The sequence below is a fragment of the Archocentrus centrarchus genome, chromosome 6 (genome assembly GCF_007364275.1).
Source record: "Archocentrus centrarchus isolate MPI-CPG fArcCen1 chromosome 6, fArcCen1, whole genome shotgun sequence".
NCBI classification, from domain to species: Eukaryota; Metazoa; Chordata; class Actinopteri; order Cichliformes; family Cichlidae; genus Archocentrus; species Archocentrus centrarchus.
This window is the reverse complement of record NC_044351.1, coordinates 24721173-24862159: the sequence shown is the minus strand read 5'-3', so window position 1 is coordinate 24862159 and position 140987 is coordinate 24721173. Positions and strand designations below refer to the sequence as shown.

General features: G+C 39.8%; 9 protein-coding genes, 2 long non-coding RNA genes and 2 other non-coding genes across 17 annotated transcripts in view; 7 read left to right on the top strand and 6 right to left on the bottom strand.

Moving 5' to 3' along the window:
* Nucleotides 1-459, bottom strand: part of LOC115781423 (uncharacterized) — an 8786-nt gene extending 8327 nt beyond the window's left edge. Inside the window, exon 1 of the long non-coding RNA XR_004020082.1 lies at nt 368-459. This is a non-coding gene — a long non-coding RNA (uncharacterized LOC115781423). The remainder of the gene's footprint in view (nt 1-367) is intronic.
* A 3132-nt stretch (nt 460-3591) lies between these two features.
* Nucleotides 3592-6052, bottom strand: LOC115781422 (Golgi apparatus membrane protein TVP23 homolog A-like). The gene is made up of 7 exons (XM_030731063.1): nt 5987-6052; nt 5808-5890; nt 4431-4575; nt 4244-4333; nt 4029-4157; nt 3809-3937; nt 3592-3711 (listed from the first exon to the last, which is right to left on the bottom strand). The coding sequence occupies exons 2-7, from the start codon at nt 5885-5887 to the stop codon at nt 3685-3687; spliced, it is 600 nt and encodes a 199-aa protein (XP_030586923.1). The 5' UTR covers nt 5888-5890; nt 5987-6052; the 3' UTR covers nt 3592-3684.
* Nucleotides 6053-6302: 250 nt separating this feature from the next.
* trnar-ucg (transfer RNA arginine (anticodon UCG)) lies at nt 6303-6375 on the bottom strand. The gene has a single exon. It is a non-coding gene; the product is annotated as a tRNA-Arg (tRNA).
* A 225-nt stretch (nt 6376-6600) lies between these two features.
* polg (polymerase (DNA directed), gamma) lies at nt 6601-14386 on the top strand. 3 transcript variants are annotated; one of them, XR_004020081.1, is made up of 23 exons: nt 6601-6623; nt 7207-7804; nt 8007-8202; nt 8322-8489; nt 8601-8747; nt 8872-8951; nt 9031-9213; nt 9347-9489; nt 9625-9748; nt 9853-10074; nt 10197-10314; nt 10396-10476; nt 10583-10696; nt 10785-10945; nt 11037-11090; nt 11180-11297; nt 11394-11529; nt 11633-11879; nt 11949-12071; nt 12211-12379; nt 12484-12692; nt 12798-12935; nt 13547-14386. XR_004020081.1 is itself a non-coding variant. In XM_030731061.1 (23 exons), exons 2-23 carry the CDS (start codon nt 7233-7235, stop codon nt 13609-13611), a joined length of 3591 nt encoding a protein of 1196 aa, XP_030586921.1. In that variant the 5' UTR covers nt 6601-6623; nt 7207-7232; the 3' UTR covers nt 13612-13680. The 3 variants fall into 3 exon arrangements, 2 of the variants coding, with proteins under 2 accessions (XP_030586921.1, XP_030586922.1); XM_030731061.1 differs by having other exon boundaries at nt 12775-12935; nt 13547-13680; XM_030731062.1 differs by lacking the exon at nt 6601-6623 and adding an exon at nt 6986-7094 and having other exon boundaries at nt 12775-12935; nt 13547-13680.
* On the bottom strand, nt 13631-24465 carry fanci (FA complementation group I). Its single transcript, XM_030731060.1, has 37 exons — nt 23960-24465; nt 23754-23826; nt 23452-23582; nt 22948-23101; nt 22800-22857; nt 22483-22524; nt 22218-22341; nt 22045-22130; nt 21801-21933; nt 21623-21700; nt 21384-21520; nt 21013-21193; nt 20838-20925; nt 20594-20724; nt 20442-20512; nt 20237-20351; nt 19982-20104; nt 18722-18790; nt 18545-18646; nt 18275-18463; nt 17874-17995; nt 17374-17535; nt 16964-17143; nt 16693-16859; nt 16511-16590; nt 16268-16384; nt 16139-16190; nt 15934-16061; nt 15629-15694; nt 15431-15527; nt 15136-15320; nt 14992-15048; nt 14843-14902; nt 14432-14506; nt 14231-14326; nt 14007-14108; nt 13631-13765 (listed from the first exon to the last, which is right to left on the bottom strand). The coding sequence occupies exons 1-37, from the start codon at nt 24050-24052 to the stop codon at nt 13703-13705; spliced, it is 3987 nt and encodes a 1328-aa protein (XP_030586920.1). The 5' UTR covers nt 24053-24465; the 3' UTR covers nt 13631-13702.
* A 446-nt stretch (nt 24466-24911) lies between these two features.
* On the top strand, nt 24912-24984 carry trnar-acg (transfer RNA arginine (anticodon ACG)). The gene has a single exon. It is a non-coding gene; the product is annotated as a tRNA-Arg (tRNA).
* A 1471-nt stretch (nt 24985-26455) lies between these two features.
* On the top strand, nt 26456-32969 carry LOC115781466 (liver carboxylesterase 2-like). Its single transcript, XM_030731120.1, has 13 exons — nt 26456-26652; nt 27627-27819; nt 27908-28049; nt 28335-28468; nt 29248-29401; nt 29494-29598; nt 29700-29798; nt 29930-30073; nt 30197-30274; nt 30363-30510; nt 30633-30782; nt 30876-30948; nt 31056-32969. The coding sequence occupies exons 1-13, from the start codon at nt 26577-26579 to the stop codon at nt 31240-31242; spliced, it is 1683 nt and encodes a 560-aa protein (XP_030586980.1). The 5' UTR covers nt 26456-26576; the 3' UTR covers nt 31243-32969.
* LOC115781469 (uncharacterized) lies at nt 27254-34736 on the bottom strand. Its single transcript, XR_004020084.1, has 4 exons — nt 34606-34736; nt 34248-34507; nt 29359-29413; nt 27254-27770 (listed from the first exon to the last, which is right to left on the bottom strand). It is a non-coding gene; the product is annotated as an uncharacterized LOC115781469 (long non-coding RNA).
* On the top strand, nt 34343-40836 carry LOC115781467 (liver carboxylesterase 2-like). The gene is made up of 13 exons (XM_030731122.1): nt 34343-34514; nt 35489-35681; nt 35770-35911; nt 36197-36330; nt 37110-37263; nt 37356-37460; nt 37562-37660; nt 37792-37935; nt 38059-38136; nt 38225-38372; nt 38495-38644; nt 38738-38810; nt 38924-40836. Exons 1-13 carry the CDS (start codon nt 34439-34441, stop codon nt 39108-39110), a joined length of 1683 nt encoding a protein of 560 aa, XP_030586982.1. The 5' UTR covers nt 34343-34438; the 3' UTR covers nt 39111-40836.
* Nucleotides 40837-42180: 1344 nt separating this feature from the next.
* ces2b (carboxylesterase 2b) lies at nt 42181-55644 on the top strand. The gene is made up of 26 exons (XM_030731979.1): nt 42181-42381; nt 43356-43548; nt 43637-43778; nt 44064-44197; nt 44986-45139; nt 45232-45336; nt 45438-45536; nt 45668-45811; nt 45935-46012; nt 46101-46248; nt 46371-46520; nt 46613-46685; nt 46859-47041; nt 50501-50682; nt 51868-52060; nt 52143-52284; nt 53112-53245; nt 53381-53534; nt 53628-53732; nt 53831-53929; nt 54096-54239; nt 54314-54397; nt 54479-54626; nt 54710-54859; nt 54968-55040; nt 55121-55644. The coding sequence occupies exons 1-26, from the start codon at nt 42306-42308 to the stop codon at nt 55305-55307; spliced, it is 3474 nt and encodes a 1157-aa protein (XP_030587839.1). The 5' UTR covers nt 42181-42305; the 3' UTR covers nt 55308-55644.
* Nucleotides 55645-58156: 2512 nt separating this feature from the next.
* Nucleotides 58157-71717, top strand: LOC115781465 (liver carboxylesterase 2-like). The gene is made up of 13 exons (XM_030731119.1): nt 58157-58461; nt 67655-67847; nt 67930-68071; nt 68976-69109; nt 69257-69410; nt 69492-69596; nt 69713-69811; nt 70077-70220; nt 70295-70378; nt 70460-70607; nt 70680-70829; nt 70919-70991; nt 71072-71717. Exons 1-13 carry the CDS (start codon nt 58386-58388, stop codon nt 71256-71258), a joined length of 1689 nt encoding a protein of 562 aa, XP_030586979.1. The 5' UTR covers nt 58157-58385; the 3' UTR covers nt 71259-71717.
* A 279-nt stretch (nt 71718-71996) lies between these two features.
* On the bottom strand, nt 71997-79357 carry fbxo31 (F-box protein 31). The gene is made up of 9 exons (XM_030731123.1): nt 78843-79357; nt 77486-77557; nt 76404-76480; nt 76120-76287; nt 75881-75955; nt 75648-75757; nt 75380-75533; nt 73703-74070; nt 71997-73442 (listed from the first exon to the last, which is right to left on the bottom strand). The coding sequence occupies exons 1-9, from the start codon at nt 79264-79266 to the stop codon at nt 73220-73222; spliced, it is 1671 nt and encodes a 556-aa protein (XP_030586983.1). The 5' UTR covers nt 79267-79357; the 3' UTR covers nt 71997-73219.
* Nucleotides 79358-86925: 7568 nt separating this feature from the next.
* Nucleotides 86926-129395, top strand: banp (BTG3 associated nuclear protein). Of its 3 annotated transcripts, none has more exons than XM_030732285.1 (13): nt 86926-87028; nt 91162-91240; nt 91670-91779; nt 91887-92086; nt 92187-92276; nt 92459-92631; nt 93710-93949; nt 96053-96211; nt 99372-99493; nt 101816-101887; nt 103444-103488; nt 123991-124131; nt 127762-129395. In XM_030732285.1, exons 2-13 carry the CDS (start codon nt 91171-91173, stop codon nt 127876-127878), a joined length of 1539 nt encoding a protein of 512 aa, XP_030588145.1. In that variant the 5' UTR covers nt 86926-87028; nt 91162-91170; the 3' UTR covers nt 127879-129395. The 3 variants fall into 3 exon arrangements, with proteins under 3 accessions (XP_030588145.1, XP_030588147.1, XP_030588146.1); XM_030732287.1 differs by lacking the exon at nt 86926-87028 and adding an exon at nt 87075-88504; XM_030732286.1 differs by lacking the exon at nt 86926-87028 and adding an exon at nt 88488-88586.
* Nucleotides 129396-140987: the final 11592 nt, after the last annotated feature.

Sequence of the window (140987 nt, the reverse complement as noted above, 5' to 3'; positions counted from 1 at the left end):
TTAAAGGCAAACAAAGATGCTTGGCTGTAGAGTGCTGATTGAGATGCCAGATGACTTTTATTTGCACTTGTAGCCTTTTTAAAAAATAAATATAGAAGGTTTAAAAAGAAACAAAATAATCTATTTTATTGTTAAAAATTAGTTTTGTCTTGAAAACACTGCTATATCATAAAAAGATACTCAAATCTGACATATGTTGCAAAGAAAGACTCACATATGTCTCAGCTATGAGAAAGAAACTCTTTATAAATTTAAATACAGCATAAAAATCCTCCAAATCTTACTTTACACACTTCCAGTAAACCATTCTGTGGCCAGTTCAATTTGTGAATATTATAACAAACTTCAAAGCAGAACATTTTCTTACCTTTTGGAGGTGAACTTCAAAATCCACCTTGGTGACTTTAAAGCCGGTGGAGTGCCCTTTTCTTTCGGATACGCACACAGCGTTACGGAAGTCATTTCTACTTTCGGTTATCTAGCTTTATGACAGGTATTTAACACTCATACAGCTAGATAACCAAAGACAAAAACGGACCCCCTCACACTCTCTGATGCTGTAGCCCGACATGATGCTGGCGTGATATCTAGAAGGTGATGAAGCTGCATTAGTAGGCCTGCAATATTCAAAAACACGCTCCCCCATCTGTAGCTTTACTTTGTTTTGTTTTTTTAATCATAAGCCATCGTCTTTACAGAGACTGACAGCTGCGTGCAGCACCACATGTGCACGACACGAGGGTATGGATTGTCTTTATGCTGATACATGCTGATGATTTAAGAAGCCGACTCATATTTCTGCCCTGCCGTGATAAGGGATCTGGTTGAAGGCCTGCTGAACACAGAGATCACCCTGACCTAATTATACTCAACATGTGTGCAATTCTGATGCGTCTAAAATGTAAAAATATTAACTGAATATTATAAAAAAAACAAAAAAACAAGCGTCTTGCATATACAAGAGGCTATAATTGTATTAGCATCTCTTGCATGTAACACCCCGCTCTATTTTATTTAGATAATTTACAATATTTTGCCTACAAATGCTCACTCTTTTCAAGTAACCAAAATATAGCGTAAACTCGGGTAGGAGCTGCTTGAAATATTATTTTACGCACGAAGTTGGATTCAAAAATATCCACTGCGCTGAAAGAGAGTTAGACAATAGCCTATACTTATTTAGTTAATTTGCAGGACAGGCCTATATTCTGCACAACATGACACTTTAAACTTTTTTACAATTTTTAATTAAGCTGACAAAAGAGTAAATGCTGACCTGTACGTCAGCTAATTCCATCTTAACACTTGTAACGAACGACTGCTGTATTTTACATGATTAAAATTTGTCAATATTGCTTTAACAAGATTAACACTGAATGTCTATCTTCACAGATTGGCTGCTAATATATATATATTTTTAAAAAAAAATCATATTTTCATTACAGCCTGACGTAATGACCATGTGTGGTCAAACTATGACGGCCTGAAAGCCGTGAACCTGACACCGCCTTAAGTATAAGGAGATGGCTCTTGATGCGGAGGACTAAAATGATGCTCCTTCAAGATCAAAAGCTGACTCTTATAAAAATAAATAAATAAATAAATAATCTTCTCAATCTAAATTGAGCTGGGGTTGGGTGCCGGGGTGTGTAAGATGTTTTAATTTGCTCTTGGCTCGTTAGGGCTCCTGGGGGCAAAGACAGCCTACTTTTAATGAGAGTTGCGATTGGCCTACTTCTTCTAAAACTAGACACATCACAAGGATTATTCGCATAAGCTAACGCATGAAACCAATTTGTCTGGTCATAATAATATGCAGGGGATTGTGGCAGTCTATGTTATTCTGGTACTTTAGCGAATAAGATTTTTTTTTTTTCTTGTCTGTTCAAAGACCATAGCCTACACCTGCTTTCGTGTCATTTAAAAAAAAAAAAAAAAGAAAAACAAGGGGGTTTCTGGTAGTTAAATTACAAATTTCCTTCCCTTGGAAATAAACCAACAGGTAAACCAAGCAGAGATTATCAGTGTCCCCAAACCCTCTGCGTAAGTCACATGGATATGACATTTGAACGGATTCAGAGCTCGCAAGAAAAAAAAAAACCATGATGCTCTATGTGCAAATCTTGCTCATTTCCACTTGGATTTCTTACCTGCTTCAGAAGCAAAGGAAACTCTGGAGGCAAATGTCCCCAACTTTAGCTCGCGCTGAATTTTCCAGGCTCATTTTTCTGCGTTTACGTCGGGCCCTCGGTGAGAGTAAGCGGAACCGCTCGTGGATGAGTCCGTTTTCATCCTCAGTGCTCCAGCTTCTGCCTCTCCTCCAGCCTGCGCGCTTCCTCCACCGCCTGATTACTCGCTCCGCAGTGACGTCATACCAGGACCAGGGAGACGTATTGACCAATCACAGCGTCCGTCGGCACCAAAGATGATCCGATTTCACCAAGCTGTCTCACTCCTGGCTGTTTTATAACTCCCATTTTCTTAAGTTCTTCACTACCACCAACGCTTGTCGTGGTAGTAAAACAATTGTAAAAGGCACAACTGTATAAAAGAATTTGACTTCTACATCTGTTTTTTTTTTTTTTTTTTTTAAGGAGCTTTCGACAATATCACACCAGTTTCAGATGGACTTTGTTCTGCAGTCATGAAATTTGCCCAAAGACTTAAATGACTTCTCATTCATGCTGTTTTCAAACCTTAATATCTGGTCTTGGCCAATTTATGTTTCTATCTTGAGAGGCAGTCGCACAGCAAATGTGTAAACCGCTAGATTTGCAACTTGCAAAGTCACAAAGCCGTTCTGGTGACCATATGTAGTCATATTTCTTGTTTTCACTTTATGAATGAAAGTGACTATGACGAGAGGCTTTTCGTAAATGCAGAATAAAAATCGCGCCTGACGACGTTCTCATGGCCTCACAGGCTGGAAGACGGTGTTGGCTTTCTTGATGAATAAAGGATCTTTGAGGTTTGTGTGGGAAGTGTGGGAAATGAACATCAGGGGCCACGGCCAAGAGCAGCACGAACAGTTCCCTCCAAATCTGTACGGTTAGAGATCTTTTACTGTTTTAAACTAAACTACACCTTAATAAAATACATAAACAGAACACTTTTTAGTTGTATTTACAGCAAATAATGGGATCTCATCCTCTCTTAATAATTAACCTCACTTTCCCACTGCATTTCAGTTTCCTTTCAAATTTTATGGCCATTTATTTTTGAAAATACTCTTTTGACCTATACATAGACTTAAAAAAAAAGAAGGCAGTGTACTGAAACTGGCTGATAATGGCCAGTGTAAATTATGCATGTACGTATTACATATTGATCGATAATCCAAAAAAAAAAAATCCAATAGGTTATGTTTGAAAAATATTTATAAAAAGTTTTGTTTTATTAGTTTCCATTCTTTTGTGTGGTTCATCCATTCATTATTCCTTTTGTACCCTGTGGCATGTTGACCTGCCTGCCTGTTGACAGAGGTGTGGTATTCAATCACGAGCAATAACTGTGACATTGATTTCTCTTTTATTGACCATAGCCACACCAATCCATGGGCAACATGTGCAATAAACAGCCCACAGCATTAAACAGAGCTAAACACAGGGCACAAAGCCATTTGGGCATCCGCGGTTTGTGGAAATACTGGGGATAAGGCAGCTTACAGGTGCAGGAGGGTGACCATTATAGTATTCCAAAGATGATATCTGGCTGAAAGAGAAAAAAAAGACATACTTTATAATATTAATGTGCAGTGACATCTTAACAGGAGAACAACAGATGCTACATGATGCAGACAGTCACTCACACGCTGGGTGAGCTGCTGTCCTGTGAAAGAGCAGTTGCCTGGAGGCTGGCCATCCTGTCCGCCTGCCTTGCAGCGTAGGTACCCATAAAGGTTAGCTGCTTGGAGGGAAATACTAGCCACCACCACTGACTGAGGAAGGCAGACAGACGCCTTTGAGAAAGACAATATGTGATCTAGTGCATATGCAGAGCAGTAGGCACGCAAGCAAAGGGAGTCTCACCAGCCATTTAAGCTTCAGGGAGAAGAGGGAGGTGAAGAAGAAGAACGTCCAGATGATAGGACAGATTATTAGGCCCAGCCAGAATATCCGTTCCTCTGTTTCTGTCCCGGTGTTACTATCCCGGGATTTCTACACACAGATACATAGCAAAACCTCAGTGTTTAACACATTAAAAATGCTCATTGGGACTCAAAATGCACACAACACTGTCTTACTTTTTTGGCCTCAAATACCCAGAGGCTCTTTCCATCCTCGTCTATGTGATTCCACCAGCGCAACCCCACCAACAGGCGGCCAGTCACATTCTGGAAACAAGCGTGAGCAATTAAAACCAGCAAAGTTAAAGAAATAATTAAGGCCACAGAAAACAAATTAAATCAGCCAATCTATTTGACTTCTTACCTTCACAGACCAAAAGTCAAAGGACAGCAGAGCTATGATCAGGACAAAACATGATGCAAAGTTCTTGCTGATCCACTCACACAGCAAATAGACAACGATGGCAACCACTCGGAAGAACAGGTGGAAAAAGGAGGCCATGGGGTGTCTGAAAGTGTAGGGATTGGAAATGAGAAGCCTGACATGACAGCAGATACCTTTCAAACAGATACAGGTGAGCATGTATGGAAACATGAAGTGATGCTGTGCAATCAAAATTAGTTAACCTGCAAGACATTCCGTGAATAAAAATTTGTAAAAACATGAACTAAAGCCATCACAGTCAGTTGTCACTTGGGCGTACTTATGAATAGAAGATCCATGAACATTATTCCACCACAATTTCAAATTAGTATTTATTTCCTTTCACCTTTGTGACCTCTGATTAATGTTTCCAGTAGTTTCTCATAAGGTTCTGACACCTCTCATTTATGTAGCCTTAGCCTGTTCCCCATGTACAAAAGCTTCTAGTAATAGTAATATTCTTTGACTTCAGAGCTGCTTTCTTTAAATCAAGCAAATATTTTCTATGAGATTCAAATCCATGACTGAGATATCCACTCATAATTGCTCAGGATGAAATGGATGTTTGCTTCGGAAGCTTTATTTTAGGCACTTGGAGCATTAATTTTTTTTTTTTTTTCCCAAAGTGGATTTATGGGCCTACACCTAACAAGCAATGATTCCAGTCACATGGTCAAGTTTAGCTGCTGGGAAGGTGCCCCTCTGGTCATTTAGGCCTTCTTCTGCCATTTACATCTGATCCAATATTTCAGGCTGTTCCAGATTAGTTTTATGACTCCATAAAAACAGCACTCCACATGCCTATCTACATTTTTCTGCCATATTCACGTTTAATGTTCTCAGTGAGTTGAGTGTTGAAGAGTCCAGGCATGAGTCCTGTTATTGTCTGAACTGGTACTCACCTTTAACATCTGCACAGTTGATTAATATTTTAATCTAAAGCACTGTCAGTGGCACAACCCCAAATGCGTAATTGCATAAGGAGACAATCTGTTTTACTTGTATTCTGGTAGGGATTAAAAATAGGATTTGCCAGTATCCCCCCCTCCCCTAAAATCCTGAAAATAGATTCTGTCACTCAGCTCATACAAATGTATGAGAAGATATCACAAAAAGTGCAGTCTTGCAAACTCTGTAGGTGTAAATGTTTTAAATTGCGACTGCGTGCAACACAGAAGAAATTGATCAATGAAGTTAAGATTTGCTTAATACGGTTTCTGGGATTCGGATGTAACTAGTAATACAAAACTGAAAACAATCTCCACTGACATGACGCAAGACCAAAGAGCCCATGTGTTAATATCTCCTGCAGTGCACCTTATGACTGCGCTTCTCCGCGCCCTCTCCTGCTCGTCAGCTGCAAAGTCCAGCTCGACATCCTCCGTGGCATCCGCCATCGTCTGCCAAAATCAACGAGAAAACACAACAGTTTAAATGATCCAAGGGTAGCCAATACAATATCGACAATGACAATAGAGACAATGATCTCCACTGACTCCGTTATCCTGGACGTGTAAATGAAAAAAAAAAGCTACCGAGCAAATACTATTTTATGTGTGGCTGTATTATAGGGCTGGAACGAGCCAGGTGTTGCAGTAAAATAAGACCGACAGCGACACAGGTTTGGTCTTCACATCCTCATCAGTAAACTGGGTTTAAAACATCTCTAATTATTCAGACACCTTACGTATTCTCTGCAGCACAGCGTTTTGTGTTTTTGTGGTAAATTTCGACAAACGTTAACAACCAAGAATCGCTTAAATTATTGAAACAACACCGACAGATTAGAGATACAAACGCAACAAAAACATGCGACCGCGGCAGGACTCGAACCTGCAATCTTCTGATCCGAAGTCAGACGCCTTATCCATTAGGCCACGCGGCCCACAGTGTAGTGAGCTTTGTGACATCCGACACTTTTAATGATATCTACGGAGAAACGGTAATAAGTTGTGTACAGTATTTCTGTATTCTGGAGTTATCCATACTACAAATTTATATCGCTGTCCACCGTGTTCATTCAATCACTTCTTTCTGAATAAGAAGTGTTGAAACATAGTCATCCAGACCGCGCGGTGGCGCCAACGATTTGCTTGGCTTTGGTCATACAACCCCACGAGAAGGAATACTATGGTGAGGCTGTAATTTACTCTGTAGTAAATGATAAATGTTTGGATACTTAACGTGATAACAGATCAGCTGGGGTGCTTTTCTGGCAAGTAAAGATAAATAGCGCAGGACTAAAATCTGAGATTTGTTAAGTTGCTCACACGTTAGCGTAGCCCCCTGTGTGAGCCAAGTGTTGGTAAACATGCGTTGAAGTGCTGGCAGCGCAGCAGCTACAGTAATGTGAAAAAGTAAAGCAACCATCTTTCTGCGTGTATAATTTGGCAATTCGGTGATAGTTTCGCGGGTCGTGTTTTAGGTATGCCTAGCAGCATTAATACAAAAGTGTAGTTATAAATATTTGAGTAACACCTGAGTGAAATATCAAAGTGCAAGCAAGTGATGTTGGAGGCTCACAAAAACAATCAGAAATACGAAGATGGCTGTAAGACACTAAATTACATTTCTCATCGTGTGCAGAGGCTCTCTGGTGCCTAGGTAAAGGTGTATTCAGTCCCAGTTTGGGCATCATGCTGCATTTTATGATGAAACAAACTTATCCGAACCGAGCTGTATCATGTTAGTTCAATGTTGCATCAATGTCTTCCAGCTCTAGTGAGAAGTCCACACGAGGTGATGCTGCATCTGTTACGTTCTCCTCTAGAGAGGACTCGTATCTCTCTACAATGGATGTGTCTACGCGGCTTCTGCTCCACCAAGCCTCAAGCACTTCAGGGCGAGGACCCCACACAGACCCGCCTGAACCCCCTTAACATCCAGATGCTGTCAAAAGGTCTTCATGAGCAGATCTTTCGAGGGCTGGAGCCAGAATACAGGGAGGAGGCTGTAGAACGCAGCATAAGGCACTTGCAGAAACACCAGCTGTGGGGGAAGGAAGCTTCACTGTTGCCCGACGTCAACCTGAAACTCCCCAAGATGTATGGCAAAAACATTGATGAGCACTTTCGTATCTTGGCCAAGACGCAGAACCTTCCCTACCTTGTGGCTGCCACCCAGCTGCAGCTGGCTGAGTTACCACCCATGCCTCAGGAATGGAGCTGGGAGGTTGGCTGGACACGCTATGGGGCCAATGGGGAGAGTCAGAAAGTAGATTTTCCAGAGGAGTCAGCTCTTGTGTTTGATGTGGAGGTGTGCACAACAGAGGGACAGTGTCCCACACTGGCTGTTGCTGTTTCTCCAACCAACTGGTAAGGAACCCCCAACCCCCCCCCCCCCCCCCCTTTTTTTTTAATTGATTAATTTGCTTTATTCTTGTGTTGTAGTAGTTTGTTTCATTGGTAAATCATTATTTCTGTCATTCAGCTAATGCTACCAGTGAAAAGTTTAAAAGACAAACTGGAATGTGGATGTAAATAGGCAGCTGTTAGATCTTCATGGTTCATTTTCTAGGTACTCGTGGTGCAGCAAGCGTCTGATTGAAGAGCGATACTCCTGGTCAAACCAGCTGACCCTTGCTGATCTCATTCCGCTAGAGACACCTTTCAACTCTGCCCGCCCTTCAGGGGGCCAATGGAAGGAGAGGCTCATCGTGGGCCACAATGTCAGCTTTGACCGGGCTCATATTAAGGAGCAGTATCTACTAAAGGTTTAGATCATATTTCTCACATGTCCCTTTTCCTTCTCGATTTATAAAATCTTTTGTTGTGTGGTGAATTTTTGTCTGTGACTCTCATATTCACACAATTGTGTTTTCTTCCCTGTAAGGGTTCAAAGGTACGCTTCATGGACACAATGAGCCTTCACATGGCCATTTCGGGGCTGACCGGCTTCCAGCGTACACTGTGGATGGCCAGTAAGCTGGGTAAAAAGAGGGGTCTTCAGGAGGTCAAGGAACACATTAAGAAAGCTGGAAAGAAACGTGAGGGCCCAATGGTTTGTGTCCCTTTCCCACTAAAGTTCACCTACAATATTCAATATTTTCAGAAAATAATTTGGTATTTTAAAGACTCTTGCCGTCAGCGTGACATGATGTTTTGTGTACAGATTGGCTCCTGGGACTGGGTGAATATTAGCAGTATTAACAATCTGGCTGACGTTCATGCTCTGTATGTGGGAGGGCCACCGCTGCAGAAAGAAGCCAGAGAGACCTTTGTGAAGGGGAGCATGACGGATGTCAGGAACAATTTCCAGGTCACAGTTTTGTGGCAAAATTTATGTCTGATTGCAACAGTAAATGTGGACAATTTATTAAATCTTGTATTTTGGCATGAAGGACACTTAGGCAAAATAAATGTGCTTTTGCTGACACCTACAGGAGTTAATGCAGTACTGTGCACTTGACGTGAAGGCCACACACGAGGTCTTCACAGAACAACTACCCCTCTTCATGGAGAGGTCAGTAAATCCCAACCCACAAATATTTACAGTCACCTTTATGTTGTATAATTGTGCCGTCTCTGCTGTGTTTCATAAGGTGCCCTCATCCAGTGACGCTTGCAGGGATGCTGGAGATGGGTGTGAGCTACCTTCCCATCAATCAGCACTGGGGGCGATACCTGGAAGATTCTCAGGACATTTATGAAGAGCTCCAAAGAGAGATGAAGAAGTCTCTGATGACTCTAGCAGATGATGCCTGTCAGCTCCTGGAGAATGACAAGTGAGACAAGCGCTGATTTATCACCATGTTAGGCCTGCTATATCACTTAGTAACCCAAACTATGAATGTGCTTCTATAAAAAGATTCACAGTGTATATGGTTTGTTGTTTTTTTTGTTTGTTTGTTTTTAAAGATACAAAGAAGACCCCTGGCTTTGGGATCTTGAATGGGATGTGCAGGAATTCAAGCAAAAAAAAGTTGCAACCAGCAAGAAGAAAGACTCAAAAAAATCAGATAACACAAAAAATGCCACTCCTATTCCAGACTGGGAGGAAGGTATAAGCGCAGCTACTAAGGCACAATATGTGTCTTTTTAAGCTGGATGTATTTTGATTAATTGGTATAATATATCTACTGTGCACACACAATATGAATAAAGTCACAGAGATAATTCAGTTTTTGTGATATCAGACCCAGGTCCACCATCTGAAGAAGAGATGGAAGCCCCTTGCCCCAGCAGGCTGGCTGTTGAGAAACTGAAAGAAACAGTAACTCGACTTCCTAAGAAAAGGCAGCATCTGCCCGCCCATCCAGGGTAAGATTACTCTGGCATACCACATCACACATCTTTTCCTTTCCACTTTTGTTTCCCACTGATGGTGTAAGTCAGCCCCTTTCCCTCCTTATTTCCTCTGTTAGGTGGTATCGTAAGCTGTGTGAAAAGATCTCTGAAGGCAGCTGGTCACCTGGACCCAGTCTGATCAGCCTGCAGATGAGACTGACACCTAAACTGATGCGTCTGACTTGGGATGGTTTCCCCTTGCATTACACAGAGAAACATGGGTGGGGCTATCTGGTACCCGGACGCAGGGACAGCCTTGATTCTCAGGAGGAAAACACAGGTCCTGTGTGCCCCCACAGGTGTGTCTAATGCAAGTAAAATCATAGCAGGGTGCTTTGTCCTCATGACCTGAGCTTAGCAGGATGGTCATTGATGGCTGGATATTTTAAACTGTATATTAAAGTCTTGTTGTGTTCCACAGAGCTATTGAAAGTGTGTACAGAGAGCATTGTGAACAGAAAAGCAAGGAGCAGCCCGAGTATTTGGACTCCATCCCTTCAGATGACCTCATGTTGACAGACAGCACGGTGTGGACAAAGGTGCACAATATATTGTCATCTTTGAAGCAATTAGCATAGAATATTGCACCACTTTTTTCTCATTCATATTGTCATGCATAGGTAGAGGAGTTGAGTTCCCTGGAAAGTCTGACTGAGGAAAACAGCCTCAGAATGACAAAAAAAGCAGAGACCAAAAACAGGGTGAGTGAATGGGCTGGTAACTTTCCATTATACTTAACATCATGTCAACTTTTGTGTTTCACTATGATTTGTTTTTGACATACTTTATATTCTTTATTAACAATAGTCCACAGATCCACATTATGTCAGAGAGGGGAGTGACTGCCAATATCACCATGGAAATGGCCCCTACAATGATGTCAATATACCAGGTTGCTGGTTTTTCAAATTACCTCATAAGGTGAATTTTACTTGTTGACCTAAAGCACTGGCACGGCGTTGTTCCACTGAGGTACTTTTACCTTCTGACTGATTATTTGTGTTTAAAGGATGGTAACCACAACAACGTCGGCAGTCCTTTTTCAAAGGACTTCCTGGCGAAGATGGAGGATGGCACTCTCAGAGCAGGAAGAGGTGGCACCAATGCAACACGGGCTCTGGAGATCAACAAAATGATGTCTTTCTGGAGGAATGCTCATAAACGTATAAGGTACCTCATCAGATGAGTGCGTTAGTCAATAACAAATCAGCTTATATAATGCTAGAAATGGTTAATGTGTATTTTCCTTGTCTTCTCATAGTTCTCAGATGGTACTGTGGCTCAGAAAGGGGGAGCTTCCCCGCTCTGTCAGCAGGTTTGTCTGGTATATTTCAAAAACTAATCCTGTATTTATTGATTAAACAAAAAAAGTAATGATAGCAATAAATGTAACATTTCCCAAAGACACAAAGATTTTGATGAAGAGGGCCAGTATGGTGCCATATTACCTCAGGTCATCACTGCTGGAACAGTAACACGTAGAGCTGTGGAGCCAACGTGGTTGACTGCCAGCAATGCACGGGTAAGAAGCAGAGACACACTAATCTGCGCAAGTGTGAAAATACAGACCAGACGCTAGAGGAATTTTGTTTGTATGGGCTGTATTTTGTGTTCACAGCGAGATCGGGTAGGCAGTGAGCTAAAGGCCATGGTGCAGGTACCACCTGGATATCACCTGATAGGAGCAGATGTAGATTCTCAAGAGTTATGGATTGCCGCAGTGCTAGGAGAGGCTCACTTTGCAGGCATGCATGGTATGATTTGTTAGGTTCTAAAAAAAAATGTAAGAGTTTATAGAAGACTTTTTGCTGTGTGTGCCTTTGATGGTAATGCTTTACACATGTGTCTGCGGTTCAGGTTGCACAGCGTTTGGCTGGATGACCCTTCAAGGAAAGAAAAGTCAAGGCACTGACCTGCACAGCCGTACTGCTGATGCTGTGGGCATCAGCCGAGAACACGCAAAGGTGTTCAATTATGGGCGCATATATGGTGCAGGGCAGCCCTTTGCTGAGAGGTTGCTGATGCAGTTCAACCACCGCCTCAGTCAGACAGAAGCTAGCAGTAAGGCCAGACAGATGTATGCCTTAACAAAAGGTTTACGCAGGTAAGTTCAGTGTCTAATAGTATAAAGTGTGCAACTTGAGCTTCCACTCAGCATGTTTGTATTTGTCAGATATCATCTTACAGAAGAGGGTGAGTGGCTGGTCAATGAACTGGGTATAAATGTACAGCGGGAGGAAGATGGAAGTGTCTCCCTGCAGGAACTGCGGAGGATCACTAGATTGGCTTCACAATAGTGAGTAAACAAGTAAAACAAAAACACAAAACATCCACAAGCACTTGGCTTGCAACGACTCTTTTAGTGTCCCAGAATATCATCCTCTCAGTTTCTCTGCTCTTTAATTTTCCTTTCTTTGTTCCTCATACCGCCTCAGTTCTCGACGGAAGAGATGGGATATGGTCGGCAAGCGTCTGTGGGCTGGAGGTACTGAGTCGGACATGTTCAATAAGCTGGAGAGTATAGCCCATTCACAGAACCCGGCCACCCCTGTTCTAGGCTGCAGGATCAGCAGAGCACTGGAGCCCAAGACAGTTAAAGATGAGGTGAGACAGCGCTGATTGTCTCTCAGCATCCAGTTCTAACTAACATGAGTAGGCCACAACAGGGAGTGTAATGTGTACGGTTTAATCTTTGAGATGCTTGTCAGTTTATCACCAGCAGAGTGAACTGGGTGGTTCAGAGCTCTGCAGTGGACTACCTCCATCTGATGTTGGTGGCCATGAAGTGGCTCTTTGAGGAGTATAACATTGATGGCCGCTTCTGCATCAGCATCCACGATGAGGTGCGATACCTGGTCCGCAGTGAAGACCGTTACCGAGCAGCTCTGGCACTTCAGATCACAAACCTCCTTACAAGGTGTGCTCTTCGTTTAGGATATATTCTCAGCGACAAACTGTTTGCTCTAGAATGGATGGCTATTGTGCTTCTTTTCCTGTAGGAGTATGTTCGCTCATTCTTTAGGCATGCAGGACCTTCCCCAGTCAGTAGCCTTCTTCAGTGCAGTTGACATTGATCAGTGTTTGAGGAAGGAGGTCAACATGGACTGTGTGACTCCCTCCAATCCTACAGGTGTGGAACGAAAGTATGGCCTACCACCTGGTGAGTTCTGCACACCATCATCAGCCTTCCAACATTAATCATAGTATATTTATTATATAAATGTTTAATATACAAAGTGCACAGAAAAGATTAGAAGGCATGTCTCATTACAAAATCTAAAATTAAAAATTGGATGCAAGAAGATACAATCTGGTTATACATTTGAAACTATGAAAATGTTCACATGCAAGAATTTGTTTTAAAACAACACTTGACAAAAAATTAGACTGTAAAGCTCTTCAAGATGCATTCATGTATATGGGAAGTCATATCCACCTCTTAGTGTAGCCAACGGCCCTAAAATAGGACCATTTCAAATGTTGTTGTATGCAGTTAGGACTGTAACATCTTTAGCCTGAGTTTTATAACAGTGCAGCTTGTTCATTGTGACATTACCTTTAAGAAACTGGAGAAGTCAATCAAATTGGTTCTTGATAAATATTTAAATAAGGTAAAGTAGAGGTAACAATGTTCATGTAACTGAAAAAGAACTGTATGTACTCAGTTTAGAAATCCAAATAAAATTAGACTTTTTTTTTTTTTTTTTCCGGATAAAGTGAACTTTAGGAACACAACTAGAATGTTAAACAACATGTGCAAACTTTCCACAGGTGAGGCCTTGGACATCTACCAAATCATCAACATCACTAAAGGTTCTCTGAGCAAAGGAAGATAGCTCTGTGTGGACCAGACAGCTTTTATTCCAAACATATAACTGCCAGGACACTGTTCACCAGCTGTATGGATCAGTGTCGCCCAGTATCACCTCACTGTTTCCTCTTCTTCTGTTTGGGTTCCTGTGTCTCTGCTGCCTCTTGTGACTCTGTGGTCTGAGAGAAATGAAAGAACTAAGAACTTACTGAGCAAAGCCAACGGGGGCTTAGATGCAGCTCGGAGCATTCAAAGCATTGTATCTACATGACATGCTACATGCACATTTCAACAATGAGAACAGTGTGGGTACTGAGTCAGCTATTATTCTATTATTTAAGTATTATAAAGTAAAAATGAAGAGAAGACACAGTTGTTTGAACAGTATTAATGGTCCTGTGGAACCGAACTGGCACTAACCTCCTGACTGTCATCCTGCTCCTGCAGAGCTGCATCCAGAGTAGCAGCATTGATGCGGAAATCTCTAGAAGTACTCAGTTTCATGTACTGCATCAGGTTTACCTGGATAAACACGCAGACAGATGTTGCACTGACAGTGTTCGGAGGGACCTGTGGGTTTTGTTTAATGCTTGTTATGTATTTTAAGAAAGGAAAAAAAAAAAAATTCCAGCCTTTACACAAACCTTTGATTTCTTTGAGAGTGTGATGAGATACTTCTCATACTGCTCAATGCTGAAGATTAAGTTGGGGATGGCCTTAGTCTCACGTAATAGTTTTGCCTTCCAAGAGGAAAAACAGAAGAGGTTTGTTTATATCTGTATATTTTATATCTATATATTTTGTATTTTTATTATTCATTAAAATTATGAGGCAAGTGGCCTTACAGAAGCAGTGGTGTTCACATCATTCCTTCTCTTTTTTTTCTTGTCATCTGCACCTCCACCACTGAAATCTCCACTCTAAGAGGAATTGGAAATGGACTGGTTCTTATATAGCACTTTTCTACTCAACATGAGCACTCAAAGCACTTTATGCAACATGTCTTCATTCACACACACACACACACACACGCACCTTCATACTAGCACTTTTTTTTTTTCTATATTTCCACACCTAAGTGCTTTCTATCTAATATTCACAACTCAGGGTTCAGTATCTTGTCCCAGGATACTTTTGCAGGCGGGCAGGAGCAGCCAGGGATTGAACCACCAACCTTCCAATTAGTGGATGACCTGCTGTACCCCCTGAGCCACAGCCACCCCAATAAATAAAATGCATCTTGTGCTTGCTTGTACCTGTGCATAAGTGATGAAAGCGTAGCACTGTGGTGTTAGGTGGGAGCCGGATAGTTTGACCTGCAAAGATAGCATACAAAACATTAGATTAGCCTGACATTAGATTTATACTGGAAGATTTGAGCCAAGTGACAGCAGCTTGGACTCACCAGCTTCTCAAAGCGAGCTGGCAGTGAACTGTGCTGGCTGGCACACACCTGGATGTACTAAAGTAAAATAAAGAGAGCATAATGTCACACTCGGCAAACTGCACTGACAATTTCTCTCAGAGCACCAAGTTGAAGAATACGCACATATTTGACCAACGTGGTGAGGATGGTGTATGTGCGAGTCAGTTCTCTTAACAGTGTAACCGTGAACGTGCCCGGCAGGAGGGCCGTCTGGACCAGCTCACTTAGTGCTGTTAAGAGAGTCCCAAGCTGTAAGGTGACTGCTTTCTCAACTGGATCCTGCTGACCTGCAGTCTGGGTGGCTTCACCTACACATTACGAAACATAACATCACTTATGTTTTAGCACCACTTGCTGACAAATGCATCTTTCCCCTCAGCATTAATCAAACTCGGCATCAGTGTAAAAGGCTTCTTACCACAGCCCAATTTGTCAGAAGCAGTCTGACTTTTCTTCCTGGCAATAAGCCAGTCCACTTCATCAAGCACTCTGTCAACTTGAGACAGGACCAGCAGCTGGGACAAGACATTAACATGAAGAAGTAGGTGAGCAGGCTAAGCAAAGGCATATCTCTCACAGCTAGTCAGATGCCTCCTTTTAGAGAACCAACACTTACTGCTGCTGTTGAAGCAGTTTTCATGTTGACAATGGCAAAATGAGACTGTTTTTCCACCTCCACATCCTGGGACAGAAAAAAGAATAAAAGAGAAGAGTCTAAAAATGCACTTTATTGTGGGTGTATTGTTATTGAAGGTTACAGTCATCACTTTACTGTGGGGGAAGATACGCATTTAAAATAGTCCTGTTTAACTGTAGCTGTGTAGTACAGTTTTAGATAATTAAATATCTCCCAGTCATAACAGTATCAACAGTAGAATGCCAAAAAATGCTCTGAAAACTGCAAAGTAAAATTCTATGTACCTGATCAATATCTCCCAGCTGGCTGTGGATGTCTTGGCAGAGCTCCAGCAACAAACTTGCAGGATTCTTGTAGAGAGCATGCAGGTTGAAGAGGAGAGAGAGCAGCCCCTTACAGAAAGCAGAATCCTCTAAAAGGAGAGAAGAAACACTTCAGGACACATTTCACTGCACCTAACATGGGCAACAAGATTAAACTATCACTTACCAAAACTTGTCTCTTTGCTGATTTTCTCAGTCCATGTGATCATCTGAACAAACTGTTAATTAGATAATAGCATATTAGAACAAGAGCCTGTCACTTTGTTCAGTGAAGTGCACTTTCAAATAAATCTACCTGCTGGGAAGAGGGCTTTAGCTGGCGTGCGAGTACACTCAAGATGCTGACCAGAACCTGAGCCTCTTTACTGTTAAATTCTTCCTCACCTCCACTTAACTGTGTGAACAGCGCCCTCTGTTGATGGGCAAAGAAAACTGGAATTTAGTGAATCTGGCGCATCCAAACACCGTTTTCATGTATTCTTTAGTGTTAACACCTTAACACAGAGACTATTATAGAAAGTATTCAGATCAGAAGCACCTGAAACTGTCGAATGTAAAAGTAGTTCATCTCTGCAACATTGCCATCGTCTTGCTCTGTGCCATCTTCAGAGTCATTTTCTGCAGCATTTGAAAGAAACGAATTATATTATTAATTACTACTTTGTTTTTTTTTTTGGTTTTGTTTTGAAAAATTTACTGCTTTTTCAGTGTTTGTCCAACCCAAGGTAGAGAGGAGCTGGGCCATCTTGTCCGGGTGGCGCTGTTGGCAGGCTGTGAAGATCCTGAGCAGACCCTCCAGACACAGCCGGGACAAACTGGAGCGCTTCTCCTTCTTTCCTGCTTCTTCAACCACACTGGGGACGTTTGTGTAGCGCCACATCAGCACACTGTAAAGAGACATAGACAGAGATAATTTATTCTCATTTTCTATCCCATAAGTGTCACAAAGAAAAAAATCCTATCCCTGTTATTTAGGCCAATAGATTTCCACCTTGTCATGTCGCAGAGGAAGCGGAAAGTCTTGTCTGCGTTCTGTCCATCTGGACCGTCTGTGTGTCCCGTTTCGTCCAGCTGCTGGATCTTCTGCACGGCCACGCTCAGCGCATAACGCACAAATTCTCCATTTGAGCGAAGCACAGAGAGAGCCTCCTCTTTGCTCTGTGTGTTATCCCTGGAAAAGAAACATTTTTTATTTATCATTTCTAATTCTTAACCACTGCCATGGAGTTTGACTTTTTATGTTTGCATAATATTTCTAATTAGCAATTTTGAGAGTGGTTTTAAACACTCACACAGCCTAAAATCAACTGAAAATTATAAATACCTCCCTATCAAAGCTGATATACAGTATTTATGAAATGTAATAATCTACTGATAGTCAACGTTAAAAAAAGCATTTACCTGAAGAGCACAGTGATCAGCATCGATATGAAGCCCATAGAGAGTAAACTACGGGGGGTCTTGTTTGAGGGCACTCGACCCTTTCCAGACTTCTCCTTCAGGAGCTCAGACAGTTTGTGGTAACGGCTGAAAAGCTCAATGATCTCCTCAAAGCAGCTTTTACTGTGGGAAACAGAGGAAGGTACTCCAGTAAATTATAAAAATAAATCCCCACCGTCAGTGCGGTAGACAATATACAGAGTAGAATGTTAATGAACAGTATGGCATAGGTTTTGTATGATGCATTATCAAATTGGGGAGCCTAATTAAGTTTTGTTTTGGTAACAACTCCAGTATTCTGGTGTCATTTCTATGAAGTCAGCTACAGGGGGAGTGCTGGTTCTGTGTCAGCCATTAAACTCACTGACTTAAGAGCTGAACAGTTGCTATGGTGTTTTAAACTCTGTTATGTAGCACAACATTTCTACAAAATGCACCATACAAAAACAGGTGGTTGTTACCTGTAGTTGGCTTTGATAAAATTATACTCCATGAGGACCTCATACACTCCCATCACTAGCACAGCATAGATATTATTCTTCACTCCAACACTGGATCCCATTGAAAACTCAGCTGACTTGTCCTGATCAACATACACACAGCATAATAAGACTTAGGAATATTGAAACTCACCAGGGTAGGGGCTAACATAAAAGCAAGGAACAGCAGACTAATCTTAAAAACTAAAAGAAAATGTGAGTCATAATTGGACATCTATGATGGTATCCGATTTTGCCTCACACTACTTTTTACATTAGAAAAATATAGACTGACAGTGGTTCTCGTTTTCAAGCCTCAGTTAAAATAAGTTCCATAAATCATAAGGAGAAAGAAGCTCCTTGCTCTAGCTCTCATGGCATACCAGTTCAAAGTCCTCCAGTTCACTCTTGATCATGCGTCTTGTCATACTCTCTAGAATAGCATGTAGCTCCGACTGGTATCCTTCCTCTGCTTCCTCATCATCATCACTGTCATCAGCATTGGGGTTGGCTGACTGGCGCGTGTTTTGCAGCCACGTCAGGCAATGTACAGTACAGCTCAGCAGATGGGCCTGAAAAATAGCACTATTTATAGCATGCATATTAGCACAACTAAAACACACTATGCAAATATGCTACAGTGCACAGAGTACCAGAGGCTCCTGAAGGTAGACTTGGTCTCCGTGAGCAGTGATGCACGATTCCAGTTTAACTGGGGGCAGGAGGTCTTGTTCGGGCTCGTAGTATCGCTTCAGCTAAGGACAGACAACCTTGTGATACATCACAGGCCATTATAGCTAACACATTATGCATTTAATTCACACACATACCTGTGACAAAACTGTCTGCATGATGGAGCTTGCAAGTTGCGAGTTGCGACGGAGAACATCACAGAAACCCTAAAAACACCACAAGAATTTGCTTCTTCAGTATAAAACCTGCATGTCCACAGCTAAAGAAAAAGAATCACAGTTACCGTATTTTCCGGAGTATAAGTCGCACTTTTTTTCATAGTTTGGCTGGGGGTGCGACCTATACTCCGGAGCGACGTATATGTGACATTTATAACACATGAACCAAAATACTCCAGCCACTTGACATCTCCGTGAACTGCAGCTTTAAGGCAGTCTTGCGTAACCTGTGGGCGCAGTGGATGATGGATGGAGAGCACAGCTTAACGGCAACTGGGAGAATGCGCCACACAACTTTCCTGGAAGTCATTGGATGGATCAAGAAAACATGGGCTTCAGGGACAAACCATCCTGTTGGGATTCAGAAAGGCTGGAATAATTGGAACTGCAGCTGACGACGAGTCTGACTAACGCGACACAGAAGAGGAAGCGGCGCTTCGTCTACGGAGTGTACGGAATTGTTTAGAAGTGACACCGAGGATGAAGAATTCAATGGATTGATGGTTTGGTTAACTTGTTAGTATGTTCTTTATGCTATGGTTATCTGAATAACTTAATGTTACGTTAACATACCGAACACGTGTTCGTTGTGCGTCATGTAGCTGAATGTGCTACGTTAGCATAACGTAGGCGTAACCGTGTTCGTCCTGTTCTTTAATCCATTATTATTTTAAATTGCCGTTCAAGATGGAATTTCTGCTCTGGGTCTCGGATTCTATCAACCCCCCCCCCCCCCCCCCCCCCAAAAAAAGTGCGACTTATAGTCCAGTGCGACCTATATATGTTTTTTTCTTCTTTATTATGCATTTTTTGGCTGGTGCGACCTATACTCCGGAGCGACGTATAGTCCGAAAAATACGGTAAGTCAGATACATTTTTCCCCAAGTCTCAATTAGGAAATCTAATATCAGCAAGTGCAACCTCAATTATAATAAACTACTTCTTCCAGCTTAGCACCTCCTCTGTCACACCAACCCTCTCCATTTGCTCCTTCACTACATCCATTCTCTGTGGTCTTCCTCTTTTCCTCCTGTCTGGCAGCTCCATATTCAAATTCCTTTTTCCACTCTATCCACTATCCCCCCTCATTTTCACATGTCCAAACCATCTCAGCCTTGCCTCTCTAACTTTGTCTCCACACTAACATGATAAACATGACATTAAAAAGGTGCTTCTGACCTCATAGAGCATGAGGCGCACATCAGCCTGCTGGCTGAGGCAGCGACGCAGGCTGCTGAGGATCTCCAAGCAGAACGCTTCATTGGCAGCTGAGTTGTAGCGAGAGTGAACATCCACTTGGATCTATGTAGTGTTACAGAAAGACAGACCATGTTTAAAACTACACAGTTGCACAGCTGCAGATTGTTTCCAGCTAGGGTGCTCTGCACATGCATGTATGTAAAGAATGTCTACAGAGTCTAACTGGAACTGTACCTGGCTGGAGGAGATTGCCTGGCTACACTGACTCGAGGCCAAGCTGCCCAACACTTTGAAGTTCTTCAGAAGCAACAAGAAGCCTGTCACTGCAGACTTCCTGCCATCCAGTTGGCTAGTGGAGAGTCATGTAGGGGGGTAGATTAGTGTAAACTGCCGTATTTATTGAACTTTAAAGTTGTGTTAAGATCAAAGTAGCACAAACCTGGAAAACATGGCCTTGCGGAGAACCAAAATTAAAGCATCTTTCAAGGACATGCTGACCTTGAGCAGGGGCTGAAGATTAAACAGAACCGAATGATTACACATCAGAAACCTCTAGCATGTTTATGTGTATCTGTCTGTTTGTTTAGGTACCTGGACAGCTTTTAGTAGACCTTGAACAGTGGCCAAGGGCAGGTATGACAAGTGGTCAAATGTCTCTGTCACCTTGGAGGATGACTCCAGGAGGATCATGGGGGCAGAGACCACAATATCAGAGAAAAGGTCTGAAGAGGGGAGGGGGGGGGGACAAACATAAAATACTGTCAAAAGATAGTCTATAAATTCATCAAGTACTGATACACATTTACCTGACCCTGCTACCTAAAGGCTGTGCTACCTAAGAAATGATTGACAGGTGAGGCTGTCTTTGTGACCAGTCGATTTAAGACCTGCTCCAGTATCTCTCCTCTGATTGGCTCGTGCATCTGTTGAAATACAAAATATCTGTATGACATTTTAATATCTTTATTTACAATACTTAATAATAATATCAAATTTAAACCAAATGTTACCTTAAAGCCCTGGAGAAGCACCTGCCCTCCCAGCTTACATGCCTGTTGAGATGGGGTTCGGGCCACAGTAAGCGAGCCCTCTGTGGTCTTGCCAAATGGTCCAGGTTTAGGTCCAAATGCATCCATAAGGAAAAAGCCCAGTTGCACCAACCCTTGGGTAACATGATCCCATCCAAACACACTGCATGTATGGAAAAGTAGAACCCAAATAAGAAAGCAAAATGCAAATATTATGTTTCTGTTTACACCATTTCATTTATTTTATTGTGAGGGGCATTCTTTTCTTTCTTTTTAAATCATGGAAAAACAAATGTGCCACATTTTTATGTTAAATGTGTTTAACAGATCAATAAATTGTTTGCTACTCTTACCTGTTCTTGACTGTATCCAGTATCATCTGAGCCACACTGCAGTGCCCTGGCAGGAGGTCATGTAGTAACTTTGATCCCTGTTGCAGCTGCTCATCCTTGAAGCTCTTGATGATAGCTCCCTTCAAAAGTTCAAACACCTGACAAAGAAAAAGGGGAAATGATAAGCACAAGTGAACAGGAAAGATAAAATGAAATAAGACTCAACTCAGTATGGGGGAAAAACAGTGTAGATTTCTCACCTGCTCTTCATAACGCTGGATACGTGCTACTGAGAGCAACAGGGCAACACTGAAAGGACATAGGTCTGCATATGATGTCTGCAAAAATGAAAATCAGGATTTATGACACAGACTACCTTATAACAAAAAAATCTGAAACAATTCAAATAACAAAGAAATGAGCAATACTATACAAAACCTTAAAGCCTTTAAGAAATTCCCTTGCAAGTTCATGGTCTAGTCTTATAGCAAAGACTACGTGGAGGATAGCAGTGCCTTCTACATGCCTTAGCTGGTCCTGTGGGATAGACTGAACCTCTAGATCCAGGCTCCTGAGGAAGCAGGAGTACAAAGAAAATAAAATACAGTCAGCAAATGGAAAGCATACAGCAAGACGAAGAGTGACTACTGCAAATCCCACTTGCAGTATTTGAATCGCTCACTCTCCATGTTTCTGCTCTTCTTCCTGGCAAGCATCCTGCTCCTTAAAATAACTGATGATTCCATTCAGGATTTGTTTCTTAGAACCCTAACAGACAAAGAACAAGACAAACATTTAGATAATTAATACTAAGAGAAACACATTTCATGTTGCAGAAAACATGGTGTCACACACCTTTGCAGATAAAAGCAGCAGCTGGTAAACCAATGGCGGGATCTCTTGCAGATCTAGTTTGGTGAACATCCTCAGTACTTTCTCCACCACAAACTGCAGCTCGTCCGATGACAAGGGCACATCCCTAAAATGAGGTGGAAACAGTGAAACATTGTAAAAGCAATTTAAAAAAAGGAAAATACAATAATACTGTAATAAACCCTCTATTACAACGGAAACAGAAAGATGCCAAAGCATGCAATGAAACTAAAGTGAAAGATCTTACCTAAACATGGTTGTCAAGTGGATAACACACTGTGGGTCCCATCTGCATGAAAAAAAAGAGAAGATCATGCAATGAAAATAAAAATATCTTCCAATCATCTGAAAAATTATTTAATCCCTGTATAACAAAATAAAGATTGGACAAAGAAAGCAGAAGAGATGTAGAAGCTGAAACATTTTATCATTTGCCATGCTCATTTTTAATCACATTTTTAAAAACGGGATCATACAATTTCTAATATTTTAAGCCTAATCTGGCAACTACATAGTACCCTACCAAAAACATCAACATATATCTTAAATGTGACATGCCCTCACCTGCTTGAGCAGAGGCTGTTAATCAGCTGTTTCTTGTACTCCTCACCACTGAGTTCCCCTAAAGTTATAATACACCATTGTCATTTAAATCTTACACATTGTGATAGATTTGATATAATTGGGACAACAATGTTGATCACATAGTTACCTTTGCCATAAGACAAAGCTTCACATGCTGCAAGTGCAGTAAGAACAGTAGGAAACAGCTCCAAGGATTTCCCATTACTCATTTTCCCCACTTTGATCGCATCAACAAAAAGAGATGCCAGTGTTGCAAGAGATGGCCCAGACAGTGTATGAGTCTGTGTATTATATAAAATTTTTAAAAATGTGAATTAGACAGAAAATGCATAATCTGTCCCATTCTAGACATATGAACAAAGGAAAGGGCACATATATCACAGTATATTTATATTTATACATAATTCAATAAGTTATTAATGATAGGATTCCAAGTTAGATTGAAAGGAAAAATAAACTGTCACAAACTGAAAAATCATGTATGCCCAAGAACGTGGGTCCAAAACTAGTCAATCAATCAAATACATGTCAATATACTTTATTTTGTAAATCCATGTCTCACTTCCATTATATTAAAAAGTATTTGACAAGTCAAAACCAATATATAGCAAGTTCTGTATAACATAAATACCTCCAGCATGAGTAGTCCAATGATATCAGCTGCCACTTCAGCCTGAAGGTCCCCAGACTCACACAGAGGGATGCAGTGTTGATACAGGAGAAGTCTGCGATTTGCCCCAGCAGTGGAACTGGGTGGAGAGCCTAAACAATAAGCACAAACTTTACATCCATACTAGCACACCCTAATTAACCATATAACCAGATACACGTTATGCATATATGTTTAATTATTTTGACAGGAGATATGACTAAATGAAAATACGTTAGCTGTCTTGGGATCTTTGACACTAATAATAATCAGTGTTTACATACCTTTAAAAATGCCTTTTATTATAGACCCGACCTGCTTGCCCTTCAGTGCACTATTGGTAATGGTTTTGATGAGCTAGACAGCGTGTGATAGAGAGGAAAGTATTTTATAGGCAAAGCAGACATGACTTTGGGACAGATAGATTTGACCGCTATTAAAAAAACAAACAAAAAAAAACGTGTCGTGCTAAGTTGTTAAAACAACTTACCTGGTCATCGGTCAGGGAGGAAAGGTATTTCTGAAGTTCAGCGATATTCTCTCCACCTGACAGTGAGACAATTTTATCCATTTCAGCTCGCATAGTCCACCTACAGACTGGCTACAAATCGGAGTGGCTGTAAGATTAACTAGAAATCAATTACGTAAGCCTCAAGTTTATAAACGTCAATTGCTATTTCTATTTAGCGGTCGTCTAGGTACATTTAATCCTGGACATCCTATTTAAATGAGCAGAACAGGTAACTTGGTTCGTAAATATATAAGGAAATCTTTAGTGGCCTTCTGTAGGCTTTCAAGCGAATTTCCCGCCAGGGGACACTTCCTGTTTTGCTTCGTGGATGCCATGTTCTACTCAGAATATCCCTCATACACGGTATAACCCAGGGCACATCCGTTGTGCGAGAAAATGAGTGTAATGTAAACACAGATTTCCCAATATAACGAGGAATCACATCACACAGTAACACAACACGACTTCAGCCGTTTCATGTCAAAAATTAAACAATATCCATGAGGACTTTGATCAAAACTTTGTATTTGGAGGAAGCCGTTATCTCTTCAGACGTGGCAACCGCGTTTAGAAGCACGGGGTTGCTATGCTGGTTACTACACCGGCGAGCATTTGCACTTGTTTGTTCTTTTTTTTTTTTTTTTTAATTTCGCATTTTCTTAAATGCATTGTGAGAATTTTTATAAAAGCAGTTTCCTTCTTGCGTCAAATATAGTGTCATATGAGAATCAAAATTAAGGCTAAAATGAATGTTTCTGTGACTAGCACACATTGACTAGTTAAAAGTCTTAAGGCCTTTACACACCGGACGCGTAAATTCTTACGAAACGCATCTGGTGTGAAACGGCCTTTAAAGATAATATTTGACTTCTGGTGATAAATCTAAGACTGAACTTTTAAATAAGAATGTGATACCGCTTTATTTCAGATCGGGCCAGTGGCGCAATGGATAACGCGTCTGACTACGGATCAGAAGATTCTAGGTTCGACTCCTGGCTGGCTCGAGAACATAATTTTTCGAAGTTCCTCTGTCAGAGGCCACTGTCTTCTTGATTTTTATATGATGGGACAACAGGCATAGTGGCTGCATTCCCATGCCATAGATTCCAATGAACAACACTGACCTAAATTGTCTCTGGAGATTGGAAAATGGAGACTGGACTCTTTTGTTTCTTGAAGGCGTTTCACCTCTCATCCGAAAGGCTTCTTCAGTTTTGACCAAAATATAAAATTCAAAGGCATGGATCACGTTGTTTTCCAATCGTGTCAGTGTAAATGTTAACTGGTAAATAGGTCAACAAACTCGCAGTTATACTGTATTTGAGACACAGCTTTTCAATAATTAATCTCAATCCTAATATTAAAACCACAAAATGATACAGTTGCAATTATCTTACCAAAAAAAAAAAAAAAAAAAAGAAAATCTAGAAAAGACGTCAGTCCGGACCGGAGTCGGTAGCAGACTATATGAACTTGCATAGTACAGAGAAATGTAGCCACAGTCATAAAAAGAGAGTCCACTTGCACAGCAGGAGTATCCAAAACGAACCAATATCAATATTTTTCCCAACATGATCTGCGTTCTTTATTTAAAATGGCTTATCCTCCCAAACCTGTACCAGCTGTGGCTGTCGGAGAGCTATCATCTATCAGTGAAGCTGAGATTAGATTAGATTAGAAACGGTTAAACTGGGAACATTAAAGTAGTTTTCCTCTAAATCTCATTACTCATTTTTATCCAGTAATGGCAGAAATAATGAAATTCTCCATTTAAAAAATTAGATTAGTAGATTAAAATTTTACTGATTAATTATTCAAACAATGAAATGGTCATAAACTGAACTGTCATAAACTGTCATAAACAGCTCTCCCCTGCCCGAACTGAATCAGCCCACCAGCCACTCAATCCTATAGCGTTACTGTAACCCCCCCCCCTTTTTTTTTTCAATATTAAATTTAATAAATGTTTTTAAATTTATTTATTTGTCAATAAAAAGTATGAAGTCTATGTATTTATGATTCAAGTATGTTCCCCAGTTTCCCGGTTGAGGAACATCTATAAATTATTATAACTTCCTTTTCTTCTAATATTTTGTACTACGAGTACAACCAATGAACATACATCCTCCTGAGCACAATTCCCGACTGTGGCAATACCCCTGTCTGTCTGCGTGGGTCGTGGGAAATGCAGGGCAAACAAAAATAACTGCACTTGTATTAATTATTGTATCATTATTTAAGAGCCAGTGACACACCGTGGTCTCACATGCACTGACTTTGAACCAGGTTCACATTCTGAGCTTTTCAGAAAGACCGATGAAAAAAACCTTTGTGAGAAAAAGATGTGAATTAAGATGGCAGTGAAGGAGGCGGTAGTTAGGAAAGAGCAAGAATACAGGACTCACTCCATCGTATAGTTGAACTTCAATAACCTGGTAAACTGACCGAATTGCGTCACATCCTGCAAGATATACTGCTTCTCCGTGTGAACGATAAAAGGAGAAAGCTTCACAAGAGGACGCACTCTCTCGGACTCTTGGCTCTTCCGTCACTTCTTGCAAAAATCCGCCGAGTGTCGTAATCAACAGAGTCGACCATGAAGTTGCACACAAAGCCGACTTTCTGCTTCCTGATCTCCTTTTTATTCCTCTGTGCTGTTGCAGATCTTCAGGGTAAGTGGGAGAAATTAGTTTTTAGCAAAAATGATCTCTGTGACAACACTTGAATTATGTCTAATTTATGTCTTTGTGTTTGTTTAACCTACATATAGTACATGTTTTTGCACGAGTCCCTGGTGAGAAAGATCGCAACAACATTAACTGCTTAAATCTGGCAAAGCTATTCAATCATGACACTGTTATCTGATGAGCGCACCGTAGCTGTATCTTAGATACGTTACCCTAAATAAGAATGAACCAAAGGTTGTTAACTTTTTTGTTCTACCTGTTCTCATTCTGCGGGCATAACGGCAGGTGACCTCTTACCTACAACGCTTATTCATTGGGTTTAAAGGTGAAAGATGGCAAAGATGGCAAGTTGAGCCCATGGGAGAGGATTGAGGGTAAATTATTTCAATGGGACAGGGTGCAAGTGTTAATTACGCAAACTTCTTTGTTTTCTGACTTCGTGCTGATAAGGAATAAATAAAGTATTGCAGTGATTGTAAAAAAGGAACAAACAAATACACAGAATTCAAACTCAACTCTGTTTATTCACCAGCATAATTTTTAATTAATTACAAAGTATGACTTTTGGTCAGACTATTAAAGCCACTTTAAAAAACAAAGTACAAAGGTGTGATATTTCTAATCAGGGTGTGTCTGTGTAGCCTGATCAACAGCACGGAATTAGTGTGAATGACTGAAAGAGCATAATGCACCAAATGGTCTGCATCAATAATAATTTTAATTAGGAATTTGACAATCAATAATTGTGGGAATTATATTGTCCACAGCAAAATGTGACTTTTTGGTGCTTATTTTCTAAAAATAGCCATCCCAACTCCTGAAGAGGAATACAGCAGTTTCACACTTGAGCAGACTGACCCAGCAGTTTGGCATATCACACATTTGTCTGTCAGTTATAATTTCTGAGTAAACTTGTAGATTTACATGATGATTCTCACTGAGTTGTAATATCCTGACAGCACCTGTAGTCCACACAAAGCTCGGGAGTCTGAAAGGTGAGTATGTGAGTGTAAAGGGGAAGGAGAGCGGGGTCCACGCCTTCCTGGGTGTTCCGTTTGCCAAGCCACCTTTGGGCCCTTCCTTGAGACTGGCTCCACCTCAGCCTGTAGAAGGATGGGAAGGAGCGAGAGATGCCACTCAGCAGCCACCAATGTAAGAAACATGATTTTCAGTTTTTGCAAAACACGCTTAGAGAAATTATTGGCTGTATTTATTTATAATGATATTTTCTCTCTTGAAGGTGTATTCAGTCTAAGCAAATTCTTTTGGATCTCCTTGATCAACTCGGTGCAATGCTGCCTGATATCCCAGACATCTCTGAAGACTGTCTTTACCTCAACATTTACACTCCTGCAAAAAGAGCTAATGATGCCAAGCTCCCAGTAAGAACCCTTTGAAGCAGGTTTTGAGTGATGCTTGTCAGTTTCTGAAATTTTGAAAAGTTCAGTGTTCTTGGAGAAGCTGGTTTTAATCCTTTCAAGGAATTTTTAATCACAGTCTGAATAAAGATGCTCGTCTTTAGAACCCAACTGCAAGTGTCTTACCTTTAAACTAAAATGTAATATTTTTGTCTGTTTAATGTTTAAAAAATTAGTTATTGCAGCTTGCTTTAAACTCCAAAAGGACCTCTAAGCTTTGAAGGAAAGTTCTATTATTGTTCTTTCCAGGTCATGGTCTGGATCCATGGTGGGGGCTTTGCATTGGGATCGGCTTCAGTATATGATGGCTCTGCTCTGGCTGCTTACCAGGATGTGGTTGTGGTTCTGATCCAGTATCGATTGGGACTTCTGGGTTTTCTCAGGTAAATAAATTTGATTTAGAACATACTGGGGTTTTTGCTGTTGTTGTTAGTTGATCTGAGATGATGAAGAATTCAAAGTTGACTCACTTTCATCAAACAGTGTCAACACAGTTTGATCAGTTTTGACAGCATTACCCTGTCACTCAGCTTCAACAAATGTGTGGAGGTGGTATTAGCTCCCCAGGCATGTACAGCATAAAGAGACAACTGGACTCCAATGCTGCACTTTAGAGACCACGCACTGCCAGCTGCTGCCAGTCACATTGGACTCTGTGTTGAAATTCCACAGTAACCCCAAATTTATCAATTGTTTTCTCTGGAACTTGAAATCAGTTCCCTTTCCAATCACAAACATTTGTCAAATTGACCATGTTTCACCACGGCTTTGTTCAGTTTCAGTTGGGACAAAGACTGCTTCTCCTGATTTTACAGCTAATAGTTGGAACTCCTATGATTGCCAACGAGGCTATAAAAATGCATCCACTTCAGTGTTAGACCTGCTGTAATATTGTATGTCATATCATATCATGTCATCAATATTTAATTGTAGAGGCTATCTCCGAGGCTTAACAGCAGCAGATGGCACTTCTTATCTTTTTATGTGAGGGTAAAGGGAGCCCCAATTGAACTGAGATACAAGAGTGATTGTATGTGAGGGCAAGGGCCTCACATGTTTTATCACAGATCATCTGCTTTAAAAACATGGATAGAAGTGTCTTGTGAAAAGATGTTTCAATCAGGAAACAGACGTTACAAAAACTGCATTTCGTTCTATCCAGCACTGGAGATGAGCACATTTCAGGGAACTTTGGTCTGCTGGACCAGGTTGAAGCTCTCAAGTGGATCCAGCAGCACATTCACAACTTTGGAGGAGACCCAGGATCAGTTACCATATTTGGGGAGTCTGCTGGTGGAGTGAGCGTGTCCCTCCTGGTAAGGATCGATCTGCAGAAAAAGGATTTTAAATAAATGATTTTTGCTCTTGAACAAAACCTTAATATTTGTTCTGTTACTTGAATCAACAGCTTCTGTCACCACTGTCTGATGGGCTGTTTCACCGTGCCATTGCTGAGAGTGGCACAGCTGCAATGGATGCACTTATGACAAATAATCCTTTACCAGTGGCACAGGTTAATTATCCATGTTGTTCTTGCATTGCAGAATAATGCCAATATTACAATAGATTTGTTGTACTAAATATTTGACGTTCATATCTTACATTTACCCTCAGGCACTTGCAAATGCATCTGGCTGTAGCCTTGAAAGCACAAAGAAGATCGGTGACTGCATGAGAAACCTCGATATTGAAACCATAGTGGGCTTTACACAGGTGAGATAATGGGTACAAACCTGATGTAGACTGCTGATTAGCTGAATATGATTATAATGTTTATGAAGCCCTCCTTTCTTCCTCAGCTGTTTTATTGCAGCTTTTACTTTTGTACATTTTATTCTCTCAAGGATCAAAAATTGAGATTTCAAATAAATGTTGACGGACATTTCCTGACAAAACCTGTGGATGAGCTGTTCCGTAAACATGAACTCCACACTCTACCATTCATGACTGGTGTCAATAATGACGAAGCGGGATGGATGCTTACAACAGTAAGTGTTACAGAAACTTGTAAATAAAAAGCATATACATCTCAGAAAGAGCTTATTGAAATTTGCTTTTGTTTAGCAATTATGAAAATTGTGGAATTTAATTGTGGCTTGGTCTTCCTTTAGTTCTTTGCTCCACAAAACTGGACAGAAGGAATGGATCGGGAGCAAGTTGTGAACATAGTGTCCCTCTTCTACCCCAGTGTAAGACAGACACTTCCTGATATTACAACGTTACTGTTCCTCAGCCTGCTCAAGCTCATATGACTGATGTGTCACTTATTTCTGCAAGCCTAAAGATGCATTCATGAGAGATTTGATAGCTGATGAATATATCGGAAATGGTGAAGACCGTGTGAAAAATAGAGATGGGTACACCAAGATCCTTGGAGATATGTTTTTCAACATTCCAGCAGTTAAAGCTGCTAATGCTCACAGAGGTAAAGGTTTTTCCCTTTTAAGCAAAAGCTGATATAAATCTGTCTAAAAACCAGCACTTGATATTTATTGTCACACACTTTTATTAACAACTTTTATTAACACCCTTTTGTTTACTACTTAGACGCAGGTGCTCCTGTATACCTGTATGAGTACCAGCATCCTCCTAAATTCCTGCAGCAAAAAAGGCCGAGCTTTGTGGGGAGTGACCATGCAGATGAAATTTTTACAGTGTTGGGATTTTGCTTCACAACTACCCATGTTAAATTAACCGGTAAGACAATATAAAAAAGCTGTTTCTCAACACAGCACTAGATATGTTTTGTTTTCTTGAGTGTAAAATGCATCGCAACATGATCATTTTTAGATTCATGTCCTGAGGATGAGGAACAGTTGAGCAGAATGATGATGAGCTACTGGGGGAATTTTGCTCGCACAGGGTAGGAATTGCTAATAGTTGTAAATTTACATTTCACATATTTAATAACTCAAACATGTTCCTAACGTGTGTGTGTGTGTGTGTGTGTGTGTGTGTGTGTGTGTGTAGATCTCCTAATGGGGATAACCTTGTCCACTGGCCAAAGTATGGAGCTGATGAAAAGTATCTGGCGATTGGTTTAAAAAAGCAGGTAACTGGTCAGTACCTGAAGAAGGACCAGTTTGTTTTCCTTACTCAGACTCTACCAGAGAAGATCAAACAGCATGAGGAAAATGCAGAGCACAGAGAGTTGTAGAACACACACATCTCTTCTCTTTGTGCCATTGTTTTTAAAAATATTTGGCTAAGTCAAAATTCAGATACTAAACAGTCTTTGCACATACTGTGAAATATTAGTGTGGACTGACACATTTGTTGTCTGTTTAATGATCCCTATTCTCATATAAAATGAAAAAGAATTTTGGTCCAGCACTGTAAGCATACAGTTGTAGACAGATATTTAGAGCCACTCATCATGGCAAGTGTTTTTTTTTTTTTTTTTTTAACTTTTCTCTTTCAAGGGTGGAATGACTGCACAGCATACATCTTTAATGACTTTCAAAAACAAGAAATGGGTGCACAAGTTTGAAATGATTTGGGGTTTTCACAAATCTACACAGGGTCAAAAGTATAGATACAGGCTCTAATACATACATACATACATACATCCCCGCTAATATTTGGGTAAATGTCCCTTAGCAAGCAATACCTCTACCAGAAACTTTTGGTAACCATCAACAAGCTTCTGGCATCATCCTGGCTGGATATTTGAACATATTTCTTGCTAGAATTGGTAGTTTATTTAAATTGGTTGGTTTCTTGGCACAGACCTGAGTTTTAAGCATTATCCACAAATATTCAATAGGGTTGAGGCGTTAGGGCTTTGGGAAGGCCATTTCAGAAGCTTAATGTAAGCCTGAGTTTAGATTATTGTCCTGTTGGAACACACTATTGTGTCCATGTTTCAACTGTCTGGCTGTTGAGTTAATGTGACTATGAAGAATTTGGAGGTAGTCCTGTATCTTTAATATTCCATCCACTTTGGGCACTGTACCAGTATCACTGGCAGCAAAATGGCACCAGAGCATGATGCTACCATCACCATGCTTAACAGTTGGCACATTTCTGTTAGGTTTGAAAGCCTCACCTTTACTGCTCCAAACATACCTCTTGTCATTGTGGCCAAATAGTTTAATCTTTGTCTCCTCTAACTAACCTTTCTCCAGAAGGCACTTTGTTTATCCATGTGGGCAGCTGTAAATTTTAGTTGAGCTTGAAGGTGTTGATTTTGGACCAGGAGCTTCTTTATCGGTTGTTACTCTCTCAGTCCATGGTGGTGTAAAACGTGCTTCACTGTAGACAGTGATACTGGTGCTCCAGGAGTTTCCAGCTTATGGCAGGCTTGAAGTTTCGTGGTTCCTGGGTTGTTTCTGAACATTCTAAGCAGTTTCCTCTCAGTGTCAGTTTGGGTCTTCTTCCAGGCCATGGCAAAGTGGTGACACATCTAAATAACTTGTACTTAGGTACAGTTGTTTAAACCGATTGTCCTTCAATCTGCAGTTTGTTAGAAATGGTCCATTAAGCTTCTGGAATAGATTGCTCAAACCCCCAACCTCAACTGTAAACAAAATTTGTGGACTATGCTTAAAAGCCAGGTCTGTGCCAACAAACCAACTAATTTAAACATAATGTATCAATTCTGCCAAGAAGAGTGTGGTCACATATTCAGCTAGAATTATGCCAGAAACTTGTTGATAGTCTGGTCAGGTGCAACTTGCGGGACATTCGACCAAATATTAGTGGGGGTATATGTATACTTTTGACCCTGTGTGTGCAAGTGACATGTTTGCTGTGAGCTGAAGTGCAGGAAGCGCAGGTTTAAGTCCTGATCTGTCGCTCTTTGCTGCGTGTCTCCCCCCCATCTGTCCTCCTGCCTTCCTGTCACTCTCTACTGCCAATAAAAAGCCACTGTGGCCAAAAAAATAAAAAAGATGTATGCTGTCAATCATTACACCCTGGAAAAATTGAAAAAAATTCATCAAAAGCCCAAAATTACTATGCCATTCATGCGCATGATGAGTGGATGTAAATATTTGATTACAACTGTGGGTTATATAAAATAATCCTTTATAATGACAGCATTTTTGTTTTGTATCCTGTAAAGCACTGATGGGTAAACCACTCTGGATGTTATTATAATTACAATCAAAATGTAACCGTGCAAGTGAAATAAAATAGCAGTGAAAAGAGAAATCATCCCTTTAGGTGAAATTTCAGAACAGCTGTCTTGTATTACAGTGTGATACACATACAAAACATTAAAATAAAAAAATGTGAAAGCCTGGTTCTTTTCATTTTTTCCTCTTGTCAGTGACAAGAGCTCTTGAGCTGAAAAGCTCCCAGAAGTCTAAGAATTTCAGGCATATGGCATTTGAAATCATACAAAGGAACACTTTAAAAAGGTGAATCATTCATATACTGGGTTTACATTTAGAATATTTCAAGTATCAACCTACTTAATTTGACATTAATTTAATAGTGACAGAAATAAATCAATAATGCTTTAGGAGATATTATTATTATTATTGCAAATATTATTAAAGCTGCAGTCTATGTGGCTCCATAGTGTAGTGGAGACGCAAATCTCCTTTGGGGTTGTATGATGAAGGGCATCCGGCAAAACACTCTGGCACAGTCAAACATGCGGAGCTGCCCAATGTGGCGACCCCTTGTGAGATGGGAGCAGGTGAAAGTAGCTTTCTATTAGTAAAGCTGCAGTTTAAAGTTAGGCAAACACTGTGTCAGCCATTTAAACAAACAATGAGTTCATTATATTATGTACTAAGCCTGTTTATTAAAACATGTACACTTTATATTTCAGGTACTTCAATTAAATCTAGATTATGTCAAGCACCAGTTTAGCTGAGTTAAATTGTAATAGTTTGTTTGTATGTGAATTGATTAGTGTTACCTGATAACTTAGCACGTCATCTATTAAAATATGGCCACTTTTGGCTCCAACAACCAAGATGGCATCACAAACTGATTGGCAATGTCAAGGTAGCTACAGTATGTCTATCTGGTAGAGTGCACGCAAATCACTGAATCTTTAGGTCAAAGGGCAAAAACAAGTTTGCTGTCTCTCAGAAAATTTCATCTTCTATGAAAAGATATACATTTTTCAAAAAAATTAGTCCAAAGAAAAATGAAAAACGTATTCAAGACACATACAAAAATAGAAAAAAGAAATATTGGACTCACTCCATCGTATGGTTGAACTTCAATCCCCTGGTAAACTGACCGAATTGCGTCACACCCTGCAAGATATACTGCTTCTCCGTGTGAACGATAAAAGGAGAAAGCTTCACAAGAGGACGCACTCTCTCGGACTCTTGGCTCTTCCGTCACTTCTTGCAAAAATCCGGCGAGTGTCGTAATCAACAGAGTCGACCATGAAGTTGCACACAAAGCCGACTTTCTGCTTCCTGATCTCCTTTTTATTCCTCTGTGCTGTTGCAGATCTTCAGGGTAAGTGGGAGAAATTAGTTTTTAGCAAAATGATCTCTGTGACAACACTTGAATTATGTCTAATTTATGTCTTTGTGTTTGTTTAACCTACATATAGTACATGTTTTTGCACGAGTCCCTGGTGAGAAAGATCGCAACAACATTAACTGCTTAAATCTGGCAAAGCTATTCAATCATGACACTGTTATCTGATGAGCGCACCGTAGCTGTATCTTAGATACGTTACCCTAAATAAGAATGAACTAAAGGTTAACTTTTTTGTTCTACCTGTTCTCATTCTGCGGGCATAACGGCAGGTGACCTCTTACCTACAACGCTTATTCATTGGGTTTAAAGGTGAAAGATGGCAAATAACCAAGCAAGTTGAGCCCATGGGAGAGGATTGAGGGTAAATTATTTCAATGGGACAGGGTGCAAGTGTTAATTACGCAAACTTCTTTGTTTTCTGACTTCGTGCTGATAAGGAATAAATAAAGTATTGCAGTGATTGTAAAAAAGGAACAAACAAATACACAGAATTCAAACTCAACTCTGTTTATTCACCAGCATAATTTTTAATTAATTACAAAGTATGACTTTTGGTCAGACTATTAAAGCCACTTTAAAAAAACAAAGTACAAAGGTGTGATATTTCTAATCAGGGTGTGTCTGTGTAGCCTGATCAACAGCACGGAATTAGTGTGAATGACTGAAAGAGCATAATGCACCAAATGGTCTGCATCAATAATAATTTTAATTAGGAATTTGACAATCAATAATTGTGGGAATTATATTGTCCACAGCAAAATGTGACTTTTTGGTGCTTATTTTCTAAAAATAGCCATCCCAACTCCTGAAGAGGAATACAGCAGTTTCACACTTGAGCAGACTGACCCAGCAGTTTGGCATATCACACATTTGTCTGTCAGTTATAATTTCTGAGTAAACTTGTAGATTTACATGATGATTCTCACTGAGTTGTAATATCCTGACAGCACCTGTAGTCCACACAAAGCTCGGGAGTCTGAAAGGTGAGTATGTGAGTGTAAAGGGGAAGGAGAGCGGGGTCCACGCCTTCCTGGGTGTTCCGTTTGCCAAGCCACCTTTGGGCCCTTCCTTGAGACTGGCTCCACCTCAGCCTGTAGAAGGATGGGAAGGAGCGAGAGATGCCACTCAGCAACCACCAATGTAAGAAACATGTTTTTCAGTTTTTGCAAAACACGCTTAGAGAAATTATTGGCTGTATTTATTTATAATGATATTTTCTCTCTTGAAGGTGTATTCAGTCTAAGCAAATTCTTTTGGATCTCCTTGATCAACTCGGTGCAATGCTGCCTGATATCCCAGACATCTCTGAAGACTGTCTTTACCTCAACATTTACACTCCTGCAAAAAGAGCTAATGATGCCAAGCTCCCAGTAAGAACCCTTTGAAGCAGGTTTTGAGTGATGCTTGTCAGTTTCTGAAATTTTGAAAAGTTCAGTGTTCTTGGAGAAGCTGGTTTTAATCCTTTCAAGGAATTTTTAATCACAGTCTGAATAAAGATGCTCGTCTTTAGAACCCAACTGCAAGTGTCTTACCTTTAAACTAAAATGTAATATTTTTGTCTGTTTAATGTTTAAAAAATTAGTTATTGCAGCTTGCTTTAAACTCCAAAAGGACCTCTAAGCTTTGAAGGAAAGTTCTATTATTGTTCTTTCCAGGTCATGGTCTGGATCCATGGTGGGGGCTTTGCATTGGGATCGGCTTCAGTATATGATGGCTCTGCTCTGGCTGCTTACCAGGATGTGGTTGTGGTTCTGATCCAGTATCGATTGGGACTTCTGGGTTTTCTCAGGTAAATAAATTTGATTTAGAACATACTGGGGTTTTTGCTGTTGTTGTTAGTTGATCTGAGATGATGAAGAATTCAAAGTTGACTCACTTTCATCAAACAGTGTCAACACAGTTTGATCAGTTTTGACAGCATTACCCTGTCACTCAGCTTCAACAAATGTGTGGAGGTGGTATTAGCTCCCCAGGCATGTACAGCATAAAGAGACAACTGGACTCCAATGCTGCACTTTAGAGACCACGCACTGCCAGCTGCTGCCAGTCACATTGGACTCTGTGTTGAAATTCCACAGTAACCCCAAATTTATCAATTGTTTTCTCTGGAACTTGAAATCAGTTCCCTTTCCAATCACAAACATTTGTCAAATTGACCATGTTTCACCACGGCTTTGTTCAGTTTCAGTTGGGACAAAGACTGCTTCTCCTGATTTTACAGCTAATAGTTGGAACTCCTATGATTGCCAACGAGGCTATAAAAATGCATCCACTTCAGTGTTAGACCTGCTGTAATATTGTATGTCATATCATATCATGTCATCAATATTTAATTGTAGAGGCTATCTCCGAGGCTTAACAGCAGCAGATGGCACTTCTTATCTTTTTATGTGAGGGTAAAGGGAGCCCCAATTGAACTGAGATACAAGAGTGATTGTATGTGAGGGCAAGGGCCTCACATGTTTTATCACAGATCATCTGCTTTAAAAACATGGATAGAAGTGTCTTGTGAAAAGATGTTTCAATCAGGAAACAGACGTTACAAAAACTGCATTTCGTTCTATCCAGCACTGGAGATGAGCACATTTCAGGGAACTTTGGTCTGCTGGACCAGGTTGAAGCTCTCAAGTGGATCCAGCAGCACATTCACAACTTTGGAGGAGACCCAGGATCAGTTACCATATTTGGGGAGTCTGCTGGTGGAGTGAGCGTGTCCCTCCTGGTAAGGATCGATCTGCAGAAAAAGGATTTTAAATAAATGATTTTTGCTCTTGAACAAAACCTTAATATTTGTTCTGTTACTTGAATCAACAGCTTCTGTCACCACTGTCTGATGGGCTGTTTCACCGTGCCATTGCTGAGAGTGGCACAGCTGCAATGGATGCACTTATGACAAATAATCCTTTACCAGTGGCACAGGTTAATTATCCATGTTGTTCTTGCATTGCAGAATAATGCCAATATTACAATAGATTTGTTGTACTAAATATTTGACGTTCATATCTTACATTTACCCTCAGGCACTTGCAAATGCATCTGGCTGTAGCCTTGAAAGCACAAAGAAGATCGGTGACTGCATGAGAAACCTCGATATTGAAACCATAGTGGGCTTTACACAGGTGAGATAATGGGTACAAACCTGATGTAGACTGCTGATTAGCTGAATATGATTATAATGTTTATGAAGCCCTCCTTTCTTCCTCAGCTGTTTTATTGCAGCTTTTACTTTTGTACATTTTATTCTCTCAAGGATCAAAAATTGAGATTTCAAATAAATGTTGACGGACATTTCCTGACAAAACCTGTGGATGAGCTGTTCCGTAAACATGAACTCCACACTCTACCATTCATGACTGGTGTCAATAATGACGAAGCGGGATGGATGCTTACAACAGTAAGTGTTACAGAAACTTGTAAATAAAAAGCATATACATCTCAGAAAGAGCTTATTGAAATTTGCTTTTGTTTAGCAATTATGAAAATTGTGGAATTTAATTGTGGCTTGGTCTTCCTTTAGTTCTTTGCTCCACAAAACTGGACAGAAGGAATGGATCGGGAGCAAGTTGTGAACATAGTGTCCCTCTTCTACCCCAGTGTAAGACAGACACTTCCTGATATTACAACGTTACTGTTCCTCAGCCTGCTCAAGCTCATATGACTGATGTGTCACTTATTTCTGCAAGCCTAAAGATGCATTCATGAGAGATTTGATAGCTGATGAATATATCGGAAATGGTGAAGACCGTGTGAAAAATAGAGATGGGTACACCAAGATCCTTGGAGATATGTTTTTCAACATTCCAGCAGTTAAAGCTGCTAATGCTCACAGAGGTAAAGGTTTTTCCCTTTTAAGCAAAAGCTGATATAAATCTGTCTAAAAACCAGCACTTGATATTTATTGTCACACACTTTTATTAACAACTTTTATTAACACCCTTTTGTTTACTACTTAGACGCAGGTGCTCCTGTATACCTGTATGAGTACCAGCATCCTCCTAAATTCCTGCAGCAAAAAAGGCCGAGCTTTGTGGGGAGTGACCATGCAGATGAAATTTTTACAGTGTTGGGATTTTGCTTCACAACTACCCATGTTAAATTAACCGGTAAGACAATATAAAAAAGCTGTTTCTCAACACAGCACTAGATATGTTTTGTTTTCTTGAGTGTAAAATGCATCGCAACATGATCATTTTTAGATTCATGTCCTGAGGATGAGGAACAGTTGAGCAGAATGATGATGAGCTACTGGGGGAATTTTGCTCGCACAGGGTAGGAATTGCTAATAGTTGTAAATTTACATTTCACATATTTAATAACTCAAACATGTTCCTAACGTGTGTGTGTGTGTGTGTGTGTGTGTGTGTGTGTGTGTGTGTGTGTAGATCTCCTAATGGGGATAACCTTGTCCACTGGCCAAAGTATGGAGCTGATGAAAAGTATCTGGCGATTGGTTTAAAAAAGCAGGTAACTGGTCAGTACCTGAAGAAGGACCAGTTTGTTTTCCTTACTCAGACTCTACCAGAGAAGATCAAACAGCATGAGGAAAATGCAGAGCACAGAGAGTTGTAGAACACACACATCTCTTCTCTTTGTGCCATTGTTTTTAAAAATATTTGGCTAAGTCAAAATTCAGATACTAAACAGTCTTTGCACATACTGTGAAATATTAGTGTGGACTGACACATTTGTTGTCTGTTTAATGATCCCTATTCTCATATAAAATGAAAAAGAATTTTGGTCCAGCACTGTAAGCATACAGTTGTAGACAGATATTTAGAGCCACTCATCATGGCAAGTGTTTTTTTTTTTTTTTTTTAACTTTTCTCTTTCAAGGGTGGAATGACTGCACAGCATACATCTTTAATGACTTTCAAAAACAAGAAATGGGTGCACAAGTTTGAAATGATTTGGGGTTTTCACAAATCTACACAGGGTCAAAAGTATAGATACAGGCTCTAATACATACATACATACATACATCCCCGCTAATATTTGGGTAAATGTCCCTTAGCAAGCAATACCTCTACCAGAAACTTTTGGTAACCATCAACAAGCTTCTGGCATCATCCTGGCTGGATATTTGAACATATTTCTTGCTAGAATTGGTAGTTTATTTAAATTGGTTGGTTTCTTGGCACAGACCTGAGTTTTAAGCATTATCCACAAATATTCAATAGGGTTGAGGCGTTAGGGCTTTGGGAAGGCCATTTCAGAAGCTTAATGTAAGCCTGAGTTTAGATTATTGTCCTGTTGGAACACACTATTGTGTCCATGTTTCAACTGTCTGGCTGTTGAGTTAATGTGACTATGAAGAATTTGGAGGTAGTCCTGTATCTTTAATATTCCATCCACTTTGGGCACTGTACCAGTATCACTGGCAGCAAAATGGCACCAGAGCATGATGCTACCATCACCATGCTTAACAGTTGGCACATTTCTGTTAGGTTTGAAAGCCTCACCTTTACTGCTCCAAACATACCTCTTGTCATTGTGGCCAAATAGTTTAATCTTTGTCTCCTCTAACTAACCTTTCTCCAGAAGGCACTTTGTTTATCCATGTGGGCAGCTGTAAATTTTAGTTGAGCTTGAAGGTGTTGATTTTGGACCAGGAGCTTCTTTATCGGTTGTTACTCTCTCAGTCCATGGTGGTGTAAAACGTGCTTCACTGTAGACAGTGATACTGGTGCTCCAGGAGTTTCCAGCTTATGGCAGGCTTGAAGTTTCGTGGTTCCTGGGTTGTTTCTGAACATTCTAAGCAGTTTCCTCTCAGTGTCAGTTTGGGTCTTCTTCCAGGCCATGGCAAAGTGGTGACACATCTAAATAACTTGTACTTAGGTACAGTTGTTTAAACCGATTGTCCTTCAATCTGCAGTTTGTTAGAAATGGTCCATTAAGCTTCTGGAATAGATTGCTCAAACCCCCAACCTCAACTGTAAACAAAATTTGTGGACTATGCTTAAAAGCCAGGTCTGTGCCAACAAACCAACTAATTTAAACATAATGTATCAATTCTGCCAAGAAGAGTGTGGTCACATATTCAGCTAGAATTATGCCAGAAACTTGTTGATAGTCTGGTCAGGTGCAACTTGCGGGACATTCGACCAAATATTAGTGGGGGTATATGTATACTTTTGACCCTGTGTGTGCAAGTGACATGTTTGCTGTGAGCTGAAGTGCAGGAAGCGCAGGTTTAAGTCCTGATCTGTCGCTCTTTGCTGCGTGTCTCCCCCCCATCTGTCCTCCTGCCTTCCTGTCACTCTCTACTGCCAATAAAAAGCCACTGTGGCCAAAAAAATAAAAAAGATGTATGCTGTCAATCATTACACCCTGGAAAAATTGAAAAAAATTCATCAAAAGCCCAAAATTACTATGCCATTCATGCGCATGATGAGTGGATGTAAATATTTGATTACAACTGTGGGTTATATAAAATAATCCTTTATAATGACAGCATTTTTGTTTTGTATCCTGTAAAGCACTGATGGGTAAACCACTCTGGATGTTATTATAATTACAATCAAAATGTAACCGTGCAAGTGAAATAAAATAGCAGTGAAAAGAGAAATCATCCCTTTAGGTGAAATTTCAGAACAGCTGTCTTGTATTACAGTGTGATACACATACAAAACATTAAAATAAAAAAATGTGAAAGCCTGGTTCTTTTCATTTTTTCCTCTTGTCAGTGACAAGAGCTCTTGAGCTGAAAAGCTCCCAGAAGTCTAAGAATTTCAGGCATATGGCATTTGAAATCATACAAAGGAACACTTTAAAAAGGTGAATCATTCATATACTGGGTTTACATTTAGAATATTTCAAGTATCAACCTACTTAATTTGACATTAATTTAATAGTGACAGAAATAAATCAATAATGCTTTAGGAGATATTATTATTATTATTGCAAATATTATTAAAGCTGCAGTCTATGTGGCTCCATAGTGTAGTGGAGACGCAAATCTCCTTTGGGGTTGTATGATGAAGGGCATCCGGCAAAACACTCTGGCACAGTCAAACATGCGGAGCTGCCCAATGTGGCGACCCCTTGTGAGATGGGAGCAGGTGAAAGTAGCTTTCTATTAGTAAAGCTGCAGTTTAAAGTTAGGCAAACACTGTGTCAGCCATTTAAACAAACAATGAGTTCATTATATTATGTACTAAGCCTGTTTATTAAAACATGTACACTTTATATTTCAGGTACTTCAATTAAATCTAGATTATGTCAAGCACCAGTTTAGCTGAGTTAAATTGTAATAGTTTGTTTGTATGTGAATTGATTAGTGTTACCTGATAACTTAGCACGTCATCTATTAAAATATGGCCACTTTTGGCTCCAACAACCAAGATGGCATCACAAACTGATTGGCAATGTCAAGGTAGCTACAGTATGTCTATCTGGTAGAGTGCACGCAAATCACTGAATCTTTAGGTCAAAGGGCAAAAACAAGTTTGCTGTCTCTCAGAAAATTTCATCTTCTATGAAAAGATATACATTTTTCAAAAAAATTAGTCCAAAGAAAAATGAAAAACGTATTCAAGACACATACAAAAATAGAAAAAAGAAATATTGGACTCACTCCATCGTATGGTTGAACTTCAATCCCCTGGTAAACTGACCGAATTGCGTCACACCCTGCAAGATATACTGCTTCTCCGTGTGAACGATAAAAGGAGAAAGCTTCACAAGAGGACGCACTCTCTCGGACTCTTGGCTCTTCCGTTACTTCTTGCAAAAATCCGGCGAGTGTCGTAATCAACAGAGTCGACCATGAAGTTGCACACAAAGCCGACTTTCTGCTTCCTGATCTCCTTTTTATTCCTCTGTGCTGTTGCAGATCTTCAGGGTAAGTGGGAGAAATTAGTTTTTAGCAAAATGATCTCTGTGACAACACTTGAATTATGTCTAATTTATGTCTTTGTGTTTGTTTAACCTACATATAGTACATGTTTTTGCACGAGTCCCTGGTGAGAAAGATCGCAACAACATTAACTGCTTAAATCTGGCAAAGCTATTCAATCATGACACTGTTATCTGATGAGCGCACCGTAGCTGTATCTTAGATACGTTACCCTAAATAAGAATGAACCAAAGGTTAACTTTTTTGTTCTACCTGTTCTCATTCTGCGGGCATAACGGCAGGTGACCTCTTACCTACAACGCTTATTCATTGGGTTTAAAGGTGAAAGATGGCAAATAACCAAGCAAGTTGAGCCCATGGGAGAGGATTGAGGGTAAATTATTTCAATGGGACAGGGTGCAAGTGTTAATTACGCAAACTTCTTTGTTTTCTGACTTCGTGCTGATAAGGAATAAATAAAGTATTGCAGTGATTGTAAAAAAGGAACAAACAAATACACAGAATTCAAACTCAACTCTGTTTATTCACCAGCATAATTTTTAATTAATTACAAAGTATGACTTTTGGTCAGACTATTAAAGCCACTTTAAAAAAACAAAGTACAAAGGTGTGATATTTCTAATCAGGGTGTGTCTGTGTAGCCTGATCAACAGCACGGAATTAGTGTGAATGACTGAAAGAGCATAATGCACCAAATGGTCTGCATCAATAATAATTTTAATTAGGAATTTGACAATCAATAATTGTGGGAATTATATTGTCCACAGCAAAATGTGACTTTTTGGTGCTTATTTTCTAAAAATAGCCATCCCAACTCCTGAAGAGGAATACAGCAGTTTCACACTTGAGCAGACTGACCCAGCAGTTTGGCATATCACACATTTGTCTGTCAGTTATAATTTCTGAGTAAACTTGTAGATTTACATGATGATTCTCACTGAGTTCTAATATCCTGACAGCACCTGTAGTCCACACAAAGCTCGGGAGTCTGAAAGGTGAGTATGTGAGTGTAAAGGGGAAGGAGAGTGGGGTCCACGCCTTCCTGGGTGTTCCGTTTGCCAAGCCACCTTTGGGCCCTTCCTTGAGACTGGCTCCACCTCAGCCTGTAGAAGGATGGGAAGGAGCGAGAGATGCCACTCAGCAACCACCAATGTAAGAAACATGTTTTTCAGTTTTTGCAAAACACGCTTAGAGAAATTATTGGCTGTATTTATTTATAATGATATTTTCTCTCTTGAAGGTGTATTCAGTCTAAGCAAAGGGTTTTGGATATATATGATAAACTTAGTGGAATGCGGGCTGATATCCCAGACATCTCTGAAGACTGTCTTTACCTCAACATTTACACTCCTGCAAAAAGAGCTAATGATGCCAAGCTCCCAGTAAGAACCCTTTGAAGCAGGTTTTGAGTGATGCTTGTCAGTTTCTGAAATTTTGAAAAGTTCAGTGTTCTTGGAGAAGCTGGTTTTAATCCTTTCAAGGAATTTTTAATCACAGTCTGAATAAAGATGCTCGTCTTTAGAACCCAACTGCAAGTGTCTTACCTTTAAACTAAAATGTAATATTTTTGTCTGTTTAATGTTTAAAAAATTAGTTATTGCAGCTTGCTTTAAACTCCAAAAGGACCTCTAAGCTTTGAAGGAAAGTTCTATTATTGTTCTTTCCAGGTCATGGTCTGGATCCATGGTGGGGGCTTTGCATTGGGATCGGCTTCAGTATATGATGGCTCTGCTCTGGCTGCTTACCAGGATGTGGTTGTGGTTCTGATCCAGTATCGATTGGGACTTCTGGGTTTTCTCAGGTAAATAAATTTGATTTAGAACATACTGGGGTTTTTGCTGTTGTTGTTAGTTGATCTGAGATGATGAAGAATTCAAAGTTGACTCACTTTCATCAAACAGTGTCAACACAGTTTGATCAGTTTTGACAGCATTACCCTGTCACTCAGCTTCAACAAATGTGTGGAGGTGGTATTAGCTCCCCAGGCATGTACAGCATAAAGAGACAACTGGACTCCAAAGCTGCACTTTAGAGACCACGCACTGCCAGCTGCTGCCAGTCACATTGGACTCTGTGTTGAAATTCCACAGTAACCCCAAATTTATCAATTGTTTTCTCTGGAAGTGGAAATCAGTTCCCTTTCCAGTCATAAACATTTGTCAAATTGACCATGTTTCACCACGGCTTTGTTCAGTTTCAGTTGGGACAAAGACTGCTTCTTGAGATGAGTTTAGAGCTACTTGTCGTGACTCTTTCTGTGATGGCCATGGTACCACTGAGGCTCTAAAAAAAAAATACATGCACTCCAGTGTTAGACCTGTCTTAGTACTGCATGTATGTCATATCATCTTGTCATCAATATTTAATTGTAGAGGCTTAACAGCAGCAGATGGCACCTCTTATCTTTTTATGTGAGGGTAAAGGGAGCCCCAATTGAACTGAGATACAAGAGTGATTGTATGTGAGGGCAAGGGCCTCACATGTTTTATCACAGATCATCTGCTTTAAAAACATGGATAGAAGTGTCTTGTGAAAAGATGTTTCAATCAGGAAACAGACGTTACAAAAACTGCATTTCGTTCTATCCAGCACTGGAGATGAGCACATTTCAGGGAACTTTGGTCTGCTGGACCAGGTTGAGGCTCTCAAGTGGATCCAGCAGCACATTCACAACTTTGGAGGAGACCCAGGATCAGTTACCATATTTGGGGAGTCTGCTGGTGGAGTGAGCGTGTCCCTCCTGGTAAGGATCAATCTGCAGAAAAAGGATTTTAAATAAATGATTTTTGCTCTTGAACAAAACCTTAATATTTGTTCTGTTACTTGAATCAACAGCTTCTGTCACCACTGTCTGATGGGCTGTTTCACCGTGCCATTGCTGAGAGTGGCACAGCTGCAATGGATGTAGCTGTGGCAAATAATCCTTTACCAGTGGCACAGGTTAATTATCCATGTTGTTCTTGCATTGCAGAATAATGCCAATATTACAATAGATTTGTTGTACTAAATATTTGACGTTCATATCTTACATTTACCCTCAGGCACTTGCAAATGCATCTGGCTGTAGCCTTGAAAGCACAAAGAAGATCGGTGACTGCATGAGAAACCTCGATATTGAAACCATAGTGGGCTTTACACAGGTGAGATAATGGGTACAAACCTGATGTAGACTGCTGATTAGCTGAATATGATTATAATGTCTATGAAGCCCTCCTTTCTTCCTCAGCTGTTTTATTGCAGCTTTTACTTTTGTACATTTTATTCTCTCAAGGATCAAAATGTGATATTTCAAATAAATGTTGACGGACATTTCCTGACAAAACCTGTGGACGAGCTGTTCCGTAAACATGAACTCCACACTCTACCATTCATGACTGGTGTCAATAATGACGAAGGGGGATGGATCCTTACAACAGTAAGTGTTACAGAAACTTGTAAATAAAGAGCTTATTGATCTCAGAAAGAGCTTATTGAAATTTGCTTTTGTTTAGCAATTATGAAAATTGTGGAATTTAATTGTGGCTTGGTCTTCCTTTAGCTCTTTGCTCCACAAAACTGGACAGAAGGAATGGATCGGGAGCAAGTTGTGAACATAGTGTCCCTCTTCTACCCCAGTGTAAGACAGACACTTCCTGATATTACAACGTTACTGTTCCTCAGCCTGCTCAAGCTCATATGACTGATGTGTCACTTATTTCTGCAAGCCTAAAGATGCATTCATGAGAGATTTGATAGCTGATGAATATATCGGAAATGGTGAAGACCGTGTGAAAAATAGAGATGGGTACACCAAGATCCTTGGAGATATGTTTTTCAACATTCCAGCAGTTAAAGCTGCTAATGCTCACAGAGGTAAAGGTTTTTCCCTTTTAAGCAAAAGCTGATATAAATCTGTCTAAAAACCAGCACTTGATATTTATTGTCACACACTTTTATTAACAACTTTTATTAACACCCTTTTGTTTACTACTTAGACGCAGGTGCTCCTGTATACCTGTATGAGTACCAGCATCCTCCTAAATTCCTGCAGCAAAAACGGCCGAGCTTTGTGAGGAGTGACCATGGGGATGAAATTTTTACAGTGTTGGGATTTTGCTTCACAACTACCTATGTTAAATTAGCCGGTAACTCATTATAAAAATCTCTTTCTCAGCACAGCACTAGATATGTTTTGTTTTCTTGAGTGTAAAATGCATCGCAACATGATCATTTTTAGATCCATGTCCTGAGGATGAGGAACAGTTGAGCAGAATGATGATGAGCTACTGGGGGAATTTTGCTCGCACAGGGTAGGAATTGCTAATAGTTGTAAATTTACATTTCACATATTTAATAACTCAAACATGTTCCTAACGTGTGTGTGTGTGTGTGTGTGTGTGTGTGTGTGTGTGTGTGTGTGTGTGTGTGTGTGTGTGTGTGTGTGTGTGCGCGCGCGCGCGCGTGTGTGTGTGTGTGTGTGTAGATCTCCTAATGGGGATAACCTTGTCCACTGGCCAAAGTATGGAGCTGATGAAAAGTATCTGGCGATTGGTTTAAAAAAGCAGGTAACTGGTCAGTACCTGAAGAAGGACCAGTTTGTTTTCCTTACTCAGACTCTACCAGAGAAGATCAAACAGCATGAGGAAAATGCAGAGCACAGCGAGTTGTAGAACACACACATCTCTTCTCTTTGTGCCATTGTTTTTTTTTTTCAAATAATTAGCTAAGTCATAATTCACTTACTAAACAGTCTTTGCACATATATTATTGTGGACCTACACATTTGGTGACTATTTAATGATCCCTATTCTCATATAAAATTAACATTTTTTTTTTTTTTGATCCAGCACTGTAAGCATACAGTTGTAGTCAGATATTTAGATCCACTCATCATAGCCATGAATGTCATGGTAATTTTGGCTTTTAATGTTTTTTTTTTTTTTTTTTTTTACTTTTCTCTTTCAAGGGTGGAATGACTGCACAGCATACATCTTTAATGACTTTCAAAAACAAGAATTGGGTGCACAAGTTTGAAATGATTTGGGGTTTTCTCAAATATACACAGGGTCAAAAGTATAGATACAGGCTCTAACACATACATACATCCCCACTAATATTTTGTTTAATGTCCCCTAGCAAGTAGCATCTCAACCAGAAACTTCTGGTAACCATAAACAAGCTTCTGGCATCATCCTGGCTGGATATTTAACCACATTTCTTGCTAGAATTGGTAGTTTATTTAAATTAGTTGGTTTCTTGGCACAGACCTGAGTTTTAAGCATTATCCACAAATATTCAATAGGGTTGAGGTGTTGGGGCTTTGGGAAGGCCATTTCAGAAGCTTAATGTAAGCCTGCATTATCCATTCCAAAAGTGAGTTTAGATTGTTGTCCTGTTGGAACACACTATTGTGTCCATGTTTCAGCTGTCTGGCTGTTGAGTTAATGTGACTATGAAGAATTTGGAGGTAGTCCTGTATCTTTAATATTCCATCCACTTTGGGCACTGTACCAGTATCACTGGCAGCAAAATGGCACCAGAGCATGATGCTACCATCACCATGCTTGACAGTTGGCACATTTCTCGTAGGTTTGAAAGCCTCACCTTTACTGCGCCAAACATACCTGTTGCCATAGTTCATTCTTTGTATCCTCTGACTAACCTTTTTCCAGAAGGTGCTTGATTTATCCATGTGGGCAGTTTCAAATTTAGTAAAGCTTGACGGCGATGATTTTAGAGCAGGAGCGTCTTTACTGGTTGTCACCTTCTCAGTCCATGGTGGTGTAAAACTTGCTTCACTGTAGACAGTGACAATGGTGCTCCAGGAGTTTCCAGTTTATGGCAGGCTTGAAGTTTCGTGGTTCCTGGGTTGTTCCTGAATATTCTAACCAATTTCTTCTCAGTGTCAGTTTGGGTCTTCTTCCAGGCCATGGCAAAGTGGTGACAAATCTGAATAACTTGTACTTAGGAACAGTTGTTTAAACCAATGATGCTTGAATCTGCAGTTGATTAGAAATGGTCCATTAAGCTTCTGGAATGGATTTCCAAATTCGCAACCTCAAACATATTCAGAATTTTTGGACAATGCTTAACAGCCAGGTCTGTGCCAACAAACCAACTAATTTAAACAAACCCTATCAATTCTCCAGGAGTGTGGTCAAATATTCAGCCAGAATGATGCCAGAAACTTGTTGATGGTCTGGTCAAGTGCAACTTGTGGGATATTCAACCAAATATTAGTGTGTGTGTGTGTGTGGGGGGGGGGGGGGGGGGGGGGGGGGGGTTGTATACTTTTGACCCTGTGTAGATTAGAAAAAAATCCAAAATAACTTCTGGATCCAGTTGTTGTCTTTGAAAGTTATTAAAAATGTATGCTGTCAATCATTACACCCTGGAAAAAGAGCAGTTGAAAGAAACCATCAAAAGCCCAAAATTAAAATGACATTAATGCCCATGATGAGTGGATGTAAGCATGCGACTATTGTTGGTTATGTAAAAGAATCCTTTTTTAATGACAACAGTTTTTGTTGTTTTGTTTTTTTGTTTTTTTTTTTATGGTTTAAAACACTGATGAGTAAGCCATTATGAATGTTTTTATATTACAATCAAAATGTAACCGTGCAAGTGAAATAAAATGGCAGTGAAAAGAGAAATCATCCCTTTGAGAACAGCTGTCTTGTATTACAGTGTAATACACATACAAAACATTAAAATAAAAGGTGTGAAAACCAATTTTTTTTTTTCCATTTTTTCACTCTTGTCAGTGACAACAGCGCTTTAGTTTAAAAGCTCCCTGAAGTCTAACAAGATCAATAGAGCAAACCTATTTTTCCACAAATTCAGACATATGGCATTGGAAATCATACAAAGGAACACTTTTAAAATGCGACTCATTCATATACTGGGTTTACATTTAGAATATTTCAAGTATAGACCTACTTAATTTGATATATACACTTTATATTTTGGATACTTCAATTAAATCTAGATTATGTAGAGTTTATATCATTCTATTTCAGTACAAATATCCTTTATCATCCATTATTTAATAAATGGACCCCTTTTATAGATGAAATAAACAAATCTTTATGTTCTCATGGCTGCTACAACAAGGTTTTTGGTCTGTATAGCTAATTTATATTGCCTATATAGATAAAAATAGAAATGATTATTTTTACTTGAAATACAAAAATATATCTTTCAAACTGTCTTTTGTCATTGAAGCATCCATTTCCATCGTTGTTTCCTGGACTTCCTTTCAGCAAGTTGGATTTGTTTAATGTGCACGTCATACAAACCATGCAGTCAAGATGTTACCACAGCAGTACAATAGGAATGTGATCCAGTATGGCTTGTGTATATCATGATACTGCATTGCATTTCTAAGTTAGTTTAGACATATAGTCTGAAAAAAATCCAATAAAACCAAAAATAAAACCATCTGTAGGAAATTGTCCTTCTGTAAAATTGAAGCATGTATAATGTACCCATAACTATAGGGTTAAAGTGGGACTTGGCAGGTGGGGAAACCCATAGGACACACATCATAGGTAGCGCTGAGATAGGGTGAGACCATTCACTTAAAAATAAGTGACAAAATAATGTGTTTTTAATGTAATGTATTTTTCTGTTGGACCTGACTTGGATACAGCAGCACCTTTTATAGTATTTTTAAAGAGAAAGGTAGCTCAAGATAACCCCTACAGTGAAGGGCAGCTGGAAAAATGCCTGTGGAGCAGAGCATTGATATTAATCTGCAGATAGTAGTTTTTGTTTTAATATTATTTGTTTGTCATTTTATTCACTTTTTATGTTTGTCATGTTTTTGGTATTCATTGATTAATTGAATTATTCATTAAACACTGAGTAGACTAATGTGGACATCGTGTTCATCTAAAGATTAATTTTATTACAAATTCAGATCTTGTTTGCTCTTACCATAATCCCTTATTTACACACAACACAAAAGAGAAGGGGGAGCTGGCTTGGCTGTGTTTTTCTCTGTGGTGGCATGCTTGACAGCAGTGTGGTTAAAGGCCAAATATTCTGCTGTACTCTGATCCCTCTTTGTCGTGTGGTTAAATCAGCGGAGCCACATTACACCCTGTGGGATATAATGCTTTCCATGCACGTACATGGAGAAAGCTGCACATGAGGAAGCACTACTTCTCTTGGCTCTCCTCTCACTTTTGGCACAATTGCTGAGTGTCGTAATCTGCGCGAAGAGCACCATGAAGTTCCGTGGAAAGCAGACTTTCTGTTTTCTAATGTCCGTTTTATTTCTCTGTGTCGCTGCAGACCTGAATGGTAAGTTGGAGGAAACACTACTTTGAACAATGACATCTGTGCATTTGCATGTGTTTATCTGTATTCTTGAATTTAATGTATTCTAAATAATGGGAGCAGTGGACAGCTACCATGATTCAACTTGGCACCACCTCCAGCTGTATTTCATGATTGGATCAGGGACGCAGAGGGTTTATATTAACAGATACCATAGTTAATGTTTAATTATTAGTTGCAAACATGTATTTTAGTTAGTTATACAAACAGCATGGGCAACACTGGGAAAAGAAAAGCTGACTTTCACATGGGTGTATATGACTGTAATCAAATGGAAAGTACAAATGCTAAACTTGCCAGCTGAACACTGTTTGCATAAATGTAAGCTGTGTAGCAGGCAGGAGTTGGACCCAAAATGCAGGACTCAGAAACAAGGGGGGGCTTAAAAGCAGCTTTTTTGTTGAGCTTTTACCAAAGTACAAAATCACAGCAGAACAGGAACAAGGAAACCAAAACTATTCCTATTCTAGAAAATATACTGCAAAGGAGGACACAGATATGAGGGAGAATGGGGCAAAGGAGGAGGGGAGAATGAGACAATATATTGTGGCAGCCAATGGGAGGTGCCACCAGAACAAGTACTCATGGGACTGTTTATGTTGATGTTTGGGTGTTTTAGTTATCAGTGTTTATCATTTAGTGATGTTGTGTTGGTCTCACTGTAATTTTTGGTTTGTTATGTCAATTACACATTGTTATTGAGGGTGGCTGATTACAGGCCACCATGACTGAGATGACTATGGCAGCTGATGACAGCTGATGCTGATGGCAGCTATTTTGCCTGTTTAAGTTTTTTTGGCTTTGTGTTAATGAATGTGCAATTCCTGTGGGCCAACAGTAGGTGAGCAAAGGAATAGCAGAAAAACCCAGGGTCAAGAACTCATAATCCCTAATAACAAAAAGCCAAATATCAGCAAAACCATAATGGACCATAATATAAAAGGTTTACAAAGGTTTTCTAGCTTTGTTAGAGAAAATCTAATTATCTCACAGACTCAAAACCCAGACCCAGGGTACATGACACTATATCCATCAGTCCAGTTTGTTGCTGCTTATTTAATTTTTGGAGGATTTTTTTTCACTGGAAGATTGAATTTTTAAAAATGTTAAGTTTTATATGATTCTCACTGAGTTGTAATATCCTGACAGCACCTGTAGTCCACACAAAGCTCGGGAGCCTGAAAGGTGAGTATGTGAGTGTAAAAGGGAAGGAGAGCGGGGTCCACGCCTTCCTGGGTGTTCCGTTTGCAAAGCCACCTTTGGGCCCTTCCTTGAGACTGGCTCCACCTCAGCCTGTAGAAGGATGGGAAGGAGTGAGAGATGCCACTCAGCAGCCACCAATGTAAGAAACATGATTTTCAGTTTTTGCAAAACACGCTTGAAGAAATATCCAGCATTTATTAACAATAATTTTTGTTTTCCAGGTGCATGCAGCCTAAAAATTTTGCTTTGGCTCTGATTGATAAACTTGGTGTCTTGCTAGCTGATATCCCAGACATCTCTGAAGACTGTCTTTACCTCAACATTTACACGCCTGCAAAAAGAGCTAATGATGCCAAGCTCCCAGTAAGAACCCCTGACAGTAGGTTTTGAGTGATGCTTGTCAGTTACTGGGTAAAAGTTCAGTGTCATTGGCGCAGTTGGTTTTTAATGTTTTCAAGGAATTCATAAGTCTGCTTAAAAAAAATCCATATTTATAACCAGTTGCAATGGGCTTACCTTTAAACCCAAATATTTTTTGTTTAATTTGTTTTAACATCAGTTCAATACATCTTGATTGAGACTCTTATGTAGTATGTTCAGTAGGTACAAAGATTACTTTGAGGGAAAGCTCAAGCCTGTCTTCAGGGCTGGAGTGTGAGGACCCAAATGCAGACACACAGAGGCAGACTGAGGTGAAGTAAAACTGAGCCATTTATTTAAGGCTGATGACAGGTTCATCAACAAAGTATAAAAGGAAACCTAAACTTGAAACACACTGGGGGGAGATAAACCGGCATGTTGATAAAGGAAGACAATGAAAATACATACACAGAGGGGGAAATACACATACACATACACAGCTGTCTCCATTAGGGGAAATGGAGACAGCTGGGGAGAACGAGACATGAGTGAACTAAATCACAGGAGATGAGATAAAGGATGCATAACTAAAGGCAAAGCACGAGGTACCCAAAATCTCAAAAAAAAGCAGGAAGTACAAAAGTAAATGGAAACAAGACACACACACACACACACACACACACACACACACACACACACAAATAAACTTAAAACCGGAAACTTGACACAACCTTGGAACCCTGAGGGAAGAATAAAACTAAAGCAACAAGGAACTGATAACAACAACAAAATCCAGGACCACAACAGAGCCTTTTTATTGTTCTTTCCAGGTGATGGTATGGATCCACGGTGGGGGCCTGTCACTGGGATCAGCTTCAACATATGATGGCTCTGCTCTGGCTGCTTACCAGGAAGCAGTTGTGGTTCTGATCCAGTATCGCTTGGGACTTCTGGGTTTTCTCAGGTTAACTAAAGTTACAACATACTGTGGTTTTGTTCTTCTTGTTTAGATCTGATCTGTGTAAGCAGGAATTCAAAGATGCTTCATCTTTGCCACTTAAATGTAAACTAGTAGACTATAACTCATTGTTCTATCCAGCACAGGAGATGAGCACATTTCAGGGAACTTTGGTCTGCTGGACCAGATTGAAGCTCTTAAGTGGATCCAGCAGCACATTCACAACTTTGGAGGAGACCCAGGATCAGTTACCATATTTGGGGAGTCTGCTGGTGGAATGAGCGTGTCCCTCCTGGTAAGGATCAATTTGCAGAAAAAGGATTTTAAATAAATGGTCTTTGCTCTTGAACAAAAACCTTAATATTTGTTCTGTTACTTGAATCAACAGCTTCTGTCACCACTGTCTGATGGGCTGTTTCACTGTGCCATTGCTGAGAGTGGCACAGCTGCAATGGATCTACTTGTGGCAAATGATCCTCTACCAATGGCACAGGTTAATTATCCATGTTGTTCTTATTTTACAGATTTTAGACATTTTGCACAAGCATGAGAATATTACAATAGATTAATAATGACTGTATCTTTCCACAGGAGGTTGCAAATGCATCTGGTTGCAGTCTTGAAAGCACAAAGAAGTTTGCTGACTGCATGAGAAACCTTGATATTGATATCATAGTGGGTTTTACAAAGGTAAGATATTAGATGCAAACCTGATGGAAATTTCTGATTAGTTGAGCAGGCTTGTATTTTAAAAAAATAAGTTCAGTGACATATTGTTTTTTTATTCCTTCTAAAATCTGTTTTCATGCTATCTCAACTCAACAACAATAATCTTTCTACATTTTATTCTCTCTAGGATCGACGTTTAAGATTTCCTGTAAATGTTGACGGACACTTTCTGACAAAACCTGTGAACGAACTGTTTCATAAACATGAATTCCTCACCGTACCATTCATGGCGGGCATCAATAACGATGAAGGGGGATGGCTGCTTAAAAATGTAAGTCCCCATCAAAATTTGATATTTTGCATTTGTTTAATGTGCAATGTTAAGTGCAGCTGGGTTTTCCTTAGTTATTCATTAGTGTTCCACCAAGCTGGGACGAAGGAATGGATCGGGACCAAGTCATAAACGCAATGTCCTTCTTCTACCCCAATGTAAGATATATGATATAGCAATATTAATGTCCCTCAACCTGCTCAAGTTTCTTTGACTGATGTGTTGCTTATTTCCTCAAGTCTAAAGATGCATTCATCAGAGATATCATAGCTGATGAATATATCGGAAATGGTGAAGACTATGTGAAAAACAGAGATGGGTTCTCTGAGGTGGTTGCAGATATTTTATTCAACACGCCAGTCGTTAAAACTGCTAATGCTCACAGAGGTAACTTTTTATAGATTTTTTATGCACTCTTATTAAAAAACAAGTATCCTTATTAAATATCACACTCGTTTGTCTACTTCTAGATGCAGGTGCCCCTGTATACCTGTATGAGTACCAACATTCCTTGAATTTTTTGCAGAACAGAAGGCCAAGCTTTGTTGGATGTGACCATACAGATGAAATTTTTACAGTGCTGGGATTCTGCTTCACAACTACCCATGTTAAACTACCTGGTAAGTGAAACATTAAAAAAAAAAAAAAGTTTAACAGACCAGCAGATATCAGAGTTGTCAGTGTGGTTTTTCTGGAGTGCAGCATATTTTACCAGATTATCATTTTAGATGTATGCCTTGAAGAGGAGGAACAGATGAGCAGAACCATGATGAGCTACTGGGGCAACTTTGCTCGCACAGGGTAAACTTATACATTTTAGTATACTGGGAGATAATACCACATACCAGTTTGTTATATTGTGTGTATCTGTCTGTGCATAGGTCTCCTAATGGGGACAACCTTGTGCACTGGCCAAAGTATGGAGCTGATGAAAAGTACCTGGCGATTGGTTTAAAAAAGCAGGTAACCAGTCAGTACCTGAAGAAGGACCGGTTTGTCTTCCTGACTCAGATCCTCCCACAGAAGATCAAACAGCATGAGGAAAAGGCAGAGCACAGCGAGTTGTAGAACACACACCTTTTCTCTATGAAGGGAATACCTTCCTGTTTTTGATATCAAAGGGTTATTAGAAGCTGCCTTATCCAGATCTGCTGCTTGTAATCAGGGTTTTTAATGAATCTGGCGCTTTGAAATAGAAGGTAAACAAGAGGTTCTTATGATGATCTCTAGGTATGTAATTAGCTGTCCTTTATTGCACAGAACATTGTGTAAAACACTGTCACAATGAATTTCACTACATTAAAACTAAAAGGTAACTTTGTCGCTAAAGTAAAACAGTGAAAAATGAGATCATTCTTTTCTGCAGATTGAGAACATCTGTCTTTTCTGACAATGTGATACACATGCACTGAAAATAAACAGATGTGACAACCTGGTTCTTTTCTTTTTATTACTGAGAAGAGCATTTAAGCTGAAAAGCTCCCTGAAGTCTGATGTGAGCAGTTCAATAGGTCAAACTTAGTTTTGCACAAATTCAGGCATATGGCATTGAAAATAGTACAAAGCAACACTTTTGAAAGGCAAATCATTCAAATAGCTTGGTTTACAGATAATGTATAAAACAAATATACTAAAGTTGAGATGAATTTCATAGTGCGACAAAAACAATAAAACAACACTTTAGCAGATAATTTATTTTTTTGCAAATATTAGTAAAGCTGCAGTCTGATATAAAAGTGCTGGCCAATGGTTTTTAAATGATTCAATATACTGCCCAGAAAAGTGCACTTGGAGTAAGAAAGCTACTGGGCATCGCCATCAGGCCATAAGGAGACATAGAGACACTTACTTGGTACTTTGCACTGTTAGTTTCTATAATGTTCAGCTACTAGGTCTAGAATTTAAACCAACTGGGAAACCTGTAGGGAATAGCTTTGCTGTAATAAAGCCAGGCAAACACTGTGTCAGCCATTTAAACAAACAACAAACTCATTACATTTCAAAGGTAAGTGAAATTTCATTATCATACCATAATTACAGAAGCACAAACTGTCCAGGTTTAACGATACTGTTATCGTTATTGCAATACAAATCTTTTTTCCATCGTGCGTAATATTTCAGGTGTGGTGATATTAAATATGTTTGATGTTGGTGAAGGACATATCAGTCCAACTAAAACTCGTTGCTGTAGGTACCATGTTTGATAAGACAGCGGGTCAACAGTTAGAAAATTGCCCTGTTCTAAAACTCATTCAGTACTTCCATTTGACACAATACAATCAGAATATTAACGTTGCCAGCAGAAGATGGAGGTGACTTGTGTAAAATGGTTGTTATTATGCCTATTACTGTGGGAGGAGACTTAAAGCTTGGTGCATCAGGATGTCCAGGACTGCATGCTGCACAGCATGGCCTCAAATTGCTCCATGTTCGGGGCATGAGCGTAAAGTAAGTTGTCCGTCAGGCGACTGTACAGACTGAAAGACTTCAACTCCAGCTAGATGAAACCAAACCGGTCCTCATCAAACACTGGCGGCTCCAGAAATATTTTTCTGCAGGTGCTAAAGGGGGCGAAGCATTTTACTGAGGGTGCTATGAAGGATCATTTGTTATTTCAGTTCTCAACACACACAGACACAAGCTATTTTCTTGGGGGTGCTACGGGGGTGCTATGACTTTTCCAGGGGGAGCTATAGCACCCCCTAGCCCCCCACCCACCCCCCCGGTGCCGCCACTGTCATCAAATAGCACAAAGAGCCCCGGGGGGCACTCTGGACTTGTAAAGCCATGCCTAGCAATCAGGCCTGTCCCATAGAAACTGAAAGAGAGATACACGACCTCATCAGTTAATACATGTTATGCATATTAGCTATTTTATACACAAACAAACACTATGCATGGGAAATCGCAAGAAATACTGAGGAGTGAAATATTTGACTTTATTGGAACCACCACAGGCCCCTTCAGCTGCACATCTGACCATGGCAGAAGTGCTATTTTCCTGTTGTTCCTGCTCCTTCTGTACTTCCTCATGGATTCCCATTACTAGCCAGGACAATTCCTCAATATTACGCTGTTGCTCCAACTCTGGGAGGACCACGGACTGATGCACGTTAACATCCAATGTGAGTTGCCCTGCAGGAACATTGGGATCTCCCTGCAAGAAGGAGTAAAATCAGAGTCTGCACCATGAATAGATTTACATGTGATTTAAACAAACAAACAAACAAACAAACAATCCCACACCCTGTTTCACTTCTAAGGTTTTATGTATCACAACATTGAAAAAAAAACAGCATCTTTTGAACCTTACTTAAAGACAATCTCTGAACAACACCACATGACATATTACAGTGTCATCATTATTTAATTAAGCCAAAATGGAGAAGCAGTGTGTGAAAAAGTAAGTACACCCCATGATTCAACAGCTTTCAAAACCACCTTCAGAGCAATAATATGAAGTCATGTTTTGGCCTCACCTCTGCTTTTCCAGTCACTGAACTGGACCTCTTGGTACATTTTTGATAGTAATGAGTAACTGAAGTAATGTGACTTGCTGTGTGGTACATTACACCAGTACTGTCTGAGAGGTTTGAGCACCAGTTTAGCTGAGTTAAATTGTAATAATTTGTTTGTATGTGAATTTGCTAGTGTTACCTGATAACTTAGCACTTCAGCTATTAAAATATGGCCACTTTTGGCTCCAACAACCAAGATGGCATCACAAACTGACTGGCAATGTCAAGGTAACTACATCGGGTAGAGGGCGCGCAAATCATTGACTAGGATGTATTTTTAGGTCAAAGGGCAAAAACAAGTTTGCTGTCACTCAAAAAATTTCATCTTCTATAAAAAGATATACATTTTCCAAAACATTTGTCAAAAAAAAAGAAAAGAAAATGCAAAATGTATTCAAGACACATACAAAGATAGGAAGAAGGAATATTGGACTCACGCCACTGCATGGCTGGACCTCAGTCCCCTGGTAAACTGACCGAATTGTGTCACATCCTGCAAGATTTACTGCTTCTCCGTGTGAACGATAAAAGGAGAAAGCTTCACAAGAGGACGCACTCTCTCGGACTCTTGGCTCTTCCGTCACTTCTTGCAAAAATCCGCCGAGTGTCGTAATCAACAGAGTCGAAGATGAAGTCCCACACAAAGCCGACTTTCTGCTTTCTGATATCTGTTTTATTCCTCTGTGCTGTTGCAGATCTTCAGGGTAAGTGGGAGAAATTAGTTTTTAGCAAAATGATCTCTGTGACAACACATAAATTATGTCTAATTTATGTCTTTGTGTTTGTTTATCCTACATATAGTACATGTTTTTGCACGAGTCCCTGGTGAGAAAGATCGCAACAACATTAACTGCTTAAATCTGGCAAAGCTATTCAATCATGACACTGTTATCTGATGAGCGCACCGTAGCTGTATCTTAGATACGTTACCCTAAATAAGAATGAACCAAAGGTTGTTAACTTTTTGTTCTACCTGTTCTCATTTTGCGGACATAACTGCAGGTGACCTCTTACCTACAACGCTTATTCATTGGGTTTAAAGGTGAACGATGGCAAATAACCAAGCAGGGTGAGCCCATGGGAGAGGATTGAGTGTAAATTATTTCATTGGGAGAGGGTGCAAGTGTTAATTACACAAACATCTTTTCTGACTTCATGCTGATAAGGAAGTATTGCAGTGACTGTAATAAAACAAAGATCTTATACTGTTTATTCACCAAAATAATTGTAGAATTAGGTACAATAAAGGAAGTTTACTGTTTAAGAAAAGCCACCTGACCAAGCAGATTTTTGCCAAGGTGCAATATTTCTAATCAGGGTGTGTTTCTGTAGCCTGTTTAGCACAGAATTAGTCTGAAAGAGCATAATCCACCAAATGGTCTGTATCAATAATAATTTAAATTAGGAATTTGGCAATCAATAATTGAGGGAATTATATTGTCCAGAGCAAAATGTGACTTTCTTGTGCTTATTTTCTAAAACGTAACCATCCCAACTCCTGAAGATGAATACAGCAGTTTTGCATTTGAGTACATTGACCCAGCAGTTTGGCATATTGCATATTGGCTTCCAGTGATAATTTCTGAGTAAATTTGAAGACAAAGCAGAGCATTGTGTATGTGTGTCAGTCCTCATGTCAGAGGTGGCAGTTCCCAAGTCAAATGGCCTGTGTAAAAAAAACTGTTCCTCATTTGGGTGGTTCTTGATTTCAAACTCCAATACCCTGATGGCAGGAGTGTAAAGAGGCTGTGTTTTGGTTGTTTTGGATCTTTTATAATGTTACATGCTCTTCTGATGACCCCGGTGTGGTAAATGTCCTCCAGTGATGGTAAGTCAACTCCTGAGATGGATCTGGCAGTCTTCACCACCGTTTGAAATGCCTTTCTGTCCTCTGTGGAGCAGTTCCCAAACCAGACTGTGAGACCATTACTGAGAATGCTCTCGATGGTGCCCCTGTAGAAGCTGCTAAGAATTTCATATGGCTGCCAAACTTCTTCAGCTTTCTCAGGCTGTACAAATGCTGCTGTGACTCCTTTACCAGGTGAGTGGTGTTGCGTGACCAGGAGAGATGTCACTGATGTGAGTGCCCAGGAATTTGAAGGTGTTCACCTTCTCCACCACTTCTCCCCCTATATGGAGAGGTGTGTGTTGCATCCTCCTCCTCCTTGGATCAACAATTATTTCCTAAGTCTTGCTGGTATTTAAGGAGATATTGTTGTCCTGGCACCATGCCACCAGGTCTGACTCCTCTCTCCTATATGCTGTCTCATTACCTCCAGTGATTAGTCCAATTACTATGGTATCATCAGCAAACTTGATGATACCAGTGTTGTACTGGAGGGAACACATTCATGAGTAAAGAGAGTGTACAGCATCAGACTGAGTACACAACCTTGGGGCATTCCAACATTCACAGTCAGTGTTCTTGATGTGTGATTCATAATTCTGACAGACTGTGGCCTTCCTGTCAGAAAGCTCTGGATCCAGTTGCAGACGGTGTTCGACAGCCCAAGTGAGTAGAGTTTCCCGGCCAGTTTGGCTGGTATTACAGTGTTGAATGCTGAGCTGTAGTCAATGAAGAGCATTCTCACTTTACTGTCCTTGTTCTCCAGAAGTGATAGGGTGGTGTGGATGGCAGTGTTCACAGCATCCTCTGTGGACCTGTTCTGTCAATAGGCAAACTGAAGTGGGTCTAGAGTGTCTGGGATGTCCTGAATGTGAATCATGACTAACCTTTCAAAGCAGGTCATAATGATGGGAGTCAGTGCAATTGAGGCTGGTGACTGGGTTCTTCTCGGGCAGGGGGATGATGGTAGTTGCTTTAAAGCAGGTGGGTACTGTGGTTTGTATAAAGGACATGCTGAAAATGTCTGCAAAGACATCAGCTAACTCTGCTGAGCATGCCGTGAGTGCTCGTCCTGGGACGTTGTCCGGGCCAGCTGCCTTGCGTGGCTTTATTTTCCTCAGAGTCCTCCAGACTTCTGCCAGTGAGATTGTGAATGGTGTGCTCTGTGTGCCCCTCTCAGCTGAAACACCTCTGTGTGTCTCAGTGTTGATGGCTTCAAAGCGAGCACAGAAGTCATTCAGTTCATCTGACCGTGAAGTGTAGAAGCTGATTTCCCCGGTGCTCTTGTTCTGATAATCCGTAATATGTTGCAGTCCTAGCCACATGCATCAAGTGTTGTTGTAGTGCTCCAGCCTTTGTCTGCATTGCCTCTTAGCTTCCATGATGGCAGTACGCAGGCCATACCTGAACCCTTTGTATCCACCAGCATCGCCAGAGACAAATGCAGATTACCTGGTTCATAGCAAGGATCAGATTTCATGGTTTATCCACAGCTTTTGGTTGGGATATGTCCTGATGTGTTTTGTTGGCACTATGTGCTCAGTGCCTTTACTGACGTAGCTGGTTTCTCTTATTGCATATTCCTCTAGGTCAACAGAGCAATCCTCACACACTGCAGCAGCTTTAAACACATCCCAGTCAGTACTATTAAAGCGCTATATTAATATATAGATACATCAGCGCTAATATTTGGTAAATGTCCCTCAGCAAGTTGCATCTCAACCAGACGCTTTTGGTAACCAACAACAAGCTTCTGGCATCATTCTGGCTGGATATTTGACCACTTATCTTGGTAGAGTTTATTTAAATTAGCTGGTTTCCTGGCACAGACCTGACTTTTAAGCATAGTCCACAAATATTCAATAGGGTTGAGGTGTTAGGGCTTTGGGAAGGCCATTTCAGAAGCTTAACGTAAGCCTGCATTATCCATTCCAAAACCAGTTTTGATGTGCGTTTATATCGTTGTCCTGTTGGAACACCCTGTTGTGACCATGTTTCAACTGTTTGGCTGTTGACTTAATGTGACTATGAAGAATTTGGCGGTAGTCCTGCATCTTTAATATTCCATCCACTTTGCGCACTGTATCAGTATCGCTGGCAGCAAAATGGCTCCAAAGCATGATGATCACCATGCTTGACAGGTGGCACATTTCTGTTAGGTTTGAAACCTGTTCTACTGCTCTTGTCATGGTCCTGGGCCGGTGGCCCAGTGTCTTTTGTTCTTTTGTTTTTGGTCTGTGGTTCATTTCTAGTTATGTTTGGTGTTAAGTCTTCGTCTCTGTGCCCTTGTCCCACTTCCTGTTTTATTTTGGTATGTCTTGGTTCTTGTGTAGTGTATTTGGCTTTGCTTCCCCTTGTCTCTTCAGTGTCATTGTGTTCAGCTGTGTTACCTGCTGTTACCACTTTCCCTCATTATCCCTTGATGTATTTAAGTCCCGCGTTTTCTCTGCTTCTTGTTGCATCGTTGATATTGGTGTGCCTGTGTGTTCCTGTCTTCAGCTCTTCGTCTGACTCCCTGTAGGATTTTGTATTTTGTTTCTGATCCATTCCAATAAACACCTTTTAAGTTATGTCAGTATCTGGAGCCCTGCATCTGGGTCCATCTCTGCTCGTCACACCGCCCGACATGACAGTTCTAAACCACCTACTGTTCTAAACATTCCTCTTGTCATAGTTCAATCTTTGCTTCCAGACGGTGCTTGGTTCATCAATGTGAGCAGCTTCAAATTTTTTTTTTTTTTGCCAAAGTATCTTTATTAAATTTTCAATGACTTAACCAAAGGAACAAAGATAAACCAAAAAGCAAAACTAAAAAATAAGCAAACCATGTAATAATAACAGAAATAAAATTCACTTAAAGGCAAAACTGAATAATACAACAAGATGCCTTTCACAAAACCTTGAATGCAATGCAACCTGTTACACACAGTAACATTAGTGCCACAAACAAGAAAAAAAGGATTGTTCTGCAGTGTCCATTTCTTTTAGTCACTTGTACTGTCCTCTGGCCTTTTTAGGTCTTTAATATACATAATGAAAGGGTTCCAAATACTCTCAGACAAGTCTTGTTTGCCCTTTAGTACATACGTAATCTTCTCTAATGGGAGGGCAGTTAGCATCTGTCGGATCCACTGGTTGACAGTCGGTCTATGAGTTTTTTTCCAAAATAACGATATACATATTTTTGCATTGAGCAGGCCTAAATCTATAAATATCCGGTCATTTTTAGTGTATTTGCATTTTCTGAGTACAATACAAGCAAAGCAGCTTCAAATTTTAGTTCAGCTTGAAGGTGTTATTAATTTTGGAGCAGGAGTTTCTGAGCTGGTCAAGTGCAACTTTTGGGACATTCAACCAAATATTACTGGGGTGTATACTTTTGACCCTGTGTCAAAAGAAAATACAAAATAACTTCAAACTTGTGCATCCAATTCTTGTCTTTGAAAGTCATTAAAGATACATGGTGTCAATCATTACACACTGGAAAAAGAGCAGATCAAATCCTCAAAAGCTCCAAATTAATATGATATTCATGCCCATAATGAGTGGATGTAAGCATGTGACTACTGTAGGTTATGTAAAAGAATCCTTTTTAATTAAACAGATTTTTTTTTCATTTTGTTTTTACAACATATAAAATAATCTAGATTTAATTAAATCTAAATAGTGGGAGCAGTGGACAGCTACCATGATGCAACTTGGCACCACCTCAAGCTGTATTTCATGATTGGATCAGGGACGCAGAGGGTTTATATTAACAGATACCACAGTTAATGTTTTATTAGTTGCTTACATGAATTTGAGTTAGTTATACAAATGGGAAACAGTGGGAAAAGAAAAGCTAACTTTGATTTGATCATGTAGAGTTTATATTATTGTTTATATTTATATTATTCTATTGCAGTACAAATCATCCTTACAACCTTCATAATACTTGGGGTGCTGTGACATTATTTAATAAATGGGCCCCTTTCAAAATGCCCACCTTTATAGATGAAAAACAAGTTTATATGTTTTCATGGCTAGTACAATAAGGCTTTTGGTCTGTATAGCTAATTATACCATTCATATTGCCTATTTAGATTTTAAAAAAATTACATAAATATTATATACATTTTTATTAGTCTGCAGATAGTAGTTTTGTTTTAATATTGTCATTTTATTCATTTTTTTTATGTTTGTCATGTATTTGGTATTTATTGATTAACTGAATTATTCATTAAAACACTGAGTAGATTAATGTGGAAATCATTTTCATCTAAAGATTAATTTTATTACAAATTCAGATCTTTTTTTCCCTCTTACCATAATCCCTTATTTACACACAACACAAAAGAGAAGGGGGGCCCTGGCTTGGCTGTGTTTTTCTCTGTGGTGGCATGCTTGACAGCAGTGTGGTTGAAGAGCAGATACTCTACTGTACTTTGACCCCTCTTTGTTGTGGGGTTAAATCCATGGAGTCACATTACACCCTGTGAGATAAAATGCTATCCATGCACTTACATGGAGAAAGCTGCACATGAGGAAGCACTATTTCTCTTGGCTTCCCTCTCGCTTCTTGCACAATTGCTGAGTGTCTTAATCTGTGCCAGTAAAGTCAGTGGAATCCCATCACACCCTGCAGTATACAATACTAGACATGCAGTTACAAGGAGAACTAAAGTTTGCTCAGCTCTCCTCTCACTTTTGGCACAGTTGCTGAGTGTCGTAATCTGCGCCAAGAGCACCATGAAGTTTCGTGGAAAGCAGACTTTCTGTTTTCTAATGTCCGTTTTATTTCTCTGTGTCGCTGCAGACCTGAATGGCAAGTTGGAGGAAACACTACTTTGAACAATGGGATCTGTGCATTTGCATGTGTTTATCTGTATTCTTGAATTTAATATATTCTAAATAATGGGAGCAGTGGACAGCTACCATGATGCAACTTGGCACCACCTCCAGCTGTATTTCATGACTGGATCAGGGAAGCAGAGGGTTTATATTAACAGATACCATAGTTAATGTTTTATTATTAGTTGCTTACATGAATTTGAGTTAGTTATACAAACAGTGTGGCCAACAGTGGGAAAAGAAAAGCTAACTTTGATAAGGTTGTATATGACTGTAATTAAACGGAAAGTACAAATACTAAACCTGTCAACTGAACACTGTTTGCATAAATGTAAGCTGTGTAGCAGGCAGGAGTTGGACCAAAAATGCAGGACTCGGTGGTGGTGGTGGTGGTGGGGTAACGAACAAGGAAAACCAGAACTATTACTCTTCTAGAAAACATACTGCAAAGGAGGACACAGATATGAGGGAGATTGGGGCAAAGGAGGAGGGGAGAATGAGACAGTATATATACACACAGAAAATAATAAGGGAACAGCTAACATGCTGGGAAGCAACTGAAACTAATTACAAATTACAAATAAGCAGGCAAGTGTCACGGCTGTGTGCGGGCAAGGCAGGGAGGACCCCAGTGCAGGACACGGCGAGAGCAGGTTTGGAGGGAGGGTTATTTGATAACTCAAACAATTACAAAACAGAAAACTCGAAAGCAGACACTAGGAACTCGAAGACAAAACACAGGCAAAAACTGACGAGGACCTGAACAAGGAACTAAACAACACTGAGACTTAAATACACAAAGGAAACGAGGGGTGAGGGGAAACAACTGGGAACAACAGGTGAAATGAATGAGACTAATGACAAAGGGGAAGCAAAACTAAACACAAAGCACAAGGAACACGAGACTGTCAAAATAAAACAGGAACTGACTAAACATAACAAATACTAACCTAAACACAGAAAACTTAAGGCAGCATTACAAAACAAAATAACAAAGGAAACCAAACCGCACACTCAAATAACAAACAGAGAAACTAAAAGCAACACTAAGAAAACAACCTGAAAAGTACAACAAAAGAAAGCTACACAAAATAACTCAAAACGCTGGGCCACCGGCCCAGGATCATGACAGCAAGTTAAGTTAAACTAGATACATAACTCAAGCAACAAAAGACCACCAAATTAAAACAGTTGACAGATTCACACATGCAAACTTGACAGAGACAAGACTGAGGGAACAAACGGGCAGAGGTGGCAAAAGTACTGACATTCTGTACTTAAGTAGAAGTACAAGTACTTATGTTAAAAAATACTTTAGTAAAAGTCGAAGTACTGGTTCAACTTCTCTACTTAAGTAAAAGTAAAAAAGTACAGGCTCTGAAATGTACTCAAAGTAAGAAAGTAAAAGTAGTTTTTTGGAGGATGTTTCTACCTGCTATTTTTGTCTAAAACAAACCGAACCTCATTATATATTATTGTAATAATATAAAATAGTACATGAGAATACAAATGTTATTCCAATCTAAATTTTAATTCTAATGAATGCACTCAGCTTGAATCTGTTATGTAGGACACAAACTGTAAAAGGGAATTTAAACACAGCTCTGTTCTCTGTGTCCTCCATAGTAGAGGGTGACTGTGCCTCCACCTAAACACCAACATGAGGATACTCAGGGGTTACAGTGGGATTCAGAAGGTGGAGGAACCCTAAGATCAGCTGTAGTGGCTCTGAACGGGGAGAAGAATCACAACTTTCTATTGTGAGCTGCAGTAAATGATGTTGGTGTGCAGGCTGTGATCAGCTGACCTGCTGCTGCTGCTCTGAGGTTTACTGCTCTGTGTGGATGAACTGAACTCACAAAGATGTAACCCAGTATTTCACAGCTATCTGAGCTGATCTCCATCCCCTACACTGACAGCATACAGGCTGTAGAAATGTTGGATTCAGTGAATGAATCTCAGCATCAGCAGCTTTGATTCAGACTCATCTCTGCTGCACTGATGTAACCTGTAACTCTGACCATCAACACAAACACTGTGCTCCAGTCCAACACAGAGCTTTACTGTAAATACAGTACAACAAGCTAACCTAAACTGCAGTATTTTCATAGAATCTTTGAATTACACAAAGTCAGCATACTTCAGTTTATTTTCCAGTCCTTACCTTTAATTCTAACCTCTCTTCTTCCTCTCCTGTCCTCTTTCTCCATCTCTGAGTGAACTTCTCTCTCTTTGCTCTCCCTGAAATACACCAGCTCTTCTTTTAGCTAGCAGACACACTGTGTGACAAACTGCACACACTTTGTGTGTTTGCTGATATTTGTTGAGCATTTATTAACGTTGCATTTACCTGCCACACGTTACTCCCTTCATGCTCGCTCCTCTTCAGTAGCGCTAGCTAAGCTGTTTATGTGCCGCAGCGCAACTTACGGACTCGGTCCGGCCCGATTATAGCGCTATAAATGAGACATTAATTATATGGGTTTGCGTCTTTAATCCCTTTGTACGAGATAAGCCCCGGTGATGGAGGATACGCAGTACGATTGTCTCTTATATGTTATTATTCCTCCATTTAGGCTCAGATCGTTTTATGTTTGAAGGCGCACTGACCGGAAATGCAAACTTCTCTCTGACGTTAAAAAGTAACGAGTCTGTTTGAAAATGTAAGAAGTAGAAAGTACAGATACTTGCGTAAAAATGTAGGGAGTAAAAGTAAAAAGTAGTCAGAAAAATAGATACTTAAGTAAAGTACAGATACCTGAAAAATCTACTTAAGTACAGTAACGAAGTATTTGTACTTCGTTACTTCCCACCTCTGCAAACGGGAACTAACTAACCTATAATTGACAAAAGCTAAGCAAGGTGCAAAGGCAGAGAACAACCAAACTTGTAGGCACCAGGGAGCATTAGATGGAACCATAAGCAGAAGACTATAAGGCTTGAACATAAATCTTTTCTCCAAACTTAAAAACCCAGGGTCAAAAACTCCTGAACCCTAAGAAATAACAGAAAGCCAACATCAGCAAAACAGGACCATAATATAAAAGGTTTAGAAAGGTTTTCTTGCTTTGTTAGAGAAAATCTAAATATTTTACAGACTCAAACCCCAAACCCAGGGTACATGACGCTATATGCATCAATTCAATTTGTTGCTGTTGATTTTTTTAAATTTTTTATGTGAAGGTTTACATGATTCTCACTGAGTTGTAATATCCTGACAGCACCTGTAGTCCACACAAAGCTCGGGAGCCTGAAAGGTGAATATGTGAGTGTAAAAGGAAAGGAGAGCGGGGTCCACGCCTTCCTGGGTGTGCCATTTGCAAAGCCACCTTTGGGCCCTTCCTTGAGACTGGCTCCACCTCAGCCTGTAGAAGGATGGGAAGGAGTGAGAGATGCCACTCAGCAGCCACCAATGTAAGAAACATGTTTTTCAGTTTTTGCAAAACAGATCTGAAGGAATATCCAGCATTTATTAACAATAATTTTTGTTTTCCAGGTGCATGCAGCCTAAAAATTTTGCTTTGGCTCTGATTGATAAACTTGGTGTCTTGCTGGCTGATATCCCAGACATCTCTGAAGACTGTCTTTACCTCAACATTTACACGCCTGCAAAAAGAGCTAATGATGCCAAGCTCCCAGTAAGAACCCTCTACAGCAGGTTAATGGGCTTACCCAAATGCAGACTCACAGAGGCAGAATGAGGTGAAGTAAAAGTGAGCTATTTTTTGTGGGCTGATTGCAGGTTCATACAAATGGGAAAATATAAAAGGAAACCTAAAACTTGAAACACACTGGGGGATGATGAACAGATATGCTGACAAAGGACAAGGGGAGACAGCGACAATACATACACAGAGAAGGGAAATTATGGGAAATGGAGACAGCTGGGTCGAATGAGACATAGGTGAACTAAATCACAGGAGATATGTCTGTGTAGATTCTCAGTCATCCAGGTCATAGTAGTCTCTGGAGCTTGAAAAAGGCGACTGGACTTCTTTTTGTTTCTTGAAGACGTTTCACCTCTCATCCGAAAGGCTTCTTCAGTTCTCAACCAAATGGTGGAGAGACCCAGGTATTTAAACCCCTGTGGGCATAGTCCCCTGGAGGTGGATAGAGGGTCATAACCACCTCCAGGGGACTATGCCCACAGGGGTTTAAATACCTGGGTCTCTCCACCATTTGGTTGAGAACTGAAGAAGCCTTTCGGATGAGAGGTGAAACGTCTTCAAGAAACAAAAAGAAGTCCAGTCGCCTTTTTCAAGCTCCAGAGACTAAATCACAGGAGACGAGATAAAGGATGCAAAAAAAAAAAAAAAAATTGAATTGAAAGCTAAAGGCAAAGCATGAGGAACCCAAACTCTAAACTAAAGCAGGAAGTACAAAACTTAACAGAGACAACAAACACACATGAATGAACTTAAAACAGGAGACTTTACACAAGAGGGAGGAACCCTGAGGGAAGAATTAAACTAAAACAACAAGGAACTGGGAACAAGAACAAAATCCAGGACCATAAAAAAAACTTTTTATTGTTCTTTCCAGGTCATGGTATGGATCCACGGTGGGGGCCTGACAGTGGGATCAGCTTCAACATATGATGGCTCTGCTCTGGCTGCTTACCAGGACGTGGTTGTGGTTCTGATCCAGTATCGCTTGGGACTTCTGGGTTTTCTTGGGTAAATAAACTCAAGTTAGCAAGTTACAATATACTGTGTTTTTGTTCTTCTGCTTTTTATTTGATCTGTGTGAACAAGAATTTAAAGATGCTTCATCTTTACCTACTAAACGTAAACTAGTAGACTATAACTCATTGTTCTATCCAGCACAGGAGATGAGCACATTTCAGGGAACTTTGGTCTGCTGGACCAGGTTGAAGCTCTCAAGTGGATCCAGCAGCACATTCACAACTTTGGAGGCGACCCAGGATCAGTTACCATATTTGGGGAGTCTGCTGGTGGAGTGAGCGTGTCCTTCCTGGTAAGGATCAATCTGCAGAAAAAGGATTTTTTTGCTCTTGAACAAAAACCTTAATATTTGTTCTGTTACTTGAATCAACAGCTTCTGTCACCACTGTCTGATGGGCTGTTTCACCGTGCCATTGCAGAGAGTGGCACAGCTGCAATAGATTTACTTGTGGCAAATGATCCCCTATCAGTGGCACAGGTTATTTAATCCATGTTCTTATTTAAGGGGGTTTAAACATTTTGCATGCACAAAATAATGAGAATATTACAATAGATTAATAATGACTGATAATAATATTTCGCATCTTTCCACAGGAGGTTGCAAATGCTTCTGGCTGCAGTCTGGAAAGCACAAAGAAGTTTGCTGACTGCATGAGAAACCTTGATATTGATATCATAGTGGGTTTTACAAAGGTAAGATACTGGATGCAAACCTAATGAAAATTTCTGATTAGTTGAGCAGGCTTATAATGTGTGTGTGTGTGTGTGTGTGTGTGTGTGTGTGTGTGTGTGTGTGTGTGTGTGTGTGTGTGTGTGTGTGTGTGTGTTAAATAAGTTCAATGAAATATTTATTTGAAATATGTGAAATATTGTTCAGATTTGAAATATTTACTTTATTTTATTCTTAAATGTGTTTTCATGCTATCTCAACTGTTATTTTTCTACATTTTCTCTCTAGAGTCGAGATTTCAGATTTCCTATAAATGTTGACGGACATTTTCTGACAAAACCTGTGAACGAACTGTTCCATAAACATGAATTCCTCACCGTACCATTGATGGCAGGTGTCAGTAGTGATGAAGGGGGATGGCTGCTTAAAAATGTAAGTCCCCATCAAAATTTGATATTTTGCTTTTGTTTAATGTGCAATGTTAAGTGCAGCTGGGTTTTCCTTAGTTATTCATTAGTGTTCCACTAAGCTGGGAAGAAGGAATGGATCGGGACCAAGTCATAAACGCAATGTCCTTCTTCTACCCCAATGTAAGATATATGATATAGCAATATTAATGTCCCTCAACCTGCTCAAGTTTCTTTGACTGATGTGTTTCTTATTTCCTCAAGTCTAAAGATGCATTCATCAGAGATATCATAGCTGATGAATATATCGGAAATGGTGAAGACTATGTGAAAAACAGAGATGGGTTCTCTGAGGTGGTTGCAGATATTTTATTCAACACGCCAGTCGTTAAAACTGCTAATGCTCACAGAGGTAACTTTTTATGCACTCTTATTAAAAAACAAGTATCCTTAATAAATAACACACTCATTTGTCTACTTCTAGATGCAGGTGCTCCTGTATACCTGTATGAGTACCAGCATTCCTTGAAATTTTTGCAGAACAGAAGGCCAAGCTTTGTTGGATGTGACCATACAGATGAAATTTTTACAGTGCTGGGATTCTGCTTCACAACTACCCATGTTAAACTGCCTGGTAAGTGAAACACTGTTTTAACAGAGCAGCAGATACATCTGTGTGTTTTTTTCTGGAGTGCAGTATATTTTACCAGATTATCATTTTAGATGTATGCCTTGAAGAGGACGAACAGATGAGCAGAACCATGATGAGCTACTGGGGCAACTTTGCTCGCACAGGGTAAACTTATACATTTTAGTATACTGGGAGATAATACCACATACCAGTTTGTTATATTGTGTGTATCTGTCTGTGCATAGGTCTCCTAATGGGGACAATCTTGTGCGCTGGCCAAAGTATGGAGCTGATGAAAAGTACCTGGCGATTGGTTTAAAAAAGCAGGTAACCAGTCAGTACCTGAAGAAGGACCGGTTTGTCTTCCTGACTCAGATCCTCCCACAGAAGATCAAACAGCATGAGGAAAAGGCAGAGCACAGCGAGTTGTAGAACACACACCTTTTCTCTATGAAGGGAATACCTTCCTGTTTTTGATATCAAAGTGTCACCTTAATGATCTCTTTTTGTTTGTTTGTTTGTTTGTTTTTGAATTTCTCACTAAGTACTTTTTTTTTTTTCCAAACTCCACATTCACACAAAACTGGGAACATACAAACATACTAGTTAGTATCAAAGGGTTATTAGAAGCTGTCAGATCCAGATCTGCTGCTTGTAATCAGGGTTTTTAATGAATCTGGCACTTTGAAATAGAAGGTAAACAAGAGGTTCTTATGATGATCTCTAGATATGTAATTAGCTGTCCTTTATTGCACAGAACATTGTGTAAAACACTGTCACAATGAATTTCACTACATTAAAACTAAAAGGTAACTTTGTCGCTAAAATAAAACAGTGAAAAATGAGATCATTCTTTTCTGCAGATTGAGAACATCTGTCTTTTCTGACAATGTGATACACATGCACTGAAAATAAACAGATGTGACAACCTGGTTCTTTTCTTTTTATTACTGAGAAGAGCGTTTAAGCTGAAAAGCTCCCTGAAGTCTGATGTGAGCAGTTCAATAGGTCAAACTTAGTTTTGCACAAATTCAGGCATATGGCATTGAAAATAGTACAAAGCAACACTTTTGAAAGGCAAATCATTCAAATAGCTTGGTTTACAGATAATGTATAAAACAAATATACTAAAGTTGAGATGAATTTCATAGTGCGACAAAAACAATAAAACAACACTTTAGCAGATAATTTATTTTTTTGCAAATATTAGTAAAGCTGCAGTCTGATATAAAAGTGCTGGCCAATGGTTTTTAAATGATTCAATATACTGCCCAGAAAAGTGCACTTGGAGTAAGAAAGCTACTGGGCACCGCCATCAGGCCATAAGGAGACATACAGACACTTACTTGGTACTTTGCACTGTTAGTTTCTATAATGTTCAGCTACTAGGTCTAGAATTTAAACCAACTGGGAAACCTGTAGGGAATAGCTTTGCTGTAATAAAGCCAGGCAAACACTGTGTCAGCCATTTAAACAAACAACAAACTCATTACATTTCAAAGGTAAGTGAAATTTCATTATCATACCATAATTACAGAAGCACAAACTGTCTAACGCTGATACTTTGCTTAAATCCAGGTTTAACGATACTGTTATCGTTATTGCAATACAAATCTTTTTTCCATCTTGCGTAATATTTCAGGTGTGGTGATATTAAATATGTTTGATGTTGGTGAAGGACATATCAGTCCAAATAAAACACGTTGCTGTAGGTACCATGTTTGATAAGACAGCGGGTCAACAGTTAGAAAATTGCCCTGTTCTAAAACTCATTCAGTACTTCCATTTGACACAATACAATGATTGTAACTTAAAACAAGAGAAAAACACCTGAGATGCTGTCTTTTTTTTTTTTTAACGCTTGATGTCTCTAAAGCAAAAAGAAAAAAAAAGGCATGCTGCTTTATGAAAATTAAACAGGTTCAGGCAGTGGCTATGAGTGTAAATAACTGCAGCATGCAGTATATGTTGGGCACTGAAATCAGTATAATACTATTATATAGTAGAATACATTGGACACCTTTGTCTTCTTCAAGCACTTCCAAGTACAGACATGGATTTAGAACCAGAGGCACATACAGTTTGATCCATAATAAGTGGTGTCATTCCTTTTCTCCCTGCAGGGAATAAATAAATTAATTTGTGACCTGTTATCAGGCTGCACTGGAGGACTGAGGTCATAAACAGTGAGAAAGGAAGCCTTTCAAAGTGCTCGCATTGGAACAACGGTATGAGTGTGCTAAGTCAGGGTGACATAGCAAGTTAGACAGTTAAACCCAACGCCTGTAAAACACTTAAGATTATTAACGTTGCCAGCAGAAGACAGAGGTGACTTGTGTAAAATGGTTGTTATTATGCCTATTATTGTGGGAGGAGACTTAAAGCTTGGTGCATCAGGATGTCCAGGACTGCATGTTGCACAGCATGGCCTCAAATCGCTCCATGTTCGGGGCATGAGCGTGAGGTAAGTTGTCCGTCAGGCGACTGTACAGACTGAAAGACTTCAACTCCAGCCAGATGAAACCAAACCGGTCCTCATCAAATAGCACAAAGAGCCCCGGGGTGCGCTCTGGACTTGTAAAGCCATGCCCAGCAATCAGGCCTGTCCCATAGAAACTGAAAGAGAGATACACGCCCTCATCAGTTAATACATGTTATGCATATTAGCTATTTTATACACAAACAAACACTATGCATGGGAAATCACAAGCAATATTTGGTAGTGAAATATTTGACTTTATTAATGAATAACTTGTGACCATTACTAAATATTATTTTTCATTAAAATTTCTCATAAACCTTCATGGTAAACGCCTTTTTAAAAAATATCTTTAAAAACAAAAAGCATTTCAGCTTCTTTTAAGTAAATTCCTTACCATTTCCTGCAGATGCGAGGGTAGTCCTCATTGCGAGCCATAACTCCCAGAGGCAAGACAAAAGCCTGCGTTTCAGGATTGGTGCTGCTGTTGTGACCAGAGTTGCAGCTGTCTGAACAGGCACCGTGATCTGACTCCACCTCTTCTGCTGTGCTGGAACCACCACAGGCCCCTTCAGCTGCACATTTGACCATGGCAGAAGTGCTATTTTCCTGTTGTTCCTGCTCCTTCTGTACTTCCTCATGGATTCCCATTACTAGCCGAGACAGCTCCTCAATATTACGCTGTTGCTCCAACTCTGGGAGGACCACGGGCTGATGAAGGTTAACATCCAATGTGAGTTGTCCTGCAGGAACATTGGGATCTCCCTGCAAGGAGTAAAAACATGTGATTTAAACCTGCATTTGTGGGAAAACCAAAAAAAAAAAACAAAAAAACCCACACCCTCTTTCAATTCTAAGGTTTTATGTATCACAACATTAAAAAAAAGAAAAAAAAAAGAAAAATCATCTTTAGAACCTTACCAGGTTTCCAGAACCTTACTTAGAGACAATCTCTGAACACCACCACATGACATACTACAGTGTCATTATGATTCAACTAAGCCAAAATGGAGAAGCAGTGCGTGGAAAAAGTAAGTACACCCTGTGATTCAACAGCTTTCAAAACCACCTTTAGATGCAATAATGTGAAGTCATTTTTTGTGTGATGTTATCAGTGTCTCACATTGCTGTGGAGAAATTTTGGCCTTCTCTCCTTGACAACATTGCTTCAGTTCATTGAGGTTTGCTGACATTCGTACATGCATAGCCTTAAAGATCCAGCCTCACATCATTCATGAGCCAGTTTCAGCCAAGCTTTAGCCATCAGACAGATGCCCTCACACAAATTGTACCCTAGATATGCCAAATGTTTGCTAAACATGGTATTATGGTACATGGTATTATGGCCAAATGCCTCTACTTTGGTCTTATCTGTCCAAAGGTCATTGTCCCAGAAGTCTTGTGATTTGTTCAGATGCAACTTTGCAAACCTAAGCTGCTGCTGTTGTTTGTTTAAGGGAGAAGAGGCTTTCTCCTTCTCATTCTAAATAAGCCATACTTGGTCTTTTTCTAATTGTACTGCCATGAACTTTTACATTCAGCATGCTAACTGAGGCCTATAGAGTCTGAGATGTAGCTCTTGGGTTTCTTGCAGTTTCTCTGAGCATTGCACGGTCTGACCTTAGAGCGAATTTGCTGGGATGTCCACTCCTGGGAAGTTTGGCAAGTGTCTTTAATGTTGCTCTTAACTTATGAAAAATCTTTCTCACTGTAGAATGGTAGTTTTAAAATTGTTTGGAAATGGCCTTATAACCCTTTGCAGATTAATGTACAGTAACACATACTGCACACACCTGCATGTTCCAGACCAGCAAAGTGATTCTGACACTTTCTGGTGGTCAGTTAATCAAGTGCATCAGATTAGCAGCACGTGGCTGCTACTTACCTTCCTAATCCCTATGGATGCAGTAAGGGTGACCTTCATTTTTTTGCAGACTTGTTTATTTTATTGGATTGTTCTATGGAAACTCCAGTTTGTAGAATTACAACAAGCCTTTGATTATGTTAAACTACAGTGCCCACTTTCATTAGTCATTTAATATGAGGTCAGCCACTAATAATGATTATTACTTACAGTGAGTTTGGTTGCTTTTGCAGAAGTTCCATGGAAACTAAGCATGACAATCTCCAAACCGTGACTGCCATAGGTGCCTTTGAAAAGGCCTGGCTGCAGTAGATCAGCAGGGTTTGCAGGTGGCAGGTAGATCCTTCGGTATGTCAAGCAGTTACTGTCATAAAAATGCATATGAAAGCCACAGAATTATTTGAGCAAATGACAAGTTTTTATTGTTTTAACAAGAAAGTGTAACAGAGAAAAAGTGTATGCAAGGAAAATTACATACTCATATTGACTAGTATAAATGAACTTCATTAGGATTAGCTCCTGCATGTGTTCATGAAATATTTCTTCCAGTGTCCTCCCCCACTCTTCTTCCAACCATGTCCTGAACTCCTACACAGACACACACAGCATAAAAGGTTGTTAACTGTCCCCAAATTTCACCACTGCCAGCATGCATGGGCTTTAAAATGTAACAATTTAAATACTTTGCACGTAGTAAAAGTTTTGACTCACCTCTTGTCTGCCTCCTGGCATGCGATGGTGATCAGTCTGGTTACATTTTGTTGAAAATTCATCCCTCTTTACTGTCTAAATATAACAGCATATAAGATACATAATAGAATTACACACTTGGATAAGATATTAACCTCAAACATAGATTATTTTGCTGCGTTAAGAAACATCCCCAGTGAGTTCATTTCTGTGGGGCATAGTTTTTCTTTGTTTTTACCATGTAAGCCTGTATGTCTCACCTGTATGTCTCCTTTGTGGGGACCTTTGTGTCCATACATACACTCCACAGTGGCCTTGTTGCTCTCCATCATGTGGATACGGAAGAGTGGCCGCCGTCTCATGGGGTCCTCCACACGGGGGTCATGAGGTGGTAAATACATCCAGCCAATGATGAACAAACCATCCACCTGAATGAAAAATATTTTAAGGAATTTACCTGCACTACCTAAATTAGATGTTCCTTTACACCAAGGGATTATTTATTATATGCAACAGTATTGGGCAAAAGAGAAAAACTACTTACCACAACATTGAGCAATCCACCATAAGGGCCTATGTCAGGCTGCCATAGGCCCAAAATATGCCTGTATGGGTGAAGTACTGTAAGACAAGAGCACAGAAACACACCATTCGAATCATTATCTGCTGTGCTCAAGGTTTAACATTAGCTCAGTGCCCGTGGTTAAAAAACACCAGAGAATTTGTTAAAAACACTCAACTTTTTGTTTATGACTCACACTCAAAGGGAAGAAATGTGTAAACTGGCCATGTTCTTGTCAGACAAATTTCTGAACAACACACAGTGCACACCTCACTACCTGGCCTCCCATTTCAGTTTCAGTACACACACAAAAAGCTCAGAGGACAATTATTAATACACATATCAATAATGCAGGCTCCATAACACTGCTACAACTGTTTGCTTACAAATGAACTCAATGAAAGTCACCCCACACGTAACCCATCATGCTGCAGCCTTCACTTTGAGGCGCATGTACATACAGTGTGTGTACACGTCTCTATAGTCCATGTGCTCGTAGTCCGGGAGGAGCTTCATAAAGCGCCCAGACTTCACTCGTGGATTAACACCTGCACAGGCACAACACAGGCATGTGTAGAGCAGCTGCAGACCAAGCAAGCTCAGTCCAAATGCAGCACTCTATTGAGCAATGTGCCAAAACAGTTCATCTAAAAATCCAATGGCTTTTACTAGCAGTTTGCTTCATATGTTTGTATATGCGCTTAACCTCTCTCTGATACACAAACATGGAATAGACTGGAGGGAAAAAAACATACCACCAGGAGTTTAGGTAGGTCATTAAAACTCTTGATTTTATATATATATATATATATATATATATATATATATATATATATATATATATATATATATATATATATATACACACACAAAAAGCAACTGTGAGATTTTTTTTCCCATTTGCTGCAGATCACAGTAAATATGAAATGCTTTATGTGGACACCTACTCCACATGCACACAAGGAGTGCAAAATATGAGCACACAATCAAAGAATGACTCAAATTAGCAGGAATTAATCAGCTTCACTGGATTAATATATGACATGAGAGCTGTAGAAACTGACGTTTAACATAGAGATCCTGGCTAGATACTCCTCCTGCTTCCATCTTCCTCAGGTCCTCCTTCATGCCAAACTCTGCAGAGAGAGAAAAAACCAAAAACATTCAGTTTGATTAAGACTATGATTATAAGGTTAATCACACTTTTAAACAATGTAATCAATAATCTCACTATTTGTCTAATTTATACAGAGCACAGATATTCCCGGAGTGATTCCTCCTTTAAATTGATATCAGCTGAACAAAGAATTTGTAGGCCAAAGTTAAACTCCTGTCAGCAGACACAGACCCGAACAGATCTGACTTGCACTATTTCTTAGGCACACAGAGCCTACGGCATGAGCAGCAGCTTCAACAGGAATCCAAAAACAGAACATGAAAACGTCTTTGGAGATTGCTCAGATTTTTTTTAATTCTTAAGTTTTTACTAAAGAGAGATTTTGACCTAATTTACAGTAAGACCCTACATTTAAATGGGGTTATTATGCTGTGGATGTATGTGTGTAGTAGAAGTAATAGTGGTAACATCTGTTGCTGATATTAATTGCTCTTATTGCATTATAAGTAATGTCTCTCAGCGCCACTGAAATGATGACCTGCTTCTAAAATGCTTTCCAAAACGTAACAGGCATCATGTTTCTGTCTTTGATTTTATTCAGACATTTTCAATGTATTTGTTATTCTTCCAGGCATTAAAAAAAAAAAAAAAATTCTAGTTTACTGTATTGCGTGACTTTTCAAAACATTTCCTCAGGTCTGGACTGTTATCTCACATGCTGATGTTTTGAATTTCCAACACTCATGTTTCATCCAAGGTTTATTTTAATGAACTAGCTTTTTCCAGTTAATTGATTGGAAATGTATCAAAAAAAAAAAAAAAAAAAAAAAGCTAGTGACATGGAAAAAAACGATAATGTGCATCTTTAAGTGGCTCACTTCCATAGAGTCTGTGTGTGAACCACTATTGTTTAACCCTGTCATCAGCAACCACCTTCTAAAGATCTGGATGTAGTGATCATGTTGATGTCACAAGGCTTGGCTCCGGCGTGCATCAAAACTCTCAACAGCTACACAGAACAGCTGACATGGGCCTAATAACAGAGGCTTTGGTCTATTCTTGTGCCGCTGAAGATCCAGCAGCTGGGTTATGGCCGGGTAATTTCCTTCATGTTTCCCATAGCGATCAATTGAAACGCTTTTAAGGGAACGCATTTCCGCGAAATCAGCTGACATAAATTCTGACGACGAGGAGGAGGCTCGGACACTCTGGTCGACACATCCAATATTAATATGTGACTCAAAGCAAAAGAGGTTAACAGAAAATGTTTAAATTACATATCTGTCCAGGACTGCTACATTTACCTTCGATGCATCGCCTTCTCCAAATGGTTTCCGTCTTGAGGATTTGTCTGAATTTCTTGCAAACGAGGGCAACATTTGGTAGAGTTGTTCCGGGAAGCAAGGAGAATATTTCCACTAAAAGCTCCGGTGGTAACTCCGCTAATGACTGTGGGTGTGGAGGTCCAGTGTTTGTGCGAACCAGAAAGCCCCCTCTGTTGACATGACTGCTGCCATATTCGTGAGCGTCACTCGGCCCTGCAGTGGCGACGACTCCGCGCTCCGGGCCTCGGCAGCCACCTGCGTCGAGTCTCCCCTTGCCCACGATCCGCTCCTCTTCTTCCTCGTCCATATCGGAATCGCTGCCTTGATCCTGCTCGTTATTCCTTTGTCGCCTCCGGCACCTCCGAGACTGACCAACTCCGCAGAGCCTGGCACAAACAGCCATCCGTAGTTACCAAATAGGCAGCATTACATCATCACAGCACATCTATCAGCTGCAGTGTGGCTGATCCTTCCCCGTCCTCTTGAGCATGAGCGAAGGCATTTCGTCTGACGTCACGGCGTGGACGTAAAGTGCGTAATTTGTTGATTTCCAACAGAAAGCGATTACCCTGTAATTTATTTCTTGTAAAGGATCGCGAGAATATTACTTTACTATTATTTAAAATAGCAATATTACTCTTTATGAAATGTAGTTATTCAAAATAAGAGTTAACTCACAGAGAATATCCAAACTCAGAGAGTTAATTATTGCATTATAACATTTATGTTTTAGGATATATATTTGTAGAGGTGGAAGGTGTTTTGTTTGCTTTGCACCTACCAGCTACAGTAAATCCACTTGCCTAATGCTGATTAGGTCCCTCTTGTGCCTCCAAAACAGCTGTGACCCATCAGGGCATTGACACCTATAGGAGTGTATTGTGGTGTGTGGAACTTGGTCCGTGGCAATCCTTTGAGTCGAGGAACAGCATGCCAATTCCCTAGTAAAAAAAAAAAACAACCCAAAAACCCAATGAGTCATAGTAACAAAATAAACTGATGTGCAGTGAACCTTTGGATCAGTCTTGCACCAATATGCTTGGGTAGTTTTTTCAGAGTTACTGGGTCTCTGTCCAATAACCTACAAGGATTCACAATGAACTAGTAGTATGTGCTAATTTTTCTCACTATAAGATAGGAAATTATAAATACACAATTTTTGACTTAAGCTGTTCATTTGCACAAATCTTAAGCCATTTTAATGGTTCATTTTCATAGATGTTTAATTTTGTTACACATGTCTAATGTTACTTTACCTAAAATGTGATGAAGCCAGGAGTCCAACCTAGAGTTTTCTGATAGCAGTCATATGATTTACAACTGGTGATCAAAACACAAGGCAGCCATTGCTAAACCTATACATGGTAGCTGTTTCTAGGCCTAACTGACAGTAGTTGCTTGTTACCTAAACATCCACACTACAAAAGGAAGAAGCTAGAAGGTTTTCCATTTTGAAATTGAAGGCTAAGTTAGATTTGTTTTAAAACACTGAACAATCAATATTTGCTTATACATGTATTTAAGATTCCGAAAAACTGGAATTGCTTTGTTAATATAGTGAAGATTCTTTACTTTTTCTCACTTTTCCTAATCTCACTCCTTGATTGCCTTTAGAGCTATTTTGTCACCTGCTCATTTCCTGTCACACATTATTTAAGGACTGTACTTCCTTTCACTCACTGGCAATTTTCATCTTTACATGGGGTGTCAGTTCTTATTTAGCAGTCCATTTGAGTCTTTAAACCTTTATGTACATGACTGCAGAAAAAAAATCTACTATTCAGACACATTCATACATTATTGGAAATACTGTTATGGTGAGCGAGAGGCCTGAGAGGCAGCACATAAACTGCCCATTTCCCAGAGGTGAATGCAACTGAATATTATCGGTGCCATTCACACATCAGTGCAAGCCAACCTCACATGGACTTTGTACTAGGGAGCTGTAAGACCAGCTACTCAGCAAACCAACTGCAGTGGGGCATTTGCATTTTCACATGTCTCTCTGTTAAGGTCTAGGTAAGGTTAGGCCTGTGCATGCATGAAATGACATGTCAGTAATTATAAAGCATTCCAGATGTTCATCTTGCACTATCTTGAGAGCTTCAAATTTCATTGCCTCCCTTGCAGAAGATGTTTAGCACTGGTGGTCATGCTTTATTCAACCATAGCTGAACTAGGCAAAGGTGAACAGCGTGTGATGATATTCACCCCTCTGATCTCTAGTGCCCTGCCACCATTGGAGCCATTCTCTGGGCATCCCCCTTTTCTTTTGGATTTCCAGCAAGCTTTGACCATGGACAGAGCAGTCAGGGCTCTCTGCTGCTGTACTGCAAAGAGGATTAGGCAGGTGTCTGGTATCAGCAGTTCCTATTACTTGGCTTCTGAATATCTTGCCTGTAATATCTGTAAAACAAAGTGCGATCAGAGCAAGAATAAACCACAAACCAAGGTCAATCAGAAGAACATGATCTCTCATTACTAGGAATAATGTACAAGTCCTCTTTCCTGCAGGTTTTTTCTGATATGAACCATTAGCGACAAACATTTCCTTCAGATGCTGCCATATTCACACATCATTAGCTACACACCTGCCACTTAGCCACTTGATGTATGCAAGCAGGTATAATTTTAAGCCTTTTTACAGCAATCTAGAAACTTTCCCTGATCTTGCTTAATAAATTGAGCTTTATGTTCCCTTCTTCTGGAGCTTGCTGGATTAAAGGCATTTTGGAAGGCTAAACCTCAACAGCCAGAGTTCTGACATGCCTACCCCCAGCAGATAACTGTATCTCCACCCACGATTACTCCAAAAACAATAAAGGGAAAATAACACAGCTCAGCCAGACATGCACCTGTCTTTTCTCAGAAAGCTGTGTTACACTTAATGAAGGCTAAACAATGAACATCCTGGAAGCAGTACTCATAATGGTAATCACTGGAGACAACTGCAACACAAAGAAGTGCTTGCTGATACAATAAATCTGTTTCCTTTTCTCTTTTTGATACTGGATGAGAATATAAAATGTCATTCTCTGGGTTCCCTCTTTATGTCCTGAGCTAGGACATGATGAGGGGACTAGTTAACAAATAACCTGGGGAATCAAGGAGGCTGGTCTATGAACAAAACAAAGGATTGTACTAATGAACTCAGAAATTAAAACAAAAAGCACAGTTACAAGTATTTAACAACAAAATAAGAAAAAGGAAATGAAAAGAGGTAACCATATATGGTGCTTACTCCTTCCCACAGAAAATGTAAGCACCACACATTCCCTTATTCTACAAATATGGCCCAGTGGCACTGGCTTCAGTGCTCCTCTCTACTTTTGTACTGCCAGTTCTGATGAGTAGAGTGAAAGAAGTTTCATTTCATAGTACACACTCTTGGAGGGAGAAATGTAATACCCAAGAAAATGAGAGAAAGAGTGCAGGACCGTGCACAGAAACATCTCAGCAATATATCTCATATTTTTATGACCTCTGGCAAGTGACACCTTTATCTAGGCATATGTGACTGAGCTTATCAGGTTGAATGAGGACAGTCTGTAGCAACAGAAAACACTTTTCCGGTGGCCTTTTTCAGCACGCTGACCAGCAGAAAATTCTCCTACAGTAGCACACTGGTGTGCATATAATAAATTATTATTTTTAACAGATTTCAGACAGCCACATATTCCAGTCAGGCACAGTCCTTCTGCATCACCTTTAGCACTACTAACTGAACCTTATACTTTTTTTTCACAGTTTCAGCAACTGTGATCTCGTTGAACACACAAACCATACATGTTCATACTGTTATCTCTCTCCTTACTTTAAGATGAATCTGAAATCGATTTTCATTACTCCAGTTTGTTTGATATAACTGGCTGGACCTGACAAGATTGAGAGTTTCAGAAGGGTTTTCAAATTAAAAGAGTTCCTGTGATGAGAGGAGGGCACCCAAAAAATGGGCCTATAGAAGTGTTTGCTCAAATATGACAAAGGATACACCAGTTTTTAGTTTGCTGTCTCTCATGCACAAAATATTTCCCATCTCCAAGACACTGTCACTGATGTGAGAGTCAGGGCCACAAAAACAACTGCACTTGGTGTGAAGCGTGAAAAGACCTCGTTTTGCATGCTTTGCTGAGCAAGACTGACAATGCAGCCTTGTTGCTACTCCTTTTTGCCAGACTCTGTACTGAAATGTGTAGCAGCCCTAAGCAGATTAATGGTGTCAGGTACAAGTGTTAGAGCCTTATCTCCAGAGCTGAGTCATTTTAAACAATACTATCTAGCTCTAACTACCCAGCTCTTGATGATGAATAGCACAACCATTCCTATATGGTGAGTTAATAGACACTTAATCTAGTGAGTGTAATAACCCAGTATCTGAGGCATTTTCGGTGTACTCTTGTATTACTCATTTACTCAACAGTGTGTCAAATGCCTAGCTGAAACAGGGATTGAACCTTCCACTGGCTCCATCTGCTGTTCTTTGGTTGTTTTTATTTGCAGCTCTTGCCAACTCTTCACTACCCAAACCAGCCAACCAAATCAGCTTCACAAACTCGTGTGTTTCTACCCCCACCTGCAGGAGCTTCACTGAGAGATGTCTGCAACACTACCTAATACTGTTGCTGGAGGAAACAGCTGCCACATCAACAGTACTTTAGCAACTGCTAATTTTGCTTTCATGTAAAATGAAAGATGGGCACATCATACTGTATTGTATAATATTATAAAATATACATATAAGCTGTTCTTTTCTATTCTGTAACATTTTACAAGTATTCCCATTGCTCTGTTAGTATGTGTTTGATTATAATGAACACCTCTATAAGGCTCATATATTCACTGAAGACATGTAATACAAGTAAAACAATGCAAGTAAAAAAATATAAAACTCTATATACCACACATTTATATGATCAAAAAGGAGTAGGATGAGGATTACACTTATTTGATCCTACCCTTTAACACTATTTAATATTTTTAGTGTTCATCGATCGGACAAAACACATGTATAACTATATACAAGTCTACGCACACACAATACACGCATAACGAAATATAAACTAACCAGAAACCCTGGATGAACAGCCAGGTCCGTTCACTCCTCAAAACCCGTGATGCTGCCTTCAGGTCAGGCGACAGAGCTCTGTACAGTGCTGCTCGAGCTGACCTGAAAAGAGGAATTAAAAAAGCCAAGACGGGCTACAGGAAGAGAATAGAGTCCCATCTGTCCAGCAATAACACACGGGAGGTGTGGCAGGGCATTCAGAACATCACAAACTTCAGAGGCTGTGATGTGACTGCAGGAGACCTGAGTGTGTCACTAGCAGAGGAACTTAACTGTTTCTTTCCTCGCTTTGAGACACCTCAGGACCACCCATCTGCTCCAGTCCTGCCCCCCCCCACCAGGCTGCACCCCACTCACTGTCCAGGAGCATGAGGTACGGCGTGTGCTCCTGGCAGTGAACCCCAGGAAGGCTGCCGGACCAGACGGAGTACCTGGCAAGGTGATCAGAGCGTGTGCCCACCAGCTCACCCTGATTCTCACCAGGATTTTCAACCTCTCCCTGGCCCAAGCAGTCACCCCCCCCTGCCTAAAAACAGCCACAATCATCCCCGTGCCCAAAAGGTCATCTGTCACCAGCCTAAATGATTACCGCCCTGTGGCCCTCAAACCGGTAATCATGAAGTGCTTTGAGAGGCTGGTTCTCCAGCACATCAAAGACCATCTGCCCCCCACTTTCGACACCCATCAGTTTGCATATCGTGCAAACAGATCCACAGAGGACGCCATCGCTGTAGCTCTCCACTCTGTGTTGAGCCACTTGGAGCAGCAGCAGAGCTACGCTCCTATGCTCTTTGTGGATTACAGCTCAGCGTTCAACACAATCATCCCGGACATTCTCACCACCAAACTGCACACCCTGGGCCTCCCCCCTCTCACATGTTCCTGGATCAAGGACTTCTTAACCAAACGGCCCCAGACTGTGAGACTTGGCCCCCATCTCTCCTCCACCCGCACACTGAGCACTGGCTCCCCACAGGGCTGTGTGCTGAGCCCCCTCCTGTACTGCCTCTACACCCATGACTGCAGTCCGGCCCACAATAACAACCTCATCGTCAAATTTGCTGACGACACCACAGTGGTCGGACTCATCTCAAAGGGAGATGAGGCAGCCTACAGAGAGGAGGTCCTGAAGTTGACAGCCTGGTGTTCAGAGAACAACCTGGCACTGAACACCATGAAAACCAAAGAGATCATCATCGACTTCAGGAAGCACAGGACTGACCCAGCTCCCCTCTACATGAACGGCGAGCGTGTGGAGAGGGTCCACACCTTCAGGTTTCTTGGTGTCCTCATCTCTGCTGATCTCTCTTGGTCAGATAACATCACAGCTATTATCAAGAAGGCTCAGCAGCGACTTCACTTCCTGAGGGTCCTCAGGAAGAACAACTTGGACTCAAACCTGCTGCTGACCTTCTACTGCTCATCCATTGAGAGCCTGCTGACGTACTGTATCACAGTATGGTACGGCAGCTGCACTGAGGCAGACAGGGTGAGGCTTCAGAGGGTAGTCAAGACAGCACAAAGAATCGTTGGCTGTCCTCTCCCCTCCCTGATGGACATCTACACCTCCCGCTGCATCAGCAGAGCAGGAACATCATCAAGGACAGCTCACACCCTGGCTTTGACCTGTTTGACCTGCTGCCCTCTGGCAGGCGCTACAGGTGCATCAAAGCCAGAACAAACAGACTCAAGAACAGTTTCTTCGCCAGAGCAATCACCACCCTGAACTCACACACTCACCCACTGTAACTGTGCAACACCCACATCTCTGTGCAATATTATATTATTCATACTGAACAATATCTAACATTCCTATATTGTGTAATATCCAGTATTCATTCACTAGTGCAATATTAATTCACCAAGTGCAATATTCATCATCTTCATTATTATATGTATACACTTATTTACTTTTCTTACAATGTACAGATGCACCAATGTATGCATATATTTTTATACATTCTATTTTTTGTATATTTTATACATTGTTTATTTTCTGTATATTTCTTGATTATACTAGATTATAATATTTTTATTTTTATTTTAGAGAGTTTGATTTTCTGTTGCATGGCACTGAACAGGAGTGGCCCTCCAATCTCATTGTACATCCTGTATAATGACAATAAAGGCATTCTATTCTATTCTATTCAAACTATATTTTTTACAATGAGCTAATTACCTTAACACCCCTCTATATCCCTTTACCTTATGAAAATTATCTCTTTATATTTACTTTTAAACTGAGTTGTATTTGGACGTTGTTGTAATTCCACACTTAAAACTATTCCAGAATTTCACTCCATGTACGGATATAGAAAAACTTCTTCTGGTTTTCTGCACTTCTGAAGTGCATCAACTATATCTACTTCTCGTACAGATCAGTCAGAAGTTTGAACACACTCACCGTGTGTCCAATCGTTTGACTGGTACTATATATATATATAGTATCCTGCTTTTCAAGTCAAGTCATTAACACAAAGGGTAGAGGAAAATAAGGTAGAGGAAAATACATCCACTTCTTCCACACAGGAAGCCAGTCATTTAAGATATTATGTAACTGTACTGGTAAAATTATAATATTGTAAAATATACTCTAAAATGTATCTGTTGGTGCAAACAAAGACTTTGATGAAATCAACATGACAAACAATCATGTTTCTCTCGAGAATTTGGATTACATTGTCATGAATGGAAGAAACGCTTTAGTTCACCGTTCAAAATAAATACAGGTTTAAAACGTGCTTTCCCTTCATGCAGTCTTGCTCCTTAACACAGAGGTTGTATCATAAATATTGCGCATCCACGGATATTATGTTTTTGTGTACTTATTATCATAGCTTATTATGAAGAATACACGAATAAAATGTACAATTTAATGGAAGTGTAAAATCAGCAGTTGTAGATTTAGGGAAAACTGCTGAAAGGAGGCAGTCATGCAATCTGTGTGTGGCGTCTACAGCGTTGACGAGCAGCCTGAGCTCCCCTCAATGAGCGTAACCCTCAGTGTGTGGAGCACACCAAGGCAAGGTCTCATCTCTCGCGAGGAACGACGCCATTATCGGAAACTCTACAAACAACACGAGAATTCACCATTCACACGGTAATATAACCCAATCTTACACGGTACATGTGTTGTGTGCGAGAATGGGGACAGAAGCTGCATCAAAATCACATTTAATTTAGTAACTGCTTCAGCATTTAACCATTTTTGCGTTACGTTTCAAAGGCCTTTAGGCCCAACTAGCATGCTAACTACCACGCTAGCTTAAATAGCGTCTCCTTTGCATTGCTTCACCTTTAACGTTAGCATGCAAGCTTTCAAATCCGATTTTGTAGCCGCAGCTAATATTAGCTGCTAGTTATATCCTTCTGTTGAGGCTAATTAACTCACGCAAAGTAAACAGTATATCTGAAATACAGTAGTTTTGCACCAAACTGCCAGTAGCATTACATAAATGCGTAACATGCAGATGCTTTAAGTTTGACAGTTTCCTCCGTTTATACGCCTGTATTTAGCATCGTCAGACCCCCGCCCAGTTAACTAACTAATCTAAACCTGGCTAGCTGGGGTAGTAGACGTTTCAAAGCTCTGTGGCGTTTCATATTTGTTGCTGAAATGTAGTAACTGGGCTAAGCACCTAAAGTCTTAAGGAAATAGTTTACACAGCTGGATACTACCATGTTTTCTTAAAGCTAGCCACTACCAGAGGTAACTGTAGCCAGGTTAAAAAAAAAAAAAAGCGCCAGTAGCTTTATTAAATTTCGGGCCGTTTTGCCTAGGGCTCCAGGGGTACACCAAAACTGATTATCATTCATTTTATATCGCCCATAGCATGCAGATAAACCCCCTACACAAATTTATGTGTCCCCAGTAGCAAAGTTGCCATTGTGGAAGTTTAAGGACTAAGCACTGAGTTATAGTCCCCACGACCTATTCAATTAAACGGTAAAACATTATTATTCGCATTTCAACTAATGGCGCAAACTGTTAAAGCTTTGCAAGCTTTGGTTAGTCACGTAGAACCGGGCCTACATAAAAATGTGCTTTATTGTAATTTTGCCTCATGCATTTATACTTTTGCTTCCCATAATTGGAAAACGAGGAATTGACTCAGGAATAGAGCTGCTAGATCAGGACTCTAGATATCATCTTTCATACAGATATAATTGTTAGTCTAGTCGTAGCTATTTTGAGGATATAAATTTTGCCTATCCCTCTCTCACCAAGTTTAGTGGAGATGCAGTGCATCCTTTTATCTGTTGTACAAGTGGTGTAATAATGCGTTGGCACAGGTGAGTTCATTACATCTCCAGCATTTTCTTTTGAAAATGCAGACAAAGCATTTAAGCACATGTACTATTACAATCACAAAAAAGAACGAAAGAAACAAACAAACAAAAAAATAGTAAGACATGGAAAACAGGCAAATGAAACAATGCAACAAATGAAAAGCATCCGCAAAAGCAGTGTTTCTCAAGCTGCGGGGGCCGTGACGACCTGGGAGAAAAGTCCTGCGGAACAAATGTTGAACATCGGATTAATTCTCACTGCGGAACAAGGAAATCACGTTAGCAGGTACGTTAGCATAGCGACTAGCGGACCTTGCTTCCCGTGGGGCTTGAAAAGATTTCATCCGATGAAGTGCATGATAGACAAGGTTTGAGAGCCACTGAGCTAAAACATGATGAATAGTAAAGGAATGTTTCAAAGTTGTTAATACATATAGGCTCAAAACAGGTAAACTTAGCACATCTATTTCAGTGGACCGATAAGCAGATGAAAAGTTGCAAAGACTCCTGCAACTTGAAAAAGTAAATTAATTTGGGATGTGTCAGTGCTAGACCTTTATGGATAAATGGTTTTGACAGTATGTGGAGGTCACTTTGCAACTCTTGATTACATAGTGACAATGATCGAGGGCCAGTGCAAATGTTAAAGTGTCAAGTGTCAAGTTAGAAAGTTTGGCGTTAATGTTTCATTGAACATGATGATTGGATAGTGACCTGTTACTGGTTTGATTGCAGTGACTGCAGTCAAGAAAAGATAAAAAAAACAAACTTGACTATACATTCAATCTTTTTTACTAGAAGTGAGAACTTTATTAAGTTATACTATTATGTAATAACATAGTAGTATAGTCATCATGTACAGATACACTTCTGGGAAGAGGATGTTTGAGATAACATAATTAAACCTTGGAGTGCACAGACCTCTGCCAAGGCCAATACTCTGATTAAACATAATATTTTTCTTCAAAATAATGATTAACAGTACACAGAACATCAGATCTAAACCCAGTATTGGTTTTGAGAACCTTAAACTTTATATCAAAGATGAATTTCACCCGTCGTTTGGTGAAATCCTGTAATGAATCCTTGACTTGAGCATGTTGTCTGTTGCCATCATATTTTTTATTTTATTTTATTTTATTTTTTACTAATTTTTGGGGAACCAAATGTTACAAATGAGGGTAGGATCTGAGAAGATGCGCTGCATGCTCATACAGTAGCAACTTTCCAATTGCAAAGTTGCCATCCTGTAACGTGTACCCTGATTTATTGTCTGTTATACTCAAAATTAGACCATAATTTTGAAAAATGAACCTCATGTTATGCTAAGTAAGACCTGAAACAAATAATGAGTCCATAACTTTCAAACTTTTCAAACATTTTCAAACATAACTTTCTCAAGTAAATGATTACATCAAGTAAGCAGTAGGGTAATTCTTCAATGGATTTCTTCCCTCTGCAACAAGACAGGTTGTGCCCTGCTGGCCATTAGATAGAATATAGGTTTAGGGCACTTAAGTACTGGTCTCACTTTTCAGGGCTTGGAGGATAACTGTATCTTTTTATCTTCAAGCTACGATAAACATGGTTGCTCAATCTAAACAGCTAGTTTGGTTTGCAAAGAGATGTCATTGCAAATCAGCCATTGATTGGTGCCCCCGTAATGGTGGGGGCACAAGCAGTTGCTTGGTATACAACATTTCACAAAAATTCCAGGATCTCTCCTTTGATCCATCTCCTGACCAGAATTTATTTCTTTGTTCAAGGCTTATCTTTCCATCAGCTTTCATTAAAATCTGCTTGGTAGTTTTTTTTCTGTAACGTTCCTAACAGACAGACGGGCAAGCACAAATGATTGTTGAGATAGTTATCTTACTCTTGCTTTTCTTCTACCTTTGATAGGAAAGAAATATGACTCTTATTAGTGTTGCCCCATTTCCTGATCTATTCGTACACCTTCTTTTGCAAACTTAACGTGTTACTTACACATGCTGCTTCTGTAGTTAAACTGTAGTTAAACTGTTTGTCTCACACTGCTGCACAGGTTATTTAGTGAAAGTAGCATGCATGTAGCTGCAGCTTCAGTCCTCTGTCATCATCTTCAACCACTACTATGTGGTTACCTACATCTTGGCTAGTTTAGAGAGAGCAGATTTCTCCCATATTGGCTTCTCTTCATTGGCTCCCTGTTAAATCTAGAATAGAATTTTAAATTATTCTTCTTCTTACATATAAGGTATAGAATAATCAGGCCCCATCTATCTTATAGACCTCATAGTACCATATCACCCCCCAATAGAGCACTTTGCTCTCAGACTGCTGGCTTACTTATGGTTCCTAGGATACTTAAGAGTAGAATGGAAGGCAGAGCCTTCAGCTTTCAGATCCTTCTTCTGTGGAACCAGCTCCCAGTTTGGATTCAGGAGACAGACACCCTCTCTATTTTTAAGATTAGACTTAAAATTTTCCTTTATGATAGAGCTTATAGTTAGGGCTGGATCAGGTGACCCTGAACCATCCCCTTAGTTATGCTGCAATAGGCCTAGGTTGTTGGGGGGTTCCCATGATGCACTGAGTGTTTCCTTTCATTCACCTCATTTTACTCTGCTTATACCTCCCTCTGCATTTAATCAGTTGTTATTATTAATCTCTGGCTCTCTTCCACAGTGTGTCTTTTGTCTTGTCTCTCTCTCCCCTCAGCCCCAACTGGTCACAGCAGATGACTGATTATCATAGTTGATCTGTGCACAACTCTATTACACGGCACTGAAGAGTTTCATTTACAAAAAGTTGTATCTTCTTGTGACGTTTGAGATTTTATTATCTTCAGCAATGTAGAGATAGAAATAGACATGGCACGGAGATATTCTGTCTTATAGAAACATATCAGTAAATAAATATTTTATTGTCTTGTTAACTTAACCAAGTTCTTCCTTATTCTAGTGGTGAACAATGTCTGAACAAGAGCTGGATGAAATTGTGCAAATAACAGTGGAGGACTTTAATCAGGAAAACCGTACAGGTAAGATTCCTTTGCAGAAAAATGTGTATCTTTACCAGCTGGTGTTCTCACCTTGTGAGTTGTTCACATCAGGACTGGAGTCATTGCATTGCAATTTCAGCTTTGGTAAACTATCTGCAGTACATTCCTGGATATTGACATTCACCACTTTTCTTGACTACATAAGGTTAGCTTCTTTATTAAACAAGTAAGGCACTTTTAAATGTAGTAAATTCATAAGTAAAATAAAAAAAATATGTAACTGAATGTTTGCTAATTTATTTGTTATACAGCTTTATATATATAAAAAGTTGCACCTTAAGCACTTCATATGAGATTGGGATTCTACTCTTCTCCTGAGTAGAAGCACACCTTCAGTCTTGAAGTGAAATCTAACAGGAAGGCTTTGTGTGTTGTTTTGAGGGTGTCTTTTCCTTTGATTCGTGACAGACATGCTGGACAATCACGAAGATGATGAAGAAAGATCTCAGAAGAAAAGGAGGAAATTAAGCAACAGCCAGGAGAATAACAACAGCAATCAAGATATCTCTATTATTAAGGTACAAGCTCTTCATAATGAGTACAATCCAAAGCACATATTGTTTATTGGTTATACATTTATAGATAGTCCATTGAACTTAATATTGTTTTGTAATTTTGTTTCCAGAACTTGTTGGTTTCATTCACTGGATCGATCACCCAGCGACTGGAGGGAATTGAGTCGAAACTACAGTCTCTGGATGCTACATGCAAAGCCCTTGGACGCAAGCTGGACAACATGGCACCCTGTGCCAAGAGCCCTATTCAGGTTCCTATGGTTGCTGGATCACCTCAGGGGGCCACTCAGACTTGGAACAAAGTTCGATGGTAAGCTCTTAATGTTTGCCTGTCGGCACATGGCCATCAGTCAGACAGATTAAAAGTTCAATGAAAATTCAAAATAAAACTGTTTGTTTTGGTCTCTCAGTGTTGTCCCACAAACAAATGTGATAGTGAGCAGTGAACCGCCGAAGGCCTCAAGTCCGGAAGACACTCCTCTGGAGAATCTGCTCAGCAAGTGAGTGGCACATTTACAATACTGCATGTCCCAAATTCATCCGAACACACCATCTCACAAGCTACATCGCTTATTGCCTTAGCACAGTTTTTAGCCCAGGTAATAGTATGAGTGTATCTATTCTGTATTTCTCACGATGGCCAACCAGGGTCTGTCAATGCATTGAATATGTTTATTTGCAGCACAGTGACTAGGAGACGACACAACACCATCCTAGTAAAGGTGCCGGGCCCTGAAGAGAGCCAAGAGGAACAGGAGAGCGGCTCAGAGGCCAGTGACTGTGTTTCCAATGGTGGTCAGTCAAGCAATGCACAAAAAGGCCAAAATGTCACTCTCATCACACTCAATTCAGAAGGTACGATTCCATGCTAGCAAAGAGACACAGAAATGCACACTTTTGTAGTTTATCCTTATTCCGGTTAGACAAGAAGGAGCATGTTACTTATGTAGAGCAAAAGGCTGTTTATTTCTTAACAACCATGTTGCTGATTTTCAACCTCGCTCCTCCATGTGTTTATATTTTTTGTATCAGAATTTTTTTGCAGAAGCTAAGCTACAGTCACAAATGTTGGTTAGCGCCATCACTGATTACTTGGCAGGAAGAAAAGCTGTGGGTTTTTAGTGTTATTTTTTTATTTCCTGTTTTTTGGTGACTTCGCAGCACCAACAATGTCATGTCAGCAATCCCACTAATAATAAAAACAATTATGCACTAAAGGTACAATGTGCAACGTAATCATCTGTCAGTTTTTCAAAGGAAAAGCCAGTTGCAGTGAATTACTCCCTTGCATTTTGTTTAGACCTCTCAGTAATTGATTTTGAATGTTTTGTTCAGATTTTGTTTAATGTGGATAACGTGACTCTTTCAACTAATCTGCATATTAAATAGATTGCAAACTGTGCTGATGTGTGTTAATTTCCCCATGTTTTTCTGCCTCAGATGCTCTGAGGCATCATTCATGCCATCAGCTGCTTTACTCTGTTTTTCTGGCTGTACCCAAGAGAAAAAGAATTCTGTTTTAACTATGCAAACATAAATGAAGTCCACATTGTTGGTATATTCAGTGTGATTGTTGGTTGGGTAATTTTTATTGGATTTGAAGTTCTTCGTTACCTTCAAAGGCAAACTATTATTCATTCAACTGCAGCTCTGGGTTACCATTATAAAAATTCTGTTAGTCAGCAAGTTAGATGTTACCATGTGCCTCATGCATTGTACATGTGGTTTACTTAATAGCTAACATGCACTGTGAGCAAACAGCCAAGCCACATATTCTGTTTTAAAATACTTTTTCCCCAGAATTCACTCACTTCTGTTTTACTGCCACATGGGGGTGCTGTTGTATCATACGAATGACCTCGGTGTCTCCTTTTGTGAAGTATTAGTCAATCTGTGCAACTCTTTGAAGAGCTGTTCCTCCTCTGTTCTTTAGATGATTATCCAACCGGCACCTGGTTGGGAGATGAGAACAACCCAGAGATGCGAGTTCGTTGTCCAATATCTCCGGCTGACATGCTTCATATCAGCACAAACTGTCGTACAGCAGAGAAAATGGCACTGACGCTGCTGGACTACTTATTCCATCGTGAAGTCCAGGCCATGTCAAATCTCTCTGGGCAGGGCAAACATGGAAAGAAGCAGTTGGATCCACTTATGATCTACGGCATCCGCTGTGAGTCTTGAAAACGTACTCATCTAATATTGATAATTTTGTGGTAGTTCTGGTGGTGAACATGGTTCCATGACAAGCTATTTTACATAAGCAAGTGCCCTTATATTCTGGCTGCTGGTACTACTAGAGCTCCTGAAGTGTCTAGAGCTTCATACAAACTTGAGCTGTGAAATATGTCCTTGGAAAGTGTCTGTAAAATTACCCCCCTGTCAAGTGCCAAGACAGTATCTGGTAACTACGGTCTCTCATGGTTTCTTAAATACTTTTTCACTCTGCCAAGGTTTGATTTTTACAGTTCTTGATTTTTAGTAGTAAATGAACTCTCTGAGACCTTTCCACATTTCATCCCCATTCTAGTACAAAGCAGGACTGAATAGAACACAGAAAATAGACTGCACTCTGTATTCCCAAGGCGGGTTACAACAACATCCATTCATCATTGCACACATGCATTAATGTGCAACACATTTCAGAACATACCAGACTCTAAATGACATGCACATGTCTGGTAGAAAGATCTTAATGGAGTCACTCTCAGTGCAGAAAACTCTTTGATTTTTGATTAAGTGGAGTCAGGGTTACACTGGTAGACAGATGGATATTTATGAAAGGCCTGTGGCAAGTATACTATATATATATTTATATGACCATATTTGCAGTGCTAAAAAAGTCTCTATTAGCTCTAACCTGTTCTACAGAGGATACAGTTTGTACCCACTGTATCTACCCCTGGTGTAAGTAGGCATAAAGCGGAACTGATGCTCTATGTGAACTACATGTAAGATAGTCAACTAGTCAGAAATTCCCTTCTCCCACATCTTGTTCAGTTGGCTGCAGGATGTCTTAGTAACCATTTGCTGTAAGTTCCTGGAAATAACAAAATGAAAAAAGTAAAAAAGATCCAGCAATCACAACCATGTCACGCCAGCTGTATTGAGGTGAGAGAGAGGTATCCCCACAGCATTGCACCATCACACCTTTTCCCTGGCTTCCCTGGCTAGACTGTAAACTTGGTAACCTGTTTCCTCTCAGCAGTGTGGTTGTGTATTTACATGCAGATTTGTTATAAAAAATAGAGGTTTCTTCTGGGCCTAAAGGGTGAAGCCAACCTGGAGTGCTCTAAACCTGCATTCACTTTTTTGGCCACCAGGGGGAGGATACATGTGGTTTCAGTAAGACTAACAGTTCCATGGGATGTCTGTGGGAAAATGACCCTTTTTGCTGATTTCTGTAAACAGTTCCCTGAGGAGTTTATGGGCTTGTTTGCTCATTTCATGCTGTATAAAGTATTAATTAAAATATTAATTAATTTGAACATTTTTGTTCCTGACTGTCAGGAAGGAAGATTGTGCAGGTTATGTTCATTTCCTAATGATTTGTGATTGACAACAAGTGATGCCACTGTGCTATGTCCATCTTTTGTACTATTGCATGGTTCGGATGGAAATAAAGGAGTATCTGCCTTGCTGGCACAGGATGAGTCAGCTGGGAATCAGCTATATGCTGCCATCCCACTGTCTGCAGATATCCCTCGGCTACAACTCTGTTTCATTTTCTAGCCTCAGTTTGTAGCTGTATGGATAATGACCCTAAAAACAGTTGATTGCACGCTTGTAGACAGTCACTAAATACACGTGTGTCCAGTCTCACATCACTAATAAATCTGTCAAAAAGCGTATGGAAAAGATGGAAAGGAAATCTGGACAGTTGTTTGCTTTGGTTTTCATAAATGCGCATATTGCATATTCACATAAGAGTGAAGTCTTCTGGAAACAGCATGTTGTTTCCAGTCAGATGGCTTAATTTTGCCCAGCCAATATCACTTATAAAATAAATGAAGTTGGGATAAATGCTTATTTTTGCAAGTGTTATTGCAAAGTAAATGTTCTGTTGCTTTCTTTTGTCTTGCTGCTCGTCAAAATGGGCAGTAGAATGTGTAAATGCTAAATTGTGCAGAACTGCACCAAAGTATAAAGCCTAATATTTAATTTTTCATCAATACTGAAAAAGATTTAAGAAGGCTAATGAAATAAGGGACAATTTCATTAATTTTAGTATGTTAATTTAAACCGCAGGTAATGATGGCTCTTCATTCTTTTACAGGCCACTTGTTCCACAAATTTGGCATCACTGAGTCAGACTGGTACCGGATCAAGCAAAGCATTGACTCAAAGTGTCGCACTGCCTGGAGACGTAAGCAGCGTGGCCAGAGTCTGGCTGTCAAGAGCTTCTCTAAACGCACACCTCGCAACACAGTCACAGGTAAACTACAGGTTTTTATCAGAGGGCTGTACAACTGTATAAATGTTTGTAACACTATGGTACATGCTTGTTTGTTTCAGTCAGATGATAAATGTAGCTAGATTTCTGTAGTTGTTCTCTGATCAAAGCAGAGGCATATTGTAAAAATAAACTACAGACCCTTGCAGAAGGAGACATCTGTTGCTCACTCATCTATTTACAGGCCAGTTAGGAAAACTAGTTTTCTGTTTGTCAGTGTCAGTGCGGCAGAAAGTGAAATTATTTGACTCATCTCTAAAATTTCTCTGCTATCACAGTCTCCATTTGTAAATGCTCATGTCCATATTACATCTGGGCAAAATCATGTGGGACCTCAGGTCACTTTTGGTTTGAGGAGGGGTCAAGAGTTAGGCTAAGCCAGTTGCACTCCATAAATATGCATGCCTCTGCTGCTTGCTTCATGCACATTATCCATGCAGCTTCTGTATGACACTGGAAGATTCTTACGTGGTAGTTTTTATTTATTATTTATTGTTGTCATGATAAGCAGAGATCACATCCAAGAGAAGCATTTGGATGCACCTAACTTATGCACTGACTATTTTTATATTAAGTGCACCTGCTAATGTAACACCAGTTTTCCATCAAGGTCCTGGAATGGCACTTTGCGGGTGCATGGCTACATGTTGTTACTATCTATTTTCAGAAGGGGGCAGTGTCAAAAAATTATGGAACAACTCCTAATGGTGGGTGGGTGGAGGAGCTACGCTTCTTCATGTTTGTACTGTTTTTGGTCATAACAGAACAGTTGAGTGAAATCAAGTATAAACAACAACTAAAACTGCCCACTATAGCCATTGTCAGTGTTTCTCATCTGTGCTTTTTTAATCTGTGATGTTTTTTTGTGTTCCTTCCTCTTTATAGTAAGCTCTGCTCTATAAAGAGCAGAGTTCACCTTTTTAACCAATCCCTATTTGACCTGCTCTTAGAATCGCTGCATTAGGGCAATGAGTTGTAGGCTTTTTGTAGGACTGGATGCAAATCCATCTCCCTAGCCAGTGCATCCATCTATTTCCTACCACTTATAAGGGGCTAGATCACAGGGGCAGCAATTGCTTCCTAGCCACCTCCTCCAGCTCATCCCGGGTACACTGAGGTGTTCCCACACCAGTCGAAAGATGTGATCTCTTCAGCATGTCCTGGGTCTACCCTGGGGCCTCCTCCCGGTAAGACACGCCTGGAGCGCCTCACCCAAGAGGTGCCCTAGAGGCATGCTTGTCAGATGCCCAACCCACCTCAGCCCGCGCCTTTCGATGTGGAGGAGTACTCTACTTTGAGCCCCTTCTAGATGATTGAACTCTTCAGCCTATCACTAAGAGAGAGCCCAGCTATCCTTTGGAGGAAGTTCATTTTCACTGCAGTCTCAGTTTTTTTGGTTACTACCCAGAGCTTGTGACATAGGTGAGGGTAGGGATGTATATTGAATGCTTTCATGCTCAGCTTAGAAATTCTGCCCATAATTATTCTGAATAAAACAGAATTGGTAACAAAGAGCAGCCCTGACAAAGTCCAGCACCCACCGAGAATGAGTACAACTTGCTGCCGGTAATGTGGACCAAACTCTCACTGCAGTTGTACAGGGATCGAATGGCTCATAGCAATGGGCCAGATACCCCATATTCCTGAAGCACCTCCCAGAGGATCCCATGAGGGATGTGAATTGCCTGACAGTTTGCCAGAATTGCTTCAAGGCTGACTGAAAGTCTTATTCCATGGCCTCACCAAACTCCTCCCACAACCAAGTTTTTGCTTTAGCTTCTGCCAGAGCCACACACCGCTTGGCCTGCTGGTACCTGTTAGTGGCTTCCGAAGTCCCACAGGCTAAACAAGCCCGATAGAACCTCTTCTTCAGCTTGATGGCTCCCTTCACCTCTGATGCCCCCCATCTGGTTTGGGGATTACCATCATGACAGCCAGTGCCATCAGCCAGCCAGTGCATTGGTTGAATTGTCACAACATGTCTTTTCATAGCCAAAGGGATGAATGCAAGCGGATGAAAACACAGGACCATGAATCCTGCTTTAGTACTGTGCAGGAGAAAAGACATTAGGTACAAATATTTGTAGGTAAATTTTAAAATAATAAAAAAAAACATGAAGTAGCACTATTATTTAGTGTTTTCTCATAGATTGACCTATTTGCAGCAAAGGATAAATTTTAAAAAAAGATTATTTTTTTTAACCTCTTTTAATTTTTTGGCAGGGGTGTCATTCTTTGCAAACAATCAACAAACACAGTGACACAGTGAACATTGTTCCATCCTATTTTATCAGCTACATGAAAGCCACTACAAGACCTGAAACCAAAAGCAGATAGAGAGTGTTTTTCTGCAGATGGTTGTAATCTGCACACAATGCCTGCTGTCCTTCCCTTCCTGTGAGTCATCACCTCTGACCTCTGACCAGAGAAATGTAAGACTGGAGGGGAAACCCAAATAACCCCTGAGCACAAACCAGGGGTGGATTGTCAGACCACGCCTTTATAAGCCACACACACCCAAGAATGTATAACAAAAAATACTAGTTAAGAGTGCATACATCAATATGTAACACAAATATACATTGAACAGTCATTCTGTTCATAAATGAATTTATTGGAATTGGAATATTTAATAGTTGGCCACCATGTAGAGCCCAAAGTTTTCAGCTCCCCAAGCCACAGTTCTTCCTCATCTTGAAAACAAGTAGTAAGGTGTAATATCACTTCTTACAAGTAGCCATTTTATTTCTTTATATTTACACACTGAACAAGAGAAAGTGATGTTTTATTTTGTGGCCTGCTGGTGTCTTTGCTGATGTTGTCGTGGATCTCCGCGGAAGGTCCATGTATTCGGTTCAGACTGCTGTTGTGATAACAGGTTTTTAGAGTTAACCCTGGACTCTGAGTTTGGCTGCTAGACCATGAGTGTGTCTGGATCATTGTCTGGAGAGGCCTTGATGTGTATTTGGGTATTTGATAAAGTATAAATGCAGGATTACCCAGCAGATGGCCAAGGAATTAGTCAGAATTTTTTATTAGAGTTTGCTAAGGCCACATCCGTTGAATCCATTGTAAGTTATTTCTGACCTGCTTTTATTATACACACAAGTACACAACTGATCTTACTGCTTGTCCCATTCAGAGGAAGGCATTACAGAAGAAACGGCTCACATTGAGGCTGCCACTCAACAAACCCTGCACTACACGCTGGCCAATCAACAAGTGCAGTTCCACCGTATTGGTGAAGATGGACAAGTTCAGGTGGTGAGTGTCTGATATTTTAACTCTATTTTTGAATCCACAAGAAAATATTTTTATCTATGGGCAAACAGGCCAAAAGAAAGTCTTTATCCTCAGATCTCATGGGTATTTTGTTTGTTTTGTTTTTATTATATTATTGTTGTTGTTATTGTTGTTGTGTTTTTTTTTTTTTTTTTTAAACCGCTGTTATCTGAGAGTCCCTTGGAGCTGAGCTCATAGTGTACTGGAATGGGTCACATCACCCACTACAATTACCCATGCAGCATTCTGGAGGAATATAGTGGAAATTATGTCAGTGAACCAGTGACTCAAGGGATGGTCTTGAACAGATGCTGTGGTCACAGGTTGCATTCTGGCCCACTACAGTATTATAGGTAGGCGGATAGAGGAAGTGACCTGATCTCTTATTTCCCTCAGCCCTGAAATTACCCAGAATAGATAATCAGAGTTAGATACCAAGAGTCACAATATCAACATATTCAGAGTCATGAGGGGTTAATCATGAAAAAACAAATTTAGAGTATTTTTCTAGTGTTAAAAGTACATTCATACAAACACATGGTTTGAGAAGACTATGTGAATACTGTGTGATGAGTATTTCTGCTGTTTCTGATTTGATACATGATGCATGGTTTTGGCAGTACTGGGCGCAACCCAGACAGACCACTTCTCTAAGAAGGTAATAAATAAATATAAAAAAAATAGAGGGTAGACAGGCAAGAGAGAATGATTGTCAGGAGTTCACTGTACAGTTATTACCCTGCTCACACGCCTGAGTAGGATTGTGCAAGATGCACTATATTGCCATAAGTATTCACTCGTCTGCCTTCACACACATATGAATGTGAGTGACATCCCATTCTTAATCCATAGGATTTGATATGAGGCCCACCCTTTGTAACTATAACAGCTTCAACTCTTCTGGGAAGGCTTTCCACAAGGTTTAGGAGTATGTTTATGGGAATTTTTGACCATTTTTCACAGAGTCAGAGACTGATGTTGGATGAAGGCCTGGCTCGTGGTCTTCTCTCTAATTCATCCCAAAGATGTTCTATCGAGTTGAGGTCAGGAGGTCTTCCTTACCAAACATGCTCATCCATGTCTTTATTGGACCTTGTTTTGTGCACTGGTGTACTGTCATGTTGGAAAAGGAAGGGCTCATCCCCAAACTGTTCCCACAAAGTTGAGAGCATGAAATTGTCCAAATTGTCTCGGTATGCTGAAGCATGAAGAGTTCCTTTCACTGGAACTAAGGGTTCGAGCCCAGTTCCTGAAAAACATCCATTCCATGAAGCTCTGTGCGCACTGTTCTTGAACTAATCTGAAGGCCACATGAAGTTTGGAGGTCTGTAGCGATTAACTCTGCAGAAAATTGGAGACCTCTGCACACTGTGCGCCTCAGCATCTACTGACCCCACTCTGTCATTTTATGTGGTCTACCACTTTGTGGATGAGTAGCTGTCCTTCTCAATCACTTCCACTTTGTTATACCACTAACAGTTGCCTGCCAAATATTTGGTAGTAAGGAAATTTCATGACTGGACTTGATGCACAGGTGGCATCCTATCACAGTACCACACTTGAACTCACTGAGCTCCTGAGAGCGACCTGTTCTTTCACAAATGTTTGTAGAAGCAGTCTGCATACATAGGTGCTTGTTTTTACATACCTGTGATTGGAACACCTGAATTCAATGAGCTGGATGGATGAGTGAATGCTTTTGGCAATATAGTGTGGATTGGCAGAGTTGAGTGAGTGAGTGCCAACACTTTGTCAATATTATAACCTCCTGGCTACAGGGTGTTGATAGGATAAGGGTCCCATAGAGAAGACAGTCCAACCCTACAGCCAAGTATTAAAGGGTGCAGCTGAGCCTAAAATTTATTTGCATTTCTAATACACTAGAGGAAATCAAGCAAACTTATTAAAAGTGATTCAGTGTTGTAACCACCATTCGGTAATAACTAAATGTAATTTGTCATTGCTAATCAACTAAGCAGCTCCATTTTGGTATGTAATCTGACAAACAGTATTCAAGTCTTATGTGAATTAGACAAACAGTTGCATGTATTTGAAAACTTAAGTCAGAACTCTCTTTTTTTTATGATTATGGCTCTACAGAAGCTCAACACAGAAATGATATCTTGGAAAACCCAAAGAGGACGATTTAAGCTAAAACGACTTTCTGACCACTGTGTGCAAATGTGTTGTAATGTGTTATGAAGATTTTACAAATATACCTTTTTAAAGTTCTTGATTTTGTGAACATATTTGTGAAATTGTTCTCGCTTCAGCTGTAACTCTTCTTCATCTGTGTGTCTCCAGATTCCACAGGGGCAGTTGCACATAGCCCAGGTGCCACAAGGAGAGGAGGTACAGATCACACAGGACAGTGAGGTTAGTGTGCATGTGTGCTCCTGATAGAGAGGTTGTGATATAGAAAAGAAAGAAAAAAACAACAACCACATTGGGGCACTTCTCTAGATAAATTAAATTCTCTTCACTAAACATGCGTCCAAACAGAATATGACTGTATAGGACGATGGCGCCGGTGGTTGTGGCCAGTCGTCTGCTATTATCTACCTTTCTTTGTTGTTTAAAGTTAAGTCATACTTAAGGAAAAATTTAAATAAGTTTGCCAGGAATCTTCATGTTCCTTCTGACCCCTTTATGAACCTGTTTGGTCACATAAACAGCTATCCCAGTTAAGCTTAGTGCACCTAGCAATACGTATTACACCCGGCAATACGAGACGTTTTAGACATTAGTGAATTTTAGCCAAAGTAAACTTTTTGCAGTGAACGTCTTAATGTTTATATATGCTATCTGCCGGCTTCTGCACAAGGGTTTGAATTTTGTTTTCGTGTAATGCTCAGGTGGTTTATTTCCCCCACCACACATCCCTGCATGTGCATGTGCACACACGGCCTGTCAGTTGAAATCAAAATCTGCCTCCAAACCACACCGACTTCTAAAGAGGAATTTCTGCATCAACATCTTTACTAATGATTTTAAAGGATGTGGGAGAGAGATTTATTTCAAGGCGCCAGTCTGTGTACACACATATACATGTAATCACATGCTGTATATGATTCAGGCCACACATGCTTGACAGTTTGACATTTTTGCCAAAGCAATTGACACCTTCACCAAGTGTTTTTCTAATTTCCTATTTGGTTCTGGTCCTAAAGGACCCTCAGAGGAAGAAATGCACAATTTGAATGAGAGAGACAGAGTAAATTGGAGGCAGAAAACACTAAAGCCTTTCCTGCACTTTGTGGTTGAGCCCAGATTTTTTTCCCTCTCTTCTCTCCTTCCTATTCCATGCTATTGTTTGTTTTTTGGAGTTCAAAGCTTAGCAACAAAATCCCACTTCTCCCAACTGCCACTCACAGAATATGTTTTCATTAGGAATGGGCCCCTTTCATCAAAGACATTGGTTTTAGCGTGCTTGAAAAGGAAATTAGCTGTTTGAGAGATTACATTGCTCTCTGGCCATATGGTAGCTCAGACAGTATTGCATATATACATGAAATAAAATTAGCCAGAGCAGAAACAGCTGAGACCTGAGGATGGCCAAATGTGTTTTGTATAATATCCTCTTTCCAATGGTCCTGTGGTCACTGTGGGTGTTTAGAGATTTTATGATAGCCATTATATCTTGATGAGACAATGATACGCTTATGTCTGAGCAAATAGGTTTCTATTTTTGTTCTCACTCTATCCAGAAATATAAATACACGGATATTGCATTTACCACTCCTCAGTATAAACACTGGCAGGAACCTATAATTCTGACACTGTCATGCTATATATCTTCCATAACAGTTCAGCTTAGCATGATTTATTGACTTGTTTCTCCTCATGTGATTTTAAGATCTGGAAATAGCTAAATCAGAGTGTTTATATTAAGACATAAGGCTGCTGACTGACATGTCATTTCTCAATTTCAGGGAAATCTCCAGATTCACCAGGTGCATGTTGGGCAGGACGGACAGGTAAGAACACATTTAATCTAAACAGATTTCTGCATATGAATATGCAGAATCTGGAGACAAGGGACAGGATTTTTGGTATTGGAAGCTTTCTGGTTTTTGTTTGTAGTCTACATGCAGTCCGAGTTGTATTATCCTATTACTATTAATCATATTGGAGCGGGCTTTGGTTTCATTCAGGTAAGCGGTTTGTGCAGGAAGCAAAAGAGGGCCTACAATGCAGGCTTGAAACCTTTTGGAAAATGTATCTGCATTCATAAACAGTGACTGGCAGATGGAATGGGAAATCTAATCAGATATTAGTTACTAGTGGTTCAGATATCCTGGATATTCTTGAAGCCCTGAGAAATTGGCAGTTGTCCATGGAGGTCAAGTCCTGAGATTAGCTGTTGAGGGCTCAGACTGACATTAACTTAACTGAAGTTATAAAACACTAATTGATCCTCATTGTAGATTTTAAATTTCATAATTTCATAATTTCATGCTTTGTGGATTATGTGTGCATCTGTTAGAAATAAAGACTGCTACCCACCAATAAGGCTGCAAACTGTACTTTGTCAAACTAGAGGTAAAAGTATAGAGCAGTGATGATCATCTGTTGATAATTTTGAGAAGATGTTTCATGCTGGCACCACCTGATTCATATATGATATAAATGTAATCAATGAACCAGGTAAGTTAAATTCACTCAACTGTTAAAACGTCTTCCTTTTTTTGTGTCAAGTGGGCAAAGTTCTCTTTCACTGCACTTTCCCATTCAGTTGGATAAAATGCTGATATACTAATTAGACGCATGCAAAACACGCACACAAATGTTTTTTGTGCTCTTGGTGTCCATGTCTTTGTTCATCCTTCTCCCTTAGTCCTTCTCTCTCATTGGACTGAGGGCCCTTCCTGTTTCTCTGTTCGTTCCTCTGAGATCCAAGTGAGTCTCGATCAAAGCAGTGCTGGCTGTGTGTCACAATCACAGGCCACATATGGATGCCTGAAGACAACCACCATTTCACATTCATTATTTCATCATGTTTGTCTTGAAGCTAGGCTTTAATGAAGGAAGTTCCTTCTCACGCTGCCCGTCTGATGGTTATACTATTTTGTTACAACAGGTGTTACTATGTAACAGCCACAGAGGACCTTTTCTTCCTGAACGGAGGCTGCACATATTCTGTTCTGGGATCATCACGAGGAGATTAAACCTTACTTTTTGTTTTTTTATAAGGCAGTCAATAGGAGGGTGTGTTGCTGACCCCTCTTCCAAGTCATCTTACACTGCATCACATGGCTGCTGGGTTAACACACTTTGTTTGCCAACACAGCAAAAAAAAAAAAAAAAAAAAAAAAAAAAAAAAGCATTGTTTCCTCTGCAAAAAAATGTAACTAAACACAGTCTGATGTCAGCAGTAGGTAGGTAACTTTCTCGGAGTTGTACAGCGGTGACTCACGTCAGGCTTTTTGGTTCATATTTCAGTTTCTTCTTGTGTTTGAAAGCACTGTTGGCTGACATTACTGGTTTCTTTCAAGATTTGTTGTCAAAACAGTCAAAAATTCAGGATTTCATAGTTGTACATTTTGTTGTCTGATAAAGTCTGCACATAATTGTTTTTTTTTAATCAGAAACCGAAAATGCAATTAGACAGGTTTTTCTGTACAGATTATGCTTACTACTCTAAGGAATGTAATGTAACAACCTATTTATAAGATAAGATAAGATAAGATAGTGTTTATTTGTCACATGCACAGTTATACACAGTACAATGCACAGTGAAATGTATTTTGTACCTGCAACCTTATATACACACACATATAAATAAGAAGAATAAAAATAAAAAAAAGTAATTCACACTATACACTATACTCTATATACTATACACTATACACACTTTTTAAATTATAATATTTACACTGTGCAATAATGGTCCAGTTAGGGCTCAGAGTTGAGCAGACGGATGGCTTGTGGGTAAAAACTCTTCTTCAACCTTTCAGTCTTAGCCCTCAGGCAGCGGTAACGCCGGCCTGATGGGAGCAGGGAGAAGAGAGAGTGTCCAGGGTGGCTGGGCTGTTTTAGGATCTTCATGGCCCTCAGCCTGCACTGCTTGGTGTAAATGTCCTGCAGGTTGGGGAGGGTGGTTCTGATGGTCCGTTCAGCTGAACGAACCACTGAACGGACCATCATTATATAGTCAGTATAGTAATATCTTATTCCAGTATTTAAGGACCTCCAACATTGCACTTAGAAACTAATGCAATCATCACTCCTTCTATATTGCATGTAAAAATCTGGGCCAAAGAAGGAGTTACAAGCCAGCCAACAGCTGAAGCCATTTGCTTTCAGTTGCTCAGTTCTTCATTTTATAGTCTGATTATGATCCCAGTCATTCACTTCCCTCATAGGTTCAAGATGCCATTTACTATGCATGTGCACACATTTGGGTTGTCTGAATGCATCTGCTTTATATCAGATTTTTGTTGTTGTTTGTATTGCTTCATTGACTGTTACGCTCTGTGTATGTTTCCAATTGATTGAGGTAGTCAGTACACATCCATATTTTCCTTCTTTACACGCATGCTCATGTCCTCAGATGACCTGTTTGCTGAGCCTGACAGCATTCCTCTCAGGCTCGCTCTAGGATCTTAGGAGTTTTGACTAGAGTTTGGTTAAAATTTTGTCCAATTACACTTATTTCCAGCAGTTATTCGTATCAGTTCAAAGCGTGCACGAGCTGCTCTTGCAGATTTCAGATTTCCATCAGGTTTAGCTGTTTGTAGTAACATGCATGACATAGATTAACACATTCACCTTTTGAAACTTAACATTCTCATGTGGGCTGGCCTTAGTTCTTTTGGAAATAGACACAAAAACATCACAAGATATAAGAACTAAAATCTGTAGTCCCCTGGGATCATCTGACAGTCTAGTCCTCTGCCCCCGCCTTTTTTTTTTTTTTTCCATACTTTGATTAGATTTGTAAAAAGATATCAGTATAGTGCCAAAACAAACACTGAGCGATTTATTCTTTTGGACCTCATGTTGCAGGTCGAGTTGTTCACACACATTCAGTTGTGTGCAACAGTGACACCATCTCTTCCCTTGCATATTCTCATATTCCCATGTACTAGAGGGTGAGCAAATCTTGGGTCAACTCTTAAATCTTGATAAAATCCAGTTAAATCATAGAGCCACTCAAAAAACATGGCTAAAACAAGTATTTTAGTAGTGATAGCACTTATTCAAGGAGATAAATCACTTTGACCAGAATTGGTTGCATGTGAATGGCAATTTCACAGAATTGGAACAGAATTTGCTAAGAACTGTAGACAGACAGTGAAGATCAGACTTGATCCTGATGTGTATTTTCTTAAATGTGTAATTTGTCTGTTTACAGAGAGCCTTACATCAAATAGGCTATAAATGATGTCAGTGTTTTTGTAATCTGTCAGACTAGTGTGGAGGCTATGTTAGTGTAACCTAGCCTACGCAATTCATCAGACAAAAGCTATCTCTCTGTGTCTCTCTGGGGCAATTTCCTCTTTCTTGAACTTTCTTTGTGTAGTGTAGTTGTGATAATAGCTGTCTTTTAAAGGCTACCTGTCACATCCAGTCGCTTCAGGTTACATTAACTGTCAAATGTTTACGTACGCCAGTTCAGTTTGAGCTATATTTGGACCTGATACCTACATCAAAATAGAGCCACATTCTCAGCTTAACACTTAACATTTTTTTTTTCACTGTATAGCTCCTTTTGGTCTTAATTCGTGCATATTTCCTCCTTCCAAGGTGGTCTGGTTTGCATTATTCTCTCACATCAGTCTGTTATGTGAGTATGCTTCATGTGAGTCATATCTGGTCACAGTCTGTATAGTCTGAATCATCACAGTCAAAATTTCAAATCAAGATGTCAACTTTCATCGAGAAGATGAGTCTAAATGTGGCTTTAGAGGCTTCGTCATGAAAGAGGTTTTAATGACTTCCTCTGTTGATTTTATCCCCATCTCTTTACCAGGGACTGTTCAAGGTAGTAGACAGTGTAATTTCTGGCCTTCTTGATTATTTTATAAGAAAACCAACACTTAAATAACTAACTTTTGAGTTCACTGTCTTCAAGAGATGATGCTGCCTGCTCCTAGAATATATTCTAGTTTTTCTATTTAAAAAAAAAAACAAAAAACTATGTAATGGAACATAGAGTACTTATTAGTATCCTGTTCTGTTTGATTAGTTTGTTAGTCCTATTTTGGTTAGTTTGTTAGTCTTTTGTGCCATTAGAAATGTTTTTACTTAAAAAATAAAATTAGCTCTCTGTTGGAACTACATTGAGGATAAAAAAAAAAATGTTTGTTTTATTCCAAACAATGATAGCACTGAATTTCAGAAAGTGAACTATTCCTAGTAAAATTAATATATTGATTATTAACTTAATATATTTGCAGTGTATACTAGTGCAGAACATACTGTGATCTGGATATTTCTATCTGATAAAGGGTCAAACCACTGTTCCAACTTTACTGAAGGTATTGAGGTGTCTTTGTAGTTGAGGAGACAGGCTGTCTTAAAATATATCAGGAGCGTTGCAGAATGATTCCCCCTGTCAGCCATCTATCCATTTGCCATCCTCTCTATGGTTACTAGAGACTGTGTGTATGCAGTAAGAAGAGTAGTGTGCAGCACACATCTTATTCACTTTGTATGATTGGCTATTGCTACAGTCACATTTGGGAAAACAGTATTGTAGTCTGCTGCATGACCAAAATGATTGGTACTGTGTGCAGTGAACTTGTGATCTTATCGCCTTTTGAAATGGTGCGTTGAAGAAATGCTTTGAACCAGGTGTGTGACCAATCAGCTGCCATCTTCAACAAGACTTTAGTGCATCAAGGCGGCAATGAAACTGCAGTAAGATGGAGTCAGTCTGCTCTCAGTTTGAGACTGAATGGGGTCAAGTTGGCAGTTACGTGGAAACTTTGTGATTGTGCAATCAACTCTGATAAATTGGTGAAAGTTGCAAATCTGTTGCCATCTACATACACAGAAATTCACATTAACTATTTACTGTATATTCAGAGTGTAGCCAGAACCTCATAGATTTGAAACAGAAATTCATAAATACCTCTACTAATAGTCTTACAGTTGCTGCAGGATGGCAATTTAACTGCAAAGTGACAAAGGCTCTCGGCAACCTTTTTTTTAAATAAAGAAATATAACCAGAATACAACCAGTTGGCAACCACTTGAGCTCTCTGTTCCAAATAGATGCATTGCAGACGAGTTGCGCTCATTGGCACAGACTGACTTAGATTGATTGCAACATGTTGGCAATCTGTCTGCATTTATAAATTGATGTCACTTACTTGTAAATCTGTGTCAGACTGTCAGAGTAATTGCAGTTAGTCCAAGTTGAACTGTGATTGGTTGCCTCATACCTGGAAACCAGAGGTTGAGGTTGTTGCATACTCAGCCTTTGGACGACCATTAGGTCATGTCAGCTACTTGCAGTTGGTCTTTTTTTTTTTTTTTTTGCAGTTTTGCACCTACTCTATAGTACACATTTCTATACTATGGCTGCACATGTTTTTGTTACTGCTCCTGTGTGAGTCTGTGTCAACTGAGCCCTGAAGTTAGTGCCACTCTTCCAGTTGAAAGTTTGAGCAAAACTGTTCTAAAGAGATCCAACGTTCCCAAATGGCTTATAAAAACCTCTCATGCGGATGGAAGAGAAGGCAGGCTCATGAAACTATAAAATAAGTAGCTTTTTACTGCGCTCCCTGTCTGCCATAGCGTCTTATCTTATGCCCTTCTCTATGTGTGCTGTGATCTTACCCTGCGCTGATGCAGACCAAATGGAGGATTAGAAGATGAAAGCAGTGACTGATGACGAGGGGAGAAAGAGGAAAAAATATGGGGAGGGGAAGGGATAAAAAAAAAAGACCGTCTGGAAGACATGTTTTGTCCTGCTGGTGATTTAAAAACTGACACCAATTGATACGGGGATTGTGCCCTCTGCTGGATTATTGCCTAGTTCAGGCAAACACACTGCACTCACAATAACCTCAGATGACCTTATTTTCTGTTGTGCTAAGTATCCAGACACTGACTCTTTTTGCATACTTTGTGTTGTTCATTTGGTTTTAAATGGCTAATCCTCACCAAATAATTTACAAGAAGATAACACATTAGAACAGAAATCTGTCACATGGCAGCAGACACAGCTGTTTTTTTGGATAGGTCTCTATTCTTTATTGGGGTTGTTAGAGGAAAGTCCATACAAGCCATGTCAGCATTGTCTTGATTGTATGCTTAAGGTAATTTTTGTGATAAAAGTGTCACTAAAGTCTTAAGATGAATAAATGTTAGTGCAGGTATTCTTCAAATACTTCAGTATTTATTCATCCTAACCTCAGTGTTGACCAGTCTCTTTGTCCCTGCCACTGAGAAGGACCCCCATAGCATGGTTCTGCTATCACAGGGATGGCACTGGTGTTTATCAGGCATAGTCCTTTGAGTTCTACCCACCTTAAAACTGTGATAAATGGAGCTTCTGTGGTTCTGGGCTAATATTCAAATGCAAAACATTACTAGCAATATGGGCCAACAATAAATACACTCAATAACTTTCATTAGATTCGATTCAATTCAGTTTTATTTATACAGTGCCAAATCACAACAGTCACCTCAAGGTGCTTTATATTGTAAGGTAAAGACCCTACAATAATTACAGAAGAAACCCAACAGTCAAAACAACCGCCTATGAGCAAGCATTTGGCAACAGTGGGAAGGAAAAACTCCCTTTTAACAGGAAGAAACCTCCGACAGATCCAGGCTCAGGGAGCCATGATCGGTTGGGGCTGAGGGGAGAGAGACAGGACAAAACACACACTGTGGAAGGGAGCCAGAGATTAATAATAACTAGTGATTAAATGCAGAATGGGGTAAAAACAGAGTAAAAAGAGGTGAATGAAAAGAAACAGTGCGTCATGGGAACCCCCCAGCAGCCTAGGCCTGTTGCAGCATAATTAGGGGATGGTTCAGGGTCACCTGATCCAGCCCTAACTATAAGCTTTATCAAAAAGGAAAGTTTTAAGCCTAATCTTAAAAATAGCGAGGGTGTCTGTCTCCTGAATGCAAATTAGGAGCTGGTTCCACAGAAGAGGGGCCTGAAAGCTGAAGGCTCTGCCTCAAATTCTACTCTTAAGTATGTTAGGAAGAACAAGTAAGCCAGCAGTCTGAGAATGAAGTGCTCTATTGGGGTGATATGGTACTATGAGGTCTTTAAGATAAGATGGGGCCTGATTATTCAAGACCTTGTATGTGAGAAGAAGAATTTTAAGATCTATTTTGGATTTAACAGGGAGCCAATGAAGAGAAGCCAATATGGGAGAAATATGCTCTCTCTTTCTAGTCTCTGTCAGTACTCTAGCTGCAGCATTTTGGATCAGCTGAAGGCTTTTCAGGGAGCTTTTAGGACAGCCTGATAATAATGAATTACAATAGTCCAGCCTAGAAGTAATAAATGCATGAATTAGCTTTTCAGTGTCAGTCTGAGACAGGATGTTTCTAATTTTAGAAATATTGTGCAAATGCTAAAAAAGCAGTCCTACATATTTGTTTAATATGTGAATATTGAAGGACATACTTTAGTCAAAAATGACTCCAAAGTTTCTTACAGTGTTACTGGAGGCCAAGGTAATGCCATCCAGACTAAGTAGCTGGTTCAACACCATAGATTTGTGGGGCTGAGTACATAAACGGCAGTTTTATCTGAATTTAGAAGCAGGAAATTAGAGGTCATCCAGGCCTTTATGTCTTTAAGACATTCCTGCAGTTTAACTAATTGCTGTGTGTCATCTGGCTTCATGGATAGATAAAGCTGGGTATCATCTGCATAACAATGAAAATGTGTGCAATGCTTTCTAATAATACTGCCTAAGGCGGGGGTCGGCAACCTTTAATACGGAAAGAGCCATTTGAACCCGGTTTCCACGGAAAACAAAACACTGAGAGCCACAAATAGTAGCGGAAGCTGATAGCAGCTACTGCAAGTGATGCATATATTGAGAAATGAAAATAAATAAACAAAATGATTTTATTTTGATTTTTCAAGATCACAATAATGTTCCAATTTAAAACTACAACAAAAGCTGAACTGACCAAGATAAAATGCACTTCAATTGGATACTTATAATTTACTTCCGTGAGCTGCACAGAGCCGCAGCTTAAGACTGAAAGAGCCGCGGGTTGCCGACCCCTGGCCTAAGGGAAGCATGTATCCACAGTATTCCTGACTTCGCGCCACTACCCATAATTCATAGCGGAAACCGGTTGTTTACTTCCGTTTGCGCTGTTGTTCACGGTTGCGGGCTTACACACTTGCCGTTCAGTTTAACATTTTAACACTGCAGTTTCTTTTACCTGGCCTAAATGGTACAACATTGGAGGTGGAGACATTGCAAGGATGTTTTAAAAAGCAGCGAGGTAACAGTGCCTCACCCATCACTTGTGTAAATGACATGAAATTATGACCTGATTGTCAGCTACATCGACATTATCAGTTACCTTGTTTTTTCCGAAAGTGTTGATGGCGGGGAAATCGCGTAATTATAAGAGCACCAGATTACCTTCAAAGCAACAAAATCAATAAAGTAATGCTTAACAAACAAGGCAACGTTGTTTTCCTTAAAGTAGCTGTAGAGCCGAGCCAGCGCATCGGCCAAGCTAAGCATCCCTTAGCATGGGTCATGCTAAGGGAAAGTGGAGTGGTGGAGACAGTCAGCTGTTCCTGTATCGCGGATTGGGGAAATCATTTAGTGATGCTGCAGCTATTCTGTGGAAGGTATATCAATTATCTGGATATCAGAGTGTTCAGATCACTGAAACAGAAACACTGGACTGGCCGAAAGCCGTGATCGGGGAGACACGCAGCTGTCATCTTGCTAAGCTTTGTGTAGGCTGTATACTGTAGTGTCACACTATAAATAAAATAACGTAAAAAAAAAAAGAGGCTGTACATTAAAGGAAAACTTAAAACATAAGGAGAAAATACAGTAATAGGATGTGCAACTGAGTAGTATAATTTGGGGGAAAATAAACAAATTTACAGAATAAAATAATTTGAAAAAATGTACAGACTGATGTAGTGACAACCGACAACAGCACAAGTTGAATCCGAGCTCATGTTCCAACTAATAAAGCCGCCTGTTACAGCACAAAGTAACCGAATTTTGTCATTAACTCTGGCTGTAACTTTGGGTAACCGGAAGTATAAAACCGAACAGCGGAAGTAGCAGTCTGTCATGGCAGCCTACGTGTGCTCTTCCAGAAACCCGTGGATAGTGTAAATAAAATTGATCCTAGCACAGAACCCTGTGGAATTCCATAGTTAACCTTAGTGTGTGAAGAAGACTTCCATGAACAAATTAGAGTCTATTAGATAAATATGATTCAAACCACTGCAGTGCAGTACCTTTAATGCCTATGGCATGCTCAAATCTCTATAATAAAATGTTATGGTCAGCAGTATCAAAAGCTGCACTGAAGTCCAACAGGACAAGCACAGAGATGAGTCCACTGTCAGAGGCTCTAAGAAGATCATTTGTAACCTTCACTAATGCTGTTTCTGTACTGTGATGAATTCTGAAACCTGACTGAAACTCTTCAAATAAACCGTTCCTCTGCAGATGATCAAATAGCTGTTTTACAACTACTCTTCAAAGAATTTTTACGAGAAAACGAAAGTTGGAGATTGGCCTATAATTAGCTAAGACAGATGGGTCAAATGATGGCTTTTTAAGTATTGGTTTAATTACCTCCACCTTAAAAGCCTGTGGTACAGCTTGGTATAGTTTGTATAATAGTATATTATAGTACAGTATATTAGTATAGTTTATATAGTTTGTTTAGTCTGTATTGTTAGTATTGCTTGTTTAATCTTTATTTATTTTAGACTTTATTTGATTTTATTATTATTATTATTATTATGTAATTTTTTTATTTTGTTACATCCATTGTCTGGATTCTATTTATTATGCATATTAAGCTGCTGGATGCCCTAATTTCCTTCAAGATCAATAAAGTATCTATCCATCCATCTATCCATCTATCTATCTATCTATCTATCTATCCATCCATCCATCCATCCATCCATCCATCCATCCATCCATCCATCCATCCATCCATCCATCCATCCATCCATCCATCCATCCATCCATCCATCCATCCATCATCTATCCATTATCTATCTATCTATCCATCTATCTAGCTAACTCATAAAGACAGATTGATCACATTTAAGATTGAAGCATCAATTAATGGAAGGACTTTTTTAAGCAGTCTAGTAGGAATGGGGTCTAATAAACACGTTGATGGTTTGGAGGAACTATTGAAGTTAACTCCCAAAGATCAAGTGGCACAAGAGAGTCTAAACAAATACCAGAAGTGCTGAAAGCAGCTGAACATGAAAATATGCCTTTGAGATGTTATGAATAATTGTTCTCTAATGATTAAAATTTTATTTGTGAAGAAATTCATGAAGTCATTACTAGTTAAAGGAATACTCTGCTCAACAGAGCTCTGACTCTTTGTCAGCCTGGCTACAGTGCTGAAAAGAAACCTGGGGTTGCTCTTATTTTCTTCAATTAATAATAAATAGTAAGATGCCCTACCTTTATGGAGGGTTTTTAAAAAATTTTTTTTATAGAGCAACAAACTCTTTTTTCCAGGCTAAATGAGCATCTTCTACATTAGTGAGAAGCCATTTCCTCTCCAGCTTACAGGTTATCTACTTTAAGCTGTGCATTTGTGAGTTATACCATAGAGTCAGGCACTTCTGATTTGAGGCTTTCCTTTTTAGAGGAGCCACAGTATCCAAAGTTGTACGCATTCTGGATGTAAAACTATTGACAAGATAGTCTACCTAACTCGGAGCAGAGTTTAGGTAGCTACTCTGCACTGTGTTGGCACATGGCACTGAAGAGCATAATAATGAAGGGATTATATCCTTAAACTTAGTTACAGCACTTTCAGAAAAACTTCTACTGTAATAAAACTTATTGCCCACTCCTGTGTAATTAAAGTATTAAAGTAAATGTAAATGTTATTAAGAAATGATCAGACAGGAGGGGGGCTTTCAGGGAGGACTGTTAAGTCTTCAGTTTCTGTGCTATACGTCAGGACAAAATCCAGAGTGTGATTAAAGTGGTGGGTGGGCTCATTTACATTTTGAGAGAAGCCAGCCGAATCTAATAACAGATTAAGTGCAGTGTTGAGGCTGTCATTTTCAGCATCTACATGGATGTTAAAATCACCCACTATAACTATATTATCTGAACTGAGCACTAAATCAGTTAAAAAGTCTGAGAAATCAGACAGAAACTCTGAGTAAGGGCCAGGTGGACAATAGATAATAACCAATAAAACAGGTTTTTGAATTTTCCATTTAGGGTGGACAAGACTAAGAGTCAGAGTTTTGAAATAATTAAAACTTTGTCTGAGTCTTTGATTAATTACTAAGCTGGAATGGAAGATTGCAGCTAATCCTCCTCCTCGACCTGAGCTTCAAGCATTCTGACAGTTAGCATGACTCAGGGGTGTTGATTCATTTAAACTAACATATTCATCCTCCTGTAAGTAGGTTTTTGTAAGGCAGAATAAATCAATATGTTGATCAATTATTAAATTATTTACTAACAGGGACTTGGAAGAGAGAGACCTAATGTGTAATAATCCACATTTAACTGTTTTACTCTTTGGTGCAGTTGAGAAATGATAATAGAGAATGAACTGAAGAATAAAGGCAAAAACCTGCTCTGAACACTTTGATTCCATTGACCTTGGATCGATCACAAGCAGAATCGCATTTTAAAACATAAAGAAGAGTGGATCCACTGGCTCACTGGTTATTAGAGGACTGTTCCAGTCAGATGTTTTAAACCTCTGCCGTGTCAGTCTGAAAAATGCAACACATCTCAAGAGACGACTATAAAGCTTTACCCAATTTACTGATCCCATCTGTCTGCGTCATTTATCAATGACAGACCTGATTGCCTCCCATCTGGGGTTTTAGACGTGTTATTCTCTCACCCCACCTCATTTTCTCCCTCAGTTGAACATTTGCCATCCTTTTCTGTCATCACATGTTTTGATGCATCTGTTGAAACATCCCAAATAACACTGTTCAAGGCCGGTGTGGGAACTGGGTCATAGAACTGAGTCCAGCTCTGCACTGATCCCTCCAGTCTTGCTGCCAGGCATACAAACACATAACAAATACATATTGTTTTAGGGTGATGGTGAGGGAAGTACTAAGGGTTATTGGATGTAACCCTATATAGGGATATAGGGAGGAGAGCCAAAAACATAAAGGAAGAGTTCAGGAGAGAGAGAGAGAGTAAAAGTAGAGTTTGAAGACATGGGGATTACTGTATGACTCTAGTCTTATGAACTCATGAGCTCTGTTGTTTCCCGTCATCAGTTAGGTTCCTTACAGTTCTGGTGCGTGAGGACAGTGTCTTTGTATTTGCTATTTCCACAGAAAAAACATATGTGTGAACAATAAATAAGCTTAACCCCACAGAATCAGGGTGTGATATGTAGTGGAATCAAACTGCTGGCATGTGGCCCAAGTTGCTTTCCATTTAAGAATGTGGTTTCTGGTGTTTAAGGGGATGTTGAAAGTCTTGTGATTGACAGTGTTAGGGCAGGATAACAATTAAAAGATACAAACAAAATGTTTTATGACCAGTGTTTAGTATAAGTGGGATGTGAGTAAGCACTCAAGGATTTAGAGGACTAGTGGTGTATCATATTTCAAAGCAGTAGTGGTCTGCTTTTTGTCTTGTGGCATCATGGGCCAAAGATAAAGGGACACAGATTGGGGAATCCTAGTTCTGAATATGTGTGTGTGCATGGGTTCCTGTATTTGTAAGTCAGCATTACAGAGCAGTTCAGAGGATACCCCCAGTGGTGTTTTCTTTTGTCTGTGTGGGCAAAGTCTGTGTTGCTGGCTGTGTGAGTAAGAGGGACCAGATGTCTTAGATGCATTTCGGTATGACTCACCATCAGCATAGGTCTGGTGCACACCTGCCTTACCAGTCCCAATCATAGATGGCTCCATCATCAGCTTTAATACTGCAAGTGTACTTAGACAGTCTTTGTAGAACCGTTGTCATGTAACTTTCTTAATTAGCATATTTACCACATATTTGAGTCATAATTTTAAGATCAACCTTCAGCAATGTTTCAAATTCCTCTTGACATGTATATAGCAGAGTCTACTTTTGGCCTGTCTTACTACAGCAATGAATAGGAAAAAGAATGCAAAACACTTTCCCTAACTTAAACTGCAGCTAGAAAATATTATAGAAAATTTCCCAGTGCAAATGCTTTCTGTTAATTTGTGCGACAAATGACTACTTCTGAGAAGGATGGGGTAAATTGAGGTGGAAATTTGCCCATGCAGCATGTTACTGAAACTGGAAACTGTATAGGAAGCAGTAAAATTGTATCTGATACAGATGAGGACAGAGTTATTATCCTTCCTATGAACATTTTCTTTTTAAGTATTTTCCGAGTGCTGTTAAACAAAGAAAGGGTTTTCCTAAAATCCTAGTTTTATTTTGAATGCTTACATTATTTTACTTTGCACACAGAAACAAAATTATTTCACAAAAACCAAAAACTACTTTCTACTGATAATCAGTTGTGCATTTTTTTTGCTGAATAGCAGCCTGCAGTTGTTTATTGCAGTCTTCAACAACAAGTCTCACACACGTCCCAGCCCATTTTAGTTTCTCTTAAGCCCCTCCAGATTTGATGGTCTTCTGGCATGGACCTTGGTCTTCAGTTCACCCCACAGATTTTCACTGTGTTTACTGTGGTGAATGGTGTACTTTGGGTTATACGTCTCTTCCTTTTTTCTCCAAACATAAGCAGAGTCTCTGTGGCCAAAGAGTGCTAGTTTAGTCTCATCTGACCAAAGGATGCTCTTCCAGTGTGCGTAATCTTTCTCCAGGTTGTCTTTAGCATACTTCAGTCTAGGTTGAAGGTCTCTTTCTTCTGCAGAAGTGGACTTTTTCTTGGTCTGCAACCTCGCAGTTCATTCCTGTGCAGAGTTCTAGTGGTTGTCTTCATTGAGACTAGAATTCCCAACTTGGTTAAATCATCCACTAGTTTCTTGGCAGTTGTTTTGGGGTCTTTAGACACATCTCTCACTAGTTTTCTTCCCAGAGTTTTTGAAAGAGTTTTCGCCTGCTAACTCTACCAGGCTCGTTCTGTACTGTGTGGCTCTCTTTGAATTTCTTGATGATACTTCTCACTCTAATTCTTGACACTTGGAAACACTGTGATAAAATTGTATAGCCATCTCCTGCTTTGTGAGCATCAATGATTCTTTTTCTGAATTCTACACTGAATTATTTATTTTTTGGTATGATGCTATCTCAAGAACAGCTCATATCCTTGCTGAAGTTTTTATACAGTGTGCATATAACCCTCAGTTTTAACTTGATTTTACAAGTTTTGAGCATTGCACAGCAGTGGTTTGTGCTGTGGCTCAATAAAAAAGTCAGGTTTTCAGGGGACTAATAATACTGAAGTTTGCACACCAGCATAAGCTCCTGAGTACTCACATTATGGTTTTGTATTAAATTATTACTCAGGAGCTTACACTGATGTGTTGACTTCTTTTCCTTTTGCTTGTTTGTTGGCCCGGCACCCAGATTTTCACTTTTTTTTGGATTGTGCATGTCTTCATCTCTAAAGCACACTTGGAAAAATTTTTTAACAAAAAGTTAAAATTTCATAGGGGGCCTAATAATTTTGTCAACATCTGTTGATGTGATGTATTAGTGAGTCGAAGACTCCAGTAAGCTACATACTGATGAAAGATGACAGATGTCTTTCGCAACAAATCTGAGATTTAAAATTGTTGGATTCTTGGCTGATGTGTTGAAGGCACCATGTGCATTTTAGATTTTTTTTTTTTTTTTTAGAGAAGTGATTTGGAGGCTTAAAGGGTCGGTTAGAGGTCATTTGGACATGTTTAAACTTAAGATCTAATTTCCAGTGCATTTTTCTTTGTTTTATGTGGATATTAAAAAGACAGTACCACAACTGAAAACAAAATAAGATGCATTACTCCAGTTGTCTCAGGAAAATTACATTTGATTTAAGAAGTGCCTTGGCCTTGATTAATGTGCATTTGCAAATCTATCTTTCTTTCTCCAGGCTGTCGGACTGCTTAACAAAACCCCTCATCAGTGCAAGCACTTTGCACATCATGATCTACTTACATTTTGCACTTCCCCACCATATATTCTATTTCTGTACCATTTTTTTTGCTCCAGGACACTAAGACTGATTCTTTGTTGTTGTCTTTGTTGATTCTTTGTAATCTTGGCAATAAACGTAATTCTGATTCTGATAAAGTGCCTTGTTGTGATGGGTAGTTTGCACAGTGCTGTATTTTCTGGGTTGAGTTTTACAACCTGTATTTATCATCTCCTCTGGCTCCATTGAATTAAACAGAATAATTGGGAACATGATAAAGGCATCATTTTAAATCATGAAATTTACTGACACTATAAAAATGTCGTGGTCAATTAGGCAAGCCAAGTTTGGATTTACACTAGAGAACAGTGAAAACCTTGAATGAATTCTTCTTTTTCATGTTTAAGGGATCCTATTCTTAATTATGCCAGTTTTTTGTCATTAGTTCCCTTTTGATTTTCTACTCTGGATCAGAACTCGAGTCAAGTTGGTTTTATCATAAAACTTCTCTGAGCTCTGCCTGAATCTAACTCCCAGTCTGCTGGTGGGAGTTGTGAAGCAAAGGATGCAAGGAAGGGTTTGATTCATTGCAGGTGTTGAGCTCTAGTGTAGAAACACTCTGATAGTGTGGGTGGAAATGGGAAGCGTTGGGTCAGGTCATAAGTTCATTTATAGCATACGTAACAAGTTTCAAAGAATATATAGCTAGGAGATGTCTGTCAGATATGTATGGTAATAATAGTTAAAGGTACATCAGCAAATAAGTGGATTAATTCTCACAATATAGAGGAACAAAAACTCTAATACTCCAGCTTTTTCAACTATTTGACTTGTTTTGAGCCCTATTATGACCTGAGGCCCAGCTGAAATCAGAATAGCCAGAGTCAGACTCAGCAGTAAAATAAAAGGCATATGTAACAAAGCGGTAATGACTGCAGTGAGACATTTTAAGGCCAGTGTGATCATTTCCCCAGTTCACACAAAACAAGCACTTAGAGCACTTCTGTGTCTATGGGCATCTTTACAGCCAAGTTGCAGCCAGGCCTTAGTCCCCCCACCCAACTCCTCCACTGTGACCACACCTACCCACCCGGAGCTAGTGTTTCTACTTGGACATCTGTTCAGGAATGGTGGTTGCAGATGTTGTTGACGGCTATTAAGCAGAGAGGAAGTTCCAGGCACTCCAAAGTCCAAATGTTTCTTTTTTCATTTCCCTGTTTTGGTTTAGTTTTTTTTTTCTCCAGATCTAAAAGAAGAGGCGGTATTCTTAAAGGAATGATAGGAACCAGATTTTTATTGGCATGTTTTTGTACAATATAGTCTGTATAAATTTAGTTTCCTGATAAATAGAGGATATGTTGCTATGTTGCTGTATTGGATTCCCAGTGTAATTTTAGCAAGGGAAGCAAAATCTTTAGAACCTTAGACACAAACACACACATGCACGCTAAGAGGGTGACTCATAGCATCATTCGATCCACAGCTGAGTTTAAGTGAGACCTCCTGTAAGCCTGGGAATTAATGCCAGCTTGCATCAGGCTCGTGCCTTGTGAATGCTGGTTTTCTCACTGTTACATTACTCTTAGATGGTGACCGAGGATGGCGATGAGTATTCAAAGTCATTGTCTCATTTCTTAACAACCAATGTTTTTGTATAAGCCTCATTATTCAAGTTTAACTGCTTTTATATGAAGTGACTGGAGAAAAAAAAATTAAATCCTCAAACGAGCAAAGAAGACTTGGTAAAGAACTTTGTTTATCCATTTGGTTATTTTCCTTCACTCTTGGAATTGAGAATGTTTTTTGCATCAAGCTGCTGTTGTTGTTCATTTGTCTTTCCTCTCCCATTGCTGTATTTCTTTAGTGTCCTGGATCCATTACTGAAACCATTACAGCATCAGCAAAAGATGTATTTTTTTTTCCCTCCCCTTTTCTCTAAAGACCGTGATAGCTAGCAAAGCCTGCAGAGAATTGTTCTTCTCTCCAGTACTGTGGTGCAGTACCATAGCTTTTAATCCTGCCTGGCTGCACTGCTCTTTGGCGCTTTAGCATCAAGGTGGCCAGCTATTCACCACTGATTATTTAAGAGTTGAAATCCCCAAAACCTTGAGGTCAACAGTAACTTATTCTCTTAAGATCCACTTGTGGCCCCTATTTCTGACAAATTAAGCCCTTTAGATCAAATCTAATATGTTGGGCAACATTTTAAGTGACTTGTTCCAGATCTTAGTTGAAAACTGATGTTATTATGCAATCAATGCAAGATTGTAAATTTTTTCAGTGTCAGAAGACTTGTGTGTTCCAAGAACATTTCTCACCTTGTATATTGTATACTTTGTTTCTACTTGCAGTCTGTTGATTCAACAATATTTATGAAAATTATCTTTTTTTTTATCTCATTAAAACTTTTTCTTGATGCATCTTAATTATTCTTGTTTTTGCGTCATTGCCAACCAGCCTAATGATGATGATGTTCTATTAGCTGAATGAGAGGTAATTATCATCAGTACTCAAAGAATTGCTTAATAGTGCTCTATAGCGCTTTATGTACATTTCCAACCTTGAGGTAATTCTAGACAACAAAACAATCATTTATGCTAATGGGGAAAAGATAAAGAAAACCACAGCTTATCCCCTGATTGCATTTTGTTGTTATGAACCAGAGCATTTCATCCTCTGTTGTTTCAGATTGATTTTATACTTTAGAGCCAAGCATGACAGTATTATCCTCAAATAGTGGAGGCGAGTTGCTCTGACAAAGAAAGTCGTGGGACAGGATATGGACCCGAGAAGTTCCTGTGTAATCGCTGCAGAGATCTCACACACTGTTCCAACTCTGTAAATGCTTTTGAGAGTCTGTGTGCTGCTCCTCACAGCTGAGAATGCAAACTGCTCTCAAATGGAGGTTGAGACGTTAATTGAGTGAGACAAGTGTTTACAATCTCAAGTGTCAACCATAGCATCCCTTAAACCCCGGTAATTGTACGCTTAGATACAGTAGGTAGTGACACATCATCATGATTGAGTTTATACACATGGGCACATATACTTTATGTATGATTTCAGACAGACAAGCACTTAAAAGAAGTCAGTGTTGATCCTTAATAGAACAGTGGAGACTGTAGAGATGCATCTCTATGGATGTCTGCATTGCGAAACCATTAAGCAGATGGCTGTCCTCTTAGGCTACGTTCACACTGCAGCCTGAAGTGACCCAAATCCGATTTTTTTTCACCCTTATGCGACCTGTATCCGATCTTTTCATGCCAGTCTGAACAACACAGATCGGATTTTTTCAAATGCGACCCAGGCCGCTTGGTGTTTAGCTTGTAAGCTATGATGCCTGTTTCAAGAACACAAGCCTAGTTTGACACTGAGGGAAATGCATGTCCCCCACCCCCCCACCCCCCAACTGAAAGTGCAAGATGCTGTTTCTCTATGGTAGATGAACATAAAGCTGGAGCCAGCAGGTACAGATCTTAACTTTAAACTTAGTTTGAAGAGCAGAATGAGGGAACTAGCATTTTGAGGCTTTTTTATTCTTATTGCTAAGTTAGCTGGCTGCTGGCTTCAGTTTAAATTAACAGTGAAGAAATTAAAGTGGTGTTGATTCTTTTCTAACTCATGGGAATAAAGTAAATAATTGTATTTCTCAACATGCTAATAAATACAATTACAGTGTTTCTTTAAATGACCGTTTACACCAACACCTCAGGCTAAGGCTCTAAATAATGCTTTATAGGTTCTCACACAATGTGATTCCTTTGACCCAGATCTAACAGAAGACTAGGTTAAACTAGGCCAGCCTACTTAGCCTCAGTCCAATTCTGTTCTTGCAATGTCCTGATTGTCTGAGTGAGTCAGGCGGATTTCTTACACTAATAGCTTCCATCGGGCTGTCTTGGCCTGACATATTGTTGTGATGAGGCAGCACATTTTGTGGTCAAACTGGCAGAATTTCTTGCCGAAGGGTACTGGGGTGGTTAACTGAACCTTTGGGGCACATCAGTAGATCAGAACTTTAAAGTAATGATCGGGCTGGGGGTTGGGAGGCAGCGTGGGACATTACAGGGCAGCAAACATCATCTGTAATGAGGTTTAGGAGGTTTTTTTCTTTGCAGGCTTGCATTTTCAGCCTTAACTTTTTACTTTAAGCACGTCTTAGTCAGCATCAGCAACAAGAGGAGCTTGAGCAAGACTGAGTTAGAGAGCTCTTATAACCAAAACATATGAACCTTTCCAGACAGGAATGAAACTAGAAAATAATATTAATAAGACCATTCTGTCAGGTCATGTTGAAATGCCTTTCTTTAAACTTATTCCCGGGCCACACTGGAGGGTGGTAGTGTGGTCTCTGACCTCTGCTTGATTTAAAAGAACAAGCACAAAGCTGAGTGAATATTTCCCTCCATCTGTCTTTTTGTGTGCTCGTGTTGACAGGATGATTCTATGTTAATTTGCATGTCTGTTGTCACATGAAAGTTATGCTGTCCAAATTAACAACAGTGCTCTGCAAGTGTATAAATGCAATGCAATCCTCTGTGTTGGTGGTTGCAGTCTATCTATAGGAATAGCCGCAATGAACTAAAGCACTACTCAACAATACTCCAGCTGCACTGCACTGCTCTGTAATTAGAGCATCAAAACCGCAGATCTCTAATGTTGTCTAGCTGACTTTCAGCACCGTGGGAGATTAGGATCCCCCTGTGATGTCTCACTAACCAGTCCTGACAGTTGCCATTATTTCTTTGTCTAAATATGAACCCAAATAAAAACCAATACTAGCGATCATAACGCGTAATGGAACCCAGGAAAACAGAACTGAAGTCAATGGATCATAAAGTTTCTCTTAAATTTGGTGTGTAAGAGTGGGATGTGGAGAAGTGAGAACAGGGATGAAATGTTTATTTATCCCTCCCAGATATCACTGCTATTTGTTCCTCACCACCAAGCTTCTTGGTGCATTTATGTGTCATTGTGTTTGTACTCAATGATGACAGTAATTATTAAAGAACATAAACACATCAGATAGGACATAAAAAAATTCCTCTGATTGCTTCTTATTGTGTTTTCATATTGTGGATGTTTAAACTTGCCCATGGGAAACTTATTGAATATGTTTTTCATTCAGATCAATTTTTTTGTGTAAATGAGGGCAGAGTAAATGATTCATGTCGTTCTGAGACTGGCTTAAAACCCCCAATTATGCTTTACCTCTTTGGTTTCCTCACCTTCCTTTTCTGTCTTAGGTGCTTCGTGGAGCTCAGCTGATAGCTGTTGCTTCAGCTGATGGGGGAGCCACAGCGGTGGAGGGCTCCCCTCTCCCCCCTGACATCCAAGTGCAGTACGTCCAACTAGCTCCTGTTGCAGATCACACGGCAGCTGTACAGGTAAAGCACACACACTCCTTCCAAAAAAAAAAGCACAAAATCTTCAAGGCTCATGTACACAGATTTATTGTAACTGGGAAACATTCCAAGAGCTTAAGATGTAACAGACCACCAGTAGTAATTGACCAATTTTATTGTTTGTTTTTAGCCAGTCCACAATAAATAGCTGTGTGTTCCAATATACTGTAAGACATTTTATGTTTGCTTTGGTGCTAATCACTTTTTCTAGTCTATGTCAAATAGAAGTAAATAAACTCTAAGTGTCGGCTGTTTTTTGGTAAAGATGCCAGCCAGAAAATTCAGAATAGCTCCAAATAAACAAGAAGATGCCACATCACCTCAAGTCATGAAGAATGTATATAAATCCAAATGGGACTGATTCCATTTGCTTGAACTAGGCTGCAACTTGGAGCTTGTAGTTATTGCTTGAAATATGTAACGATGATATGAAAGGATACGTCTTCTACTTTTAAATGTATTTATTGAACTATTTTTCAACACAGCTGCTAATTGTTTGAATCTGATGAATCAGTTGGAAGATGCCCCTCCAAGTACTTTTTCAGCACTTTACAACCATTCGTAAAAAAGCAGTATATGTATGTTTAGCTAAAGTACTTGCTGGTACACTGAGTAAGCTTTTCTTCTTTTAACATACTGCTGCTTAAATGGCATACACTGCTTTCAGTCATTATGGCAGGTGTTTGGACAAACTGTAATTAGACATAATCAAGTTAAGGTGAAGTGTTGAGGCCTTTACAAGAAAAAAAAAATAGCAATTTATAGATATTCCTAAACTCCTTCACTGATTGAGCTTGTTGAACAACAGTCACATGTGGATTAAGGCTGGTGTGCAGGCACATGGCATAGTAGCCTTTTGAAGTGGTCACTTTAACACTTCAAAGAATATGAAAGACGTCTCCACTGCACTTTTCTATTGTTCTCTTGTCTTTTGTTTCCCCCAGATATGTTGAATATCACATTTTGTCTTTTTTTTTCCTCTACTTTTTTCCTTGAGGTGTACATTAAAATGATTACCCAATAGTTCCTATGTGAGTCAAGTCTTTGTGGTGTTATAATGTAAACAGGCATAATTTCAGCTTACTTGTGGCTCCAGTCCTCTCCTGATATGAATTTTCCTGCAGGCTTTGTATTGTGACTGCACATATTCATCTCCCTGTAAGACATGCACGGAGCAAATGTGCTGACCAGCCACACAGCAGCTTATGGAATACATTTGAAATAGTCAAGACTTTGCCCTCTCAGTAAGGTCTTGTTGTCTTTCTGTTGCTCATAGTTGTCTCAGTAATTGGTTCCTTGCCCATATGAGCATGAAGGTAGTTAAAGCATCTTATACTAATTACAATTTTTGGCTGTGGATCATACAAAAACTGATTGCCTTATACTAAGCATACACAGTTGTTGCCACTCTATGCACTGTATTCCAGGATCTGTGCTCCATGTTTCTTGGTGCAATGAGAAATCAAGCTGTTTGTTTACACTAGTGATTTGTTTGAACAGACTTTTACATCTAAAATGAGCTAATTTTTTCCCCTAATGTTGGATTGTACACAGATCTTGACAGAAATCAACAAAGTTGACAGAGGTGTGATCAGTCACAAGTTTGATGTTGATGTTGAGTGGAGCTGGGGTTCACAGAGAGCATGTATATGTGCTCAAAAACAGAATAAAACGGCTAAAAAAAAAAAAAAAAAAAAAAAAAAAAAGCAGTGTGAGAAAACATCCCAAAATAGTAGAAGATATTTTAACATACATCTGTATGCTGACTTTGATATTTTTCCAGTCTTAAATTAAAAACTTTACTTTTGAAGGACCTAAAAAAAAAAAAAAAAAGCACAGGACTGTTTGCTTTGTTGGGTGTATTGTTTTGATGTCCTTGAGTTTAAACATTACTGACTTTCACTTCAAAGTTCAGACAAAGGTTAGTTCTTTTCCTGCTTTTCTGCAATGTGCTAAGTCAAGACACTGGCTCTCATCTGTTTATACACATGTGGAAGCATTCATGCAACATGCTGAAAAATTACTCCAGCTTTTGCATTTGGTTACCTCTGCATTTTCTTCTTTTTTTTTTTATAGTTTCCACTAGACAGATGAAGATGTGAGCAATATAAGGTGATATAGTTTTCATGTATTTCAGGATACATGCTGGTTCTAATCTCTGGCTAAACTGTGACACATCACAGACTACCTCCAGCTCAACTTTAAAGTTGAGACTGCAAGCCACCAACATCCTAGTTTTAAGGTCATGTGTTACATACGTTTTCTATCATTTAGGATTTTCAAGTGCAGAGCTAGGTCTGTGCCATGATACTTTAACAGTGCTTCAATTCTCATTTAAAGAAAAATCAAAAAACAACTTGCCAGTTTTACTGCCACTCCTTAAAGTGTGTCAGTCTGCGTTGTGTGTGCTGCTATGGTACAGCTGTGCTACAGTTAAAGCTGTTGTCTTGTGACAGCATGCTGGGCCGGAGAGAGAATTAAATGCTGCAGGTGTGTTTGAGAGAACCTTGGATGTGTGCTTGAGGAACAAATGAGTCACTCTTCATGGTCATCGTCCAGGACTGAGTCATGAACCTCATCTTTTACAGGGTTTTTAGACACAGAATAACTTGATACATCAGACATCGACCATAGAGACAGTCAAGGAAGCATTTTAATACAAATGGCTAGTCTCTTGTTTTTCTCCCACTTGTCAGTCTCCTTATAACTTCTCCTTCCTTCTTCTGTGATATAACTCTTCTGTAATCTGTCTTGTCATTCCTCTGCTCCTTCTGTCTGTAGTTATTTACTATGATTGTCTCGCAAAATAAAATGGAAGCAGAAACTGAACTATAGCTTAGTCCCACTGATTACTTCACATGAAAGTCATCATCAGTTGATATGGGTGTCAGTAGGACTTTATAAGGTGTGATCATAAAGTTTTGTGACTACACCCATTTAAAAAAGGGGGAAAAAAAGCACACTTGGTTAAATTTTAAACTTATAATGGGATGGAGGAGAATAGCATGCTGCTAACTGTACAATGTCCCTACTGGCCAAGTGACAAAGTGACAGATTACAACAGGCAGGAAAGTGGGGAGAGAGATCGTGTGGATGTGATGCAGCAGAGTGCAGGAGAATGGGGTATTTTTCTGGTCAACTTTGTCTCCGTTGGTTAGTTTGTGTTATTGTGTGGCTTTGATCTTTTAACATGTTAGTTTTGTTCCTTTTGTATTTAAACAGCTGCCATATTCTGTCACGTAAAATCGTTTTTGTCAACGGAGTCTGGTGGTTTTTTATGAGAGCAACATAACAGCTTCAGTTACACACGAGAAAAGGCTGTCTGACAGCAAAAAATAAACAGTAAAAATGTTGCTTCCAAATAATCTGAACTAACTCTTTGATGTACTCCCCTCATCAAGCTTAAAACCAAGTGGATTCCTTTTATTTTGAGTGACAGTATCCCCACAGCGCTGGAGAAAAATGCTAGCACATAGTTAATATGCCTTACATTATCATGAGAATGTAAATGCTATATCAGTGATACTAGTAAAAAGTAAATATTCCACAAGTAAAAATGTATTGTCTTACCATTTGTCACCTATTCCATCTCCTGTTTTTTCTGTATCTCAGGCTGCTGAGTTGGCACCAGCCCTGCAGGCAGACATGGAAGTGAAAGAGGCCATCCAGGGTGCTATCCAGGGAGAAAATGGAGAGATTGTCCAGATTGTGACATCTGTGGCCACCTGAGAACCCATCTGGTTCAACACAGACCAGAATCCTTCCCTACAGCATCACCTGAAGAGTCTTTATGGAACACCAGGGGTCAAAAAATGCATACAGTCTGAGAAGCACTCAAGTTAGATAGTCTTTTAACAAATACTAAAGGTTGCTGAATAAACAAGAGGAAGCATATTTTTCCGTTTTTCCTTGCAAACTGCTTAATTCTTTGTCAGCCAGATGTCGCAATGTGGAAATGCTCACAGAGATTGTGAAAAGACCAAGATACTCTCAAACTGCGGCCCTTCTGGTGTTTCCATCACTATAATGACCTGACAGACGGAAGATTACACAGTGAGATTATTGTCTATTCAGGGAGGGTGCTGCTTATACAGACCATTACCCTGCCACTTCATCAGCACAAATACTTGTTTACATCAGCTTTGGAAAATCGAGGGATTATTTGGACTTCAGCTGCTTTGCTAACCCTGAAACCCCACAGAGGGTTTGTGAAATCCCAGAAATGCACCTCAAACAACCAGCACTGTGCTCCTTTTCTCGTCACAGTGAACTTCAGGAGAAAGTAGAATTTGCTGAGGACAGCCACTCTTCGTTGTGAGGGATTTGATTTCCTGTCACTCACCTTGGTTCAGTCCATACTATGCCTCCTGGCTGTGAGACCCTTTTTGTTCAACTTGTTTTCGTGTTGTTTCAGCCACACAGCTTTGTTTGTTTTTTGTTTTTTTGTAACATGCTGAAATACTTGGGGAGATTTAATTCCAGAGGTAGAAGACCATGAAATGGAAGAAACTGGGCCAGTGGTAGACAAGTTGCTTGTAGATGGCCAGGGAAACCCTGAAGTTGTTTATGTCCCCCAGTTTTGTCTCTGTGACTGGTCCATTCATGTGAATAAAACATGTTTGTGGTTGCCATTAAAGTGTGCTTTTGTTTAGTCCCCCCCCTCCTCCCCCGCAATTCTTTTTTTTTTGTTGTTTTTTTTTTTTTTTTTTGTCCCATCTGACATGGTCCAAAGTTTTCCAAGACATGACTTTGCTTTGATCTACTACAAATAGACGATTGAAATGAGTCTGAATAGATAGTTGGGGGTTTGAGGTCTTGTTTCATGTTGAGCTAATTTATTAGCTATTTTTTGAAGTACATATGTATCATGTCAACATCAATAAGTGCAGATTTAGGCTACTGTACTGTCAGCAATCCTAACAAAATACAGAGCAAAAATAAGCTTTTGCTTAGTGTCTACAGAATTTTTGTCAGGAAACTATAATTTATGTTCAGTCATCATTATAGTTTTTGAACCCTGACTGCATTTCTTGTGCACACTGTATGGTTATGCCTTTCTTTAAGTAAAGACAAAGGACTTTCTTTACTTAGAGGGATTCTCAACAAATGATTAATATCTTTGCTGTTGGGCAGAAAAGAGACGAGCGAGACACTAAACTGTGTGTTGGTTTATGTTTCCCATGCTCACTATGATGTAATAGTGTATTTTGGAGTGGGGAAAAGAACTAGGCGACAAAATGAACTTGATAAAAAAACATCCATGGTCTTGGCTGCTTCCTTTTGTTTCCTTTCAGTCTGTTGTTGCTGAGTTTGACTCTTTTTACACAGCCTCTTTATCTTGTGCATTCCCTTCACTGCCTCTCCCACATATTGCTCTTCTCCCACGAACTTCAGTTCAATTCAATTTTTTTTATATAGTGCCAAATCACAACAACAGTTGCCTCGAGGCACTTTTAAAAACTTGTGTTTTCTTCTCTCTTTGGATGCTGTGTTAAGGTCAGTTTATTCCCTTTCGAAATTATGCACTAAAGTGAGCTAAAATTTCATGGGACAGTCAGGTGGGTCCATCTCTTGGAATAGTTGAGTTGAAATGCTGGCACCCCCCTCCTCCCAAGTAATCCCTCCATTAAATCTTGGACTTGGAACTATGGACTCTATTCAGGAGCTGGAGTGGTTACCATAACTATGGACCCTTTCACAGGGTGCCTCTAAGATAACCTGCTGAAAACTGAAACAAATGATAGATGGATCGATGAGATTGTCTGGAAAGAGGATGCATGTTTGGAGAGAAGGAGTGGAGTGATAGACGGAGACCAGGCATGTATCTTTCCCTTGCTTCTCAGCAGCTCTGTGTTGTCCTGCAGGGACAGAGGGCCTGTTGGCATCCACTGCGATGTGCAAGGGCCAAACTCTGCTTCCCATCCACATCATCCACAGGCAGGTGTTCCTTAAGATGTTCAAAAATGAGTGAGGATAATTTCTGGACTTAAAATTTCCAATCACAGTGTGTGTTCAGCATCATTATTCAGTTGTCGATCTTGGCCAGTATTTACTGGTTTTAAGTGAATGGGTTATACCAGTTTATGACAAAGACAGACATAAATGTGTCTCACGTGCACCATATTCCAAAAATCACAGTTAAGCCCTGCAGTTTCTTTGCCTTTAGAAACATTTCAGTCCTTTGGTTTATGTTTTACATGAAACCAGAATAACTATTTTTATAGAGATTAAATTCTGTGTGTATCACTGTGTTGAACACTGGAAGGCCAACGTGTTGGACCAGAGTCAGGAGATCAGAAGCATGGCTGCTGTTACATGCATCATAAAATGGCACGGGCTGCTAAATGTCAGTTTTTATGGGCTGAAGGTCTAAAAATTGAAGCTACAGTCATTATTTTAACTGACTATATGAAAATGACAAGTCGCTAATTTTTTTTAATACTTCCAAAAATAAATTTTTACAGCAGGTGTTATCAACATAATGCAATAAAACAGAAAGGGATCTACATACACTCACTGCCACTTCATTAGGTATGCCTTGCTTTTGCCAGGTTGGACCCCCTTTTTCCTTCAGAACTGCGTTAATTCTTCATGCCGTAGATTCAACAAGGTGCTGGAAACTTTCCTCACAGATTTTGGTCCATACTGACGTGATAGAATCACACGGTTGCTGCAGATTTGTCGGCTGCACATCCACCATATGAATCTCCTGTTCCACCATATCCCAAAGGTGCTCTGCTGGATTGAGAGCTGGTGACTGTGGAGGCCATTTGAGTACAGAAACCAATTAAAAATTATTGTGTATCCAGCTTCCTTATTGATGTAAACCTCAATAACAACAATATATACATTTCTAACTGCACAGAATTTGTACACTGTAAAATGCTAAGTATTATATTTATTTTTTACAACGCCATAATTTTACATCCACTCATAAAAGACAAATACCTCCAGTTTTGGAATGCTGATTGCAAAATCTGCATAAACATGGAATAACAAATAAATAAAGAGAAGCATTCACTGAAATTCAAACATCATCTTCTTTACACCTCATGAAAACCACAGAATATGGAGTGATGTAAGATCTAATACCTGCTTTGCTTTTTTTGTACCGCAATGCGTCTTAATACTCTAGTATGAATATATTCAGTGTGTGCTTTCCAACTAAGTCTGTCATCATTATAACTGCCATTATTTCTCTATTGTGCAGCTGTCGAACAGACCCCCCCCCAAAAAAAAACAAAAAACAAAAAAAACCCAAAACAAAACAAAACATAAAACAAAAACAGCACACTAAGGCCCATGTATAGTTTCTTACGTTTCAAAGAATGAATGGTGGCTTATTCAGACAGCACAGGGAACTCCTTGAATCGTGAAAAATAGTCAGACCTTTGAGAAGAAGTGGGTGCTGCAGAGTCCAGCCTGAATGGGAGGTCCTCCGTTAGTTTGGGGACCAGATGTGTGAGAGAGGAGGGGTACAGAGGCAACCAGACAACAGCTACAAAATGCTCCCCAGTTTCTCTAAACAAACTGCATAAGTTGTCAGCTCAGCCCTTCGACTGAATGCACGCATCTGATATGAGCTTCAGCGGTAAGTTAAATATTCCTCGACCGTCTGTATTGATTACTGAAATGCGCGTTACGTCGATGTCCTCTGAAGGTGAAACGAGGACGTGATGACGTGAGGAAGTAACTCCTTTTGGCAGACTGTGTGTGATGTCTGAGTTGCTTTTCTGCTGTTCTCTTTTATGGTAATTACCTCTCTTTGACCGCCTCGATGAACTCAAAAGCAGTCATTCCAAAAACGAGTCCTAATGTTGTGGCGTTTCATAGACCTTTGGCACAGCGTGCGGTCATCAGATATGGCTTATTAATGTGCAGGAGTGCGCAGCAGGTGCTCCACGTCACCTTAGAAAAGACCAAGGTGTAATGAGCTTTAGGAGCACTTATAGGCGTTGAAGTGAAAGCAAGTTCGTGTTTTGGTCAGTTAAAGTGGCCCTCCTGTAAGAATTACTGTGTATACACAACTTATAAGATGACACCCCCCCCCCCCCCCCCCCCCCCCCAATAACTTACATATTAAACATAATTTCTTTGTATGTGCTTTGTGTTGTTAGCAGAGGTGGGCTTCTTGCAAGAAATCATCAGAGGTGACTCCAAAGCACTGACTGTTTTATGAGCTGCAGTGGCAAAACCATCAAACCTTGTTTGCATATATTAAACATCTCAACCAGAGTCATTTATTCAGTGAGGTCTGTGGTTCGTTTGAACAAGTTACTTTAACACTTTTATTAGCAATGAATGCCATTATGTGAAAATTTAATTATGTTAGTTATGGAGGGCCTACTGGTTACCCCAAGCAGCAGGGAACTTAATAAGAGCAACACTGCCTCACTCCATGTAACAAGATTTATGGAAAGACTTACATGCAGCACAGTATTTGTGTGGATTGATATGAATAGGCTACACTGTTATATTTGCAGCCAGTACTGTCAGAAATGTGGAAGGCCATGTCTGACACTGTGACTTTGGCAGATGGCAAGTACAAAACAACATCTACATTGTGTAAATATGCATCAGGGTAACAAAATTTACACTTTGTGTTCTAACGTGCCAGAATGGTCATCTGTTTCCAACAGCATTAGGGACCGAGAGAGATTGTCTAGTTTGGCAAAAGCCCAACTCTGATTCCATGGGAGAACGACTGCTTGTTTGTTAACACCAGAAAGCGCTCTTGTGTGATGAAAGGGAAACTCAGAAAGTATGCTTTTTATCAAACAGAATAGTAAGTACTCTTAGATGGACTGATTTACCTCCTCTTATCTTTGTTATTGCAAACAGCAATATGCCAGATATGGCATGCAGTACAAGGATTTGTGTGGAGCCATAAATGGCTGATATCTTAGAGCATGATTTTCTCTGGTCCAACTGTATCAAAAGGTCAGCCCAGGAAAACAGGGACTTAGAGGTTTCTGGAGCTGTTGAACATCCATGTTTTACACTGCATCGCACCATCTGCGGTTATAATCACACATCAAACTATCAAGATTCCCAGAGTGTCACTCTGTGTGTGTTAGTATATGTGGTTGCCTTTCATAAATTTCCAGTGTCTTCATGTGTATCCAAGGGAGAGGCATATGCTTGACTGTATTTCCTGAGTGTTTATGAGGCTTAATAAAGTGAGCTACTTGCCTCCTATCAGTGCATTAGCATAGACCAAAAACTCTCCTTTTATGATTTGAGGGATGTTGTTAGCTTGCCTAATTACAATCTTTACAAAACAGCGTGCCACCAAAGTCGTAGAAGCCAAGGGAAAGGAAAGCCTTGATCAGTCTTTGAACATGTCTCAGGGTAGACTGACCATAGAAATTTAAAAGAAAAGATCAGCAGAATTCATCTTATTCAGCATGTACTGCTTACTGTAACCGTGAGCCAAAGACAAGAGGAAGATCAAGAGGAAATTGGATAGAATTTTAAGAAAGAGCAGCACAAGCAGACAATGAACCCTAACATGTTTTCCAGCCAGGCTAAATACTACTAAAAGGCCTCCTAACCATAACAAAACCTGCATGTTTACCAGTGATGGCAGATGTTTTCTTAACAGCTGACAGATGTTTAGCTCAGACATGCTTATGTAATAACTAATCAGCCATTACAATTTACTAAGTTCTTAAGAGTAGTCATTGTCAGCTAATTAATATTTCAAATGTGAAAAGGAAAGAAGAGATACGGAAGGGAAAGTAGGAGTTGTAGCTAGAAATGGTTATATTTTTATATTTGTCTCATCTAAAACACTGGGTCTTTCTAGAAATAATGTTCTAAGGCGTGTCTGTGTAGCTCCTCAGTCATCCAGGTCATGGCAGTCTTGAGTCCTTGAAGAGAAGGTGACTGGAGTTCTTTAGGTTCATTCCAGTTACCTTCTCTTAATGCACTCAAGATTGTTCTAAGGAGTGAGATGTTTATTAATGGAGAGAGGACTAACTCTTATTTTACGGAGTGATCCTGTTTCTTTAAGAAACTGCCTCACTTTGAACTACCTCTCTCGTGCATGTAGCTATGAACAAGACACAAATTTTGCCCTATGTAGTTAATAATAACCTTTATGACAGTGGGCAATATTCAGAATATTCTGTCTTGGCAACAAACACTTTGAAGTTTGGATAATTTCTGGAAGAATAATATTAGCTGGCCTATTGTCATCCATCCATGCATCCATTTATTTTCTTCTGCTTATCCAGTTCAGGTGACAGCTGGATTCTATCTCCTATCTCAGCTGTCATAGGGCAGGGAACACCCTGGAAAGATCAGTCTACTATTACATAGTAGCCAAATATTATGTATTCGCTGGGGTCTTCTAAAAGAGGCTTGGTAGTTCTGCAATATCTCAGATGTTGTGCCTGGAATCTGCTGGAGTCATCCTCCCAGGGTTACAGTGATCCCAATGGTCCTGTTACCACTGGGACCACTTTAGACTTAACCATCCACATCTGTTCCAGTTATTACTTCAGCCCCTGGTACTCGTCAGTCTTCTTGTGCTTCTTCTTTTTGATGGTACTGTCAGGTGGGATTGTCAGATCTTCTGCTTCTTCTCAACCACCACTATATTTAGTTGGTTAGCCAGCAGCTGCTTATCTCACAGGATCTTAGCTCTGTTGTTCTTAGATACTTTTGGATGGGTGTCCTGCTGGGACTTTAAAGATTTTTATCCATACATGGCACAGATGTTCCTGTACATGGTCATGCATCTCAGGGTATTTTCACACATATATTTTGTAGTTTCCCCCCCAAAACTGCAAGGGAACTAAAATGCGTCACTACAAACCACGCGAGAATGTTCAGTTTGATTACTGGCCAGATGTGTCTGGGGTGAGTGCAACAAAAGCAAATACAGGAAAACGGTTTTTTGTTCTGGAGTGGTGGATGGAGAATTTACTCCTAACATTTGTATTTATCTGGGCAAGTTTATTCCTTTTACGCCCAGTTGCTACAGTTTGCGTACTCTGCATAACTTTTTTACTCTGCTGCATCCCAGAATGGAAAGCATACTTGGTTATGGGAAGGCACTCAAACTCAAACTTGCAGCATACACCTTGTAGTCGGGTCAGATTGAGGTTGGCTCATGTTCTCACCATAAATGAACTGGTCTTGAGTCCGTTTGGAACTGGCTTGAGACTACCTTTCCCAGAAGGGTCCCAATGTGATTTGAGTGTTCATATCTACACAAACCGCATCCATCCATTTGCACCAGGGGGGAAAATGAATTCGAGTTCAGCTTAAACGAACAGCTCAGGTGATGAACAGCTCAGGGGAAAAAGCACCCTCAGTGTTCATTGCTTTGGTTGGTCTGCAGTTGGTAACTTTTTCACACTTCTCAGAAAGACTTACCAAATTTTATATTCTTTTCAGCTTTTATTCACTAAGAAATGTTAAATTCTATTTTTTCATAGGATTCATTCATTGTTTAGTGTGACTAATTTAAACTCCCAGTCAGTGCCAGAAGTTGATTTCCTTCACTTATTGGTCACGCTTAACACACACTGTTCATTTCTAATCAACTTTTACTTTGCTTCCTGTCACATCATGTCATTCTATTAGTTTTCCCTAACAACCTCCAGAAGGTGTGTGACAAAGCTGAAAAAAAAAGAAACTAGAAACAGATCCTCATTAAATTGCTCACAGTCAAGTAAATCACATGCACTGTATTATCAGGAAAACATAGGGAAGAGGATGTGATGTGAACCGCTCTGCTCAGAGTTTTTTTGGCTAAGTCGTTGGTGTTCATGTCCAATTGGGGTCTGTTGCTATAAGAAAGACAGTGGTTTGTGGATTGTTGATGATTATGATGCAAGTGTAGAGGGAAGTGGGGGGGAAAGGCTGAATAGCTTCCCAGCTCTGACAGTTATGTATGCAATCAGTGCTGAACAAGAACCTTTTCATTTCTGGGGATGCGCCCTGCCTGCAGAGCTCAGCTGAGCCCAAGAGAATTAGGTGAATGTTGTTGCACCCAGCTGTGTCTTGGATCAGCAATAGTTTAGTGCAATTAGAGTAAGAGACAAGATCAGGAAACACCCAAAGTTTTCACTGCTGAATAATGTGATGAAGTGAGTGTGGCTGGTAGTGGCCCTCTGAAGACACAGGGAGGAATCAAATGTTCACTTGAAGTATTAAAAAAAACCAAACTCCAGAGCCTGCTTTGAGGGACACTTCATACAACATACAAGGTGGCATGAGGTCACTTGCATGAAGTTCTGCCATAGATATACCATAGATATTCAGCATCTGTTTAGAAAATATATTTGATTGGACTGCTTATGTGAAATGTTTGATGATGTTAATTGATGTATTAATTATCAAGGAGTAATTTAGTAAAAATAAAATTTTGTGGCATGATAAAAGTTGTTGATTTGTGTGTGTGTGTGTGTGTGTGTGTGTGTGTATGCATGTACATTTGATGGTCATTTTTTTTATTTATTAAAGTAATTCTCCAGCATCTGGTTCAGCTCTTCTTGATCACGTGATCTGTGGGTAAAATAGTTTGGTCCTAGCACACAGGCACACATCTGTTTCATTCATTTTGCGGGACGTTACACTGACTTATATTCATTTTCTGGCATCTTCCCCTATCCACAATCCAAATAACTAGTTGCCCAACTTTAACCTAAACCTAACTTTACCCCAAGTGTGTGTACCATCTTTAAATGATTACTGGGACTAGCTAGAATCTTATGAGAACCAGACAAACACGCATCCCACACATCCTCATATATATATATATATATATATATATATATATATATATATATATATATATATATATATATATATATATATATATATATATATATATATATATGTATGTATGTATGTATGTATGTATGTATGTATGTATGTATGTATGTATGTATGTATGTATGTATGTATATGTATGTATGTATGTATGTATGTATGTATGTATGTATGTATGTATTGTTGTGACATATGAGGATGTTCTCCCCTGCTAGGAAAAGCCTTAGTTGTGTAAAATTCATTCAAGGTTCTCTCAGCTAGTCTTCACATGCTAGACCAGTATTAATTAAGACAAATGTAAGTACCACAAATAGCCTAGTCTATCTGTAATAGCTTGTCCTGTCCTCTTCTTCTCTACTTCCCAACAACACTATGCACACATGCACAAAAACCTCAGTGATTAACAGCTTGCCATTACAGTTATGATAGATACACCCTGAGGTGAAATCAGAAGGAGATAAATTACACTTTGAGGGTGTAATTGCTGAACTCATTCATTAAAACTGGGTCACAAAGCTGTTACCAATGTTGTGCTGACATCAATTTGTTGCCAAAGAGATGATAGCAGATGTTAGAAGCAGAGAATTAGAAGAATGAATGAGAAGTAAGTATTAGTGAGCTGGCTCTCTCTCTTTGTCTTTGAAAACATTCCTAGTTACACTGCAGAGAGTGCTACCTGAAGAAATATTGACAGAAACATGACAGTGGATTCCTGAGAATGTGTGCTCACTGTGCTGTGGGTGTACTGAGTGTTTGAAAAAGTGCCAGTTATGTTTTATTATAATGTAAAAGTATAGCATTATTTGAGAGTTATTTCTTAGCCAGTTGGCAAGTTTGGCTTTCCGTTTGTTTTTTTCCTGGTGTGAAAAATGGAGTTAGTAAACATTACACACAGCACGTTGCAGAATTTTGGCAAGACCAACAATTTACGCTCACCAGCTGCCTTACTCACCAAATAATTTCCTTCCCTAAATTGAAATTCAGGTTGAAGGGTTGCCTTTTTGACACATTGGATCCAGTGTTCATTGTAGATGGGGGTGGAGGGGTCTTTGGGGAACATCCTATCCTTGGCACAAACATGATACAGTTCCTGGCCCGGCATTTGGGTCCTATATTTTTGGCCAAAATGTAAATAACAGTCACAACTAGTCTGAAAACCCAGCTCAGTGACTGTATGTCCAAAATGCAACAGGACCTGTATTCTGTGTCTGCAAATGGTAATACACATAGAGACTGGGTTTTTTTTTTTTTTAAAGAGGAAGGAGACATTTTTAAGAATTTCTGTTGTAGTTTTTTTTTTTTATTATTATTGATTAAACCATATCAGCAAACCCGCAGGTGTACTCAGAGCAGTAAAAAGGGTTAAACTTCAGTGCAGAAAAACTTAGTATTGGATGTGTGGTAATTTACTGACAAGCAGTTTCATGGCCAGGTGTGACCTGTTGTCTTGTTATTTTATGAGAAATTCACCAAATAATTGATGTGGAATTGATTCCAAACATTGAACTTGTACTTGTATTTGGTAACTGTTCACTGGAACTCTCAATATGAGGTCCATAGAGATACTGAAAAAGAAGGAATGCAGTGGCCTGCTCAGCAACACCAAAACGAACAGAATTTTAAATAAATAAAAAGCCTGAAGTCTAGAACCCACCAGCATTCTAGGCCTTTACTGCAGCTGCCTTCAGTTGCTGCTTATTTGTGGGACTCTGCCTTCTGTTCTGTCTTCAGTAACTGAAGAGTTACTCTATTGGTTTGAGATCAGATGAGATCCAGTTTATTTTCCTTGAGAATCTCCTGGGTTGCTTTTATATTTATTCTTCTATCAATATGATACTGTATGTGTTCGATGAGCTGTTTCTTTCCCTCTCCATACTTTTCTCTCTCCATCATGCTGCTAAAAGTTAATCTTGGTTTCACTGCTCCAAATAAATTTGGGTTGTTTTGTACCTTTTCGTAAACCCTCTGTATTTACATTCATAAAAGCGTCTCCTAATTGTGGACTTTGACAGTGATATGTCTACCTCCGTGAGAATGTTCTTGACTTAGATTTCTGTTCTTAACCAAGCAAAAAATTTTGCATCTCAGTTTTCTTACACAGTCTTCCAGGCCATTTGCTGTTGCTGAGCTGGCCACTGCATTCCTTTTTTCCCCCAATATCTCTATAGACATCATATTGAGTGTTTCAGTGAACAGCTACCAAATACAAGCGCTTGGAATCAATTCCAGATCCTGTGTCTAGTGAATTTCTCATGAAATAACAAGACAACAGGCCACGCCTGGCCATGAAACTGCTTGTTAGTTAATTGTCCAGTTACTTTTAAATCTCTGAAAAAGGAGGACTATGTAAAAAAAATGTATGTAATACCTAAACACTTAATGCAATGTTTTTGTTACACCCCTTCAATCAAAGCTGAAAGTCTGCACTTGAACCACATCTGGAGTATTTGGCTTTCATTGTCCAAAAAATTATGGACCTAACTGTAAGTATGTAGTGTAAATGAAGTGAACTGAATTGAGACTCAGTGGCTGTCTTTGTAAATTCTTTCACTGTGTCCTGCTGTGTTGCGTATCTGCTTCTAAAACTGTGGATTTACTGACAGTTCTCTTGGCAAGTGAAGGAAATGCAGGAAATGACATGAAGATCAGAAAGCTTATGGTCACAAAAATGGAACCAGCTATCATAATCTAGTCATGTGTACATCTGTATAATGATGTGTAACTAGATCATTTAATGCAAACCATAGGGTCATTCTAAACAGGATGTCAAAATGGGTCTGCTGGGTTCGTCACGCACACTAAGACCAGTCCATGTAATAGGAATGGATTATTAAATTCAAGAAAACAACATTTTAGTCATCTTATTCAATTATCTATATTTTGTTTATAAATTTAGCCGCATTACATCATTGTATTACCTAGTTACTATGTAAACAGTAGTTTTGGATTATATTTAATATTACAGGGGTACTCACATATATATGTTATGATAATGATCTGATCCAGGTCATTATTGACTAGGACCTCCACACAGAGGCATAAAACCAGAAGTCACTGCTTGTTATGAGTGATTTTATTTTGATTAGACATCAGATCTGAGTCATTACTGGTCCAGCTGTGTGTGTGTGTGTGTGTGTGTGTGTGTGTGTGTGTGTGTGTGTGTGTGTGTTAGTTAATTCAATATATCAATTCAGCTGTCCCTGCTATGCATGCTTTCACATTTCAGGCCCCAGACTGCACAGGCCCACACAGCTATAGCATCTGCGGTTATGTCGGGAGCTCAGACGCCCCGAGGAGCTTAAATGGTCTTAGAGTTCCCTGGAAGCAGATGAAGATGATGAGGTAGATGATGAGGGGGTTGGGACTGTGAGAGTGGGATAGCGGGACCTGCTGGGCAGATTTAGGAGATTTTAGCAGACACATCCATGGGCTTGTTCAGTACTGTTGACAGAAATTTGGATAACGTATGCACAGATCCAGTGCACTGTAAAAAAAAACTGAAACGCAAACAAAAAAACATGAAAAGCCAACCAGCTGCAAAGGATTTTTTTTAAAAACTAAGGCATGTTTTGTGTCAGCTTAGGTTACCAACATTAAGTTTATCCAATTTAGTATTCAGATCTGCTCATGTTCTCATGTGAGTCAGTGTGCTGGCACTGCGGGTCAAGTGAGTTTGGAACTAGTGATTCCCTGGTACATGACTGAGCATCCTATCTGTTTAACATTACAACATTATGTGTGGACTGTGGATCACTATTTTAACACACATATGCACAATATCATTTTCTAAAATTGAAGCAGTGACATAATTGTCACCCCCCTTCAAAAGTATGTATAAACCTGACATAAAATAAGTGACTTGTAAGCTTGTCCTCTGGATAAGTGGGCATTACATTGAGTTCTCTCACTGAAAGGTGATTTGTTCCTAATTATTTCAAGCAGTGCAGTGCAGGGCTGTGTCAGCTTGGCATTTGCATACTTTACATTGGATTGTTTCTTTAATTTCTTGGATCATTTTTTCAACAACTTGGCAAGCTTGGTGCACTTGGCAG

Bases quoted from the DNA above. Each gene is read 5' to 3' on its own strand.
- LOC115781422 (XM_030731063.1), bottom strand. From the start codon at position 5,887: ATGGCGGATGCCACGGAGGATGTCGAGCTGGACTTTGCAGCTGACGAG. The intron at 4,158-4,243 runs GTAAGACAGTGT...ATCTGTGTGTAG, and splicing joins GGGTATTTGAGGCCAAAAAA to AAATCCCGGGATAGTAACAC. The intron at 3,712-3,808 runs GTGAGTGACTGT...TTTCTCTTTCAG, and splicing joins GACAGCAGCTCACCCAGCGT to CCAGATATCATCTTTGGAAT.
- polg (XM_030731061.1), top strand. From the start codon at position 7,233: ATGCTGCATCTGTTACGTTCTCCTCTAGAGAGGACTCGTATCTCTCTA. The intron at 8,748-8,871 runs GTCACAGTTTTG...TGACACCTACAG, and splicing joins ATGTCAGGAACAATTTCCAG to GAGTTAATGCAGTACTGTGC. The intron at 9,490-9,624 runs GTATAAGCGCAG...TTGTGATATCAG, and splicing joins TATTCCAGACTGGGAGGAAG to ACCCAGGTCCACCATCTGAA.
- fanci (XM_030731060.1), bottom strand. From the start codon at position 24,052: ATGCGAGCTGAAATGGATAAAATTGTCTCACTGTCAGGTGGAGAGAAT. The intron at 15,528-15,628 runs GTAAGTGTTGGT...GTCTTGTCCCAG, and splicing joins AAACTGCTTCAACAGCAGCA to CTGCTGGTCCTGTCTCAAGT. The intron at 14,903-14,991 runs GTGAGTCCAAGC...CTATCTTTGCAG, and splicing joins CAGCTCGCTTTGAGAAGCTG to GTCAAACTATCCGGCTCCCA.
- LOC115781466 (XM_030731120.1), top strand. From the start codon at position 26,577: ATGAAGTTGCACACAAAGCCGACTTTCTGCTTCCTGATCTCCTTTTTA. The intron at 27,820-27,907 runs GTAAGAAACATG...TCTCTCTTGAAG, and splicing joins GCCACTCAGCAGCCACCAAT to GTGTATTCAGTCTAAGCAAA. The intron at 30,511-30,632 runs GTAAAGGTTTTT...TTTACTACTTAG, and splicing joins AGCTGCTAATGCTCACAGAG to ACGCAGGTGCTCCTGTATAC.
- LOC115781467 (XM_030731122.1), top strand. From the start codon at position 34,439: ATGAAGTTGCACACAAAGCCGACTTTCTGCTTCCTGATCTCCTTTTTA. The intron at 37,661-37,791 runs GTGAGATAATGG...TATTCTCTCAAG, and splicing joins CCATAGTGGGCTTTACACAG to GATCAAAAATTGAGATTTCA. The intron at 38,373-38,494 runs GTAAAGGTTTTT...TTTACTACTTAG, and splicing joins AGCTGCTAATGCTCACAGAG to ACGCAGGTGCTCCTGTATAC.
- ces2b (XM_030731979.1), top strand. From the start codon at position 42,306: ATGAAGTTGCACACAAAGCCGACTTTCTGCTTCCTGATCTCCTTTTTA. The intron at 50,683-51,867 runs GTAAGTTGGAGG...ATATCCTGACAG, and splicing joins TGTCGCTGCAGACCTGAATG to CACCTGTAGTCCACACAAAG. The intron at 54,627-54,709 runs GTAACTTTTTAT...GTCTACTTCTAG, and splicing joins AACTGCTAATGCTCACAGAG to ATGCAGGTGCCCCTGTATAC.
- LOC115781465 (XM_030731119.1), top strand. From the start codon at position 58,386: ATGAAGTCCCACACAAAGCCGACTTTCTGCTTTCTGATATCTGTTTTA. The intron at 69,110-69,256 runs GTAAATAAACTC...TGTTCTATCCAG, and splicing joins GGACTTCTGGGTTTTCTTGG to CACAGGAGATGAGCACATTT. The intron at 70,992-71,071 runs GTAAACTTATAC...GTCTGTGCATAG, and splicing joins GGCAACTTTGCTCGCACAGG to GTCTCCTAATGGGGACAATC.
- fbxo31 (XM_030731123.1), bottom strand. From the start codon at position 79,266: ATGGCTGTTTGTGCCAGGCTCTGCGGAGTTGGTCAGTCTCGGAGGTGC. The intron at 77,558-78,842 runs GTAAATGTAGCA...CTCTCTCTGCAG, and splicing joins GAGAAGGCGATGCATCGAAG to AGTTTGGCATGAAGGAGGAC. The intron at 74,071-75,379 runs GTAAGTAATAAT...TACTCCTTGCAG, and splicing joins CAAAAGCAACCAAACTCACT to GGAGATCCCAATGTTCCTGC.
- banp (XM_030732285.1), top strand. From the start codon at position 91,171: ATGTCTGAACAAGAGCTGGATGAAATTGTGCAAATAACAGTGGAGGAC. The intron at 91,780-91,886 runs GTACAAGCTCTT...TTTTGTTTCCAG, and splicing joins AAGATATCTCTATTATTAAG to AACTTGTTGGTTTCATTCAC. The intron at 103,489-123,990 runs GTAAGAACACAT...TTTCTGTCTTAG, and splicing joins ATGTTGGGCAGGACGGACAG to GTGCTTCGTGGAGCTCAGCT.